General features: G+C 39.5%; 3 protein-coding genes, 1 non-coding gene and 1 pseudogene across 5 annotated transcripts; all 5 read left to right on the top strand.

The window, feature by feature from the left end:
- The first annotated feature begins 19087 nt into the window (after positions 1–19087).
- On the top strand, positions 19088–30964 carry LOC138069242 (cysteine-rich secretory protein 3-like). 2 transcript variants are annotated; one of them, XM_068960467.1, is made up of 7 exons: positions 19088–19209; positions 23892–24008; positions 25440–25531; positions 26971–27112; positions 27670–27764; positions 28682–28770; positions 30837–30964. In XM_068960467.1, exons 1-7 carry the CDS (start codon positions 19141–19143, stop codon positions 30962–30964), a joined length of 732 nt encoding a protein of 243 aa, XP_068816568.1. In that variant the 5' UTR covers positions 19088–19140. The 2 variants fall into 2 exon arrangements, with proteins under 2 accessions (XP_068816568.1, XP_068816567.1); XM_068960466.1 differs by having other exon boundaries at positions 19141–19209; positions 25440–25527; positions 26964–27112.
- A 12285-nt stretch (positions 30965–43249) lies between these two features.
- On the top strand, positions 43250–43321 carry TRNAC-ACA (transfer RNA cysteine (anticodon ACA)). Its single transcript has one exon. It is a non-coding gene; the product is annotated as a tRNA-Cys (tRNA).
- A 7730-nt stretch (positions 43322–51051) lies between these two features.
- Positions 51052–68170, top strand: LOC138069226 (cysteine-rich secretory protein 2-like). The gene is made up of 8 exons (XM_068960441.1): positions 51052–51088; positions 53382–53452; positions 57724–57840; positions 58680–58767; positions 62635–62780; positions 63178–63275; positions 65797–65885; positions 68043–68170. Exons 1-8 carry the CDS (start codon positions 51052–51054, stop codon positions 68168–68170), a joined length of 774 nt encoding a protein of 257 aa, XP_068816542.1.
- Positions 68171–91889: 23719 nt separating this feature from the next.
- On the top strand, positions 91890–114387 carry RHAG (Rh associated glycoprotein). Its single transcript, XM_068994156.1, has 10 exons — positions 91890–92052; positions 102764–102947; positions 103556–103706; positions 105323–105470; positions 105666–105832; positions 107633–107770; positions 108330–108451; positions 113219–113292; positions 113503–113576; positions 114313–114387. Exons 1-10 carry the CDS (start codon positions 91890–91892, stop codon positions 114385–114387), a joined length of 1296 nt encoding a protein of 431 aa, XP_068850257.1.
- Positions 114388–117871: 3484 nt separating this feature from the next.
- On the top strand, positions 117872–117969 carry LOC138069868 (U6 spliceosomal RNA; annotated as a pseudogene).
- Positions 117970–144179: the final 26210 nt, after the last annotated feature.

The raw sequence follows: 144179 nt of genomic DNA, 5'->3' as shown, positions 1-144179 counted from the left end.
ATAAATTGCATAGATACATAAATATTTATAATGACCTTGGTATTTGAAGATACCACTGTGTATGACAGTAATTTGTATATATCTAATCATTTACTGCAAATCTAATTCCCAGGTGGCGATAGTGGTAAAGAATCTGCCTGCAATGTGGGAGAACTGAGTTTGATCCCTGGGTTGGGGAGATCCCCTGGAGAAGGAAATGGCAACCCACTCCAGTATTCTTTCCTGGATAATTTCACGGACAGAGGAGCCTGGAGGGTTATAATCCATGGGGTCGCAAAAAGTTGGACACGAATGAGCGACTGAGCACTACAGTTCCAACCTACAGCTCAAAACTTACAAAGAGTGATCAAATTAGTTTTCACTTGTCAGAAATTAGGACTTCAGAGACTTCCCTGGTGGTCCAGTGGTTAGGATTTTGCCTTCCAATGCAGGGGGTGCAGATTTTATCCCTGGTGGAGGAGCTAAGATCCCCCTTGCCTCATGCCCAAGAACCAAAACAAAAACAGAAGTAATATTGTAATAAATTCAATTAAAAAAATGGTCCATGTCAAAAAATATATATATGTTTTAGAAAAAAAAGGAATTAAGACTTCAGTTGAATATTGCCCTTCAGATTCCTTAATTTCTAAGACTCCATTATTTCTAGCAATGATTGAGTGCTCAGATTTTAAAACTTTGGTCTAGAGCACTGAGCATAAACATAGCTCTAATTTTAAAAATAATGGGGTCATGCATAGATCTATACAAAATAAGTAACATCAAGTTCAATTAAAATGAATATGAATATCTTATATATAAAAACAAAATTGTCATAGATTGATTAAACCCAATAAACATATAAACTGAATTATTAAACATCACAAATAAGCCTAGAAATATGGTGTTTCTACTAGTTTAAAATATATTGAAATTAACTGATGATGTATACAGTTTCGATCCCTGGGACAGGATGATTCCCTGGAGGAGGAAATGGCAACCCACTCTAGTATTCTTGTCTGGAAAAAATCCCACGGACAGAAGATCCTGGTGTGCCACAGTCCATAGGGTCACAAAGAGTAGGACATGACTGAACAATTAAACACATAGGTAATGTCATATTTTGTCATAAGGAAGCCAAGCAGGGGTAGCAAGTTTTCTATAGAAATTGACACATTTTTCCAGGGGAAATTAAAATATAAAATCCAAGTTGTTTTACTTTGATCTGTCTGATACCTTGATTGTGGTGATGGTACCACAGATGTTTGCATTTGTCCAACTCATCAGATCCTGTATATTAAATATGTGCCATTCTTTGTATCAATTATACTCCCAATAAAGCTAGTTTTAAAAAATCCAACTAGATTTGGTAGCTATGTTAGTGCTCAAAAACTTGTGCATTCTTTAGTGACAACTCACCTTCTACTTTCTTCATATATGTATGTGTTATTTACCCACAACATGGGCCTCTTCTCTTGAATTCTTACAACCATTGCAGTGAGCACCACACATATTGTCACCAATCCTCTGCACTAATATATTGTTCTATATTTTTTCAAATGCCAGTCTTTTCTCTTCCACAACCCAGGGACAACTTTTCACATTCCTCATAGCGCTTAGTTCTATATATTGGATATGCAGTTCATACTGAATGAATAATCATTGAGTAACTGATTCAGTTTTCTAGCGGCTCAATTCTTTAGAACAGTGGTTCTCAACTTTATCTTCAAATCTAACAATCTGGGGAGATTTTAAAAGTGACCCTATTCAGGATATACCCAGATCAATTAAATCACGATCTCTGTGGGTAGATCCCAAGCATCAGTATTTTTTCAAGACAAAATTTTAGGCTATTTTTTTTTAACCACAACAATAAATTCCAATATGTACACAATCTTTAGGGGAACAGTGGTGTGCCCTGAGAATATTATTTCAAGTTACAGTATTTTTAATGTTCAGAAGCCACAGAAAAACAGATTCAGGTACAAGGGATTGTAGGCCCTCATTTCATTCCTTAAAAACCTCTTTGGTACTGTACTTAAGCCATCCAAAAGAAAAATACAATTAAGAAATTACGTAAGCAGAAATCATAATATGTTCATATAGATGAGGTTCTCTTTCACATTGTGAATCCTGTTTATTAATTCAATTGCGACATCTGAATTGTGCATATTCTTATGTTAACTATTCTGCTTCTCCTCCTTGCCAGGAACTCTCTTAAACCAGATTCTTAAGACCCAGTGTTTATGGGATACCTACTACTGTATGTGAACAGTAATCTCTAAAAATATCAAAACTAGTTTCCTATTTTGGACACCGAAGGAAGGTTAATAATATTAAGTTTCTCGGTTTTCTCGGGTTTTTTTCCTCCTACACCTGAAAGGCAGAATTTCAAGGAGCATGTAACAGATATTAATACTAGATACATTTTGAGTCATGAGTTTCTGAGTCTTTAAAATTTGTTCTGAACTGCCTGAAAGCTATTATTTTTTAAGAGAGCAAACTCATTTTAAAAATCATTCAGTGGTAGATGATTATCAAAATGCCAGTCTTTTTTATCATCTTCCAAATAGGTCAGGTATTAACTATGTTAACTTTGCGGTAAGGAGGGAGAGTAAAAGGGGAAAGGCTGACTCTGTTTTATCAAATAAATAATATAAAAAGAGACTGTAAAAAATTATCCCAAATATTTACTATTTTCATTTATGAGTGGTAAGATCTTAAATGACTTTTTATGTAATGTTCTTTCAAATGTATTTTCAGAATGTTTACTATGTGATCATAATTATAACCATGAAGTTAATTTCTGGCTTTATCATAGGAGTTTGAGCAAGAAGTACTCAACTGGGGGGAATTTGTTTCCATCTGTTCTACTGATCTTACTTTTTTCTTAGAAAATGTTCAACAAAACATTAATATTTATTAAACCACTATTATGTAACTACAATTTTAAGAATTGACTTACCAGACTTAGTCGCTGCTATGAAAAATGCCTAGTTGTCTTGTGAAAATCTTGTCTGGTATATATATTTTTCATTTGTTGTTACTGAATTTTATTAATACCTAATATAAGGCTTTTTAACAAAATATGGTAATTCCTCTTCCCAATTTTGAATACCTTTTTACTAACTTCCCTTCTGCAAAGTTGCCTATTCAGCAAAATACCAGGAAATACAGGTAATACAGGTATTAAGACACGTAAGTGTATAATCCTTAAGCTATTTATTAGTTTTATGAACCTTATAATGATAAATAAAAATTTCATCATACTTAAAGTACACTTTACAAAATCAAAAATCTAGTGCTGAATAGGTCTCTTAACACCATTTACTATAACCTCACTGCTTTACACATTTCTAATTGCTAGTATTAATGGGATACTTACTACATGCTAAATATTGTTATAAAGTGCTTTCCATGCATTAAATATATTTCATTCTCACAAAAGTATATATTATTTTATCTTTGTTTTACAGATAAGGAAATTGAGAACTGGATTAAACAGAAACTAGTAAAATTCAGTTACCTAGCAAATAAATGCTGTTGCTGCTGCAACGTTTATCATGGTAATCATTAATTCATGTCCAACTCTTTGTGACGCTATGGAAATACACATTTAGATAATGAAAGAATGGGATAGAAATTTGTTTTCTCTTTCCCTAAAACAGAGAATCCCAGAATTTTAGGAGTGGGAAGGGCTTTTAGATTATTTAGTGCGTCCTCTTATTTTTCAGATGAGATAGCTGAATCACAGAGAGGATAAATGCTTCTACCGTCCCTCACATCACCCACATGCATATAGGCACTAGTTGTAATAATGCAAATATTGTCCCATACAGTGGTAGATGCTGTTGAGAATCTCACAGAACTTCTGTCCCAGAGGCATTCTCTGCTCTCCAGCTGCCGTAGGCGTTGACTACTGTATCCATAGCCACTCTTTTCAAGAGGATTGCCTGTAATCTATGGGATTCACCTTGCTGGGAAGTCTCATCATCTCGTCAGTGCTAATGACTGCCTGATTCACGGTTAGAAAAGGGTTGTCTGGAACCCCACCCCTGTTGATCGGGAAAGGCTGGACTTTACCGGAGACCACAGTTTTTCTTAGCTCTTTGCCCTTCCCAGAAATCCCTGCTTCACAGCTTTTCCCTGAAGGGCACTTCCTTAATGATCCACATGCAATAATCTGTACCTCAGCTTCTGTTTTTAAGGAACCTGACCCAAGACACGTGTATATATATATACTTATATATAGGCACTATATATACCTATATATAGGTATATAAACTATTTACATGTAAACGGCTCACACACTGAAGGAAAGAGTACATAATTAACTTAAAATTCACATATTTTGCTCACATAGTTAAATATATGAATATAAGAAGAAACTGGAGAAGATGTGACATATATATATGTATATATGGATAATATATGGAATATTATCCAGCCAAGAGAACAGATTTCCTTTTGTATGTGACCCCATGGATAGATCTTGATCACATCATGCTAAGTCAGACAAAGAAAAACAAGCTTCTATGATATCACATGTGGAATCTAAAAAAGTCAAACCTATGAAAACAGTGAAATAGAGGTTACCAAGGGATATAAGGTGAAAAAATAAGATAGATGTTATTTTTAAGGGTACAAACTTACAATGAGTAGTAAATACGCCCTGGAGTTCTGTACAGAGTATACTGAATACAGACAATATTATATTATAATCATCAAACTTGCTAAAAGACTAGAGCTTAATTCTTCCAGCCACTAAAAAGAAAATATAATTATGTAACATAATTACTGTACAATAGCAATCATATTCAATATTACAATATGCAAATCGGATTAACATGCTGTACACCTTAAATTTACATAATCACATATCAAATATGTCTTAATTAAAAAAGAAGAAATTGGCGAATTAACTGTAGGGACTAAGGAAATGAGAAAACAATGCCAATAAATTGGCACTCAAATCCTCCTTTTCCTGGAAATTAATGTTTCTAAATTAAATTATTATATTGAAGAATAATTCAACAAAACAACTCATTCATAAACATACAACATATTTATGAGATCTTAGTTAAGGTTAAAGCCTGCAATGCAGGAGACCCATGTTCAGTCCCTGGGTCGGGAAAATCCCCTGGGCAACCCACTCTAGTATTCTTGCCTGGAGAATCCCATGGACGGAGAAGCCTGGTAGGCTACAGTCCAGGGGGTTGCAAAGAGTCAGACACGACTGAACGACTTCACTTTCACCTTCTTTCAAACTGCATCTAGGTCTATGCCCCTCAATTTCTTCGTGAGGATACAGAGATGATCATTTTATTAAAGGTCACCCTGACAGTTTTCAATAGAACAGGTCCTTGAAAACTTGCACTTTTGATTAAATTATACTGATTCTTTCCTATGACATAAAAGAGGGGAAAAAAATATTATAAACACTCTAGAATTAGCAATTCAATCCAGCAAAATTCATTTATAGAAACACTGTATGTGCTCAGCAAATACTAGGCCTTGCAGAATAATAAAGATGTTAACTCCAGGTACTGAGTATTATATGCCAGGTATTGTAAGTTTTGTGTACATTATACTTTTCAATCACCAAAGCAAGCTTATGATATTAAAATCTATATTTTACAGAAGAGAAATCTGAAGCTCAGAGGCATTTCGCAGACCTGACATTTCCCAAAGACTATGCTCTTAACAGTAAACTATAGGTATTTGGCAATTAGGAATTATAAGTCATAGAGAGCTGGGCCATAAGAGATCAGCTATAGGTGTCTCAGAGGTTACAGCGTCTGCCTCCAATGCAGGAGACCCGGGTTCGATCCCTGGGTCAGGAAGATCCCCTGGAGAAGGAAATGGCAACCCACTCCTGTATTCTTGCCTGGAGAATCCCATGGACGGAGGAGCCTGGTAGGCTACAGTCCATGGGGTCACAAAGAGTCAGACACAACTGAGCGACTTCACCTTCACAAGGATGCTATTTATCTTTGTAGTAACTAGTTAGTTTTGAGTGATCAGCACAAAAATGCCCAAAAAAAGCATCATCCAGTTCCTACTGTGTCTGAGAGGAGGACTGGTTAGGGAAGGAGGAAGCTTTGCTTTATTTATTCATATTATAGCCAATTTGATTAGAGTATATTGGTCTTATAGCCAACCTACTTAGGGTGTACTAGTCCAAACCCAAGAAGAGAAGATTAATTTCAAGAAGAGAAACAACATTCCCTAAACAGGATATATTTTTTAAAAGCGGTGGTCACTGAAATACTTAGTTACAAGTTCCTTTAGGATAGTTGGAACTGATTAACCTATATACACAGAAACAAGTGATTTGCCCTATTGACATAAATCTAGCTAGGTGGCTCACTGGTAAAGAACCTGCCTGCCAATGCAGGAGTCAGGAGACACAGGTCTGATCCCTGAGTAGGGGGAATGGAGGAGGAAATGAAAACTGACTCCAGTGACTCCAGTATTCTTGCGTGGAAAATCCCATGAGAGGAGCTTGGGGTCTACAGTCCATAGGGTCCCCAAGAGTAGACAAGATTGAGCGGCTGAGCACACAGTATATACACACTTAGATACACACGTAAGAATAAGCTGGCATATATTTATTGATAAAATTCATAGGGATAGGTCACAAAAGACCAACATGACCATGCTGGATATAAATACAGAAAAAGAAAAATTATGAGAGGTGAAGGAGCAAAGATGGTTGCAAACAACTGTTTTGGAAGATCAAGGTTATTCTGTCATTCCGATATATGTGCATGGTATTTCATGATTCAAAGGATCCAGATACTTTTTCAATAGGGGTACTAATATTTAACAAGTAAGGTAACTTCCAACTGTGTACCTAGTGATCATTTAGTTTGTTGACTGAAAAAAGACACACAACAAGAGATCTGTGAGTTCAGTTTTATTGGAGGAATTTTGAGGACTGTAGCCCAAGATACAGCCTCTCAGACAGCTCTAAGGAGCCCTTCCAAAGAGATAAGGGGTGAGGGGAAGGGCGGGGTTCAGTATATATAAGATTTGGTGAAGAGGGGATACATGCAATCAAGCACACATCTCAGTAGAAAGTTGCTGCTAGTCGGAAGGAGCAGAAGTCTCCATTAATTATTTCAGTGCTTTTCTAGATATGAGAAGATGCAAGAAAATGGGCTTATAAAATTTTCTCCTGAAAATATCTATCTGAAGGCCTGTTCTGCCAGCCTCACTAGAACACAAAGGGTGTTATTCCTGATCTCCGCCCTGAACTTCTTTCAGGATGCGTTGAAGGTCAGTGATTGCCGTGGCTGGTGACTTCATCCTTGCAGAACTAGATGGTGAGGGACATTTTTTTGTTGTTGTCAAGCCATGCCTACAGGATGTGAGGGCTATCTGGTTGCGACATCTGTCACCCCATTGATCGCCAGGGTTGATTCGGCTGATCTGGCTGGCTAGGCGGGTGTCCCCTTCCTCCCTCACCGCTCCATGTGCGTCCCTCCCGAAGCTGCGCGCTTGGTGGAAGAGGACGACCATCCCCGATAGAGGAGGACCGGTCTTCGGTCAAGGGTATACGAGTAGCTGCGCTCCCCTGCTAGAACCTCCAAACAAGCTCTCAAGCTATGTCTACAAACACAAAATAAGAAAAATTATATTAAGCGTTAATGAGTGAAAACATAGCTCTGTTTCTTTTACCATTTTCTATCCACTTCTTGGGCTCACCTGGTGGCTCAGTATCTGTCGGTTCTACATATATGCTACTTGCAGTATCTGTCTGCCACTGCAGGAGACATGGGTTTGATCTCCCTGGGTCAGGAAGATCCCTTGAAGAAGGAAATGTCAACCCCACTTCAGTATTCTTGACTAGGAAATCCCATGGAGTAGGAGCCTGGCAGGCTGCAGTCAGCGGAGTTGCAAAAGAGTTGGACATGACCTAGCAACTAAACAAAAATCCACTTCTTATGGTAATCTCTCACAGAAATACCTATATCTTAGCTAGTCAAACCATCTGTCACAAAAATAAAGTGCAGTCCCATGGGTGAAAGTGTTAGGGGCAATTTTGTCCAGACATGTAGGGAAAGAAGCATATAAAATAGGAGGGAACTAACACTTTACAAATTTTTACTACATGGCATGCAGTTTACACACGTTTTCTCATCTTAGCACTATTAAATAAAATATTATTTTTCCTAATTACTTAGTATATTTACAAGCTGTCATTAAATAATGTGACTGTTGACCAGGCATTGGTCTGTTCTAGTGTATTTTTGCATATGACTCAAGAAATCTAGTGTAAACATGAAAATGCACCAAAATTTTTGAATTATGTACAACTTTGTGCAATCTCTAGGCTAATGTAAGCAGGCAGAAATGTCTGCTGGTGCTACATATACGCTACTTGTGATTTATTGATTTATACTTCCTCATTTATTAAAATTCAATACATGAAATCCTTACATTTTAGAGACAGAGAACACCTGAAATTATTTGTTCAGCTCTTTTCTTTTCTGAGATGTGGAAACATGCTTAGAATTACTAACTAAGCTTTCATAGACAAATAGAATCAAATGATGATAATTTAATATGTAATGTAGATCAATGGTATGCTGAATTTCATATAGCCAGAAAATAAATATTAATATCAGGAGAACTTAAAACTTAGAAATACCAATAAGTTATGGAGTCTCTTTCCATTCTGTTTTGGAAGACATTGTGACCCTGCATTTACAAAGATAAGGCTAAATTATTCACCAAAATAAGGTTCAAGCAATTACTAATGAAAATATTTTATATCTCTGTAAGAAAGCATTGTATTCTCTATAGTTCACAAAAAATGATAAACAGAGATTTATTCTTACAGAAAAAAAAAGTAATCTTGAAAACTCTAATGTTGTAATGAGCATAGTTTGGTTAAGCACGGTCAAAATACCGATTTACAAAAATGTGGATAAATTTAGCAGGATATGCACTTCAAAGAATAAGTGTACAGTAGTTAAATGTGAAATAGCTATTTTTAAAAGTTGCATGGGGAATCACAAGATAATGTGAAAAGTTCAGTTAGACAACCAGCAATGAAATTTGAGACTGCTGGTATTATGACAAATCCGGTTTCCAACCTTGTTGACAGATTTACTTGCACAACCAGAATTTGTCAGAGCAGGAAATAGGTATAATGCATATATACCTCTCTAACGTCGTTCTCTCCACTTGTCTTCTTCCCACAGATAAAGCAGGTAACTTCATCCTGCCCCGAAGATCAACAGTAAGTGACAATATCTTTATTTTTAAAGTGAACATTTTACTGTGGCAAAGTACTTAATGCCTTGTCAGTGAAAAAATGATACCTAGTAAATGACTCTGTGGTTTTCAAGACTGTTGATAACCTATATTGAGAGTAATGATCTTAAGATATTCTATTCTTTTTAAGCTAAGAAAGTAACATATAGCTCTAATATTAACAAAAAGCACTTTTATCTAATATAATAAATTAGTTTTTACCTTTCGTTCTAAATAAGCAATATAATTAATTCCTATGCCTGTGATTTTTGGAAACAATTATACCAGAACTTCCTTTAATTCAAAAATGAAAAACTATGGTTATATGTGTGTTCATACTTCCAAGATAATAACTTAAGGAACAAGTTTGAGTCAGTTCTAATGAGGTGGATGAACCTAAAGCCTATTATATAGAGTGAAGTAAGTCAGAAAAAGAAAAGCAGATGTTGTATATTAATGCATACATATGGAATCTAGAAAGATGGTACTGATGAACTTATTTGCAGGACAGCAGTGGAGACGCAGATACAAACAGACTTGGGAGGAGAGGGAGGGAGGAATTGAAAGAGTAAAACTGAAACACATACATTACCATATGTAAAATAGATAGCCAGGGGGAATTTGCTGTATGATACAGGGAAGTCAAACTCCTTGCTCTGTGACAACCTAGAGGGGTGGGGTGGAGTGAGAGGTAGGAGGGAGGTTCCAGAGGAAGGGGATAGATGTATACCTATGGCTGATCATGTTGATGTATGTCAGAAACTAACACAATATTGTAAAGCAATTATCCTCCAATTAAAAATTTTTTATAAATGAATAAAATAATTTTACTAGTATTAACATATATGGACATTTTATAATATAGACATTGTTAAAATAAGTATGGGAAGCTATTGCTAATAGTTTTAAATCCACCAAAACAAAGTAATAGCACCAATCTTGAAACAAAAATATTCTAAAGATTACCAACTTAAGATAAAATATCCCCTATGAAATGCAGTCAAATAAAAAAAAAAAAAAAGAAAGAAACTTTCCCAACAAAAGTCAACCTTTTCAGGCATTTACTTTTATATAAGTGATTTAAGTATAATATCAGTTGCATTTATTTTATATAAGGAGGCAATTTCTATATAAAACTTTATATTCCTTGGCAAACAAGAAGTAATCCTAGATAAGCAGATATCAAGAAACCACATACCTGCCTCTGATGACCTGTGAGCAGCTATTCACTTCACAGAGGAAAGGTTTCACTTTAAAAACATTTTAAATTAATGCTTTTCTCCTCTGTGGCTAACTAGCATCCAGGAAGCTTAGGGAAGACATACTATTGCCAGAGAAGATTTCGTAGTCCCACTTCTGCTATTTAAAACCAAAACCTACAATGTCTACCTATATGATTCACACTCTGGAGAAGAATCAAAGGAAATTAAACTGATTTCAAGTTTCAAGCCTGGGAGCTACTCTACAATGATAGGGCTTCTGAATTGAGGTCAGATTTGTAAGAGGAAGAGATAAATTGTGAGGAGGAGTGTCAGAACTCTTGAGTAATGTTTAAATCCCCATAGTGCTAAGAATTCTAGTAACGTTTTTCAGTAAATTCAAGCAAAGAGAAGAGAATTCATCTTTGGGAAGAACAAATAATTGCTTTCTGGGAACTGTCAATGTGGCTGTTGTTATTTAGATATCTTTGTAGATTTCTTATATGATGAAGTCTAAAAGGTTTGCAAACTCTTATAGGCTGCTTTCCATTTCACATGTAAGTGGTGAGATGAAAGAATGTGTTATAATGAAGATTAAATATTATATTAAACTATGTTTGAAAAATAATGCATCCTATAGTTTTCTGATGTCTTCCCTGGTGGCTCGGTTGGTAAAGAGTCTGCCTGCAATGCAGGAGACCCGGATTCAACCCCTGGGTTGGTTGGCAACCCACTCCAGTATTCTTGCCTGGAGGATTCCATGGACAGAGGAGCCTGGTGGGCTACAGTCTATGCTGTCACAAAGAGTCGGACATGACTGAGTGACTAATACTTTCACTTCACGTAGTTTTCTGAGCTGTAGTTAGGTATATAAGTGTGTCTATAACTATAATGGAGAAGAAAATGGCAACCCACTCCAGTACTCTTGCCTGGAAAATTCCATGGATGAAGGAGCCTGGTAGGCTACAGTCCATGGGATCGCAAAGAGTCGGACACTACTGAGCAACTTCACTCACTCACTCACACATTATGTACACATGTGTTAATACTTTTAATGGCATTTTTTTCTAGTCCCCATAATTCTTTAAAACATTTCCATTCTCTTTTTTCAGGAGCAAGAGCTTTGAGCCCAAAATATCTAGTTTTATCCCCCAGTTCTGCTTGCAAGTTTATGGCACTTCATTATTGAATCTCTGATGCTGGGACTGCCCATCTGTAAGCCAGGGTATTGAGTAGATTATTGTGAGTTTAAAGTGAGCCCACAAAGAAAAAGCCAGTACTTCACAAGAAAGTTGTGCATGCATGCTCAGTTGTGTCCAACTCTTTGGCAACCCCATGTACTGCAGCCCCTCTGTCCATGGATTTTCCAGGCAAGAATGCTGGAACTGGAGTGGGTTGCCATTTCTTTCTCCAGGGAATCTTCCCGACCCAGGGATTGAACCCATGTCTCTTGCATCTCCTGCATTGACAGGAAGATCTTTACCACTGTGCCACCTGGGAAGTCGCCATATAATGGCATCATTATACATGGCTCACTTAGGGCAAGGGGCTTCCTGCCTGTTCATAATAGCATATAGATTGCACAAGGTAGTACATTATTCAATAATTTTGGTTTATTTTCATACTTATACTAGCTTTCCTGGGTCATATAGCAAAAATATACTAGAACAGACTTAATCCCAGAATCCTTTTCATTTGCTGCCACTCCTTAGGTTTCATTTCCTTAGGAAACAGCATTGAGAGGAAGTAGTTATACTAATTCATACATAACCCTAGGGGGTGAGATGGAATAGGTATATGAATGTAATAGCAATGTAGAATAATCCACACATTTCTTTACATCTGATGAAGGTTATGTTCCCCTGATGCTATCTTGCTGATACATAGCCCCAGGGCAGGTGGCTAGTTCTGTTGCTACAGAATTTTGCAATAATGGAGAAGCAATGATTATCTTGAGGTAAGAGCAAAAATTAAAAGGCTTGGCTATCACTACACACTCAGGCCAGCTATTGCCTCAGGATGCGACCTCTTCCTCCACTTCACACCCATCACACACACATCAACACATACACACTAGAGGTCATGAGAGACTTACTTCTCCCCAGATTTTCTTCCTATCTTTTTTATATTTCTTGAAAGTCATAATTCTATTTTGCTTCTGTCATTCCTTCCATATCCATGTTGGAGTGAAACAAGAAGCCTGCCTATTTTGACATCGTGACTGGAATAGAAACCTGGAAGTTTGCTCTGTAAACAGACCCTTTTATGAACTCTCTTCTTAAGAACAAAGCACATTCTCCTTAGTTTATAATTTGAAAATTCTTATTTCCACAAGATGTACTTTCAAGGCAATGTTTGCTTGCATAATTTTTATAAATGTCCTTTTTATCTCCTAATAAGCAATGATATCATGTCATTAGAGAAAATAATATTTTCTTTTTCAAGTGAGTGTTTCAAACTTAGCAAAGAGCCTGACATCAAGGTGAGAAAGAAATAAGATGTTACAGTTTAACTGTATTATATACATTTTCACTTCAAAAAGACTTGTTCTGCTCTTAGTCATTAGATATTAGGGCTTCCCAGGTAGTGCTAGTGGTAAAGAATCCACCTGCTATTGCAGGAGATGTCAAGAGATGCAGGTTCAATTCCTGAGTCAGGAAGATCCCCTGGAGGAGACATGGCAACCCACTCCAGTATTCTTGCCTGGATAATTCCCATGAGCAGACAAACCTGGCAGGCTACAGTCCACAGGGTCACAAAAAGTCAGACATGACTGAAGCAACTTAGCATGCACACGTAAGCCATCAACACTCGGAATTAGAAATATTTCAAGTCCTGTATTTGGCTTTTCTCTAGTCACACTTAGGAGAGATGACTAATCACCTGAAAAGGAAAATGATGAAAAGCAGAAGGAAAATCGTGTAAGGAAAGCTGCAATGACTTCTACACAGCAAAATAACTTTTTAAGGGAAATGAGTGAAAAGGAATCTAAAGTTTGTTACTAGGTAAATAGCAGCTGAAACATATAACTACACACATTTAGAAATCGTCTACATGCAAGCAGAGAACAGAAAGAAGCAGATATTTTTCCTAGTTCTTTCCATTGATTTCAGTGTGACTGTACCAAACATGATTGCAAATAAATCATATCTAATCTGTACCTTCTATTTAAGGAGGCCACTGAAGAAGAGAGGTGGAATGGAGCTAAAAGCATTGGTCTTATAGTTGCTGATGGACCTTTATTATATTTACATCATCTGACATACTTATTTCCAGAGCCCTGTGCTATGCTGGATTTTTTCCTCTCCTTCTCCAAAAACACCAGAATGGGTCAACAGCAAAAGAAAAAGAAAACCTTTCCCTCCACTTTTGCACACATTTGGAAAGGTTCAACAAGTTCATATTCTAGGTGCTTGAATCATGAGCTACCTTAATGATACGCTGAGAGTCAGAGAGTGAATGAGAATCATATTTTGTTAACTTGAATACGTCCAGTAGATTCTAGCTTGCTGTCATAGATAGTGTGCAAAACTTGATGACTGTCTGTTAAAGAAAAAAATAATTACTGAGTGTCACTGGCTTGCAGAAAAAGAAAGACCCGTTTTTCTCTTTGGCTTTCAATTCTCCTCGAGGCCCACTTGAGCCATTGCCCAAGGAATGTACATGTCCAGGGACACTAACCTAAGAAAGAGTCCTCCGGAGACTTAGCTTCTGAAGCTCTACCACTAAGCATATAAAGAGGGATCTGTCTTTAGCCATAAGGCATTTAAAAGAATGAAAATGGTAGTCTGTCCTTTCTACACTCACAGTCAAATTATAGAAGGAAATGTCAAAAGTACATGAAAAAAATTGAGAGAAATAAGATCTTGCAGATGGGTCAGAGAAAATGAATATATAATCAAAACTTTACGTGATAAGTTTTAAAGGCTCCCATCCAGTGGCAAGATCAGTGTTTTTGGACTTAACTTGTGAATTTCTTTGGGAAGAGGCACTTAGAAATGTTTTCTGAAGGATGTGGCTAGAATCCAGGGTTGAGGATTAATATAATCTAAGGCGTTAACGGCATATGATCAAAGGATAAATAAAGAAGCCTGGCTAGAGTTAAGGAAAATGAAAAAAAGATTATCTAATGAATGATGTCACAGGTTGGATCCTCTAAGAACAATATCTGAGAGATGGAAAGTTTATCAGGAAATGAACTTGAGATCAATTTCTTTGGGAGGGAGTCAGGGGAAAGCAAAATTAGGCAGAGGTGTGATGTAGTCTCATTGGAGGCTTCAGCCAGTCGACTACTTCTGAGTAGTTCAGAAGTTGGGATAATGTTTCAGAGTTGTCTCTACTTGGAGCAAAGAGGTCAGGCCTTTATATCCCACACCTGACAGCCATAGGATGAGGGTGAATTAGGAAGAGAGCATGACCTTGGGCCAGGAGGCTGCCTTCAGCAAAGCCAATCCCTGAAGAGCCTGAGAGATGAGAGATTTCTGCTGGGAGAGCAAGCATCCTAAATAATAATAAAAATAGTAAAGATAATGCTAGAAGGGGTGGTATATGTTGTTATTTTTTATGTTTTCAGATTGCTTTGATGTTATTTATCTTCTCAAACATCACAAAATCCCTATGAGGGGACCCTATGTCACCATATTCTAACTTGATATAATGAATATTTTCAATTTTATATAACTAGTTAAAGATGAGCTGGGTATAACAGTATTACCAATGATAACAACAAAATCCCAGGCTTGTCAACATTTATAGCGCTCGCTTTCCTTCATGACAATACCAGGTACCAAAGTTTAGATTTGCTCAATAAAGGGCCAGGTGTCCCTGAAAAATTCAAATGGCTCTTTTTAATATTAAATTTGTGTATCTGCTTTATACAGAAATAAGTTCATTTTTCTTTCCCTATTTTTCCTTTTCTGTCTTCATATTTTCATTCCTTTCACCTACCTCTTCCTTTTGCCCACCTAAAATCTGAACAAAATCAACCTTTTTCTATTGCTGTGAGTGAAATTTTAATGGTATAGAAGAGCTTACAATTTCAAAACACTGTATAAACACTTCTATAATTTGTATCCTTCATAGAACCCTTATAGGAATAAGCTATCAGTTTTATGATTTCCAATCCAATTACATCCTTTTTCATTCTAGTTATTAAACAGACAAAAATACTTCATTAAAATGCCAACAAAGTGCTCTATTATTCCAACACAGTTACATAAATGAGGGCTATTATAATGGTCTATGTTTTGAAGTCAAGAAGCATATCCTAAGAAAACATTTGCACTCTCCAAGACTTAGAAGTTTTATATTTGAAAGACAACAGAAAATGATTGACTTAATTGTTAACATTCTCTAATTTTTTTTCTAATTTTCTCAAATGTGTTCAGTCATTTATTGGCTATTTATCAGCTGCAAAAAGATTTATATTAATAGTAATGTAGGACTATTTCTGTCAAGGCAGAAAGCTTAACATTCTTATCCAGAACTCCACGCCCCCCAAAAGTATGATACTGTTTAGTGGGAAATGGTTATTGAGGTTAAAAAAAATCCCAAGTAGCTTCAATCTGGCAATGAGTCTGTCAGAAGGTTACTTAACATCTCTATGCTTCATTTCTTCACTTACAGAAAAAGCCTAAACCATTAGCTTCACCAGGTGGCAAAAAGAGCAACCAAGACAATAAATCTGACAAAAGTCAGAGGCACTTTTCCAAGAGTGCCTTCGCAATAATTACTAGAATTATAGTGATATAGACTGGTTTAGATGGTAAAGAATCCTCCTGCAATGCAGGAGACCCAGTGTTTGATCCCTGGGCCTAGAAGATCCCCTGGAGAAGGGGGTGGCTACCCACTCCAGTATCCTTGCCTGGAGAGTTTCACGGACAGAGGAGCTTGGCAGGCTACAGTTCATGGGGTCGCAAAAAGAGTCAAACATGACTGAGCAACTAACACTTTCACACTCTTCACTTCACAGACTCGTTATAGGAAATGCACAGAAGAAAATAACACCTTATCACATGAAGATGAATTCATTCTTTTGTATTTTTGTTTAATTTTATTTCCTGTTTGCCTAGCCTTTTGTCTAATCATTTATTTTGTAAGAGAATGGTCTGAGGTTCTATTTTTGCTGCTGTCCTCCAGGTGAATCATAATGTCTGCATTCCCAAACTCCTGAGCATCAAGTTCCCCCATATCACTATGCAATACAATTTCTTCTGTTATCCTATATCAAAACTAGTCCCAGGACGTCCCTGCTGGTCAACGGCTAAGACTCAGTGCTCTCAACACAGGGGGCCCAGGTTCAATCCCTGGTCAGGAAACTAGGTGCCACAGGCCACAACCAGGAGTTTGCATGCTGCAACTAAGACCCAGAACAGGCAAATAAATAAATATTAAGAAAAAAAAACTGACCCCAGAGAAACCTGTGTCATAGAGCTTTTGTCATCTATCCATGAGAAAAGCCAAGGTATATTGCAATATGGATGATGAGTGGCAATCAGTAAACACAACGTAGATATGCAGCTTCAGATTTCCAATGACTACATGTTATGGGCCTTGGAATGCACTTGAAAGTAATCTGACCCTCAATATACATGAGAAAGTACGTTAGTCTGCTCAGGCTGCTATTACAAAATACTATAGATTGGGTGGCTTGAGCGACAAAAATTTATTTTCTCACAATTCTCACCTGAGACCAAGGTGCCAGTATGGTCGGTTTCTGGTGAGACTTCTCTTCCTGACTTGCAGAGAGCCACCTTCATGGCCCACTCACATGGGCTTTTCTCTGGGTTCGTGGAGACAAGAGAGAGAGACAGAGAGAGGGCTTGAATGTCTCTTCTGAACACTAATTCTGTGAATTAGAACCCATTCTTATAACCTCATTTAATCTTAATTACTTATTTAGGGGCCCTAATATAAATATAGCCACACTGAGGGGTTAGAGCTTCAATATATAAATTTTGGAAGGGCCCACACTTTTTCACAGAAGGCTAAGCACCTCCCACGTACCATTTGACGTTCCATTTTTTTCAAAAAAACTTAACTTCAAAATATAAACATTTTCCTTGTTACAAAATCATCATAAAATAACTTTTATGTCTAATATGCTTAAGCGAGAGAATGTGTTTGAATTAATTTAGACATTTTACCCCTGTGATATTGAATATTTAATTCATTACAATATTTACCTTTATCAATATTAATGTGATGAAAAAATATGCCTAAAGCTTTACCAGTATATATTATTATTTCCTGGGGATTCCAAGAAGTTGAATTAGTGAGGCCAATGATGTGAATATATTAAAGGTGTTCACAGGATTGGGTTGGTATTAATAAGACCTTGAAATGTAAGAACTATACCTTTTGTTTTTAGATCCAGAAAGAGAATGTTGCCTTTTTGGAATTTAAGACATTGTAATAAAGAGGAAGATTTGAATGGGAATGAATAGGGACACTGGGCAGAGTTGAAGAGAGCTGTTGAAATTACCAAAGAAAAGCATTTACTCCTTAGTGGATTTACCTAGGGCTCTAGGAAATGCAAGCATGGGAGCCAGAGCTCTGACAGGGAAGAGGTGGCATATGTTCACCGGTAATTTGAGGAGATGTTAATTGGGGTTATAAAGGATTAAGCAAGGTGTAAGGAAACCAGCAAGGGCTAGTTGTTCTTTCTTTTTTTTAATGTCCTCTCCCTCCTGAAACTCCTGAATCTGCCATCCAGCTCCCTCCCCATCTCACCCCTTTAGGCTGCCGCAGAGCCCCAGTTTGAGTTCCCTGAGCCATATTGCAAATTCCCATTGGCTATCTATTTACACATGGTAGTGTATGTTTCCATGATACTCTTCCCATACCTTCCACCCTCCCCCTCCTCCTCCCCACCCCCTCTACCGTGTCCATAAGTCTGCTCTCTACGTCTGTGTCTCCACTGCGTGCTTTGTGCTAAGTCGCTCCAGTCATGTCCGACCCTTTGCAACTCCATAGGCTGTAGCCCACCTGGCTCCTCTGTCCAGGCAAGAATACTGGAGTGGGTTTCCATGCCCTCCTCCAGCTGTGTCTCCACCACTGCCCTGCCCTGCAAATGAGTTCCCCCGGACCATCTTTTTAGATTCCACATATATGTGTATGTTGTTTTATCACAGTCAGGAAGTGTGAAGAAGCCATTCCTAGCACCTGGAGAATAATTATATGGAAAAACTGTGGAACTAGGGCAGAATTGGATTTCCCTTGTGGCTCAGTGATGAAGAATCCGCTTTCCAATGTAGGAGACACGGGTTGGATTCCGGGGTTGGGAAGATGCTCTAGAGAAAGAAATGACAACCCACTCCAATATTCTTGCCTGAGAAATCCTATGGACAGAGAAGCCTGGCGGGCTACAGCCCCTGGGGTCACAAGAGTCAGATACAACTTAGCGACAACAACAGGGTAGAATTACTTATCATCAACATTCACGGTGATCTTCAAGGGTTTCAATCCAGTGCTTCAATCTGTTCTTTACTGTCCCCATTGGAGGCTCAGGTCTGGGGTCAAATCCATTATCATTCTACTGACTCCTGGTGACACGTCCTCTTTTTTTCCATGTCCACTGATGAATCTGGTGTAACTGAGATCCCTGCTTTGTGTGTTTTGTTTTTTCCCCTGTGTTCCTCAGAAGTTCATGCACTAAACATTCCAACGCAGATCTTTGTTCCTTTGTTTTGTTTTCCCAGCGATGGCATTATTCACGGTGGTTTTGTTCCTGGCAGCTGTGTGGCTTCCATTCTTTCCTGCAAAGGGACAGGTATGGTCAAGGGTAAAAATCTTTTCACAACAAGCCATGCAACTTTGAGGGATCAGTGTTTGAAAGTAAAAAAGACCAGAGTGTCTGGTACATTGCAAAGAACTTCTAAGTTGCTCACTGTTCTTCAGTCTAAGGCTGTGGCCACCAATATGGTAGCTTCTAGCCACGTGAGGATATGCAACACTGGAAATATGGATAGTGTGAATTTAGACCTGCATAAATACAATACAGTATGATGTAGTGGAAAAAAAATGGAGGTAAAAATCTCATTAATAATTTTAATATCGATCACATAATAAATACTGTAATATATTCATCAAGTGATATATATTATACTTAGCAATTCAATGTTTATTTTTTCTTTTTTTATATTAAAATCATATGTGATGCCTTAATTATATTTCTGGTGACAGCACTGGTTTGTGGATTTAAAAGCTAATGATACTTCTCCTGTCTGAAGATCTTTTCTGATTTTACTTTTATTTAATACATTTCAAAGTGACTCCCACAGAAAATTAGCAACATATCTATATGATCTCAAATTAGCAAAACTTCTTCCCACACATCACCACATTTAATTTTCATAATTATCCTGTGAGAATAATTTTAAATTAAAAGGCAAGAAAATTTACTAAAGATATTAAGTATTTTGATTTTGCCCATAATTTTACAATTAGTATACGTTAGGTAAGATGTTCTAATTATTTCTAATATGCTGCCTCACTTTAATAATCTCCCAAACAGGATCAGTCATGTTCTCCAATGATTGGTGTGGAGATGCCCATATAAGGTGTTGACCTCCTGATCAGAGAACCTCTGAATGTGAGGAGCTTTGGGCACTGCTATCTGTTCCTACACCCTCCTTTGACTCCAGGCACACAAGATTAGCTAGGATCACAGGTTTCTGACATTTCATTTAACCTCATTTGGCATTTACAAATATAGCTATTGTGTTATTATAATCAAAATTTCAATCCAAATACAATACATTCATCAGCTAGGGTTTCATTCAAGTTGTTTGCTGTGTTCCCAATTTCTTCCCTGAAGATTCCTTCCATGGCCGTTTCTAGTCCCCTGCTATGTGTCCAGTCCAGGTCCCAGTCTTTATTTATAAAAGTATTTAAAAGGGAGATATAATTTGGGTCCTTTGCACCAGCAAATGTCTCTTGATCAGATACTCTACACACCCTCTGCCCAGAGCATTTTCTCCAGATGCCTAGAAAACACAGTTTATCTTTCAATATCCCAGTCCACACCATATTTTGTGAAATCTTTTCTAAGCTCAATCAAGAAGAATTAATCCCTCCTCCCTTTATATCTAGTAGATCCCTCCTATCATTTCAGTTATCAGGTCATAATTATCTATTTATGTCATATTGCCTCTCCAATATAAACTCTTTAAGGGTAAATAGATACCACCTTTTATCCACTGTACGTTCAACACTTTTCATATCACCTGTCACTTAATAAAAACTTTATCAATGCTCATTTTTAAAACAAACCAATGAAAAGCATGTCTTCTTCAATAGAATTTATCTGCAAAGCAAGATAGGGTAAGAAGCAGAAAATAATGACTTTTCAGAAACAAAATTTTGGTATGCTTTGAAATGAAACTACATTTTTCAGAATCAAAAGGACATATCCAGAGAGCTGTTTTACAATCTGATGTATTTAGGTTACTGCAAAAGTAATTGTGGTTTTGCATTGTTGAACTTTGCTATTTGATATTGGAATACACTCTTAAATAAATATGGTTAGGTATACATCATTTTAATATGCATTTATCAATTTTTTTGCTAAAGACATTGCTTGCTGTATATTTTGTATTTATTTTAGACTAGGGAAATGATGTTAGGCAAAAAGCAAATTTGAGCAATTTTCTTATTTGAGTTCAGAATGGGTTGGAAAGCAATGGAAATAACTCTCATCATCAACAATGCATTTAGCCCAGGAACTTCCAAGAATGTACAGTGCAGTGATGGTTCAAGAAGTTTTGCAAAGGAGACAGGAGCCTTGAAGATGAGCACAGTGGCCAGCTATCAGAAGTTGACTGACCAATTGAGAGCATCATCAAAGCTGGCCTCTTAAAACTACATGAGAATTTGCCAAAGAACTCAACATTGACCCTTCTATGGTCATTCAGCATTTGAAGCAAATTGCAAAGATGAAAAAGCTCAGTTAATGGGTGCCTCTTGAGCTGACTGAAAATAAAAAATATCATCCTTTTGAAGTGTCATCTTCTCATTCTATGCAACAACAAACCATTTCTCAACAGAATTGTGACATGTAAAAATAGTGGATTTTCTACAACAACTGGCAATGACCAGCTCAGTGTTCGGACTGAGAAGAAGCTCCAAAGCACTTCCCACAACCAAACTTGCACTCCAAAAAGGTCATGGTCACTGCCTGGTGGTCTGCTGACCATCTGATACACTGCTGCTGCTGCTGCCAAGTTGCTTCACTCGTGTCCGACTCTGTGCGAGCACATAGACAGCAGCCCACAGACAGCAGCCCACCAGCCTCCCCCGTCCCTGGGATTCTCCAGGCAAGAACACTGGAGTGGGTTGCCATTTCCTTCTCCAATGCATGAAAGTGAAAAGTGAAAGAGAAGCCACTCAGTCATGTCCAACTTAGCAACCAGTGGACCACAGCCTACCAGCCTCCTCCGTCCATGGGATTTTCCAGGCAAGAGTACTGGAGTGGGTTGACATTGCCTTCTCCCATCTGATACACTACAGCTTTCTGAATCCCAGCAAAACCATTACATCTGAGAAGTATGCTCAGCAAATCCATAAGATGTACTGAAAACTACAACACCTGTGGCTGACACTGGGCAACAGAAAGAACCCAATTCTTCCCCACAACAACACGTGACCACATGTTGCACTACCAAAACTTCAAAAGTTGAACAAATTGAGCTATGAAGTTTTGCCCCATCTGCTGTATTCACCTGACCTATCGTCAGTCAACTACAATTTCAAGCATCAAGACAGCTTTTTTGCAGGGAAAATTCTTCTGCAACCAGAAACAGGCAGAAAATGCTTTCCAAGGGTTCACTGAATCCCAAAGCAAGTATTTTTATGCTACAGGAATAAACAAACATTTCTTGTTGGCAAAAATGTGTTGATTGCAATGGTTCCTATTTTGATTAATAAAGATGTGTTTGAGCCTAGTTATGATGATTTAAAATTCACGGTCCGAAACCACAATTACTTTTATACAGAGATTGGTATTTCACATCAGCTGCTGCTGCTGCTGCTAAGTCGGTTCAGTTGCATCCTTGCTATTAGGAATCGATAGCTGGGAAAGCGCCCAGTCTGGGAGTACCACACATTCAATATTGGTCCCTGTCTTTAGGAACATACAAACAGGCAGGAGAAATGGACACATAACAAGATCATGGCAATAACGTGTGGTGAGACCCATGTTCACAGTATTTGTAGAACTTTGAGGAGACTTAGCACTGGGGAAGGGAGATAATAACTTATCCCAGGGTGTCAGGGAAAATCAACAAAAGGCCCTGTCTGGGCTTAATGCTTCAAAATTTTGCTCATGTACATATACCATCAGACTCTTCTGTAAATTTAAGTCACCAAATTGCTCAGACTTTCTGAGAACTATTTACACACCCTACTGTACCTCCAGACTCAAGCCTTCCCAACATACATGCAAAGATACACCAAAAATATCAGCACCTGACTTAATATCCTGTTAATTATATTTCTGTTACTAAAAGGAACAAAGTCAGCGATAGTTCATTAATTGGAATGGCATTGCTCCCTCCAAATTGCTTTGGAGATTTTTTTATAATATTGTTAAACTGTCTTTTGAGAGACCCCATAAAGTCTGTCACATAATAGGTAGAATTATTTACTGGAGTATTGAGTGCACGTGGACTCTGCCTAAACATACTTTCTCTAAATACACACAACGTGTCAGTTCAAGGTTCCCCAAACATCTAAAACAAGGGTGCCCAGCCTCCAGGATCTAATGCCTGATGATCTGAGGTGGAGCTGATGTAATTAACAATAGAAATAAAGTGCACAATAAAGTTAATATGCTTGAATTATCCTGAAACCATCTCCTGCTCCCAGGTCCATGGAAAAATTAAAGAAACCGGTCCCTGGTGCCAAAAAGGTTGGGAACCACTGGTCTAAAAAGAGCCACCTACCTGCACCCTATCACTCCCTTTCCGCAGCCTTATTGAGTGTGAGTGAGAATGTTTAATGGCTCCAATCTTGTAACTTTGTCATTGTGTTTTCATTCATATGTCTAGAAAACTCACACTGAGATGTCTCTTCATTCTAGAAAGTGGCATTTATAACCCCAGAGGTGTCTTTATTTTTTGATTGCACCACGCAACGTATGGAATCTTAGTTCCCTGACCAGTGATAGAACCCGTGCCTCCTGAAGCAGAAGCACAGGGTCACTGGACCACCAGGGAATTTCCATCGAGGCATTTTTAATCATCACGGCAGGAATTACAGCCCGACTCTTAAAATTCAACATTATTTCTTTCTTAAAAATTGTAGTTTGGGCTCAGATTCATTGGCAGTGCTTAATAATACTGACTTGAACTGAACATGTCTGAAAATAATCTTTTTTCTCTTAAATTAACTTATGCATTCTTCTATGCAGTTTCAAAACTTTTAAAAACTAATCCTAAACTGACTTTCCTTCAGGATCAACGTTTTGCTGATTTGTCAACCACCCTGAAAAATGTCCAAACTGAGATTGTAAACAAACACAATGACCTAAGGAGAGGAGTCTCTCCACCTCCCAGTAACATGCTGAAGATGGTAAGAAGCAGTCACATAAAGAAAGTGGCTTGAGCTGGCTGTGGTAAGAGCTGGCACCTAGTAAATTACATCTCTTAAGAACTTTCAAGCTTTGGAAGTTCTGACTCTGCTTTGTTATTTCATTTGAGCTGTGTTATGGACAGGGAAGAAATTCTTCTTCTTTTAAATTCCATATACTATTTTTTGCTTAAAAATCATACTTCCTCCTTCTATATTCTATTCACAATAGTTTAAATCTGTCAGAATCTATAATCTATCATGCATATTTCAGAGTTTACCATATTTGAAAGTGGAATTTCTCCCCTAAAAAGAAAAAAATGCATCTGCATACATACGTATACAATCAGTATGAAGTTTCAGGGTGCCCATGGAACCCCTGAAGCCTCTCCATGAACCCTGCCGCTGAGGTTAGTATGTGCCTTCTGACCTTAATAAGCTGACTTTTAGATACTTTCACTAGGTTTTTTCTCCTGTTTTTTTATAAAAACAGCTTTCTCATGACTTCTCTGGCCTGTGTGCTCCCTTCCTTCTGTTGCCTCTCTGTACAGTCATAACTACAATACCATCACCCGCACCATCCTCATGATTAATGTCCACTCCACCTGGGCTGTAATTTATGACCGAGACCTTTTCTAGAAGATATGTTATTAGTAGGAGAAATCCAAGTGTTGTTAACTTTAAGGAAGAGAACATAAAAATATCTTACCACTGCAAATGTTACCACTCCCTCCCCACAAAAATGGCCAAACATCTTCTGAGGTGCCCTCTTGCCACTCTGAAAGGGCCTATGCAAATAAGGGGCCTTCATTAGCTCACTGCCTCATTAGTCTTCTAAATTTTGCTTTATTATAGTGAAGCAACTTGTCTAGTTTTAAGAGCTATTTAAATTGTGGAGGGCAGAAGTAAAAGCAAATCTTTAGATATCAGTGAGAGATGTCTTTCTGCTCAGTATTTCTTCTAACCTAGGGTTAATGGGTTATTACATTTTGATCTAGGGTAAATAACAGCCCGCTTTTCTAAGTCCAGTACTGAAGGCCACATGTCTCCCAGACGTACTTTCTTAAAAAAAAAAGAGGAACTAAGAGTAAAGTATGCCAGCTCAGTACTACAGGAGAAATAATCTCAGCATCTCTGTGTGTTGATCAATATTTAGAGAGGATCATTACTAAAAACTGAGGTGTGTCTACTGTGCCACCGAAAACAGACCATTAACTCTCTTAGATTTTTTTGATTACTTAGGGCAGATGTATGATTTTGTGGAGCAGAAAAAGACACATGAAAAAGATATCCATGACTATCATGATAAGCAGAAGATGCACGTAGAGAAATTTTGTGCTCATATAGACTAGTCCACTATTCTAATCATAAAACTTATCCTCCTTTGTAATTTAAGTCATTGAATGCATCTTTTTTTTTCTCTTCTTGTTTTAGCAATGGAACAGCAAGGCAGCAGAAAATGCCCAAAATTGGGCAAACAAGTGCCTTTTCAAACACAGTAACAAAAAGGATAGAATAGTAGGTATGTAATTTAATATTTTTGTTGAGTCCATGAACAAGCAAGACCATAAGGGCTATTTTTGACCTTACATTAAAAAAGCTTTGTGAATAAATGTTGCTTATAATGCTGCCTTTTTCAATTTAAAAACTCTCTGCAGGAGAAAGAACTCTGAGAAGTACCACATTGTGCTTATTGTGTGTTCTATATTTTACAAAAACTGGCTCACACAATATCGTATTTGTGCCTTTTAACCATCCCCTAAGTAAAGCAGTCATGAGTCATCTCTTCCTCTGTTTTATAGAATAGAAAACTGTCAGAGAGAAATCAGTTGTTATTTTTAAACCTATTTATATTGTACTTATAACATATGTTTGATTAAATCATTTTGGTGACAGAATGTCAAGTCTTTTGTATATTCTGGGTGATTGCCATACAATCATTGCTATATAGATTAAAAAATAACCTGTTAGACATGACTTCTGCATCAGGAAACATAGAAACAATGAGATAAAATATCTTATTATTAAATATTGGATAAAATATTTACTGAAATTATCAAAAATGACATAGATTTAGGCAAACCCAATTTGAAAGAAGCAAATGACTCATCTGTTTTAAATGTAGAACTGTCATTGTTACTTGTATTTTTTTACTATAATTTAGTGAAATCAGGAAGAGGGATGACTATATTCAGTAGAAGATTGGAACAAATTTTCTTGACGATCTCAATCTACTGCTAAAATCTTAGCTTATTTCTTTCCTTCTTAAAGGATTTATCCAAGAGTAATTTAGTTTGCACTCCCTTAAAGTAGCACATAGACATTACATTTAAAGTCACCTAATTTGAAATATTCAACTTGAAAAATATATTGAGATATATATTGAAAATATCTTGAAATACTTCTGTTGTGCTAAAGGCACTTCTTTCCTTATTCTTTGAGAATTTGGCCTGTGATGCTCTTATTTGCTTATTAAGGGGAGATTCATAATCTTTGAAAATTTTGTCTTTTCTAGTGCCATTTGCTTTATATTGGGGTTTTTAATTAAAGGCTGAGTGCTAGCTTTTTTTCAAAGTTCATACAGAATAGCAATCATAAATATTTATTTAGGGTCCTATGTATAAATCAATCTTTGATGAATGTGGGCAAGCATCAGAGAGAAATTGAGTTAGTTTCTGCCCTTAGCCCACAAAGCAGAGTATGCATTAACGCATATGCTCGTGAAAATTTAAAGTGTAAACAAATGAATCTAGGGAGAACAGATACTAAAGAAAAAAAAACGATGTACTCAAAATCGTGCACGTTGAGGCCATTCTCAAGGTGTTAAGTACATCTGACTTCTTTCCAGCTTATAGCTGATGAGAAACTCCCTCATGGATTAACAGCTATGAGCGCTGCGAAGGACAGGGACTTTGAATGTTTTATGGTTTTCCCCATGAATGATCTGTTTCTTCTCAGGTACAAGGAACTGTGGTGAGAATCTCTTTATGTCAAGTTACCCTTCCACATGGTCTAATGCAATCCAAAACTGGTATGATGAGGTCCATGATTTTGCCTTTGAAGTAGGGCCAACGAGTCCCCAAGCAGTAGTTGGACATTTCACCCAGGTAAGGGAACAGATAAAAATATTCTGACATCAGTACTTTAAAAAGGAGGCTTCTCCAAATTTTGACTGATTCCAATGTTGAACTGAAAGGAAGATCTCAAATGGATAAAGAGTAGTTTTACTATATTGTGGGTATTTCAGCCGTGAGCTGTCATTTGTCAAAAGCCTGCACACTTTGAATGGGGAAATATACCCTGTATTTTTCTTACAGCCTAAATGGATTAAATAGTGAATGTACATGGAAATGTAGTATTTTAAAAGATTTTTAGGGAATTTCCTGGCAGTCCAGCAGTTAGCACTCAGCACTTACACTGCCGTGGCCTGGCTTCCATCCCTGGATGGGGAACAAAGATCCTGTAAGCTGCATGGAGTGGCTAAAATAAAATAAAAATAAAAGGTCAGTACTTCTACTCAATAATTTAACTAAATATATTCATAAGGTATGCAGAAATACAATATATCAGTAACATTCTTTTCAGTTTTATATTTCTTATTATAGTTTTTTCAATATATTTTCTTCTCTAATGTACTCTCCTATCTTCACTTATGTGCTCATAGGTTGTTTGGTACTCATCTTTCCTTATTGGATGTGGAGTTGCCTACTGTCCCAAACAAAGTCTAAAGTACCTCTATGTTTGCCAATACTGTCCTGCGTAAGTATATACTTTCAAGTTTGTTGTCAATACATAATGCCATCAGCAATCTAATATTTTAACATTGTTATCTAAAGGACAAACCAGACTTTTAAAAGAGAATTTTTCAGTAGAGGGGAGGAGGGATAAAACTTTAGAAGAGTTTTTTAAATTTGAGGCACAACCAATCTCTCCCTGTCTCTTGATGGGATATGTTTACCTCTTGCCAGCATGTACGGGTGCACAGCCTTACCAATTCCATCAAGTTTCAGTTCAGTTCAGTTCAGTCGCTCAGTCGTGTCCAACTTTTTGCAACCCCATGAATCGCAGCACGCCAGGCCTCCCTGTCCATCACCAACTCCCGGAGTTCACTCAGACTCACGTCCATCGAGTCAGTGATGCCATCCAGCCATCTCATCCTCTGTTGTCCCCTTCTCCTCCTGCCCCCAATCTCTCCCAGCGTCAGAGTCTTTTCCAATGAGTCAACTCTTTGCATGAGGTGGCCAAAGTACTGGAGTTTCAGCTTTAGCATCATTCCTTCCAAAGAAATCCCAGGGCTGATCTCCTTCAGAATGGACTGGTTGGATCTCCTTGCAGTCCAAGGGACTCTCAAGAGTCTTCTCCAACACCACAGTTCAAAAGCATCAATTCTTCAATGTTACCACACTGAAATGCACTCTGTAAATTTTAGAGCCTATTATTAGCCCATTTCGGCTCAGGCTGTTAGAATAGGGTCAAGAAAGTAAGTGCACGTGCGAATTATTCTTACTTTGCATTGGGATCTGAGTACACTTGGGGAATGTTAGTTTTTCAGTCATTTGACATGATTTAAAACACTGAAAGATATTTAGTCCCATATGATGATGGATGCTTCCCTTGGAACATAAATTAAACTTAAAAAATGAAAAATGCTTGACATTTTGTATTTCAAATTTCAGTGGTAATATTGTTGGCAGACAACATGTCCCTTACCAAAAGGGGACACCTTGTGGCAGCTGCCCCAATCACTGTGACAACGGACTATGCAGTAAGTTTGAAAGCATTAACTTGTTAATATAAATGACCTGACATGGCTAAGCATTAGAAGATATTCTGAATGTAACCAGCTTAAGCAATGCCTTCCTCCAAAAGGCAAAATTAAAATTATTCAGCAGAGTGCCTTTAAGCAAAAAGTTTACACTGTTGAGAATTCTTACTTGCAATGAAGTTGGTTACTGTACATAACCTAAAGAAACATGTACCACCAATGTATATTTGTAGCTGTGTTGAACCTGTGACATATTGGCATATCTGAAAAACTTTCTGTGGAAATTAATCATTACAACTGAATATGAACTTTCTTTTCATTAAAGTTAATGACATTATAGCAAAGATGGAATTTTAAAAAGAGAAATATGTACAAATATAAAGATGTGATACCACAGAATATGACTTAACCTGGAAAGGCATATTGAAAATTATAATTCCTTATATGTTAATAAGTTCATCATACTAAATTCCTCATTTTTCCCATAGGGTAATTTAATCATCAAATTTAGTTTAATGAACACTTGTATTTTTATCTGCTAATAACTTTTATATTCTTTTAAAATGTCAATCAAACCTGCTTATAGCATTATTTGCTCACATAAACTTCAAATATATCTTAGTAAAAGGAGTGAAATTAATGTCATATAATGTCTTATTCCGTGTTGCTGTTAATAGAGGTATAGCATTGGTATTTTTGTTTAGTTGGTGTATGTTATTATAATTATTATTCACAATGCAATTAACCCATTAACTGAGATTTCTCCCTTTTAAATGCATTCACCTAACTGAATTACAGCACTCTCTCTGGAAGAATTGCTCAGCCATAATTCAGAATAGTGATTATATCAAAGCTTTGTATAAATTAACTACAGAAGAAAACAGTTACACCTGGGCTGAATACTATTTGCTGAGGAGCTTGGAATTTATCCTAGTAGTAATGAGCAACCAATTGAAAGATTTCAAATGGAAGAATGATGAAATCAGAATTGTGTTTTACAAAGAGCTCCTGGCAATAGCATGCAGAAACAATTGGATGGGAATCCAGCTTGGAGACTGTTGAAAAACATGGGTTTAAAAGCAAATATCTTTACTGCATGAGGGCAAAATGAATGAAGAGAAATCGACAGTGATAGGAAATAGGAAGAATGTAGAAGAGCCAGTGTTTCTTACCTGTGCTTGTTGCACGCTGATGAAAAATAGGGGGACAACATTGTTAATCAACTATACTTCAGTTTAAAAAGAAAGAGAGAGAAACTAGAAATATAGAAGGGAATGAGTTCAGGTTAATTCCTAGTGCCTGGATTAAATTATGCCACTTCTCTGAGTCTGGGTGAAAGGAGGGGAGAGTTGGGAAGCAATACTATAAAACTGCCAAGTTTGTAGGTAGGATAATGTACTTGGCTTGAGATGTGTTGAGTCTGTGGCCACTGAGGGATATCTGAATGGAAATACCCAACAATCATGGTGTAATTTCCTTTTGTTTTTGCAATTTTGCACCCACATCTTCTTAAAATGATTTCTTATTCCTGAAAGACTAGTAGAATTAGAATCTACAGCAACAGAGTCCAATATAACTTTTTGCATTCATGGAAATGTTAAATAATTGTACTATCTCTTAAAGTAGCCCTTGGCCACATTGGTTATTGAGCACTTGGAATGTAAGTAGTATCACTGAGGACCCAAAATTTATATTTTATTTTATTTTAATTCAATTAGGTTTAAATGTAAGCAATCACCTGCCTAGTGCTGATCATTTCAGACAGTGCAGTTCTAGAGAGATTCATTTAAATTCACCATACTCTGTTTTCTGAGGAAGGAAAAGAGGCCAATTCATTTTAGAAACATTTCAAAAGGTTAAAATTTTAAAATAAATGATGAGCTAATTGATTAGTTTAACTAAGAGACCTTATGTGTCCTTCAAGCTATGAAGTGCCTGTCACAGGGTAATGATGCCAACATGTTTGCTCAATTTTCTCTTTCTCACTCACACTGAATTTACTGTTTGTGTTGCTGCTGTGGAGGAAAATGATAATGAAGTGATTACTTTCTTTGCTTTTATTCCAGCCAATAGTTGTGAGTATGAAGATACCTATTCTAACTGTGCATCTTTAAAGGAAACATGGACCTGTGCCTCTGATTTTGTGAAGACCAATTGCAAGGCTGCCTGCAACTGTCAAGGCAAAATTTATTAAATTCCCAGTACTGACCAAGCAGGGCTACATGATGGAAGGCTGTATCATCTACTCAGATTTGATATTTACTAACAAGGAAATCACAGACATGTTAGCTACAAATTTGATTTCAAGTAGTAATGAGTCTTTTTCTCCTGGATCTGCTTTTTATTTTACCGAATTTTTTTTTCATACAAAAAAAAAATTTAATGTAACCTAATCTATGATAACAACTTTGGATTTTGATATAGACTGGGTGATGTAAATTTAACTGAATTTAATCAAGTTGAAGATTCTGAAAGCTGTATTCTCTTACAAATATGATCACTAGAAATTTGAACTGAAATTGAGAATCATGTATAAAATAAACAAGGTATAAGGATATTTTGTATGGCACAGGGCATGTAGCCAATATTCTATAATAACTATAAGTGGTGTATAACCTTTAAAATTGCAAATCACTATGTTGTACACCTGAAACATATAATATTGTACATCAATTATACCTCAAAAAAACCTGAGGAGGAGGTAAAGAGTTATATCAGAAAACTTGGGATCCCCAAGGCCTGGGAGATGGGACAGAGGAAGCTCTGATTTAGAACTCACTTTTCAGCTCCTACAGGCAATGCCCAGACCAGCTTGCCTGCCAGTCTAGGGGCGTTCTCCCAGGCGCCGAGGCTTCCCGCTTCTCCTCCATCTCTCAAATCCTGGCTTGGGGCCCTTGGCTTGAGGGTAACCCCATGCTGGGAATGTGAAAGAAAGAAAGAAATTGAGAATCATATTTCTAGAACAAGATGTATGAAAAGGTCAGAATGTAATATCATTGTCTCATGAATCCTGAACTACAGTCCTCGTTCCCAGTCGCACTTTATAGCTAAACATCGTCAAAGATACATATGCTATCTTTAATTCTTCCTCTCCCAGCCACCCTCTTCCCACTGATGTCTCCCATTTTTACAATTAAATTCAAATCATTCTTCCTAAGGTAGCCTCCATCTTCATTTTGCCAAAATCAGTGAAGACTTTTGGGTCTTCATCTGCATAAATTACACAGTAGACTATGACCACGCCTTCCTTTTAAAGTCTCTCTTCTTTTAGACAAATCTTCCTTAAAGAAAAATTCAAAACAATATATTTTGAATATACCTTCCTTTTGAATATATCTCCCTTTTGAATATACCTTCCTTCAGGAGGTAGAACTTTGTCCACTTGCTATTGAGTCTGTACTGAACTTAGGGACTCACTTCTAAAGCGGAAGGTATGAACAGTGGGAAAATCTAGCAAATAACGTCTTAACTAAGTGATCAAAATTCCACATCATTACTGACTCAGTAATGAGCCATGTGGATTCACATACCACCGTATATGATATAATTAGAAGAGATATCACTTCTGTGGTACTCTTTGCAACCCTAGTCTTATTATGCAATGAAACATCAAGCAAACCTAAATAGAAAATACCCTGGTCAGGACTCCTCAAAGCTGTCAAAATCATGAGCAATAAGGAAATTCTGAGAAAACATTACAGACCAGAGGAGAATAAGGAGACAGAACAACTAAATACAGTGTGGTACCTTGTATCAGATCCTGGAGCAGAAGGAGGACACGAATGGAAAATTGATGAAATCTGAAAAATATCCACAGTATTTTTAACAACAGTGTTGATTTCTTAGTCTTGATCAATGTACCAGAGAGATGTAAAATGTTAATATTAGGGGAAACTGTAACTGGGTAGAGAATGTGTGGGAATTCTCTGTACTATATTAGCTAAATTTCTGTAAACTTAAAAATACTCCAAAATAAAAACTTTAGTTACTCAGTCATGTCAAACTCTTTGCGGCCCCATGGACTGTAGCCTGCCAAGCTCCTCTGTCCGTGGGATTCTCTAGGCAAGAATACTGGAGTGGGTAGCCATTCCCTTCTCCAGGGGATCTTCCCGACCCAGAGACTGAACATGAGTCTCCTATATTGCAGGCAGATTTTTTGCTATCTGAGCCCTAATAAAAAGTGCATTACAAAATTCTTTATTCCTTGGTTCCATGACACTTCATACTTTTTCTCCAGATAATCTGGTTTTTCTTTCTTGGACTTCCCCCGCCCTGCCACCCTACTCCCATCGCCCCTTGCTCCTACCACCAACCATCAGGTTTCAATTCCTCTATTCCATTGCTAAACGATTTTTTTTCCCCCATGGGCCTTTCAGATACTGCAGGTGATTGGAATGTCAAATCAGACTCACTGGTTTATCCAGTGTCAAGCTTCACTTATTATTTCAAGGATAGGCATGGCCATAAATCCAAGGGGCAGCAGGGAGACCTCAAGGTCACTAAGGCAGTCCCCTGATGCTGCTTGGCAGCACATTTCTTTATCTCTAAAGTAATAGACTTCCAGATTAATCAACTTTCAAAACCTTTTTTTGGACGTCTCAAATACTTAGGAAAATATTCATACTCTTAAACTGATATGTAAGAAGCTAAACAATCTTCTTTATACTTGCTTTCTAATTGTTAATTCATTCTGCTCTCCACCTTAGTTCTTATGCTCCAAGTACAATGGTCTCATTAAATTCTCTTAAGCATCTCAAGCTCTTTTAGACCTTAAGGCACTTTATATGCTATTAGCTTTGTCTAGAAGTCACCACTTGATTATTTGCCAGAACAGCTCCTTCCTATGAAATGTCATCCAAGAGGTTCCTTGGTGTAAATAATCTGAAGAACGCCCCTCATTTTCTCACACGAGTCCCTGCATTTTTCATAGTAATCACTAGAATGTATCATCATTAAATCCTGTGTTCAACAAATATTTGTTGAAACAGTTATGGCTCAGGTATTTAATAAGGTACTTTGAAACAAAGTGATAAACTAGACAGATTAAGTTCCAAACTTCATGGATTTCACATTCAAATAGGAGAGAGAGACAGAAAACTATTTTGCAATTAGATACTTAATATAATGCTGGAAGTGATAAGTGCAATGAACTAAAATGGGCAAGAGAATAGAGTATCATGAAGATTGGCTCTAGGGGAAAATGTTTATTTAAATAGGATAGTCAGGTAAGTCCTCTCTGAGATAATAGCACTGGGTTGAAAAAGTAATAGAAGTGAGAGAACCACCAATAAAATGATTCGACTGAGAAAACTTTCAAGCAAGGAGAATGGGAAGTACAAAGGTGTTGAATGAGGAAAAAACTTGGCATATTTGAGAAAAGACAAGGAGCCTAGAATAGCTAGAGCAGAATGAGCAAGGTAATGATGATTTTTAAAAGGGGGTCAGAGGACTTCCCTGGCAGGCCAGTAATTAAGACTCTACAGTTCACTGCAAGGGGCATGGGTTCGATCCCTGGTCAGGGGACTAAGATCATACATGTTGCACAGGGTGGCCAAAATTAAATAAAAAAGGGGTCAGAGATAGAAACTCAGTCAAAGGGTGCCTTCTGGGGCAAGTAAATAATTGATATTTTATTATAAGATGGCAGGCTATGAGAGTATACTGAAGAAGACAGTGAGATGATGAAATGCATGTTGTAAGTGGACCAGAGTAGAAGCAAGAAATGAGTTAAGAGATTATTGACTAAATGAGCTTAAGTTAAATTACACTAATTATAGATGTATGTTATACCTCCATGTGTGTCTACCATGTGTACTGTACAATTTCAAGATAGGTTTATTTAAATCATGACAGAAACCCCAAGAGAACTATTCCCAACTCAGGTTATTATTACCCTATGCCAAAGCCAGACAAAGACATCACAAGAAAAGAAAACTGGAGTCTACTATTGTTCATGAATATAAGTGTAACATATAAGATCATTCACCATGAGAAAATGAGGTTATCCCAGGAATAAAAGGTTGTTTCAACATTTAAAAGTCAGTTAATGTGCAACACCATATTAAGAAAATAAATACATCATATGATCATCACAAAAGATGCCCCAAATACACATGACAAAATTCAGCAAACTTTAATGAAAACAATTTTCAGAAAACCAACAATAAGAAGGTAACTTCCTCACTTTAAAGAGGAACACCTTACAAAGTCCTCTAACTTTATACTGAGTAATGAATGCTTTCTCATTATATCATTTTATGGGTGAAAACATCGTTATAGTGCTTTTTGATCTGAGGTCTACCGTCAAGAACAGAGCAAGGATATCAGCTTGCCCCACTCTGTCCACGTTTTAAGTTTACAGCTAATGTAAACTTATAAGGTAAAGGGAAGAAATGAAAGGCATGTGGATTAGAAAGGTAGAAACTGACTTTCTTTGCACATTAATCATTTTTTGTAAAGATCCACAGGAATATATTACAAAGAATTAATAAGGGAGTTTAGCAAGGTCACATGATAATGAGAAGGAGAGCATCTTACATGGAGAGGAACAGAATAAGAATTGAATAGATTTCTCATCAGAATCCATGCAAGAACCGAGTCCTCCCAACTCTCAGGCACTTTTAACTCTGTTCCTTTCAAAGCTGCTAACTTATGGTTTCACAGGAATATTTAGAAGTGCTTTGTACTGTCTCAGTAACAGAGATGTGCTTTCTATTCTGCACTCAAACAAGTAGAGACTTAACACTGGAAAGCTCTATTCTGTTCTGGATTTGCCCTTATACCAAATTAATCATCAACACTGCTTTATCATCTCCTCACATCCCAACCTTTTGTTCTATTTCTACTACTCTAAAAAGAGAAATTGTCACCACGCTTCTGTGTTCCCTGTCACCAACTTCTCAGCTCTGTAAATCGCCTGGCACAGTGATATCAGGGAGCTTTCACAAAATAATATTGAATCATATAATTTCCCCCATCTCTAAACATCAGCTTTCCTGTGTTATGCAAAGAAGCTACTCTACTTAGACTTCTATACATTTCCCCCAACAGAGGGCTTCCCTGATGGCTCAGTTGGTAAAGAATCTGCCTGCAGTGCAGGAGACCCCAGTTTGATTCCTGGGTTGGGAAGATCCCCTGGAGAAGGGAAAGGCTAACCACTCCAGTATTCTGGCCTGGAGAATTCCATGGACTGTATAGGCCATGAGGTCACAAAGAGTCTTACATGACTGAGCGACTTTCACTTCCCCCAATATTTTCAACAGCCTATCATTCTGATAAATATGCCTTTTGATGCATATTTAAATTTCTATTCTTTCAACCAAGTGTTACAAACTTTTCTTCTTTCTGATCAAGTGATATATATTTTTCAAAGCAGCTCAGATGTCACTTCCACCATCTATCTTTTACCCAGATAATTTCAAGGCACAGAACTCCCGATTACCATATATATTCTTTGTCCCAATCACTTGACACCAAACTATACCACCTGGTAATATGTATCTTTCACTCAATACTATAAGTCTCAGAAAAAAAGATCATGATGTGTCCTTCTCTCTGCACTCCCTAAGTATCTAGGTCAATATTTATTCACTCTACAAATATTTGCACTACCACCTAGGTAACTGATCCTGTGTGTTAAGCTTTGGAAATACAGCAATAACCAAGAGAGACATCATGTCTCAATACATGCTTACTGACAGTATCTATCAATGCAACACTCAAGTTGCTCTCATTCTGACATCATCTATGGGAACAAATAATAATTACGGGTATAGTGTCTCCAAGAATGAAAAACAGGCTATTCACAGTAATTATAGATTATCACTAGATAACAATGTGTTGCTTTGCACTAAAAAAAGAACCAGGACTTCCCTGGTGATCCAGTGGTTAAGAATCTGCCTTCCAATGCAGGGGACATGGGTTCCATCCCTGGTCCAGGAAGATTTCACATGCCACAGGGCAGCTAGGCCCCTGCACCAAAACTACTGAAACTCACGGACCTAGAGTCTGTGCTCCGCAACAAGGGAAGTTCAGCATTAAGAAGTTCATGCACCCCAGTGAAGAATAGTCCCCCTTCCTTGAAATTAGAGAAAGCTATAAGCAGCAAGGAAGACCCAGTGCAGCCAAAAAAAATTAATAAATAAAATATTTTTATTTTTATTTTTTTAATTTTAATTTTTACTTTATTTTACTTTACAATACTGTATTGGTTTTGCCATACATTGACATGAATCTGCCACAGGTGTACATGAGTTCCCAATCCTGAACCCCCCTCCCACCTCCCACCCCATATCATCTCTCTGGATCATCCCCATGCACCAGCCTCAAGCCTCCTGTATCCGGTATCGAACATAGATTGGCGATTCGTTTCTTACATGACAGTATACATGTTTCAATGTCATTCTCCCAAATTACCCCACCCTCTCCCTCTCCCACAGAGTCCAAAAGTCCGTTCTATACAAAAGAACCAAAGTTCTGAGCAATTTTATTTATTAAAAGTTGAGCAGCTATTTTGTGGCTAGAAGTATTTGAAATGTTAAATTAGTAATTAAAGTAAGATACAAATGAAAACAGCTTCCTGGGTGGTACTAGTGTTAAAGAGCCTGCCTGCCAATGCAGGAAATATAAGAGACGTGGGTTCGAGCCCTGGGTTGGGAAGATTCCTGGAGGAGGGTGTGGCAACCCTCTCCAGTATCCTCATCTGGAGAGTCCCATGGACAGAGGAGCCTGGCAGGCTGCAGTCCATAGGGATGCACAGAATCGGACACGACTGAAGAGACTTGGCACACACACAAACAAATGAAAACGTGGCGATAGTAGTGAAAACAGAGAACCGTGGATAGATTTCTGGGTAACTGTCAGGAGTTACCTGTGACTGCACGTAGCTGTAAGAGTAAAGCAGTCTAGGGAAACTTCTAAATTCCAAGATCCTTTGGGTTAGCGGTACTTGAACTAAAACAGTGGTAAAGGAGAAGGAAAATAGCACCTGCGTATTGGCCACCTGGAATTTTTACATTGCCGAGGGAAAAAGGCTCTCAGCATCAGGGCATGTGGCAGTCATAGCTGTAGTTGTTCCTACAGGAGTCTAAGGGTGGGAATGGGAAATGGCAAGCCTCTTTGTATGGAGTACAGAGAGCTACTGTGTGATGGATCTTAACCTTCTAGTCAAAGCTATGGTTTTCCCAGTGGTCATGTATGGATGTGAGAGTTGGACTATAAAGAAAGCTGAGTGCAGAATTGATGCTTTTGAACTGTGGTGTTGGAGAAGACTCTTGAGAGTCCCTTGGACTGCAAGGAGATCCAACCAGTCCATCCTAAAGGAAATCAGTCCTGATTATTCATTGGAAGAACTGATGCTGAAGTTGAAACTTCAATACTTTGGGTACCTGGTGTGAAGAACTGACTCTGGTGTGACCCTGATGCTGGGAAAGATTGAAGGCAGGAGGAGAAGGGGATGACAGAGGATGAGATGGTTGGATGGCATCACTGACTCAATGGATATGAGTTTGAGTAAACTCCGGGAGTTGGTGATGGACAGGGAGGCCTAGCGTGTTGCAGTCCACGGGGTTGCAAAGAGTCAGACACGACTGAGCAACTGAACTGAACCGAACTGAAGATAAGGATCTGATTCATTCCTTTAAGTCTTGAAAACTAAGCACAGAAGTAAATCATCTATTACTCATCATCCCTCAATGAGGATAGGCATGTCTTCAACCAGTGACTGCTGAACTTGAAGCCTGCAGCCTTGGATCAGGACTTCTGGGCATTTTCCCAAGACTTGAATTTCTAGATCACAAAATTGTTGTGGAAGGGAAAAAGAGGAGTGAGACCACGACATGTTTGTGAGCAAACCATCAAAATGCCAATTTTATCTGAATGCATTGTTGGCAGTACACTGGTATTGGACAGCAAACTCAAGTATCTATGGCCTTTTCCAATCAGCCCTTTCAGTTCAGTTCAGTTCAGTCTGACTTTTTGCGACCTAGATTCTGTTAATTCAGGAGATCCTGTTTGGAAAGGAGTGACTCCTTTCTCAGCCACCTTCTGGGCATTTTGAATCCTCATATCTCCATCCTCCTCCTACTACTACTGTTCTGTTTAGGTGTGTGAGCAGACATTTATTTTTCCTCATCAAGTGATGGTAATGATGATAAATGTGTAGGGTTTTCACGGTGCGTCCCTGGAAGGAGTCCACGGAGTTGAGCGAATAATTCAATTGGCCTGTAACTGCGCTGTCATAAAGCCTGGTGACGTCGCCCCCACGTGGCTGGTGCGGTATTTTACAACAGCGGCAGGAGGGGCGAGCCAGCGGGTGTCTGGCTGCCGCTCTGCAACAGAAGATCTCGGCCCTCCAACCAGGGTAAGAATTAGAGTGGACTGGAAAAGCGGAAATGCCCAGGGCTGGGAAGTGGGATGAGTTCGAAGGGGTGAGGGGTCTTCTCATCCTCCACGCCTCTTCTCAAGGTGGTACATGAGCTGTTTCAGTTCAAACAGATCAAAGTGTGGTCAGTTTTGTTGCTCGGCGCCTAGCACAGAGGAACCTAACTGGGCTATGGTCCATAGGGTCGCAAGGAGCCGGACAAGACTTACACAGCACACACCTAGGCACCAAAGATTCGACATCCTCTCCAGGGTGTCCTATTGAAATTCTTTACCTATCTGAAAAGTAAATCGTTCAATGTATGTGAAACTCTCTGAGACAAAGCAGAAGGCTGAAGTCATTTCTAACTCTGGCTTTTCATGAGATCAAACTAAGAGCTTTGGTTTTTTATTTATATTTTGAATGAACAGTTATTAGAAACTGTCTATTATAAACAATTAGAATTATGGCTGTGGACTTTTCTAGAGTTTATGTAATCTGCTGGCTTTCAGGAAAAGATATGAATAAATATAGGTGGGACCCTTCTCCCAGATCCACTCAATATATGCCCAACTGTATATAGAAATTACTTTCTAGAGAGTGTATGGGTTGGAGGTATAAATAAGGAGTTGGGAGTCTTCCAAATATATTTTACATGTTATATTTGTATTTTGAAGCCTTCAAAATATGACAGTATACTGTGATATTCCAAGAAAATTAGTCAACCAACAGTTAACTGAGCTTTTTTAAGAAGGCCACGTCTTTGTTAATGTGCGAAGGAAATTCCAGGACGTCAAAACACAATCTGATCTCAGAAGGAGATCATGATCTTACTGGGTAAGATCCAATAAGTGCAGTAAATTATGAGAGAAAATATCAACTAAATCATTGAGTCAAATTTTAAGTTTGTGACAGATATTGTTGATACTACCTATCTCTTCTTCCGGCTTCCCTGGTGGCTCAGATGGTAAGGAATCTGCCTGCAATGCAGGAGACTCAGTTTTGATCCCTGGGTCGAGAGGATCCCATGAAGAAGGGACTGGCTACCCAGTCAATATTTTTTCTTGGAGAATTCCATGGACAAAGGAGCCTGGTGGGTTATAGTCCATGGGGAAACAAAGAGTCAGACACAGCTGAACAACTAACACTTCCACACACACACACCTCTTCTTCGTGTCTTTATTTTAAATGTTCCCTCTTCCCTTGCTCTAGGATTATGAAGCCATACACCATGCTCTTCCTGCAGACACTGTAGAAGAACCATGTCACCCTGGTCTTAAAACATACGAAAGGGCACAGTGCTTTTCCATTTGTAAGTATTGAAGGAAAATAATGGGATCCATGAATGTGGGTTTAAAGGAATAAAATAGCAACTTTTCTTTAAATATACTCTCACAAAAAGTGTCATTGCTTTCATTGATGCAACAAAAACGATTATAGGCTGGGTGAGTAAGGGAGTGGGGAGAGGAAGGAGGCAAAGAAGAGTATGTGGCATCTTTTGTCTATTGAATTATGGAATTATGGGTTACCTAATACAAACCTATAACATGATTAAGCTATACAAAATCATCAGGCTCATGTCTGTGTCTTTCAATGAGTGATGAGGATACAACATCCCAGATGTTAGATCATTTTCCTACAGTTAGCCAGAAAGTCTCCAGCGGCACTGGGTCTTGAATGTAAGAATATATGATTAGATTATAATGATGTTTTCCTCTGACACCTGGAAGTAAATGCAGGTTTTATAAACACTTCTAAAACCAGCAATTCAAACAGCATGCATTTTTGAGAGAGAGTATGATCTCAACAGATTACTACTCATTGCAAAGGATAATAATAAAAATATTAATCATTTCCATTTATTGAGTATTCTGTACCAGGCATTGTATTAGATGCTTTGTGTATATTATGCCAATAAGTGTCCAAAACAAACCTATGATATGATAATCCACAGTTTATAGAAAAGAAAACTAAAGCTCAGAAAAGATTTCCCAGAACTGATGTTTTCCAAAGACTATCCAATAAACTATAGAAAGTTGGTAACTGGGAAGTAAAAGCCATGGAAAGCTGAGCCATGGATGTTCAGCTATAGGTAAGAGCTGGGTTACTGCCACAGGGATTAACCGGTCTTCAGTGCTTATTATAGAAACACTCAGCCAAAAGGCAGCATCTATCCCCAAGAAAAAGAAATGCAAAAAAGCAAAATGGCTGTCTGAGGAGGCCTTACAAATAGCTATGAAAAGAAGAGAAGCAAAAAGCAAAGGAGAAAAGGAAACATATTCCCATTTGAATGCAGAGTTCCAAAGAATAGCAAGGAGAGATAAGAAAGCCTTCCTCAGCAATCAAAGCAAAGAAATAGAGGGAAAAAATAGAATAGGAAAGACTAGAGATCTCATCAAGAAAATCAGAGATACCAAGGGAACATTTCATGCAAAGATGGGCTCAATAAAGGACAGAAATGGTATGGACCTAACAGAAGCAGAAGATATTAAGAAAAGGCTGCAAGAATACACAGAAGAACTGTACAAAAAAGATCTTCATGACCCAGATAATCACGATGGTGTGATCATTCGCCTAGAGCCAGACATCCTGGAATGTGAAGTCAAGTGGGGCCTTAGGAAGTATCACTACAAACAAAGCTAGTGGAGGTGATGGAATTCCAGCTGAGCTGTTTCAAATCCTCAAAGATGATGCTGTGAACGTGCTTCACTCAATATGTCAGCAAATTTGGAGAACTCAGCAGTGGCCACAGGACTGGAAAAGGTCAGTTTTCATTCCAATCCCAAAGACATGCAATGCCAGAGAATGCTCAAACTACCACACAATTGTACTCATCTCACATGCTAGTAAAGTAATGCTCAAAATTCCGCAAGCCAGGCTTCAGCAAGATGCGAACCATGAACTTCTTGATGTTCAAGCTGGTTTTACAAAAGGCAGAGGAATCAGAGATCAAATTGCCAACATCCGCTGGATCATGGAAAAAGCAAGAGAGTTCTAGAAAAACATCTATTTCTGCTTCATTGACAATGCCAAAGCCTTTGACTGTGTGGATCACAATAAACTGTGGAAAATTCTTCAAGAGATGGGAATACCAGACCACCTGACCTGCCTCTTGAGAAACCTGTTTCCAGGTCAAGAAGCAACAGTTAGAACTGGACACGGAACAACAGACGGGTTCCAAATAGGAAAAGGAGTACATCAAGGCTGTATATTGTCAACCTGATTATTTAACTTCTATGCAGAGTACATCATGAGAAATGCTGGACTGGAAGAAGCACAAGCTGGAATCAAGATTGCTGGGAGAAATATCAATAACCTCAGATATGCAGATGACATCACCCTTATGGCAGAAAGTGAAGAGGAACTAAACAGCCTCTTGATGAAAGTGAAAGAGGAGAGTGAAAAAGTTGGCTTAAAGCTCAAGATTCAGAAAACAAAGATCATGGCATCTGGTCCCATCACTTCATGGTAAATAGATTGGGAAACAGTGGAAACAGAGGCAAAATTTATTCTTTTGGGCTCCAAAATCACTGCAGAAGGTGATTGCAGCCATGAAATTAAAAGACACTTACTCCTTGGAAGGAAAGTTATAACCAAACTAGACAGCATATTAAAAAGCAGAGACATTACTTTGCCAACAAAGGTCCATCTAGTTAAGGCTATGGTTTTTCCAGTGGTCATGTATGGATGTGAGAGTTGGACTATAAAGAAAGCTGAGCGCCAAAGTATTGATGCTTTTGAACTGTGGTGTTGGAGAAGACTCTTGAGAGTCCCTTAGACTGCAAGGAGATCCAACCAGTCCATCCTAAAGGAAATCAGTCCTGGGTGTTCATTGGAAAGACTGATGTTGAAGCTGAAACTCCAATATTTTGGCCACCTGATGCAACGAGCTGACTCATTTGAAAAGACCCTGACCCTGGGAAAGACTGAAGGCAGGAGGAGAAGGGGACGACAGAGGATGTGATGGTTAGATGTCATCACTGACTCAATGGACATGAGTTTGGGTAAACTCTGGAAGTTGGTGATAGACAGGGAAGCCTGGAGTGGTGCAGTAGGGATCACAAAGAGTACATGACTGAGCGACTGAACTGAACTGATATTTTAGTATGCATAGGGGCTTTCCTGGTGGCTCAGAGGTTAAAGCGTCTGCCTACAATGCAGGAGACCCAGGTTCAATCCCTGGGTTGGAAAGATCCCTTGGAGAAGGAAATGACAACCCACTCTAGTATTCTTGCCAGGAGAATCCCATGGACAGAGAAGCCTGGTGGGCTACAGTCCATGGGATTGCACAAAGTCGGACATGACTGAGCGACTTCACTTACTTACTTAAGAAGAGTGAGAATATGCTTTACTTGTGTGCATGCTCAGTTGCTCAGTCATATCTGATTCTTTGTGATCCTATAGACTGTACCTTGTCAAACTGCTCTGTCCATGGGATTCTCCAGGCAAGAATACTAGAGTGGATTGCCATTTCCTCCTTCATGGGATCTTCCCTACCCCTACCTGCATTTCTGCATTGGCAGGCAGATTCTTTACCACTGAGCCACCTGGGAAGCCCTGTTCTTTACTTACTTATGTTAAAAGCTAAGTGAAAGCTAAATAATGTCAAAAGACATCAGATAACTGTCAATGAAATTGGAAGCCATTGGCATTAAAAAAAAATTCTGTTTTGGAAATGTATTGATTTGGATTTACTTGCAAACCAGAATGTTCTAAAACAGAAACAGATGTAATATATATTATGCTGTAATATCCTCTGCACCCTTTTCTTCCTACAGACAAAGCAGACTCTTCATCCTGCTCTGAAAACCAACAGTAAGGCAAAACTCATTTATTTAAATGTGAACATTTTGTCAATCATTTTTATTTTGCCAGGGGTAAAATTATATGTTTAATAAATGTGTCCTTGATTTTCAAGCTTAATGGATAAGTGTTTATTGAAAGAATGATTTGGGGTCAATTCTACTCTTACTATGTCAAGTTGAAACAAGTGAAATTTTTACATCTGATTCTAAAATACATAATATAAGTTTCCATTTTTTGGGGAAACTTTTTCCCAAAAGTTTCCAACTTTTGAATATACAAGTTTCAATTTTTTACTTTGAAACAATTATACTAAAACTATATTCCCTAGAAAAATGTAAAATATGACAATTTGTTTATATTATATACCCTTCCGTGTTAGTGATTTTTATTAGGAACATATATGTTTATATATTAACATAGGGATTGTTAAAATAAAGTATCTCCATTAGACTGCAAAATGATTGATTTTTCCCAGTTGAAACTATATTTTCCTTTCAATGTGCATTGCTTGGACATCATAATTGGATGAAGGTTAATTTCTAACATTACTTTAGAACTTTTCATTGGCATAGGTCAATCAACTCTTCTAAGCCTCAACCCTTTCATTGGTAAAATACTGCCATACCCACCAAGGTATGAGAGTGAAATTAGACAGTGCATTTTACCATGAACTATCCATAAATGTTCATTCCCCTCCCTCTGAAGATCATACTATTGAGAAGAAAGGCAATACATGGAGTCAGTATCAATTGTCTACTCTTTACAAATTAATAAGACCTAAGAAGTACTGGCTTCCCTGGTAGCTCAGCTGGTAAAGAGTCCACCCGCAATGCAGGACACCCCAATTCAATTCCTGGGTGGGGAAGATCCCCTGGAAAAGTAATAGGCTACCCACTCCAGTATTCAGGCCTGGAGAACTCCATGGACTGTAGAGTTCATGGGGTCGCAAAGAGTCGGACATGACTGAATGACTTTCACAAGTACTGCAGATAAATAATTGAGAATTTTCTTTCCCTCCAAGAATTTGGGAATACCAATTTCATAGGAAGAGAGCTAATCAAGGTATCATTCCTTAATTTATAAACTGAGCAGTTTATATAACTAATAGTGGAGAGGTGTAAGGCTCGGAGAACCACACTCTGAAAAGGACACTCAGGGACAGCCTCTAGTGGACTGACAAAGTTTATGATCCAATTGTGTAGTTTTGTAATTTTCAGGAAATAGAGCATAAGGCTGACTTGCACGTAGCCATTCCAGATAAACATTAAAGCATTCAAGCATAAAATACAGTTCCCACCGCTTAAGCCATAACATAGCTTTGGCGAGACTCTAAAGGGAGTCTTATCATGAAACAACAGTCCTTGCTCTCAGAAACAGGTGGTCAGAAGGAAGCCTTTGAATGCCTCAAGGCCAGGTGTATTGACCCTTGTCATGCGTTCCTAGCCTTGGGCACTCAGTGAACACTCATAACCCTTTGTTATGCTCGTCCCAGCTTCCAACCTTCGTCATGAGTGGAGCAAATATATTTTCAGTATTTGCTTAAAGCCTTCCAGCTCCTCCACATTTCCTCCCTTTTTTCTCAAGAACAAAGGCTGCAGCCATGGTTACTCCCGCTTTTTGGGCGGCGGTGGCTCGAGCACAGAACGTTCGGAATCCTGTAAGAACAATAACAAACAATACACAGATCAGCGCATAAGAAGCCATCGTATGCGGTACCCAGTTTTTTGGATTTAAAAAGGAAGTACTAGCAGATAGTGTATTATAGAAGTCAGTGTTATATAACACAGGGGAATGCTGCTGAAGGTAGACGTGATTTGTTGCTTCATTTTCTCTATATCTAGACTAGTGTTTGATTTCGAACCTAAAAGATGTAACTTCATTTGTTCCCAAGGATATTCAGTGGCATTGTATGGCATATTGGTCAAACAGAAAGTAGTAAAATTCCAGTGACACCGCAACGTCAATTGTGTCTGTAAAGCATGCAGATCATCCCCCACATACATAAGGGCGGCTTGTAGGTCATCTAAGCGTGTTTGTATTTGTTGATCTATCTGAGCTTGCCGGGCCCAGAGATCATGAGAATCCTTTTTCCAAGCAGTAATGAAATCATGATTTTGAGTAGAATTATACAATGCCATTCCAGAACTGTACCAACAGTTACAACTGAAATAATACCCGCTATGGCACCTATAATCCAGCCAATAAAGCGTTCGCTTCTTTTTAAGGATTCTCTCAGAACAGAAGACAACAACATGGAATCTGACCAAGGTTCAGAAATCTTGACTGGAACCCGCAAATCAGTCTTTTGCCGGACTAAAAAAACACTGTCTTTAGTAACATTAATTGACACACTATGATTTAAACAAGTTACAAATGACACTCAGTACAGGACAGAATTGAGCCATTACTCCTAAATTGTCTAATAGCAGAAAGATAGGGTGCATTTACACAAGCACGAACATAACTAGTATAATTATACTCAATAGTATAATTTTATGGGATGGAAACATGTGCATAAGCATATGAGACCCTAAACCGAGACAAAGAAGCAGGAATTTTCTAAAGATGCCAGTGTTCAGACCCCAGCACTGGACTGATTATCCGGGGTCTGGGAGGTGAAAGACCTCTGTTGTACCAGTTCAAAAGTTTATCGCGTTGATGCCAAAGTCCTGTTTGTGTTCTGTTAAAACGTGGTGCTGAAACACTATACCATTGGCAGGTATTATTATTTTCTTGTGATTCTGAGCAATTCACAAAGAGTCCATGAGGCCCCCAATCAACAAAAGTCATCTTAGCGTGAACAGAAACTTTTCCAAACCTTTCTCTACAGGTGGACCAGTCCATTCCCAGCACAGACGATTTTTTCTTCCAAGATACGTTGTCACAAGGAGACTCAGAAGGCTTAAATAGATAGTGAGTGAAGTTGGCTATTTGTCCCTGGTAGGTAGTTTCTGTCCAATTAAAAACAAAGGTCATGGTACCGAACATTCCAAGACGGAAAGAGCCATTTGAGAAAGAGTAAGCCCACCATTGTGGATATAGGCGGAGACACAAAGGGAGGGCCCCGAAACAGATGGGGAGCACTGGATACACAAGTGTTAAGTTAACTGTCTTTCCTTCTTCTTCTTTTATTTGTGGTCCTAGATCCGACCAGGGGGCAGGAAAATGTAAGCTATCATTTGTGAAAACCACAGGAGATGATTCTGTCTAATCCACCACTTGTAAAAGAGGCGGGTTGGGGATATAAGCCCAATAGGTGTAATTACCGCTTACCCCAGAAGCACAGGTTAAAACGGCCATCATGGCCAGCAACAGTTTTTCCGGTGTTACCTCACTGTTGGTCATCAACAGAGTATCTTCAGCTCGTCCGGACAGATTTTTCATTTGTGCCCAGGTCGGAAAAGGTGCATTGCGTCGGGGACGTTTCATTTTCTTGCCATCTTTCAGTGTCATCTGTTGCAGTTTCTGTTTTAGTGCTGTTACTGGTCGGGGGATGTGGAGCAAGGCCTGCCCGTCTTCTGACTCTTCTGAGTGGGACCCACTGTTCGGTTCCATCATCTAAAATGACAAGACAATATCCCTTGCCTAGGAACCTAAGTGTTCCTGGCCGCCATTGATCAAGACACTTAACCCAAACAGCAGTTTGTTCAGGCATACGCGAGGGTGAATCAGAAAAATGTCGCTCTGCTCGTGTTTCCTGACTGTGTAGAGGCAAATTAAAATAATTGATTGTTAAAAGGGCTGTAGGCAAAATGGCTTTAGGTCCATAGGGGTCCCTTAGCTTATTCCCCCTGTTTTGTTTATTAAGAACGAACTTGAGTGTATGGTGGGCCCATTCAATGATGGCTTGGCCTTGAGGGTTGTACGGGATGCCAGTAAGATGGCAAATACCCCATTGATGCATGAAATCACCAAAAGCATTGGCTGTAAAAGCAGGACCATTGTCTGTTTTGATGGAGGCAGGGATCCCCATCACTGAAAAACATTGTAGAAGGGCTGTGACGGCAGCTTTAGTAGTCTTGGCGGTGGAAGGAACTGCCCAAATGAAGCCGGAAAAGGTATCTGTGACTACAAATAACAATTTAAAAGGGGGCAGTTTGTAATGTGTAAAATCAGCTTGCCATAATTCATTTGTTTGTAAGCCTCTAGTCCCTTGGGGACTAGTGGTCAAATGAAAGAGGGCACATGCCCATCCTGCCTTATTTTTATTTATAAAATAAATAGGTGTACTTATGAAAGGGTGTTTAGAAACAATATTGTTGATGATAAAAGAGGTATTTTGTAAGAAATTTTATAATTTTTTTTAGGTGGGTTGGCCAATAACTTTTTTGGATAATTAGTAAGGGCTATTTGAATGGTAGCAGACACCTGGAGAGTATTATTAATTTTTGTTTTTGTCAAAGGTAGGTAAATCTGAGTAGGGTTATATCTAGCTATAGCACACAAATGAGAGCGTGTAAGAAAAATGATTTTTTTTATCAAGTCTATATAGGAAATAATGTATTTAGTCTGTTTGGAATGGAGATATATTTTAATAGGGTGGTTATTTTGTACTATAATGCAGTAGGAGATATCTTAGTATCAAAGATATATATTTGAAAAGGGGAATTGTAATTAATATGGTAAACAAATGTTTGTTGAATTTTTTATTTTATTAATTGTAATTTTTTTTTAGCTTTAGGGGTAAGTTGTCAGGGACTATTTAAATTAGAGGAACTTTAATAATTTGAATAAGTTTTGTAAAGTATATGTGGGAATTTTTAAGGTAGGTCATAGTCAATTAATATCTTTAAGAAGTTTTTGGAAATCATTAAGTGTTTGTAAATTATCTTTTTTAATAGAAAGTTTTTGTGGCTTTATAGTGGAGCGGTCTATAAGATATCTAAGATATTTAAAAGGGGAATGGTGTTGTAATTTGTCTTTTGTTATTAGTAGCCCATGATTAGTTACATTAGTTATGACCTCATTATTTAATAAACTTAATTGAGATTTTGAGGGAGAAGCCAATAAAATGTCATCTATGTAATGAATGAGATATGTCTTAGGGAGTTGTTGTCTGATGGGCTGTAAAATTTTATCAACAACAAATTGACAGACCGTAGGGGAGTTTATTATATCTTGGGGCAGGACTTCTTATTGATATCGTTGAGCAGGGGATTGATTATTAATAGAAGGTATTGAGAAGGCAAAACGTTGTCTGTTGTTTGGATGTAAAGGTATAGTGAAAAAGCAATCTTGTAAATTAATAATCATAATAGCCCAGTCTTTAGGGACCATAGCAGGGCTTGGGAGTCTTGGTTGTGATGTCTCCATAGGAATCATTATAGTGTTAATATTTTTTAAATTTGTTAGCATTTTTTATTTATTTGATTTTTTTTAATGACAAAAATTGGTGAGTGTTATGGTGACTGAGTAGTTTCTATTTTATTTTGTTGTAGTAGTTTAGCCACCAAAGTATGTAAAGTGGACTGTTTTTTTTTTGATAGGGGCCACTGAGCTGTCTAGATAGGGTTTTCAGACTTTTATTTTAACTTTAGTGGCTTTATCTCAGTGACCCTTAAGAAAAAGGTTTATTTAATTGTATAGTCATTTGAGCTTGTTGTAGAAAGTTGTTGTTTTGTTTTGTTTTGTTTTTTCACACATTTAATGGTAATGGGGCAATGCATGGTTTAATGTAAGTGACTAATTGATCAGGGCCTAGGGCTTGTAAGTAACATGAACTAACTTAAGTTTGAGCTGTATTTGTAGTTTTTATTTTCACTAACTGGTGTGAGGCTAAAATTGTAGGCCAATTTGAAGGCCATTTTTTTGTTTTTATGATGGAAATATTTGTCCCAGTGTCTAACTTTTTTTTTTAAGTTTTTTTTTTTTTAATTTTAACATGGGCCTATTGATTTTTTTTATGACAGTAGAAAGGGCTGTAGTAACGTTGGTATTTTTAAAGCCACCTGTTTTGGTGTTTGTTTTTTTATTAAGTTGGGGGCACATAAGGTAATAGCAATAGCTGAGCAAATCTGTCACCTTTTTGTAAATATAAGTTATGAGTCACATGTAACATTATTGTAATTTTATCTGTGTAATTTTTATCAATGATCTCAGTATATACAATTATCTCACGAATGGTGTTGTTGTTTTGTCTCAACAGGAGGCCTACAGTATTTTTTTGGTATAGGACCAAAATATTTAGTTAACATTTTTATAGGATTATTTATCATTAATAATTTTATATCTCGGGGAGCAGGAATGTCTACACATGTGTTATGTCTGGTAGCTGCTGTTAATTTAGTAATATTTGGTCGTCTTTTTTGTTTAACGGGGCTAGAGGAGAGCCCCTGTTTTAGTTTTTTGAAGGAGGTCTCTGAATGGGTAAAGTATTATCTTGTTTATCAAATTTGGAGTGGCATTTATTTAGTCAATGATTTTTTTTTTAATATCTTGGGCAGAGCCCGGGGGACTTTGTTTTAATAGCCCTTTTTTTGTCAGGAGAGAGACCTGTTTGTCAAGGCAAGTGATACTGTTTTTGCATGTGTCTTGGCTTGTTGTAGTTAAAACATTTAACTTTAGACTTTGGGGAAATATTTAAGGTTTTTAAAGCGGCTATTTTAGCTTTATATTGAATCGTCTCTACATTTTTGTAGGCTTTTAAGTATTTTATAACTCTTTTTTGTTTTTTAATAGGTCTGATAATAGCCTGACAATTTTTATTAGCATTATCAAAAGCCAGTTGTTTTAAAATGATTTTTTGCAAAGATGTATCTTTAAGACTGTAATCAATGGCCTCTTTTAATTTATCAATAAATTGAGCATATTTTTTAGTTGGTCTCTGTAATATTTTTATAAAAGATCTATCAGAGGTGGAACTGTCGATTTTAGCCCATGTTCTGATAGCTGTTTTTTTAATCTAGTATAACATGGGCGGCTGTACAAATTGTAATTGTGCAGCAGTTTTAGCCATAGCTCTGGTGTCGGTGAGAATTTTAAAATTTAGCCTAGCAGGATTTTTTTTTGTTTTGTTGTTTTTGTAAGATTAATTTGGCTTTATCTGTGACCCACATTTGCCATTGTAGTAGTTGTTGTGGAGTCATAACTATTTTAGCAACTGTAAAAAACTTTGTATGAAGCCATTGATTTGCCCAGCCCTTAAGAAATTTTGTATAGTAGGGTGAGGTAGGTCTATATAACATACATGTCTTTTTGAATTGCGTGAGCAAACCAAAATCAGGTGATTGTCATTGATTATGTCTAGGTGGAGGATTATTAAGCTGGACCGGAAAAGCCCACGCACAGAGGCATGTCTCAAGGAGGAATGCTAGGAAATAGGGGGGCAGTAGCAGCAGCGGACAGCGTTGCAGCGGGTGCAAAGGCCGGTGTTAGAGGCTTGTTAATATGAGCTCGCGAAAAGCAAGGTAAAGGCGGATCAGGGGCCTCTGGCAAAGTTGATTGTTTAACTGCTTTCAGCACCTGTGACTCTTGTTTGTCTGTAATCTGTTCTAGCATGACATTTTTTTAATTTAAAACCTCTGATAGATCTTTTTTTTTAATTTACATTTATGTAGGGATCGAACAGTTTTAACCTCAAATCTTTTTTTGAGCCATCTAATTGTTTTATAACAGCCCGTAAAAGAGACCAAGTTACCCACCATTGTGGGGGAATTTTTATCTCCTGTCTATAAGTTTTTAAAACATTATTTTTTATTTTGGTCTAAGTTTGTAAATCTAAGGTGTTGTGTTTTTTTTTTGGAAACCATGGATTATATTTAACCACTGGTAACAGCTAGTTAACTGTTTTTTAGGCAGATTAACCCAGTATTGTTTTAAGAAATGATGTATGAGATGAACAAAAGGAATTTTATTTGTCTGATGTCCCATTTTGTTTACTTTGCTTTTGTAGGAGTGTGGCCCTTTTTTAAAATTAGTCTGTTGTTTCGAGCCCCACGTTGGGCGCCAGTTGTAAGGCTCGGAGAACCGCACTCTGAAAAGGACACTCAGGGACAGCCTCTAGTGGACTGACAAAGTTTATTATTCAGTTGTGTAGTTTTATAATTTTCAGGAAATAGAGCATAAGGCTGATTTGCACGTAGCCATTCCAGATAAACATTAAAGCATTCAAGCATAAAATACAGTTCCCACCGCCCAAGCCATAACATAGATTTGGCGAGACTCTAAAAGGAGTCTTATCATGAAACAACAGTCCTTGCTCTCAGAAACAGGTGGTCAGAAGGAAGCCTTCGAGCGCCTCAAGGCCAGGTGTATTGACCCTTCGTCATCCGTTCCCAGCCTTGGGCACTCAGTGAACGCTCATAACCCTTTGTTATGCTCGTCCCAGCTTCCAACCTTCGTCATAAGTAGAGCAAATACATTTTCAGTATTTGCTTAAAGCCTTCTAGCTCCTCCACAGAGAGGGAATATGAGTTCTTCCTAAACTTAGTTCTTCTTGCTTCATCTAAAGGACCAAGGATTTTTTGGCACATTGAGGAAGAAATGGACGCATGATGAAATGATGGTGATAAAGTGTAGTTTTTTGACACCTGGGCAACCCAGTACTAAGTGTGATTTTAAAAGTTCATAAAAGATACTAAACCACCTTTCTACCTTATCATGGATTCAGCAGATTTGAACAGCCTGGACTTTCAGTACATTTGTTCTATTTGCATTTTTTATATACTGGGAAATTTGATAAATAGACAAGTCTAAGGAAAAAAATAAACATCACTTCTAATGCCTCCGTTGGAGAAATAACTGCTAATAAAGTATTTGTACATTTATTTCTGTGTAGTCACAACCCTGAAATCTTGATTAGAGTTGCTTGTAAATAAAAGGAACAAATATCTAGTTTTCATAGAGAAGAGGAAACTAAAAGATGGTATACACTGAAAATAAGCTTTCCAAAATTGAACTGAATAATCAATTGTTGCTATTCTGTTGCTCAGTTGTGTCTGACTCCTTGCACCTGCATGAACTGTAGCATACCAGGCTTTTCTGTCCTTCACCATCTCCTGAAGCTTGCTCATATCCATTGAATCACTTATGCCATCCAACCATCTTATCCTCTGTCATCCCCTTCTCCTCCTGCCTTCAATAATCAATGCAGGATCATAATTATCTATGAAGAAATCAGTTTTTTTTCCATATTTTCTTTCCGATGAGTTCAGGAGCAATAGAACTGGGCAGAAAGAAAGACAGTATGTCCCTTGCCTTTACAGGTATAATTCAAAGGCAACTGTCACGTTCTTTAGCTTATTGTTTCTATCAGAGACGGGGTGGTTCCACTATGATTCCTCCGGCACCGTGTGGTAGTTCTCTCTTGTTATATTACTTATGAATTTGGGAATCGCCGCTCAGTTGAAATAACCAGTATCATTACCTTCGTTCTTCCATCGTGGTCAGAGGTCCCTGCACTACATGTTTTGATGCAGATCTGTGTTCTCTTTGGCTTACTTCCCAGCAATGGCTTTACTCCCAGTGGTGCTGTTTCTGACCGCTGTGCTGCTTCCATCCTTCCCCACCGAAGGAAAGGTAAGGCTCAAGTCAAAAGTCTCTCCAGAACTCTTTGGGGTGAGAAAAAGTGAGAAGTGGAGAGTGGAAAAAGTGAGTGTCTGGTACATCACAGAGTACCCATCCATAGCTCAAAGAACTCAGTTATCTAGATGAAAGTTTAAGGATGCTATCAGTCACACAAGGCTGTTGTGAAGACTTGAAATGTGACTTTTCCATAACAAGACAAAATATGGACCAAATGTCAAAGATTTAGTATTTAAAAATATATATATTTCAGTATTTTTATATTGGGTACATGATGAAATGATCTGGAAAATTAATGTAGTAGGTCTTTAGGGTTGTTGTAAAGAAATGAACAGGTGGCTGTGCACATAGAAATCTATTCTCTCACAGTTCTGAAGGCCAGAAGTGTGACATCCAGGTATCAGCAGGGCCGTGCTCCCTCTGGAGGACCAGAGAGGAAGTCTGTTCGGTGTCTCTCTCCTAGCTTCTGGGGTTCCTACCAGTCCTTGGTGTCCTTGGCTTGTGGCTACATCACTGCCATCTCTGCCTCCGTCTTCACATTGCCTTCTCCTCTCTGTGTCTCTAATAAAGACACGTGTCATTGGATTCATTTTTCATTCAATGTTGGTCCCTGTCCTTTGGAACATAATAAGCAGACGGGAGAAATGGATGCATGATGAGATGGTGGTGATAAAATGCAGTCAGACCCATGTTCATAGTGTTTTCAGAGCTTTGAGGGGACTCAGTGCCAAAGAATGTTCAAACTACTACACAACTGCACTCATCTCAGTTCAGTTCAGTTCAGTCGCTCAGTCGTGTCTGACTCTTTGCGACCCCATGAACCGGGAGGCATGCCAGGCCTCCCTGTCCAACTCCAACTCCCAGAGCCTACCCCAAACTCATGTCCATTGAGTCGATGATGCATTAAAAAGCATGAGTCTCTGCTTTTTAATATGCTGTCTAGGTTGGTCGTAACTTTCATCTCACATGCTAGCAAAGTAATGCTCAAAATTCTCCAAGCCAGGCTTCAACAGTACATGAACCAAGAACTTCCAGATGTTCAATCTGGATTTAGAAAAGGCAGAGGAACCAGAGATCAAATTGCCAACATCCGTTGGATCATCAAAAAAAGCAACCGAGTTTCAGAAAAACATCTGCTTTGTTGACTACATCAAAGCCTTAGACTGTGTGGATCACAACGAACTGTGGAAAATTCTTCAAGATATGGGAATACCAGACCGCCTTACCTGCCTCCTGAGAAATGTGTATACAGGTCAACAAGCAACAGTTAAACATGGAACAACAGACTGGTTCCAAACTGGGGAAGGAGTATGTCAAGGCTATATATTGTCACCCTGCTTATTTAGCTTATATGCGGAGTACATCATGCAAAATGCTAGGCTGGATGAAGCACAAACTGGAATCAAGATTTCTAGGAGAAATATCAATAACTTCAGAAATGCAGATGACTCCACCCTTACGGCAGAAAGTGAAGAATTACTAAAGAGCCTCTTGATGAAAGTGAAAGAGGAGAGTGAAAAGTTGGCTTAAAACTCAACATTCAAAAAACTAAGATTATGGCACCTGGTCCCATCACTTCATGTCAAATAGGTGAGAAACAATGGAAACAGTGATAAACTTTTTTTTGGGAGGAGGGGGGAGTGGTTCCAAAATCACTGCAGATGGTGACTGCAACCATGAAATTAAAAGATACTTGCTCCTTGGAAGAAAAGCTATGACAAACCTAGACAGCATACTAAAAAGCAGAGACATTACTTTGCCAACAAAGGTCCGCCTAGTCAAAGCTATGGTTTTTCCAGTAGTCATGCATGTATGTGAGAGTTGGACTATAAAGAAAGCTGAGTGCCAAAGAATTGATGCTTTCGAACTGTGGTGTTGGAGAAGACTCTTGAGAGTCCCTTGGACTGCAAGGAGATCCAACTAGTCCATCCTAAAGGAGATCAGTCCTGGGTGTTCATTGGAAGGGCTGATGCTGAAACTGAAGCTCCAATACTTTGGGTACCTGATGTGAAGAAATGACTCATTTGAAAAGACCCTGGTGCTGGGAAAGATTGAAGGCAGGAAGAGAAGGGGACGACAGAGGATGAGATGGTTGAATGGCATCAATGACTCAATGAACATGAGTTTGAGTGAACTCCAGGAGCAGGTGATGGACAGGGAGGCCTGGTGTGCTGCAGTCCATGGAGTCTCAAAGAGTCGGACACGACTGAGTGACTGAACTGAACTGATGGGACTCCATACTAGAGGAGCAGAGAATAACTTATCCCAAGGTGTCAAGGGAAAATCAACAAACTACCCCATCTGTTCAGACTTACACTTCAAAATTTTACCCATGCTCATGTAATACCAGCCTTTTTTGTAAATTTAGGCTATCAAATTGTTAGACCTTGTGGGAACAATTCACACACCCTACTCCATCTCCAGGTTTAGGACTCAGCCCTCCCCTAGCACACGCACACAATGATACACCAAGAATATTGCACCTGGTTTAATACCTTATCAATTATATTTCTGTTACTAAAAGGAACAAAGCCAGGAATGGTACACTGATTGGATGGTTTTGCTTCCTCCAAATGCCCTTAGAGGTTTTTTTTAATGGGGTCTTTTGAGTGATTCCATAAAATCTACCTATAACAATTATTTTACTAGAATATTGAATGCACTTTGACTGACCCTAAACATTATTGGTCTAAAGACATTTATTGACTTTATTGACTATGCCAAAGCCTTTGACTGTGTGGATCACAATAAACTGTGGAAAATTCTGAAAGAGATGGGAATACCAGACCACCTGACCTGCCTCTTGAGAAACCTATATGCAGGTCAGGAAGAAACAGTTAGAACTGGACATGGAACAACAGACTGGTTCCAAATAGGAAAAGGAGTACATCAAGGCTGTATACTGTCACCCTGCTTATTTAACTTCTATGCAGAGTACATCATGAGAAATGCTGGGCTGGAAGAAGCACAAGCTGGAAGATTGCTGGGAGAAATATCAATAACTTCAGATATGTAGATGACACCACTCTTATGGCAGAAACTGAAGAGGAACTAAAAAGCCTCTTGATGAAAGTGCAAGTGGAGAGTGAAAAAGTTGGCTTAAAACTCAACATACAGAAAACTAAGATCATGGCATCTGGTCCCATCACTTCATGGCAGATAAATGGGGAAACAGTGGAAACAGTGTCAAACTATTTTGGGGGGCTCCAAAATCACTGTAGATGTTGATTGCAGCCATGAAATTAAAAGATGCTTACTCCTTGGAAGGAAAGGTATGACCAACCTAGACAGCATATTAAAAAGCAGAGACATTACTTTGCCAACAAAGGTCCGTCTAGTCAAGACTATGGTTTTTCCTGTGGTCATGTATGGATGTGAGAGTTGAACTGTGAAGAAAGCTGAGCGCTGAATAATTAATGCTTTTGAACTGTGGTGTTGGAGAAGATTCTTGAGAGTCCCTTGGACTGCAAGGAGATCCAACCAGTCCATTATGAAGGAGATCAGCCCTGGGATTTCTTTGGAAGGAATGATGCTAAAGCTGAAACCCCAGTACTTTGGCCACCTCATGCAAAGAGCTGACTCATTGGAAAAGACTCTGATGCTGGGAGGGATTGGGGCAGGAGGAGAAGGGGACGACAGAGGATGAGATGGCTGGATGGCATCACCGACTCGATGGACATGAGTTTGAGTGAACTCCGGGAGTTGGTGATGGACAGGGAGGCCTGGTGTGCTGTGATTCATGGAGTTGCAAAGAGTTGGACACGACTGAGTGACTGCACTGAACTGAAAGACATTCCTTCTCTAAGAACCGATACCATATCAGGTCAAACTTACCCTTAAAGTCCAGGATGAATCTTGAGTCCCGCTCTTATCCCCCTGCTGCAGCATGCAGATAAATCTGCCTTAATGTTCTTGTTGTATGCTTTTGTAGGCAAATTATAAAATATTATAAAGCATTATCACTCGTATATTGAGAAAATTCACTTTGAGAGTTCCCCTGAAACTCGAAATTGGCATTTGTGGCTTCAGAAGAGTTTTCAATTTGTCATGCCATCAATTACATCCCCATTCTCAAAGCTTCAAGCTATCTCTTTCCTATTTGTCATTACTTTGACTCATTTCATTGACAGTGCTTACCAATTCACAGTGTCCTGAATGGAACATTTTGTAAAGTAATCCTTGGTTCCTTAAATTAACTTGTTGCCTCTTAAATGCAATTTTTAAAAAATGTTTTTAAAAATAACCTTACTTTTCTTTTCCTTTAGGATCCATCCTTTACTGCTTTGATAACCACTCAAACTCAAGTCCAAAGAGAAATTGTAAATAAACACAATGAACTAAGGAAATCAGTCTCTCCACCTGCCAGCAACATGCTAAAGATGGTAAGAAGCAGGAATATAAAGAAAGTAGTGTGAGCCACAGTTGGTAAGAGTAAGCAGCTGGTAACTGGCCTGTCTTAAAAATTTTGTGGCTAACAAATTTCCGTCTCTATTTTTTTATTTCATTTAGCTGTGTCATGGGCAGGGCAGAAATGAGTTTCCCTTTATAATGCTTGAATAGCTTGTCAAAGTAATAAGACAATGAAATTGGGAGGCAGACCTAGAAGCCAAATCTTCAGACATCAAATGTGAAGTCATTACATTTTTTTTGGTTCACTATCTTCCTCAGTCGAAAATGAACAAATCTATCTTTCAGGATCAATGCCTTTTCGGGTGAATATTATAACATCCCATTTTCCATGAAATAGTCCATAAAAACTATCACCTCCCATATGGACACAGTGGGCTTCAGATGGAATTGGCAATAACCTGCGTCTGCTTATTACCATTGAAATGTAGTTACGCTCCCTCACATGTTAGTTAGTATTAAGAGTAGCACCATTACTAAAAGATCTTAGGTGTGCCTGCTATGCTATCATAGTCAGACAATATTGTATTATCTTAGGTGTTTCTTTCATTAAATATATCACCTGGGGACTTATCTTTGTATGGTAGCTGGCACTGGGGCAGATAAAGACACACATATGCAAATAAAAAGATATTTTAATACCAATGACAATTAGATAATGTTATAACTTAGATGATAATATGACTTTTTGGCCAACCTAGCATATCTACAGAAGTTTTTAAGTAGTGCAAAATCAGCCTACCAATCAGATTTTAAAGCATGTACTTCATTGGAGTTGAATCTTTGTGCATTTTGTTTTTCTTGGGACGTTTAGGAATGGAGCAGAGAAGTGACAGCAAATGCCCAGAAGTGGGCAAACAAGTGCACTTTAGAACACAGCGATCCAAATGAACGAAAGACCAGTACGTAAATCAATAAATGTTTTCTGAATAAATGAGTAAAGAAAATACTGGATGCATAAGATAGACCACTCTGTGGCATTGTACTAAGAAGACTTTGTGAATAAATATATGGCTGTATGTTTAAAATAAAATGTCTGTATATAGAGAAATACATACTAGTACACAAAAAAGTACTATATGGTGTTGGTTGATTGTTTCCATTATACAGATTTATTTCTTAAGCAGCATCTCATTTGTTCCTCTTGACCAGCTCATGGTAAAGAGGCCATGCATAATCATTTTTCCAATTTTCAAGACTAAAAAATAAGGATGTGAAGGAATGTATTATGAAAAACATAACAGGAAAGAGTGTCATACATTGAAAAATTAGCCAGGCTTCCTAATTTCTCACCCTTTGTCTTTTTTGTGTAGCTGTTTGGTGTTTTTAAATCCATTTATTTTGCATTCCCAAAATGTATTAAAATATGTGGAATTGTTCCTAAATTTTACACTAAAAATATATAAGCTTTTTAAAATCAGGATTGATATTTTGGGTGTGTTGATTCATTTTATACATTTCTGATAACAAACTGTCAAATATTTCATATAGACTATGTGCCTATAATGTATAGAATAATAGACTCAAAAAAATTATAAGACATATCAAGGATCATAAAAACCATGGAAGAAAAAAAACTTGTATGCATAAACATTACATAAAATATTTTACATTATCAAGCATGATATGTATATAGACAAGCCCAGTTTAAAAGCAGTGAATAGCTTACCTGTTATTTCAACAGAATTATTATTGTTTATATTATTGGATGCAAGCATTATGATGAAATTACAAGAAGTGACTGGATTCAGTAGAATATTGGAACAAATGGCCTTAAAAATCTAAGTTTACTGTTAGATTCTTCGTTTCTGTCTTTCCCTATTAAAGGAGATATTCACAAATGTTTTATACTCTCTTTAAGGAGCACACAGACATTGTATTTCAAGTCACCAAAGTGTAAATATTAAATGAGGGCTAAAAAAGGTAGGGAAAATTTTCTGGACTACAAGGCACTTATTTCTTTGTCAAATTCTTTTTTGTGGTAAGGACACATTTTTTTCAATTTTTAAAAAGGATATTATGATAGTAAAGACTCAACATGCGATCTACTCTCTTAAGAAATGTTTAAATGTGTAATATGATATTGTTAACTACAGATTCCTTGTTGTCCATCAGATATCTAGAACTTATTCATCTAGTTTCCCTGAAAGTTTATGGCCCAAGCCCAGCAACCACCATGCTACTTTTAGATTCTATGAATGTAACCACCATGCCACGTTTAGATTCTATGAGATACTTCACAAGGATGGAATCAGGCACTAGTTGTCTCTCTGTGACTAGGTAATTTCACTTAGCGTAATGTTCTCAGGGCTGATCCGTGCTGTTGCGTGTTGTAGAATTTCCTTCTTTTCTAAGGATGAATGATATTCCATTGTATGTATAGACCACGTTTTTTTTATCTATTCATCTGCTGATGAACCCTTAGGTTGTTCCCACATCTTAGCTGTCATGAATAGTGCTGCAATGAATATAATAGTGCAAATATCTCCTGGAGATCCTGATTTCAGTTCTTGTGGATAAATACTCAAACTCAGGACTGCTGGATCATTTGATAGTTCTATTTTTAATTTTTTGAGGAAGTTCCATACTGTTTCTCACAGCAACTGTACCATTTTGCATTCTCACCAGCAGAATATACAAGGATTCCAGTTTATCCACATCCTTGCTATCACGTGCTGTCTTTTTTGCTTGTTTGTTTTAATAACATCTTGAACAGGGGTAAGGTTATATATTTCACTCTGGTTTTGATCTGCATTTTCCTGATGATTACTGACTTTTGAGTCCCTTTGCATATACCTGTTGGCCATTTGTACATTATCTTTGGAAAAATGCCTCTTCAAGTCCATTGTGGTCAGAAAAGATTCTCAATCATTTCCTCAGGAAGCTCTCAGGGGAAAAAAAAATAAAGGACTTCTGGACATTCCATCCACTTCTCTCTCTCCCCAGGGAAAGGCTGGCCACTAGGGTATTTTGTTTGCTCACTCTGCTGAACCAGGAAGGAAAGTTATGGCAACCGCCAGCCCAAATCTCTGTCTCTGTTCTTACTAGCCCCAGACCGTAAATTTATGCTAGGTCTTGTGAGCATTCCAAAACAGGCAAATCAGGAGGCAGTTGCTCAGGCAGCCTCTGGAAAATGTGTGGCATCAGATAAGCAAACCAGCTTCTTCCCTCCCCAGGGAGAAGCAGGCAGTTGAGGTCTTTGTCTGCTTATCCTGTGCTAAGCTGTAGAAAAGGGTTATGATATCTCTCAATCCAAATCGCCACCTCTGTTCTCCCCTAGGGAGCAAGACAATGCTCTAGGACTGACAAGGAAGGTGCCAGTTCTTTGGGTAACCCCAGAGAAATTGGAGCACTGTACACATTGGTCAACTCTACCTCCCAGAGTAGAGCTCAGAGCTAAGATTCTTCATCTGTTTGCTCTGGCGCTGACCCAGGAGGAGTTATGGGATCTATCAGCCCAGTCACCATCTCCCTTTGTACCCGACTGTTAGAACTCCAACACTAGCAAGACAGAAGCCAGCCCTGTGGGGAGTCCCCTTGGAACATTTGGGTTGCCAGAAGCATGAACCAACTCCTTCCCTCCCCTGGGAGAAACTAGAAGCTAGGGAGTCTCTTCTGATCGTATGGCACTGTGCTGAGGGTAGGGACTCTTGCAAGAGGGTTTTCCAATTTCCCTACAGATGTCAGGGAGTCTGGTTGTATATCCTTCAGAGGATGAAGCCTTCAAATTTGTTTCTTAATTTCTCACGAGGGCAATCAGTTCATGAATTGTTGCTGAGTCAGTGTGTCTGTTGGGGCTAGGAGAGGCCAAAGCTTCCTGTCCCAACATTCTGCTGATGTCACCTTCTGCAAAGTCCTTCCTGCCTAACTCCCTGAGGAGGGTCTGGCTTTGAGACATCATGATTTATTGATTAAGGAAAGATCAACAAGTTTTGAAAGTTGTCTTCCTCCTGATGTCAGTTGCCTCTTGATTAGAGGTCTTAAAGGCTATCTGTTGGGGACTTCCTGGTGGTTAACACTCACAGCTTCCAATGTAGGGGGCTTGGGTTCAACCCCTGTTTGGAGAACTAAATTCCCACATGACCTGTGGCACAGCCAAAAATAAAAAACTGCCTATAAACTTTTTTTCTCCGAAGTTTACACAAATCATAATCATAAATCTTTATTCTAGCTCTTATGTGTGAACAATCACTACTGATACTGAGGGTGAGTAAGAGGAAAGAAATAATAGAAGTTGTTTGCTGCCTTACTCAAGCTTATAATACAAAGCCGAAAGTACACACATTATACACATAAAGGATTTAGCGTGAAAAAGAAGGCATCTTTGACAGTCCAGAAGGAGGAGGATTTGTTTTGTTTTCATTTTTATCGAAATAAAGTTGATTTACAATGTTGTGTTAGTTTCAGATGTACAGTAAGGTGATTCAAATATACATATATATAAATATATGTATTCTTTTTTCTACATTCTCTTCTAAGTTATTACAAGATATCGAGTATCGTTCCCTGTGCTATGCAGTGGGTCCTTGTTAGAATAAAGTGCTCTTGACCTATTCAAAGGTTGCACGCTGTGACCAGTCTCAGTGGGCTAGGTAGATCTGTCTCTCTTTAGCTTTGTAATTGATTAGGAATGGAAGCCCTTTTTTAATGTATTACAGTTAGAACATATAGGCAGAGTTTGAAGGATAACATTCTCATGTTCGTATAGTTGACTTCCCTTGTCTTGGCATGCTTTGTGCTTGTCTTCATGATGATCTGTTCCTCCTTAGGTACAAAATGTGGTGAAAATCTGTACATGTCAAGTGACCCTATGGCCTGGTCAGATGCAATCCAAAGCTGGTTTGAAGAGCACCACAATTTTGTCTATGGTTCAGGACCAAAGAGTGCCAGTGCAATTGTTGGACATTATACTCAGGTAAGCAGAACAAATGAAAAATTTTGGCCACAGATGCTCTAACAGAGAAAGCTTCTCCAAATGATGACCAACTCCAATGTTCAGTTTAGAAGAGCTTGAATATAATAGAATCCTGGCATCCGGCTGGTATTTCATTTCAAACCATTTTTACCATGGTCTGCAAAATTCTTAGCAGGGAAGTACATTCTGTACTTTTCCAGCATTAGAAATGGATAAGGTAGTGAATATAGATGGAATTTAATATTTGTAAAGTTCGTGACTTTGTTTCAGTGGTTTAAATATTTCCACAAGGCTCTCCATAAGAACGAGTTGCTGTTTTATAGTTGCTGTTATTTGCACTTTGATATTTACCCCTCTTCTTTAATGTACTCTCATGTATTCCCTTATGGATTTGTAGCTTGTCTGGTATTCATCTTTCCGTGTTGGATGTGGAATTGCCTACTGTCCCAATCAAGAGAGTCTAAAATACTACTATGTGTGCCAATACTGTCCTGCGTAAGTATACACTTTAAACTTTATACTAATAATTCACTGGCAATTTAATATTTTAAAATACTCTTATATTTAACCAATCAAAATAAAAGGCCTGTTTCAATAAAGGGAAGGGATAGATTTTTGGAAATGCTTTTTAAAATGAGATACATTCAGCTTACCAGAGAAGAGATTGAGTTCTCAGTCACTGAAACACTTTCCTCAGTTATGAGCTGATGTCTTTTCTCTCAATCCCCTTTCCCTAGAGCTCAAGGTTATTCCCTGAGCACCAAATCTCTAGATTTGGTGTCAATAATTCTTGCTAATTTCACATCTTAGGAAAGTGGAAGCTTGTTGGCTAAGCAAGAGGTAGTAGTGGAGTAGAAGATAAAGAATAGTAAAGTGTGATTTCAGCCCTTTCTGCTGAAATATTCCAACTCCTACCTATCTTAAAAGCCATGCACGTTATCATCATTAGAAATGATTCATTCTTTGGGGTCTCAAAGGTTTTTCAAGAGATCTTTAGTACATTTCAGAGTCCAAAAAAAGGTAACAGCTTAAGCTTTTGTTTCTTAGAAGTTTTCACAAAAAACTCCATTATGAACAATCCTTAACGTCTTTATTTATAGCAGGAAACATGCTTTTCAGTAAGCAAAATGTTTGAAGTTATCCAGAACAAAGCCTACGAATACATTGAAGACCTAACCTTAAGATATCTGTTAGTCTTGATTTCTTTTAAAACTTGGAATTCTTTACTACTACAGGCAGGGGGTCCCCAAAACCAAGCCTCCTACAGGATTTACTTAATACTGTAGGTGGCTCAGTTGGTAAAGACTCTGCCTGCAATGCGGGAGACCACCTGCAATGCAGGAGACCTGGGTTTAATCCCTGGGACGAGAAGATCTCCTGGAGAAGGAAATGGCAGCCCACTCCAGTATTATTGCCTGGAAAATCCCAGGGACAGAGGAGTCTGTGGGGCTACAGTCCATGGGGGATCACCAGAGTCAGACACGATTTAGTGATTAAGCCACCATAGGTGACCAGGCACGTGGACTTCCTATTTGAGGAGTATGGCCTCCAAAGTCAATTTCCTGCAAACAGCTATTGGAGTTTAGTATTAACAGAATTGGTAGGTCATTTGGAGAAGGACAGTTGAGGCCTAAGAAGATGCTGAACTGATCTCCTCCCCTGGAGACAATGAATCTGCACCCACATACAGAGCAGGTCCTCCTGAAGAAGACGTGTGGGCTGATGGAACAGCTACTGTACATAGAAGGACCACACAGAAATGGGGGGGAAGATGGACAATGTATCCAAACTCACTGCCTGGCTGTGAGAGACGAGGCATTTGGAGCCAGGCATTTGAAGTGACAGTTGGCGTGAACCATGAGGAAAAGCAGATGTGAGAGAACCTCGGGAACACTTTTGTATCTGTGTCATCCTTTCTCCAAGGGCAGCCACCACGCATACTGCTGTGTTCTGTGCAGGGAGCCTGAGACGCAGATACATTGCCTTGGGCCCTTGACCCCCTTGACACTGCTGAGATTTGGATTCCTGTGTATTTTCCAATGAATTACCTAAACAGTCAGTAGGATAATGATTATCAGTGAATTACAAATTAGTCACTGTAATTGATTATACCCAGGATATTGGTATTTATCAAAAGTTTAAAAACTAATGTTCTTTTTTTAGCAAATATAAACATCTCTCACATACCACCTCTGGAAACTCACAAGCCTTCCCTAGCTTTTCAGGCCCACAGACATACACATCATAAATTACTTAAGTATCAGAACGTCATCTAGAAATTAAAAATATGTATATTTAATGTGATATATTTATGGGAGATTTGTTGTCCCTAGTTGATGGTAGAGAAATTATGGTATTTATCCCCTTTTAAATATAAAATTATATTGTAACATTGAGTATTCTTTTTCATACTGCAACCCCCTACCACCAGGACCTTCCCCTGTCTCTGTAAGGGATATATTTACTCCTAGTCAGCTCATTGAGGTGAGCAGCCTTACCAGTTTGACTGAGACTTCTCTGGTGGCTCAGATGGTAAAGAATCTGCCTGCAATGCAGGAGACCTCGGTTCAGTCCCTGGGTTGGGAAGATTCCCTGGAGAAGGGAAAGGCTACCCACTCTAGTATTTTTGCCTGGGAAATCCCATGGGCAGAGGAGCCTAGCAAGCTTCCATCCATGGGGTAACAAAGAGTTAGACACAACTTAGCTACTAAACAACAACTGGGAGATTAAAACGGTGTTACCACAAAAATGTACTCTGAAAGCTTTAAACTAATTATGCCAACTTAGTTGCTCAGCCTGAAGAATTAGAGTCAAGGAGATGGGTCAATGTGTATGAAGCGTCTCCTTAATTTGGATGTTGTCTAAATTATCTACATGTTGGGAATTGTAATATTTCAGTTTTGTTAACATAACTAAAAACATTTAATAACCTATCACACCTTGAGTGATTGATGTTGCTCTTGGCAACCAAACAGCAAAGTGAAAAATATTTAACATTGTGTGTTTTAAATTGCAGTGGTAATAACGTGAGTAAAAAGAATACCCCTTACCAACAAGGAGCACCTTGTGGCAGTTGCCCCGATAACTGTGACAATGGATTATGCAGTAAGTGTGAAATGATTAACTTGTATTATAGTCAGGAATTTATATTTAGGGACTTCTCTGGTGGTCTCGTGGTTAAGACTCTGTGCTTCAATGCAGGAGACATGGGTTTGATCCCTGGTTAAGGAACTAGGATCCCACATGCCACACAAAGTGGTCCAAAAAAAGATTTTTTAATTAAAAAAAAAGAATTGGTATTTAATTTTCTTTTCATGGATTAAGAAATCTCCTAACAAATTTAAATAATGTCTTTATGCAAAAGACAAAATGATTACTCAACATAGTGTAAGTAAAGATTTTACACACTTCAATTACCTTCGTATTTTTTGCAATGAAAAGAGTACAGACATACCTCACTACAAGAAAGAGATAACTCTACAGAAAGTCACACACATTTGGGGGTTTGTCAGTGCACATAAAAACTATTTTACACTATCCTGTGGTCTATTAAGTGTGAAATAGTAGTATGTCTGAAACCAATGTACTTCAGTTAACATAAATAGTACTTTCAGAAAAATGACTCTAATAGATTAGCTTGATGCAAGGTCACCACAAACCTTCAATTTAAAAAAAACAAAACAATATCTGCAGAGCACAATAAAGTGAAATGAAATAAGATGAGGTGTGCCTATATTACCACATGTAGGATGAAATGGAACATCTAGAATTCATTTGTTTTTGTGACCATGGAGAGCTCATTAATAGCTATACATCCATGCTTCTGATAGTTTGTTTTATCAACATTAATACCATTACACCAAAGATTGCATTTTGAAAGAGCAAAATGTATAAATTTAAGGATGTGAGACCACATTACTGCTCAGTCTATACAAACAAAATATTTCTTTTTGTGCAAATGAGTCCCTCATGATGATTTAGCATTTTTTTCTATAGTATAATTGGAAGCATGGTGATTAACATAATAAATCATCACAATCCTATAAATTAATCATGATTGTATGCACATTTTTTAATGACAAAATCCAACCTGTACTTGATATTGGTTCATAGAGTCCATGAACATTGTTGAAAGGAAAGGGCTAAAATAAATGTTATAAATGTCATTTCTAAAGTTGTTATGATCTGAGACAAAAATAGCTGTTGGCTTTTTATAGTTGGGAAACTTTTATTAAAATTATTACAAACAGTAGAGTTGACATTCTCTGAGGTTTTTACCTTCAAATGAGTTCATCTATAGTCCACAGTCCTTCTTACTGAATTACAGAACTAGAATTCAGAATATTGATGATGTCAGAACTGTAAGTCAACTAGAAGAAAAATATCAACTTAAAAAAATGTGGAATATCTCTCCCTCTACTGAATGCTCTATTTGCTAAGGAGCTTGGAATTTCTCCTATTAGCAATAAGCACACAATTCGAAGGTTTTCAACAAAAGAGTAACAAGGTCAGAATAATGTTTTATAAAGAGCTTTCTAGCAATGGTGTGTAGAAACTATTGGATGGGATTCAGTCAGAAAACTGTTGAAAAACATGAATTAAAAAGAAATTGAGGGACTTGCCTGGTAGCCCAGTGGCTAAAGACTCCAACCTCCCAATGCAGGGGGCCTGGGTTCGATCCCTGACCAGGGAATTAGATCCTACATGCCACAACTAAGACTCAGTGAAGCCAAATAAAGAAATTGAATGTCTTGACGGCATTACTGGCAAAGTGAATGAGGAACAATGGACAGGGCTAAGAGACAAGACGTAGAATAGCCAGTGTTCATTACCAGACTAGCTTACCAGTAGCTGCTGGTCTCAAGTGGTCTTTGAACACCATGGCTAGTAAGATTAAGGGGCTAAATTTTTAATTTCGCCTAATTTAGAATAATTTAAGTTTAAATAGCTCTGTGTGGCTGGTATGTCCCATATTAAAGTCTGCAGGTATTTTCATTTCACACTCTTTGCTAAGGGAGCAGAGTAGGTCAATTCATTTCAGAAACATATCACCAAGTTCAAAACTAAAAGTGGTGGGTTGATCAGTGCACTCAGCTAAGGCACCTCGTATGTCCCTGAAGAAGTGAAAGGCCCTTCATGGTGTAAGTGACCCTGACTTGCTTATCCTGTCTTACTGCCTTGTGTGTGCACTTTGAATGTGTGGATTGCTTTGTTGCTACTGAGGAAAACGATAATGATGTTAACTCGTCTGTTTTGTTACAGCCAATACTTGCGAGTATGAAGATCTCCTCAGTAACTGTGATTCCTTGAAGAAAACAGCTGGCTGTCAACACGAATTGCTCAAGGAAAAATGCAAGGCCACTTGCCTGTGTGAAGGCAAAATTTACTGAAATGCCCGATTTGCATTGTGTGGGACTAAATGGAGAAAAGCTGCACCATTTAGCTGACACATACCAGGAGGGAGACTGTAGATGTGTTAGATACACATTTGATTCCCAACAGTAATGAACCTTTTTTCTCCTGGATGTTTACAGAGATCTCTTTCATACAGCAATTTACAAAAGTAGCATAGTCTTCAATGACAGCTTTGGACTGATACAAACTTGTCACGTTACCTTTAATTAACCGAATCAAGTTGAAGATTTTGAAAGCTGTACAACCACAGGATTTAGTCTGGATTAAAATAGCTACGTTTCCTGAAACAACATGCCAAAAAAAGAAGACTGTAACATTGTCACTCCTTAGAATGAATTCAAAACTTGACATCTACCTTTGTTTTCCAACCTCTTCTTTAAACAAAAGCAAACAACTTAAAGAATAAAGAACTTATCTAAGCAAACATATGGATGTGATTTAAATAACTAAAATATGAAATCATATTTTATAGTATTTATACATAACCCTAGTTAGACTCAGCCCAGATAAACAATAAGACAAAGGAAAATTTCTAAAAACAGCTGCCTATAAAATTAAATTTTAACAATAATTATAGCAAAATGAATCAGTTATATTCTCATTTGCTTTTTGTTTTTTGACTTTGATCTCCTCCTAACTGGCTTGGTAGGACTTCCCTGGTCGCTCAGACGGTAAAGCGTCCACTTACAATGTGGGAGATGCAGGTTCCATCCCTGGGTCAGGAAGATCCTGTGAAGAAGGCAATGGCACCCCACTCCAGTACTCTTGCCTGGAAGAATCCCATGGACAGAGGAGCGTGGTAGGCTACAGTCCATGGGGTGGCAAAGGGTCGGACATGACTGAGCAGCTTCACTTTCACTTAACTGATTTGGTATCCTATTTTTTGTGTTAAAAAAAAAAAGTCAGTACAAAAATACACATGTATTTGTTGGCCAAACGTTTGTTCGGGTTTTTCTGTACTATGTAATGAACTTTTTGGCCAACCCAATACCTTCACATTTGTGGGAAAATGTACATGCAATGTATGAAAAGTGTACAGAAGCTAAAGGGACTGGTTACATAGAGTAAGTGGGCGCAGAAGGGGGTGGGAGGGATGGGGAGTGTCAAAATGATAGGAATAAATGTGTGGGGGGAGTGACTTCTTCATTTGTATAGCTTTATTTTGTGATTTTTGTTAATATTTCACACACTCTTTAACATAAAATATAATCAACAGGATGGAAAGAAAATCCAAAATGTAATAGAAATAAGAATAAACTATATTGATTATAAAATAATCATCATAAAGTGTGAAGAAGAATCAATTCAACTAATGTTTGAAGGCTATATTTGGACTATATGTCTTCTATATATTTATACAAACAAATATTCTGGTGAGTAAAATTTTGCTTTTAACCTAGACCCGTGGATTAGTAGTTCTGAAAGTACTATGTACCCTGTGCTGTGCTGGGCTTAGTCACTCAGTCGTGTCCGACTCTTTGCGACCCTATGGACTATAGCCTACCAGGCTCCTCTGTCCATGGGGATTCTTCAGACAAGAATACTGGAGTGGGTTGCCATGCCCTCATCCAGGGGATCCTCCCAACCCAGGGATCGAACCCAGGTCTCCCGCGTTGCAGGCAGATTCCTTACCGAGCCACCAGAGAAGCCCAAGAATATTGGAGTGGGTAGCCTATGCCTTCTCCAAGAGAACTTCCCAACCCAGGAATCAAATCAGGGTCTTCTGCATTGCAGGCGGATTCTTTAGCAGCTGAGCTACCAGGAAGCCCACTATGTACCCTACGAACACAATTACAAAGAATGGAAGCCAGGTTTCTCACTGCTGGAGAAAGGATTTACACACAGAAATAAAATAATGGAGCAAATCCTGTGTTGTACTGGAACTGAGGTATTGGTGTGAATTTGTAGTTTTTCACAGAGAGAGATAGAAATGCTAGAGAAATATCAGTGATAGAAGCAGAAGGAATCCCTCCCGTTCTGAAATCTGAATGGTTGATTTCTGAAACTGGAAAAAAACACAATGGTCCCCAGAGCCCCTAGGGATGCAAACCATACTTTGGTGTGCTAATTTTGGATGATCAGTTCAGTTCAGTCACTCAGTCGTGTCCGACTCTCTGCGACCCCATGGACTGCAGCGTGCCAGGCCTCCCTGTACATCACCAACTCCCAGAGTTTACTCAAACTCACGTCCATTGAGTCGGTGATGCCATGCAGCCATCTCTTCCTCTGTCGTCCCCTTCTCCTCCTGCCTTCAAGCTTTCCCAGCATCAGGATCTTTTCCAATGAGTCAGCTCTTCGCATCAGGTGGCCAAAGTATTGGAGTTTCAGCTTCAGCATCAGTCCTTCCAATCAACATTCAGGAATGATTTCCTTTAGGCTGAACTGGTTAGATCTCCTTGCAGTCCAAGGGACTCTCAAGAGTCTTCTCCAACACCACAGTTCAAAAGCATCAATTCTTCTGTGCTCAGCTTTCTTCTAGTCCAACTCTCACATCCATACATGACCACTGGAAAAACCATAGCTTGACTAGATGGACCTTTGTTGGCAAAGCAATGTCTCTGCTTTTTAATATGCTGTTTAGATTGGTCATAACTTTTCTTCCAAGGAGTAAGTGTCTTTTTAATTCATGGCTGCAGTGACCATCTGCAGTGATTTTGGAGCCCAGAAAATAAAGTCTGCCTCTGTTTCCACTGTTTCCCCATCTATTTCCCATGAAGTGATGGGACTGAATGCCATGATCTTTGTTTTCTGAATGCTGAGCTTTAAGCCAACTTTTTCACTCTCCTCTTTCATCAAGAGGCTGTTTAGTTCTTCTTCACTTTCTGCCATAAGGGCGGTGTCAGCTGCATATCTGAGGTGATTGATATTTCTCCCAGCAATCTTGATTCCAGCTTGTGCTTCTTCCAGTCCAGCGTTTCTCATGATGTACTCTACATAGAAGTTAAATAAGCGACAATATATAGCCTTGACATACTCCTTTTCCTATTTGGAACCAGTCTGTTGTTCCATGTCCAGTTCTAACTGTTGCTTCCTGACCTGCATACAGATTTCTCAGGAGGCAGGTCAGATGGTCTGGTATTCCCATATTTTCAGAATTTTCCACAGTTTATTGTGATCCATGCAGTCAAAGGCTTTGCCATAGTCAGTGAAGCAGAAATAGGTGATTTCTGGAACTCTCGCTTTTTCCATGATCCAGCAGATGTTGGCAATTTGATCTCTGGTTCCTCTGCCTTTTCAAAAACCAGCTTGAGCATCTGGAAGATCACAGTTCATGTATTGTCAAAGCCTGGCTTGGAGAATTTTGAGCATTACTCAAAGCTCAAAATGTGAGATGAGTGCAATTGTGTGGTAGTTTGAGCATTGTTTGGCATTGCCTTTCTTGGGGATTGGGATGAAAGTTGACCTTTTCCAGTCCTGTGGCCACTGCTGAGTTTTCCAAATTTGCTGGCATATTGAGTGCAACACTTTCACAGCATCATCTTTCAGGATTTGAAATAGCTCAACTGGGATTCCATCACCTCCACTAGCTTTGTTTGTAGTGATGCTTCCTACGGCCCACTTGACTTCACATTCCAGGATGTCTGGCTCTAGCCAAGTGATCACACCATCATGATTATCTGGGTTGTGAACATCTTTTTTGTACAGTTCTTCTGTGTATTCTTGCCACCTCTTCTTAATATCTTCTGCTTCTGTTAGGTCCATACCATTTCTGTCCTTTATTGGATGGTAATTATTCATAAAATGTAACAGCAAAGGGAGAAATGCAGTCTTAATCACTTTTCAGTGAAACACATAGTACCTTTGAATTTAAAAAGTTCCAGAAAAAATGGTTTCAGACTGGCCACATGAAGTATTCATTCTTCTCTCTGGAACACAAAGCTGGTGGTAAATTATGAGCGGCCATCGGAGGGCTCAGTGGAGTCCAGAAAACAAACTCATCTTTGAGATCTGAAGCTACTGTAAACATGCTCAGTGAGAGTCCCCAGACATCGGAATCCTTAGAGTCACAGATCTGTGAGAGACGCTGGTGCAGAAGCATAAAGAGAGAGCAGGCGCTATGGAGGAGGCTCTAGCGTCTGTCAGCACAAGCAAGAAAACCCCTGGGAGACCCCGGATCTTTGGAGTTAAAAGAAGGCACTTTCAATGACAGGAAGAAGGGAACGCTCCCTCTCCCCATCACACACATACATGTACAAACACACATGAAAACAATTAATGGAGGTTGTTTTAAAACCAAAACCACTAGTACTGGGAAATACAATTACAAAATGCACTTCGATCTGTATATAGAATATTTAAATGTCACCAGATACTGATTTCTCTTTTCAAATTGAGACGATTTTTTCTTTTTTAAGTGAAATAATGCATGGAAGATACTTAGCCGTGAGAGAGACTAATCGTGCTCAAGAAACTCTAATTTACTTCTCTGTGTCTCCTTCATGCCACTGAAGTTAATAATGAGTCTACATTCCAGGTGATATGCTGATTGGCTTATAGTCATTTTTGCACTTTATCCTCCTAATAGGCCTCTGTCTCCATTCTGCAGGTAAGTGAACAGGGACAGGAGAATTTTTGGGTCTGCATATAGACAACCATGCGACATCAGAGCACAGAGTCAACCCTCAGGCTTGTATGCAATACGCAGTGCTGTTTCCTGATCTAGACTAACACTAACTGACAGTTCAGATTTAAAAATGCACTCAGACTGAGGATTTAATATGAAATAAAACAAATGTTTATACACCGTTCCTAAATTTCTTTGTCCTGTATTCTCAGAGATGTGTTTACCTTTGACAATCAGACATTTAAGGCGTGTAGTTCAATTGTAGTCAGACATGGAATACCTTCATAGAATTGTATAAAATTACGTCATGACTCAGTCCTATTGACCTTCATTTTATTATTTTAAAAACCGGTTCTATAAACCATAAAATTACTACAGAAATGTTCTTCGTGAGACTGACATAGATTTGTTCAGACATCAAAGGTTTCTTTACCAAGAGGGATGTATTGCCAAAGAAATCATTAACATACTTCTTGCTAAAACTGTACGTGAAAGAACACTGTCTGCTCTCTAATTTAACAAAATGAAAGAAAAAAATACTTGTCATCTCCACCTCTTCTGTAAATATGGCCCACCACTACTGTTTTTGGGGGGAGGAAGAAATAGGAGCTTGGCCTCAGCGGATGAGGCATGAAGGCTGAGGAGCGCCTCTGCACCCGGGAACTCAGTGCATGAGGAATCCAGCATCGTCCTTTGCATTGCAAGTTCCTGTCCGTGTAGAGCGGGCTTCTGATGGGACTGGCATTTCGTGGTGGAGCGCACGGACGCCGGGATTCGAGGGCTTCACTAGTTCCAGCTCGCTGCCTCAGTAGTTGCGGCAGCCTGGCTGTAGAGCGTCGGCTTAGTAGCTCCTCCGCACGAGAGATCTTCCCCCACCAGGAGCCGAACACGTCCTCTGCTTGCAAGTCCGGTTCTCAAGCCCTGCTGCTGCTGCTGCTGCTAAATCGCTTCAGTCGTGTCTGACTCTGTGTGACCCCATAGACAGCAGCCCACCAGGCTCCCCCGTCCCTGGGATTCTCCAGGCAAGAACACTGGAGTGGGTTGCCATTGCCTTCTCCAATGCATGAAAGTGAAAAGTGAAAGTGAAGTCGCTCAGCCGTGTCCTACTCTTAGTGACCCCATGGACTGCAGCCTACCAGGCTCCTCCGCCCATGGGAATTTTCCAGGCAAGAGTACTGGAGTGGGGTGCCATTGCCTTCTCCGCTCAAGCCCTGAGTCACCAGAAAGACCCACAGCACCTTTCTTGAGGGCCAATGTTCCCTAAAGGTCTGCAGGCCTTGGGAATGAACATGAAGTGGTTCAGAGCACCAGCTTTAAAGCTGCAGCTGCAGGAAATGTCCACGAGGTGGCAACCTTCTCTCATTTACTACTAGAATTCCTAGAGCCAGCCGAATCCTGAACAAAGTCGTGCTCCTCAGTTGCAGATTAGAGGCCGGTGTGCCAGGTAACGGGTCTCATTCCTTCCGCCAACCCGCAGCAAATGCCAAGCCATGCCCATAGTGCGATGCAGAGGGTACTGTTTCTTCCTCCTTCGGAAGGGAACCGCCGAAGAAGAAGGCTGGCACTGGCAACCCCACCGTGAGGGGCTGGGTGACCAGCTGGCATTTCAGCTCTCTCTCTGCCCATGGGGACCACTGTTTTCTGGGTCCACGCTACTTGGTTGAGCTGTTGGAGGACCCGTCTAGATCTGGAGGTCGCAGTCCCATGCACACAAGACCAAGTACTCCAGCTCAAAAAGGGGCTCTTCCCCTGGACCCCTTCCCTGGGCCCCTCAGCTCCACCTCACTCCAACCTTGGGCTCCAAGGAGGTAACACCAGCCTAGGTTATCCAGGCGTAAGAGGAAAACCCTTGGTGTTTCTCCTCTGTTCTTTTTTAAATTTTGTTTCTATTTTTTATTAAAGTAGTGTGGATTTACAATGATGTGCATGTATTAAGCCAGGGCAGTCTGATCCAGTTACCCAATACATCAGTCTCTCCCAGCCAGATTTTTCCCACGTTGGTATTACAGAGTGCTGAGTAGAAATCCCTGTGCTAGACGGAAGGGCCTTGCTGATTCACTTTTCAGGTCTATTACTGGGTAAACCTGAGGCCCAGCCTCCTTGTTTCTTCTTCCCCTGCCCCATTTTTTCTTTTCAGAAACCAGAAGCTTTTTGTGTCCTGGAGTCTGTTTTTCATTTTCCAAATGGGTTCCTTGGAATCAGTTTTTACATTCTATCTGTAAGCCATACCCTAGGATCCTTCTCATTCTTGCTCCGTCTGCCCTCACTCAGCGTGACCATATTCAGAGTCATCCATGTCGCTGGAAAAGGCATTATATTATTCATCTGGATGCCTGAGTCATACTACCTTATGTAGATAAATATATAAAACATCTTCTTTTATGCCTCTGACGGTGCCCGTTTTGGTTGCTTCCACGTCTTGGTTTTTATAAAGCATCCCGCATGAAGCTGAGGATGCAAGTGTCTCTTGCAATGAGGATTTCTCTGTGCGTATAGGCCGAGACACAGCATTGCCGAATCCTGAAGCAAGCCTGTTTGGGGGGTTAAGACACTTACCTACTGTTCTCCATCCTGGCTATTACCAGTTTGCTGCTACTGCTGCTAAGTCGCTTCAGTCGTGTCCGACTCTGTGCGACCCATAGACAGCAGCCCACCAGGCTCCCCAGTCCCTGGGATTCTCCAGGCAAGAACACTGGAGTGGGTTGCCATTGCCTTCTCCAATGCATGAAAGTGAAAAGTGAAAGTGAAGCTGCTCAGTCGTGTCCGACTCTTAGCGACCCCATGGGCTGCAGCCTACCAGGCTCCTCTGTCCATGGCATTTTCCAGGCATTCCCTCATATCCCTAAACAGAATTCTATTCCCTCTATGTTCTCATGCTGGGTATAATTGCTAGACTTTTGTGTGATGGCAATTGTGACCTTTAGGAATGATACCTCATTGTAGTTTCGATATGCAATTAAGGAGCCACATGGAGCATCTTTTCCATTGCTTTGAAACACCAGAACAAAAGCCCTGTGCCTTAACTTGACCTGTGGAAACCAGATTATGGAAGGACAGTGCTTTGAAAATATTTTTGCACTCCCTAGGGCAGCACGTTTCTTTCTTTCCGTCTCACTTTATAAATTTGTTTTTGCCTGGGCTGCATCTTTCTTACTGTCCCAGGGTCGTCTCTGTCTGTGCGCAGTGGGCTTCTCATGCACTGGCATGTCTCAGAGGGGTACACGCGCTTTAGGATTCATGGGCTTCACTAGCTTCAGCTCTCTGGGGCAGAGCTGCAGCTGCCTGGCCATAGAGCGAGGGCTCAGCCAATGTGGCGCAAGGGCTTAGAAGCTCCCCACACCTGGGATCTTCCTGGACCAGCAGTGGAACTCTTCATCCTCTGCGTAGTGAGTTAGGCTCTTAAGTCCTGGGTTACCAGAAAGACCCACAGGACCTTTCTAGAAAGCCGGTGTTCCTTAAAGCTCTGCAGGCCTTGGTAATGAAGGTGAAGTGTTTCCTGGCACCAGCTTTAAAGCTGCAGTTCCAAGAAATGTCCACGAGGCTGTTGCTGCTGCTACTGCTAAGTCGCTTCAGTCATGTCTGACTCTGTGCGACCCCATAGACGGCAGCCCACCAGGCTCTCCCATCCCTGGGATTCTCTAGGCAAGAATACTGGAGTGGGTTGCCATTTCCTTCTCCAGGGGATCTTCCCGACCCAGGGATCGAACCCATGTCTCTCGCATTGGAGGCAGACGCTTTAACCTCTGAGCCACCACATTCCCTCAAATCGGGTAAGAGAGTTCTCTTTTGTCCAAGCCCTCAAGCCACGTGTCAGCTTAGATGATGGTAATTGTGATCTGCGAGGAGTGATACCTCCTCCTAGTTTGAATATGCAGTTCTATAATAATGACTCACGTGAAGCATCTTTTCTCTTTCTTCTAAATACAAACAGCAAAACAAAAGCCCTGTGTGTTAACCTGACCGCCAGAGACCAAGTTTTGGAAGGATGGCCATTTTGAAAACTTTTCCCACTACCTATCCCAAGAATATCTTACTCTCTGTCATTTTCATTTATAGGTTTGTGTTCGCCTGGGCTGTGTCTTTCTTACTTTATTAGGGCTGTTTCTGTTTGTGTAGAGCAGACTTCTCACGGCACGGGTATTTCTTGGGGCGCTCAGACCCTAGGATTCGAGGGCTTCGCTAGTTTCCGCTCTCTGGCTGAGGAGTTGCGGCTGCTTGGCTGTAGAGCGCTGGCTTAGTTCCTGTGGCACAAGGGCTTAGGAGCTCCTCCCCACGGGAGATCCACCCCCACCAGGAGTCGAACACTTGTCCTCTGCATAGCAATTTGGGTTGTTAAGCACTGGGTTACCAGAAAGACCCACAAGATATTTCTTGAGGACCAGTGATCCCTAACCCTAACCCTAACCCTAACCTTAACCCTAACCCTAACCCATTCTTAAAGGTCTGCAGGCCTTGTGAAAAGAAGAGGAAATGGTCCCAAGCGGCAGCGTTAAAGCGGCAGTTTCAGAAAGTGTCCACAAGGCGGCAGCACTTTTCCATTTCCCTCGGCAATTCCTAGGTTCCGCAGAGTCCTGGAGAAAGTCGAATTGCTCAGTTGGAGATTAGATTCGAATATGCTAGGTCTCGGTTCTCATTACTTCTTCCCCTTTACCCTTCTGCCACCCCGAGACAAATGCCAAGCCCTGGGGCTTGGACCTCCAGATCTAGACAGGTTCTCCAACAGTCTCCGGAGGAGACTGCCTTTCGGAGGGATGGCGGCACTGAAAAACTTTCCCCACTGCGTATCGCAGGACATGTGTTTACTTTCTCTCTCACTTTGATTTATCGATTTATTTTTGGCCCGGCTGCGTCTTCTTTGGTGCCTCCGGGCTTTCTCTGTGCGGAGCAGGCTTCATACTGCAGAGGCTCCTCTTGCTGGGGAGCACAGGCTCCGGGTTTCACTGGCCTCACTAGTTTCAGCTTTCTGGCTTAGAAGTTGCAGCTTGCTGGCTGTAGAGCGTGGGCTCAAAAAATGCTGCACAGGGCTGAGGGGCTCGGCTTGGGCGAATCTTCCCCGAACCAGAATCAAACCCTTGTCCCCCTCATGGCAAGTCGGATTCTCAACCACTGGACCACCACGGAAGCCCCACCGGACATTTTTTGAAGGCAGGTATGCTTTAGAGCCAGGCTGGCCTTGTGCAAGTGGCCGCGAGCTTTAAAGTCGCAGTTGCGAGAAATGTCCACAAGGCGGCAGCACTTCTCCATTTCGCTCTTGCAATTCCTCTGGCCAGTTGAGCCCTTGAGAAAGGCTGTTGATTACAGTGGGCTGTGTCAGGCCACGGGTTTCATTACTTCGTCCCGCTTAGCCTTCAGTCCCATCAACCAAAAATGCCAGGTTCTGCCCCAGCTGCAACGCTGAGGGTGCTGTCCTTCGTCCTCTAGGTGGGGGCCTCCAGGAAGGAGGGTGCTGGTGGCAAGACCACCGTGGGGGAAGGGGTGACCCGTTGACTATTCAATGCTCTCTCAGCCCTTAGGGCCCACAGTTTTGGGGGGTGCCCTAGGGGTGGCTAGAGTCCATGGGGTCGCTAGGAGTCGGACACGACTTAGCGACTTCACTTTCACTTTTCACTTTCATGCACTGGAGAAGGAAATGGCAACCCACTCCAGTATTCTTGCCTGGAGAATCCCAGGGACGGGGGAGCCTGGTGGGCTGCCATCTATGGGGTCGCACAGAGTCGAACATGACTGAAGCGACTTAGCAGCAGCAGCAGGGGTGGCTGAGCTATCAGAGGGCCCACCTGGATCTGGAGGTCGAGGTCCCATTCACAGGACCAGGTGCTCCAGGTCCCAAAGGGGCTCCTTTGCTGGCAACTCCTCCCCAGGTCCCTCAGCTCCACCACAGTCCAGCCTGAGGTTCCAAGGCTGTTCAGACTCCAGGCACGTGACACCAGCCCTGGTCACCAAGGCCTGAGGGGAACACCGTTTGCCCTTTCTCTCTGTTCTTTGTAAATTTTTCAGTTTGGTTCCGTTCAGTCACTCAGCTGTGTCCGACTCCTTGAGACCCCATGGACTGCAGCACGCCAGGCCTCCCTGTCCATCACCAACTCCTGGAGTTTACTCAAAATCATGTCCATTGAGTCGGTGATGCCATCCAGCCATCTCATCCTGTCATCCACTTCTCCTGTCTTCAATCTTTTCCAGCATCAGGGTCTTTTCAAATGAATCAGTCCTTTGCATCAGGTGGCCAAAGTATTGGAGTTTCAGCTTCAACATCAATCCTTCCAATGAATATTCAGGACTGATTTCCTTTAGAATGGACTGGTTGGATCTCCTTGCAGTCCAAAGGAATCTCAAGAGTCTTCTCCAACACCACAGTTCAAAAGCATCAGTTCTTCGGTGCTCAGCTTTCTTTATAGTCCAACTCTCACATCCATACATGACTACTGGAAAAACCATAGCTTTGACTAGATGGACTTTTGTTGGCAAAGTAATGTCTCTGCTTTTTAATATGCTGTTTAGGTTGGTCATAACTTTTCTTCCAAGGAGTAAGCATCTTTTAATTTCATGGCTGCAGTCACCATCTGCAGTGATTTTGAAGCCTCCCAAAATAAAGTCTGCCTGTTTCCATTGCTTCCCCATCTATTTGCCATCAAGTGATGAGACCAGATGCCATGATCTTAGTTTTCTGAATGTTGAGTTTTAAGCCAACTTTTTCACTCTCTTAACTAAAATTTAAGTTTTATTTGATATTAAAATAGAGTGGATTTACCACATTTGTTTTGGTGTACAGCAACTTGATTCAGTTACCCATGAACGTATATCTACTCTTGTGTGATTCTTTTCCCATGTAGGTATTATAGAGTGCCGAGTAGACTTCCATGTGCTAGACAGTATGTCTGTGCTGATTCACTTTTTGTATGTATTACTGGGCATATGTTAATTTCAGTTTCTTCATTTCTCCCTACTCCATCGCTTCTTTTAGGCAACCATAATTTTGTTTTTTGAGTCTTTGAGTGTCTTTCTGTTTTCAAAATGAGTTCATTTGCATCAATTTTTAGATTCTACTTAAAAAATGTATACAAATCTCTCTCTTTCTCTGACTTCCTTCACCCATTATGACCATCTCCAGGTCCATTCATGTTGCTGAGAGTGGCATTATTCATTTTTCTTAATGGCTGACTATATTGCCTTATATATGTATATATGTGTATAACTTCTTTTCAATCTGTTCATCTGAAGATGGAGATTATGATTGCTCCCACATCTAGGCTATTGTAAACCGTGCTTCAGTGAAGGTTGTGGTGCAAGTCTCTTTTCTAATTATGGTTTTTCTCCAGATACAGGCCCAGGAGTGGCATCTCAGTTCCTGCAGAAGGTCTCTTTCTAGTTGATTAAGGAACCTCCATGCTGTTTTATGGGGCTTCCCTAGCGGCTCAGAGAGTTAAAAATATATCTGCAATGCAAGAGACCTGGATTTAATCCCTGGATTGGGAAAATCCCCTGGAGAAGAGAATGGCAACCCACTCCAGTATTCTTGCCTGGAGAACTCCATAGACAGAGGAGCCTGGCAGGCTACAGCCCATAGGGTCCCAAAAAGTTGGACACGACGGAGTGACTAACACATACTTTTCTCCATCCTGCCTGTTGTCAATTTACATTCCCCAAAACACTGTAAGAGGGTTCCCTTTCTCCACGCCCTCTCTGGCATTTATTTTTTCTAGGCTTTTGGATGATGGGAATTCTTACTGGTGGGAAGTGTTACCCTACTGCAGTTTGATTTGCTTTTGTTTAATCATGGGTCAATCCTAAAGTCCTGAATATTCATTGAAAGGACTGATGCTGAAGCTGAAGCCCCAATACTTTGGCCACCTGATGCGAGGAACTGACTGATTGGAAAAGATCCTGATTCTGAGAAAGATTGAAGGCAGAAGAAGGGGACGACAGAGGATGAGATGCTTGGATAGCATCACCGACTCAATGGACATGAGTTTGGGCAAGCTCCGGGAGTTGGTGATGGACAGGGAAGCCTGACACGCTGCAGTCTATGTGGTCACAAATAGGACACGACTGAGCGACTGAACTGAATCATGAGCCATATTGATCATCTTTTCACATGCTTTAAAAAACAAACACAGAAAGAAAAACCTTGTGAGTTAAAATGACCTTCTGACACTGCCTGTTTTAAGGACAGCCTCTTTGAATTCTTTTCCGATTACCTACCACAGGACGTTCTTCAGGGCGGGTGGTCTTTACAGCCCGGCAGGTGCCTTCTTGAACATGACGTGTCCCTAAGGCCCCATCTTTATAGTTGTAGTTACAAAAAATGTCCACAAGGCGGCACCACATTCTCATTTCCCACTGAGATTCCCAGGTCAACATGAGCCCTAGACAGAGCCATGTTCAAGGGTTGTAGATATTTTTGGAACGTGCCTCATCTAGGAGCTCATTGCTTTTGCCCCCTTAGACTTCACTCCCTGCCCAAATAAATCCAAAGCCCTGCCCAAACCTCGAGGCGTGGGGCGCTGTCCTACTTAGGTGGGGACCTGAGGAAGACGGCTGCCCGTGGGAACTGCAGTGCTGGGGTTCACGGAGGCCAGGCCACTTTCCAAGGCCCATCACCCTCTCAGGGCGCCAGGCGTGGCTGAGCTGCAGGGGCCCGCCTGGAGGGCCAACCTGGAGGTCGGGGTGCCATGCACAGGAGACCAGGCACCCCAGGTCCAAAAGGGGCTCATTTGCTGGTGCCTCCCCCAGTCCCCTCAGCTCCACCACACCCCAGCCTTAGGCTCCAAAGCTCTTCAGGCCCCAGGGATGTGACACCGAGTCACAAGCCTGAGGGCAATTCCCTTGGCATTTCTTTTCTGTTCCTCTTAAATTTAATATTTATTTTATATTAAAACAGAATGGGTTTTTAATGTTGAGTTTGTTTTCAGTGTACAACTGATTCAGTGACATGTACATAATTTTATGCTTCAGATTCTTTTCTCATTTTTGTTGTTACAGAGTGTTGAGTAGAGTCTGGCTTGTTATTTAGGAAGACCTTGCTTTTTGTCCATCCTATGTACACTAGTTTGCATTTGCTAAAAACGCTGGACTGGAAGAAACAGAAGCTGGAATCAAGATTGCCAGGAGAAATATCAATAACCCCAGATATGCAGATGACACCACCCTTATGGCAGAAAGTGAAGAGGAACTAAAAAGCCTCTTGATGAAAGTGAAAGAGGAGAGTGAAAAAGTTGGCTTAAAGCTCAACATTCAGAAAACGAAGATCATGGCATCCAGTCCCATCACTTCATGGGAAATAGATGGGGAAACAGTGGAAACAGTGTCAGACTTTAATTTTGGGGGCTCCAAAATCACAGCAGATGGTGACTGCAGCCATGAAATTAAAAGACGCTTACTCCTTGGAAGAAAAGTTATGACCAACCTAGATAGTATATTCAAAAGCAGAGACATTACTTTGCCGACTAAGGTCCGTCTAGTCAAGGCTATGGTTTTTCCTGTGGTCATGTATGGATGTGAGAGTTGGACTGCGAAGAAGGCTGAGTGCTGAAGACTTGATGCTTTTGAACTGTGGTGTTGGAGAAGACTCTTGAGAGTCCCTTGGACTGCAAGGAGATCCAACCAGTCCATCCTGAAGGAGATCAGCCCTGGGATTTCTTTGGAAGGAATGATGCTGAAGCTGAAGCTCCAGTACTTTGGCCACCTCATGCGAAGAGTTGACTCATTGGAAAAGACTCTGATGCTGGGAGGGATTGGGGGCAGGAGGAGAAGGGGATGACAGAGGATGAGATGGCTGGATGGCATCACTGACTCAATGGACGTGAGTCTGAGTGAACTCCAGGGGTTGGTGATGGACAGGGAGGCCTGGCGTGCTGCGATTCATGGGGTCACAAAGAGCTGGACACGGCTCAGTGACTGAACTGAACTGAACCCCAAACTGCCAATCCTTCCCTCTCCCATGCCTCTGCCCCCTTAGCAACCAGAAGACTGTTCTCTATTTGAGGAACTTTTTGTAACTGTGGAGGTCATAAAATATATAGGGTTAGTGGGCTACATAGCACCTCTGTCTCATATTCTTCATTTTTAAAAAATACACTGTGGGCATAGACCTCATCATCAAATGGGATGCTATAGCTAATAAAAATCGTTCACTTGCAAAGATGGAAAGTCATGTGAAATGTGGTTTGGTGAAACTAAAAAGAACATCTTTTCTCTATCTAAAGACCTTGTTCCTTTTTATAGTGGAAAAAGATGTTATCCATCAGCCATATATACATATATATTCATTTCTTCCTTCTTGTTCAAGTGGGAAAACTGTCTTACTCCATCCAAGGCCAACCACGGCATCTGTTCTCTGGTTCCCAATTCATTTTGGTCACTTGATAAACTTTTTCTTTTTCATTGTTTTCCTTTGCAAGGAAATTTCAAATTGTTTTGTTTTGCTTCATTGCCATACCACAGGGGATACGGGATCTTAAATACTCAACCAGGCGTCAGACCCATGCCCCCTACATTGGAAGCATGAGGTCTCACCACTAGACCACCAGGGAGGTCCCTCCAATTGTATTTATTGATTCCTTTCCTTTTGCTTTCCCATTTTCTCCCTAACCCACTCCATTTTTTCTTTTACTACTGCTACGTCTCTGAAATCCTAGTCATTAAGGTCAGTAATACCTGAAAGACTTAGTAAGACAGCATCAACACCTATTAGCCAAAGAAAAAGAGCAACAGTCAGGTAGACTGCATTCTAATCGGAGCCCTGGGATTTTTCTAAATGCTATTAGACTTTGGGGGTCATTTATTAATATTTTCTCCATTTTCCCATTTTATGATAGCAGTAATAAACAAACCTACCTTGTTGGACAGTGTGAAGGATTCTAAGTAGCCTGTGTAAAGAGCCTGGCAGCTATCAGATACCAGTGGTTGTTCAAAAGGCCACTAAAGGCCATCTTTCCTAATGGAAAAATACATTAGGGCCTGAAGCCCAGTGAGCACCTTGATAAAACACAGTCAGGAAAGGACCAAGTTTTGGAAGAAAAAAAAAAAGGTAGTCATGCTTTCGGGGAGGCTCTTCAGTTCTCACCTTATCTTTGGAAAGCAGCTTGCTCAGCACCAGGCCTGGTTACTCGACCTGCCTTTCATTTTGGCTGTCCCCTCCCTTGTGCCCAACTGCCAAGGCCCTGATCAGGCGGGATCTCCCTGGAACGCAGACGCACATTTCTCTCCCACCCACCTCCTTCTCTTTTCTTCGTTTTGTTTTTTAATTTTGTACAGTGGAATAGCAGCTGCTGCATTTTATTAAGAGTGAATTTAGGGAAACATATTTGGGACCTAATCTTTTCTTGGCAAGACTATGGAGGGGTGAAAATTTCTCAACATCCAACTTCTTCTCCACGTTAACCATGTAGCCAAGCCTAATATCCCCAGTGATAAAACATATCCATATCACTCACTCTGTGACACAACAGAAGAAGAAGCACATTTCACCTCTGGAGTAATTAGCCCTAAAATCCATAACCCCATCTAGTCACAAGAAAGCATCTGGCAAATCCCATTCTGCAAAACACCTGACCAGGATTCTTCAAAAACATCAGGATCATCAGAAACAGGGAGAAACTGAGAAACTCTTGTAGATGAAAAGAGTTTAGAAAGACACGATGACTACAGGCAACGTGGGACCATGGATTGAACTTTGGAACAGAAAAGACACTAGCAAAGAAAAGTCTGGGGCTGACAGTGTTGTGACGTTAGAACTGTGGGCTTCCCCGGCAGCTCAGCTGGTAAAGAATCTACTTGCAGGGCAGGAGACCCCAGTTTGATTCCTGAGTTGGGAAGATCCCCTGGAGAAGGGGTAGGCTACGCACTCCAGTATTCATGGGCTTCCTTGGTGGCTCAGATGGTAAAGAATCCACCTGCAATGCAGGAGACCTGGGTTTGATCCCTGGGTTGGGAAGATCCCCTGGAGGGGGACATGGCAACCCAGTCCAGTATTCTTGCCTGGAGAATCCCCATGGACAAGGGAGCATCAGTATTGTCCCAGTGTTAACTGCCTGATTTTATGATTATGTTAGATGACAACTTTAGAAGAAACTGCATGAAAGATAATAAGGAACTCTTTTGTCTTACAATAGAGATAAACCTAAAATTTTTATTCTAAGCCCAAAATTATTCAAAATAGAAACTTTTAAAATCTCTTCTGATTCCTAATGTTGATAAGATATAAACACTTTAGTAGTTTTATCATTTAAATGCTATGTTTTTATTTTTCCAGCTTATCCTTGGTGTACTTGTACTTATACCAAGGTTCAAAATTTCCCCCCAAATTGCCCTATACATTTTCCACTTTGTTAGTTTTTTAATAACCTAGATTTCCCATCTCTTTTTGATTTACAAAGTACCTGCGTATATTCTCTCTTACTTAGTCTTTACAACTTCTTGAGATGGAAGAGTCCTCAGCCACGTTAAAGATGAGAAAAATTATGACAAAGGCAGTTTGAGACTCACTTTATATGGTATCTGAGTTAGTGACGGAGTTCTGTCAAGAACCTGAATTGGTGCAACACTTTAAAAAAATTATGAGCAAAGGATCTGAGCAGACACTTAAGATATGCAAATGATCAAAGCACATGAAAAGATGCTCAACATCATTAGTTATCAGGGAAATGCAAATCAAAACCACAAGGACATAGCACCTCATACCCACTGGAATGAATGGCTGGGTCAAAAATTCAGACAACAGCAAGTGTTGACGAGGGCATGGAGAAACAGAATTCCCCATATGCTTCTGGTGGGAGCATAAAATAGTGCAGCCACTTGGTTGTGCTTAGTCACATCCAACTCTTTGTGTCTCCATGGACTGTAGCCCTCCAGGCTCCTCTGTCAGTGGAATTTGCCAGGCGAGAATACTGGAGTGGGTTCCCATGGTGCAGCCACTTTGCAATACAGCCTAGCAGTTCCTCAAATGATTAGTCATAGTTATCATGTGACTTAGAAACTCCACCCCTCTATATATACCCCAAAGAAATAAAAACATATTAATATATCTGCAACAAAAATTTGTACATGAATGTCCATAGCAGCATTTCTTATATTAGTCAAACGTTGGTCTGAAAATTCTGAAAGTAGCAAGAAGTGACCTCCTTAAAAAGGGCATGCCAACTACGTTTCAACTCTTGAAGGGTGTGCACACCCATTGCGTGCCGTGCACCTTTTATGCCATCTTTGGTCCTTCTAAGCTTCATACATTGGGCTTGACTTCACTTTTGTTTGAGCCACAGAGATCCTGATAAGAAGCCCTTGCTGATCAGAATAATGAGAGAGCAAACTGCAATATTAAGGTCACAGCTGCGGTTCAACACACCGTAATTTAAAAGCAGTTTGTGAAATGAGGTTGTCTCTATCGCCCTTCTGCATACCATTTGGACTGCCTTCTGAGCTTTTTCCCCCCTTCAAGTCTGTCTTGGACTTAGTTCATCTAAATGGTGTTTATCAATTGTCCACTGTATGCTGGGCATGGCACTGACTCCAGATAACAAGTGATGTGCAGCAAAGATACAGCCCTGGTCCTCAAAGTGCAACAAGCCAGCCAGGGGGACAGCCATTTTTTAAAATGCCATCTAAATAACACACACCACATAACACAGCACACACAACCAACTAACTGTAAGAAGTGCTGTGAAAGAAGAGATCATGATTCGATGAGAGCTGATTGTGAGAAGTTGCATAAAAATGGGAGTGAAGGAAGAAACATTTTAAGAACTAAGAATGATGTGCGTGAGGTATGGGGAAAGAGTGTGTCGAGAGAATGCTCCAGATGCCTAGAGAGAACAGCTTGAGTGAAAAGCCGAAGTACTTCCCCCAGTGCAAAAGGCATTGAAATAATCAGAAGGGCAACGAATCTGAACTTCTCAGTGTCTAATAAATATTCCAATATTCCTAATTTTTTGGAATAGTTTAAAACCACATGGATTTCTGATATTGTTTAGATCTCCATGCAATGCATAATTTGTTACTTGATGGATTTTTTTATGAGGGACGATCATTTTCATTTAATTTTTGTATGTTTTTTTGGCAATCCTGTGTGGTTTTTGGGGTCCTAGTTCCCCAACCAGGGATTGAAACTGGGGAAACCCAATCAGGGATTCCCCCTGCAGTAGAAGCATGGAGTCCTCACCACTGAACTATCAGGGAATTCTCTGTTACTGGTGTTTTACAACCTCATGTAGAGTTTATCAACATGCGTACTTTGCATTTATTGTCTCTTGGAATCATCTTGAACACCCTTTGGGCCACTGCAAAACCAGAAATCAAAGTGGGGAATATACCTGTGTGTTCCCAAGTTAAACCTGTGAACCTACTCCTATAGAGCCTCCTGGGAAGGAACAGTGGAAATAGCCATTTTCAAAAATGTAGAAAATAAACTTATGATTCAGTTCAGTTCGGTTCAGTTGCTCAGTCGTGTCCGACTCTTTGCCACCCCATGAATTGCAGCACGGCAGGCCTCCCTGTCCATCACCAACTCCCGGAGTTCACTCAGACTCACAGCCATCGAGTCAGTGATGCTATCCAGCCATCTCATCCTCTGTCATCCCCTTCTCCTCCTGCCCCAAATCCTTCCCAGCTTCAAAGACTTTTCCAATGAGTCAACTCTTCGCATGAGGTGGCCAAAGTACTGGAGCTTCAGCTTTAGCATCATTCCTTCCAAAAATATCCCAGGGCTGATCTCCTTCAGGATGGACTGGTTGGATCTCCTTGCAGTCCAAGGGACTCTCAAGAGTCTTCTCCAACACCACAGTTTAAAAGCATCAATTCTTCAGCGCTCAGCCTTCTTCACAGTCCAACTCTCACATCCATACATGACCACTGGAAAAACTATAGCCTTGACTAGACGGACAATAGTCGGCATAGTAATGTCTCTGCTTTTGAATATGTTATCTAGGTTGCTCATAACTTTTCTTCCAAGGAGTAAGCGTCTTTTAATTTCATGGCTGCAGTCACCATCTGCAGTGATTTTGGAGCCCAAAACAATAAAGTCTGACACTGTTTCCACTGTTTCCCCATCTATTTCCCATGAAGTGATGGGACCAGAGGGAGAAAGTAGAGGAGAGAAATAAATTGGGAGATTGGGGTTGACATATACACACTACTATTATAAAATGGATGAATAATAAAAACCTGCTGTAGAGCAAGCGGAACTCTAACGAATACTCTGTAACAATCTATATAGGAAATGAATCTAAAAAAGAATGTGTGTGTGTGTGTGTGTGTGTGTGTGTGTGTGTGTATAAAACAATCACTTTGCTTCTGTTGTTTAGTTGCTCAGTCATGTCCAGCTCTTTGTGACCCCATGGACCGTAGCACATCAGGCTTCCCTGTCCTTCACTATCTCCTGGAGTCTGCTCAAACTCATGTCCATTGATCAGTGATGCCATCCAACCACCTCATCCTTGTCACCCACTTCTCCTCCTGCCCTCAATCTTTCCCAGCATCAGAGTTATTTTCCAATGAGTCAGTTCTTCACAGCAGGTAGCCAAAGCATTGGAGCTTCAGCTCTAGCATCAGTCCTTCCAATGAATCCAGAATGCCTGAACTGCCTCTTGAGAAATCTGTATGTAGGTCAGGAAGCAACAGTTAGTACTGGACATGGAACAACAGACTGGCTCCAAATAGGAAAAGGAATATGTCAAGGCTGTATGTTCAGTTCAGTTCAGTCGCTCAGTCGTGTCCGACTCTTTGCAACCCCATGAATCGCAGCACGCCAGGCCTCCCTGTCCATCACCATTTCCCGGAGTTCACTCAGACTCACGTCCATCGAGTCCATGATGCCATCCAGCCATCTCATCCTCGGTCGTCCCTTTCTCCTCCTGCCCCCAATCCCTCCCAGCATCAGAGTCTTTTCCAATGAGTCAACTCCTCACATCAGGTGGCCAAAGTACTGGAGTTTCAGCTGTAGCATCATTCCTTCCATAGAAATCCCAGGGCTGATCTCCTTCAGGATGGACTGGTTGGATCTCCTTGAAGTCCAAGGGACTCTCAGGAGTCTTCTCCAACACCACAGTTCAAAAGCATCAATTCTTTGGTGCTCAGCTTTCTTCACAGTCCAACTCTCACATCCATACATGACCACAGGAAAAACCATAGCTTTGAATAGACAGACCTTAGTCGGCAAAGTAATGTCTCTACTTTTGAATATACTATCTAGGTTGGTCATAACTTTTCTTCCAAGGAGTAAGCGTCTTTTAATTTCATGGCTGCAGTCACCATCTGCAGTGATTTTGGAGCCCCCAAAATTAAAGTCTGACACTGTTTCCACTGTTTCCCCATCTATTTCCCATGAAGTGATCGGGCCGGATGTCATGATCTTCGTTTTCTGAATGTTGAGCTTTAAGCCAACTTTTTCGCTTTCCTCTTTCACTTTCAGCAAGAGGCTTTTTAGCTCCTCTTCACTTCCTGCCATAAGGGTGGTGTCATCTGCATATCTGAGGTTATTGATATTTCTTTCGGCAATCTTGATTCCAGCTTGTGTTTCTTCCAGTCCAGCGTTTCTCATGATGTACTCTGCATAGAAGTTAAATAATCAGGTTGACAATATACAGCCTTGATGTACTCCTTTTCCTATTTGGAACCAGTCTGTTGTTCCATGTCCAGTTCTAACTGTTGCCTCTTGACCTGCATCCAGATTTCTCAAGAGGCAGGTCAGGTGGTCTGGTATTCCCATCTCTTTCAGAATTTTCCACAGTTTATTGTGATCCACACAGTCAAAGGCTTTGGCATAGTCAATAAAGCAGAAATAGATGTTTTTCTGGAACTCTCTTGCTTTTTCCATGATCCAGCGGACTTTGGCAATTTGATCTCTGGTTCCTCTGCCTTCTGTAAAACCAACTTGAACATCAGGGATTTCACAGTTCACGTATTGCTGAAGCCTGGCTTGGAGAATTTTGAGCATTGCTTTACTAGCATGTGAGATGAGTGCAATTGTGTGGTAGTTTGAGCATTCTTTTTTATTGCCTTTCTTTGGAATTGGAATGAAAACTGACCTTTTCCAGTCCTGTGGCCACTGCTGAGTTTTCCAAACTTGCTGGCATATTGAGTGCAGCACTTTCACAGCATCATCTTTCAGGATTTGAAACAGCTCAACTGGAATTTCATCACCTCCACTAGCTTTGTTCGTAGTGATGCTTCCTAAGGCCCACTTGACTTCACATTTCAAGATGTCTGGCTCTAGATTAGTGATCACACCATCATGATTATCTGGGTCGTGAAGACCTTTTTTTGTACAGTTCTTCCATGTATTCTTGCCACCTCTTAATATCTTCTGCTTCTATTAGGTCCAGACCATTTCTGTCCTTTATCGAGCCCATCTTTGCATGAAACGTTCCCTTGGTATCTCTAATTTTCTTGAAGAGATCTCTAGTCTTTCCCATTCAGTTGTTTTCCTCTATTTCTTTGCATTGATCACTGAAGAAGGCTTTCTTATCTCTTCTTGCTATTCTTTGGAACTCTGCATTCAGATGCTTATATCTTTCCTTTTCTCCTTTTGCTTTTTGTCTCTCTTCTTTTCACAGCTATTTGTAAGGCCTCCCCAGACAGCCATTTTGCTTTTTTGCATTTCTTTTCCATGGGGATGGTCTTGATCCCTGTCTCCTGTACAATGTCACGAACCTCATTCCATAGTCCATCAGGCACTCTATCTATCAGATCTAGGCCCTTAAATCTATTTCTCACTTCCACTGTATGATCATAAGGGATTTGATTTAGGTCATACCTGAATGGTCTAGTGGTTTTCCCTGCTTTCTTCAATTTCAGTCTGAATTTAGTATTATCACCCTCTTTATTTAACTTATATGCAGAGTACATCATGAGAAACGCTGGACTGGAAGAAGCACAAGTTGGAATAGAGATTGACAGAAGTATCAGTCACCTCAGATATGCAGATGACACCACCGTTATGGCAGAAAATGAAGAAGAACTAAAGAGCCTCTTGATGAAAATGAAAGAGGAGAGTGAAAAAGTTGGCTTAAAGCTCAACATTCAGAAAACTAAGATCATGGCATCTGGTCCCATCACTTCATGGGAAATAGATGGGGAAACAGTGGAAACAGTGTCAGACTTTATTTTTCTGGGCTCCAAAATCACTGCTGATGGTGACTGCACATGACATTAAAAGATGCTTACTTCTTGGAAGGAAAGTTATGACCAACCTAGACATCATATTAAAAAGCAGAGACATTACTTTGCCAAAAAGGTCTATCTAGTCAAGGCTATGGTTTTTCTGGTAGTCATGTATGGATGTGAGAGTTGGACTATAAGAAAAGCTGAGCGCCAAAGAATTGATGCTTTTGAACTGTGGTGTTGGAGCAGACTCTTGAGAGTCTCTTGGACTGCAAGGAGATCCAACCAGTCCATCCTAAAGGAAATCAGTCCTGAATATTCACTGGAAGGACTGATGCTGAAGCTGAAACTCCAATACTTTGGCCACCTGATATGGAGAGCTGATTCACTGGAGAGGACCCTGATGCTGGGCACGATTGAAGGCAGGAGAAGTGGGTGACAGGGGATGAGGTGGTTGGATGGTATCACTGTACATGAGTTTGAGTAAACTCTGGGAGTTGGTGATGGACAAGGAGGCCTGGAGTGCTACAGTCCACGGAGTCACAAAGAGTTAGACACAACTGAGTGACTGAACTGAACTGAACTGATCTTCTAATGAATATTCAGGGTTGATTTCCTTTAGGATTGACTGGTTTGATCTCCTTCTCCAAGGGACTTATATACACTTTGATGTATATAAATAAATAAATATATATATATATATAACTTAATCATTTTGGTATACAGCATTTTTAATTTTAAAATATAATAGAAAGAAAAGAGTTTAGACACTTGTGTGCAAAGGATCATTTCTGTCAGCTGGCTACTGTCGATCTATACTGTATTTTCTTCAAACCAGCATTTGCAGCAATCTGATTACAGAGCATAATTTTCTCCAGTGGATGGGCGTTTTCACCCGTCTTGCCCCTTTTTTTTCTTGCAGCGTCACTGGAGTGCCTTGAGCTTGTAGCCTAATTCCACACGCGGAGCAGCCCCTCTGTCCTTATCAGCCTCCCACAGCCTGTGAAGCCCTCAGTATGCCTCTGTCCTTTGCCACAAACATGAGGGTCAGGTTCCCTCTCATGGCCATTGGCCTGGAAGTTGTCATGATTGTTTTATTTGCATTTTTTGTTCAGTATGAAACGAATAAGAACACTTCCACGAATCCCAACAGCACCGAGTTACCTGCCATGGACATGGACAAAACCATGGAATCATATCCTCGTGAGTGAGCCGTCTGCTTCTTGTTGTACATTTTTGGGTTCTCAGAATGTGAGGTCTGTGGCTATTGTAACCTGTAGCACTCTACATTGGAACCCCTTGTAGAATTATGTGACAGTTCTGAGTGCTAAGGGTATATAAGTTTATGCTGGGACATTTGATCTATGTAGTTCATGTGTTTGGATAGAATCTGTATGTATGAAACTATCAGAACAAGAAGCTGAGAATTGAATTAATTGATCAATTTTTTACCTTCTTTTTCTTTTTTTTAATTAAAAATTTTTTACTGGAGTATAGTTGCTTTACAATATTGTGCTAGTTTCTGTTGCGAGGCAAAGTGAATCAGTGATATGTATACATATATCCCCTCTTTTCTAGATTTCCTCCCCATTTAGGTAAATGACTCTGCTTTTTCCTTGATTACTAGTTCTGCAAGGTATAAAAATATCCCTCCCCCACCGGAAAAAAAAAAAAGAGTTAACTTTGGAGGGGAAACTAGAAACAAAATGTAATGGGGAAAGGGAACCTGGATTTCATGTGAGAGCCCTAAGGCATAAGAAGGGGTATTAAGGATGGTACAGGATATAAATGATGTTGTTGTTGCTTAGTCGCCAAGTCATGTCCGACTCTTCTGTGACCCCATGGACCACAACTCGCCAGGCTCCTCTGTCCATGGGATTTCCTAGACAAGAATACTGGAGTGGGTTGCCATTTCCTTCTCCAGGGTATTTTCCCACCAGAGGGAAGGAACCCACGTCTCCTGCATTGGCAGGCAGATTCTTTACCACTAAGCCACCAGGGAAGCCCTGGAGATGCTGTACTGAGGGTTTTATAATATTCCGAAAGGAAGACTGTTTGTTTCTCTGAGATGAGAATAGAATTGTGAGCACCCAGCATAGTTTAAAAGCAGAACCCTTCCCCGGGAATGGCGACTGAAAGAAAGAAGGGATTTAGTTTCAAGTTTGGAAGAACAGGTTATGAAATAGTTAGTATAACAATAATAATCACCATTTACTGACTGCCTATGATGAGCCAGGCATACTCCTCACCTTGTTAACCAGGGGGAGAGGTAGTAACATAATCCTATTATATAGACTGGTTTTTTAATGAGGTACAAATAATTTATTATTTATTAAATGTTAAATTGTATTAAATTATTCTAATAGCAATATTTATTATAGTTCTAGAGCCTGTCTCTAAGCTTTTCAAAAACAATGTGACATTTGTTCTTTTATTTCTACATTTTTTGAGGGAATATATATAATGGGGAGTATTCCTGAGTAGAAATTATGACCTAGAGTTGCTGAGCCAAAATGCACCATCTCAAGTAAAGGACACAGTTAGGGCTGTAAGTCAGAGACTCTGGGCCCACATCTAGTTCTCTTTACACAGATGTCCAAAACGATTCTGGTTGCAAGAATTTTACAATTTGCAAGTTCAAGAACACCAAAACAGAAAAGAATTCTGTTCAACTCTGTGCACTCATTTGTACATTTCACTTCATTTCATCTTCTATCCTTCTGGCTATAACTTGAAAGTATTGCTAACAGGATTTTCTGTTATATCAGCTATATCATACAAGAAACAAAAGAGGAATAAAAAAAAATGATGTCAAGGGCAGGATGCTTTTTCGTTTTACAGAGGAAACATCAAGTCACAGTTGTCAATAATAATAATAATTAACAATCAATGTACTTTGAAACAGCCAACACACACACACACCACACCAATCTCTTCCTCACCATAAGGGCAGTGAGGCTGGGACACAGGCAGGGGTCAGGATAATGGAGGGAGGAGTCAAGCAATAGAGGCCCCTGGGGGCCCAGAAGAAAGGCAGTAAGCAGAACACAAAGTGATATTTTACAGGGAAAACAGTCTTCTTGCATTCAAAATGCTCTCCACAGCCCAGTCTATAGACAATCCAAAGTTCTCCTTTCTAACAGGTCCACAGATACAGAGAACAGGCTTGTGGTTGCCGAGCAGGAAGAGGGGTCAGGGAGGGATAGCCTGGCAGTTTGGGATTAGCAGGTGCAAACTATTATATAGAGAATGGACAAAGTCCTAGTCATCTAGCACAGGGAAGTATGTTCAATATCCTGTAATAAACCATAAAGCCAAAGGGGAAAGAGTTGTCTCTTCAGTAAGGTGGCTCTCAAGATGTGAAATTCCACCTAGTACTAATCTTCCAGTTCAGCTACCTTATCACTGGTTAAAATACTTTGTAGAACAGCCCTAGAAACGACATGATTTTACTGATTATATGTATATATTTTTTCCCCACATTTCAAAACAACCTATGTACACCAAACTTATGTAACAGTATAAGTCACTGGAGAGAAGTTTATGAAACATTCACTAATTAAGAAGCAAAGTTCAAGTCAACAAATATTTGAGGGTGCCTGCCTAGCACCATGCATTGTGCCAAGCACAGGGATTCAAGACAGAAAAGGCTCAGTTCCTGTCTAAGAAGCCCACAGTGCATTACAAGAGTTCTCAATTGCAGTATGCTGAAAGTCATGAGTTTTTCACAAATAAATCAGTGTGTTAGTCACTATATTGTGTCTGACACTTTTCTGACCGTAGCTCAGCAGGCTCTTCTGTCCATGGGATTCTCCAGGCAAGAATACTAGAGAGGGTTGCCATGCCTTTCTCCAAAGGATCTTCCTAACCCAGGGTTCGAACCCATGTCTCCAGCACTGCAGACAGATTCTTTGCTATCTGAGCCACCAGGGAAGATTTAAAAATAAATCAAGTGGGATATTAATTTATATTTGAAACAAATTCAATTGAATATAAGTTTATGCATCCCTCTCACTTACTGCATTCAGCTGTGCAATGCAGAGAAAGGGGTGAGGTCACACAGACCTGGCCGCTGAACCCATCCCAGGGCACAAGCACAGAAGTGGGTGGCACACCCGATGTCACATGGCACGTAATGACGGACCCCAGAGAAACTCATTTGAGAAACTAGCTCTACTCCATATTTTTGGCTTTCATGGCACCCAGCAAAGAGCTGACCGCTTTGTTGAGGCAAATAATTTGACAAGAAATGAGGCCTGACTGTGGCTGAGGCTCAGTGGTAAAGAATCCGCCTGCCAAAGCAGGAGACGCAGGAGGCACAGGTTCAACCCCTGCAAGTGCCCTGGAGGAGGGAATGACAACCCACTCCAGTGTTCTTGTCTGGAAAAAGCCATGGACAGAGGAGTCTGGTGGGCTAGAGTCCACGGAATCTCAAAGAGCTGGACGCGACTGAGCGCGCATGCACACGACTATGACCTAATCCTTGCTAACACGCAGAAAGACTAGAGAAAAGTAGGGTTTAAGAAGAAGGCTCTTTAAAGACTATTAGAAATTCTACAAACACAAGGTGTTTAATGCTTATGGGACATTAAACCACATCAAAGAATTCTTCATCCTCTGTTAAACATTAGAATCCATTAGCCTATCTTGTCACTTTGAGGGGATCATGTGTCCATGTGTGATCTTGTTACATTGTACACTGATCACACTTGAAGAATTACGGAAGATACAGCAACAGATTAGTACAATGATTTATTTTTAAAATCTCCATTTAAGAAGGTCCCTATATTTATTCAGATTTTATTTATTTATTTACTTATGTTTGGCCACGACAAGGCTTGCAGGACCTTAGTTCCCAAACAGGGACTGAATCCAGGTCACAGCAGTGAAAGTGTCAAGTTCTAACCACTGGACTGCCAGAGAATTCCTCCTTCAATTCATTTATTACAAAAGATTCAGCAGTCTAGATATATGTTACAGGCATAGGGTTACTACAAGTGCAGGAAAACAATTCCTAGGAAATTATTTGCTTGTATTCTAAATGATACCTGAAATTGTTACAATAACTGAGTTAACATGCTGTGTTTTATAATCCAACAATAAGATACTGGCCTCTGGTATGCGATCTTGGAGTTGAACAGTTTTGTTTACGTGAAAGAATTGGAAGCAGTGAGTTCAAATAGAACTGAAATCTTGGCTTCTAACTGCCTTCTCCACTGAGGGGCTTATTCCAGGTCGGGGCAAAGAAAGCACAAGGAAAACCAAGTAAGTATACACTAATGGGGATGAGTCAGGAGAACACAGGATCCTACTTGAAAGAACACCAAATAGCTGAATTGAGGGGCAATGGCACCCACTCCAGTACTCTTGCCTGGAAAATCCCATGGACGGAGGAGCCTGCTGGGCTGCAGTCCATGGGCTCGCTAAGAGTCGGACATGACTGAGTAATTTCACTTTCACTTTTCACTTTCATGCATTGGAAAAGGAAATAGCAACCCATTCCAGGGTTCTTTCCTGGAGAATCCCAAGGACGGCGGAGCCTGGTGGGCTGCCGCCTATGGGGTCGCACAGAGTCGGACACTATTGAAGCAACTTAGCAGCAGCAGAGAATTAAGAATAAGAACAGTGTGATGATGATAGAATATAACACACTGAAACAAAGGAAAAAGGCTTCAATGAGTCCACAGAAATATACCCTAAAGCAGGGTAAGGGGATCAGTTTGGAGTTCTTTATATACAAATGCCAACTAATTAATACAAAATAAGCAATAGATATAAAAATTATAATTTTGAAATTAAAAAATGTAACAATTGACTCTAGAAAGGTTCACCAATGACTGCTAAATTAGGTAAAAAGTGATTGGGCAACACAGGATGAAATATATATCCATAGGGAGCCATCTGGCAGAACAATCTTAAGCAAGTGGTCTGATGTATCATCAGCAGTAGTAAGACAAACAAATTATGTGCTACCTGGTATGATGAAATGGCAATTCCACAACACCATCTGTATTAATAGTCTTGCCAAAATATATAGTCTGGTTCCAATTTTGGTGAAATAAACAAATGTAAACTGTGGTACATTCCACATTAAAGGCAAATCGATACCATCAGTAAAAAGCATGGTGTGAAGTGAAGTGAAAGTTGCTCAGTCGTGTCTGACTGCTTGCAACCCCATGGACTATATAGTCCATGGAATTCTCCAGCCCAGAATACTGGATTGGGTAGCCTTTCGCTTCTCCAGGGGATCTTCCCAACCCAGGGATTGAAACCAGGTCTCCCTCATTGCAGGTGAATTCTTTACCAGCTGAGCCACAGGGGAAACCCAAAAAAGCATGGTGAGAGACTCTAAATTAAAAGAGTCTAAAGACATGTAATAAGGGCTTCTCAGGTGACTCAGTGGTAAAGAATCCACCTGGCAGGGCAGGAGATGCAGGAGACACAGGTTCAATCCCTAGATTGGGAAGATCCCCTGGAAGACAAAATGGCAACCCACTCCAGTATTGCTGGGATAATCCCCTGGACAGAGGAGCCTGGAGGGCTACAGTCCATGGGGTCACAAGAGTTGAGCAACTGAGCATGCACACAGAGACACATAACAAACAAAACATATGAAACTTGAGTAGATGAAGGGGGTCAAAAAATCCTATAAAAGGACAATTTGGAAACAGTTAAATAAATTCAAATATAGATTCTAAATCGGATGTTACTGTATCCATGTTATAGTTTTAGATCTGAGGATAATACTGTGGTCATTTAAAACAATGCTCTTTTGCTTAGGAGATTCACGCTGAAGTGGTTTAGGGCAAAATGTCATACTTTTCAATGGTTTGAGAGATATATGTGGAAAGAGAGAACAAATACAGAAAATATTAGCAACTGATAAATCTAGCGAAATAGTACATAGCTCTTCATTGTACTATTTTTTTCCAAATATTTGAAATATATAATAACAAAATATGTGAAAGTAGGGGAGGAAAGATACCACTGCTAGGATACCACTTTTCAGAAAAGATAAGTTCAGAATGAACCCCCGAATGGTTCAAAAGATTGGAACTCACTAAGGACCAATCGCTATCTGCATGCAAACAGCTTGCCAGCCCTCAGTCATTAAAAAACAAACAAACAAAACAAAACCAGCCAACCCGCTTCTAATTGGAGAGTGAGTTGAACAGTTTTAACTACCTGATCCAGAAGAATCATTTCTCTGAATAAGAGCCCTAGAATCCCAAAGAGGCAAATTCTCAGCGACTCTCACCTGTGAGTCATTTATTCCTGCATAAACTAGGCATCTCCTGAAAAGCTGCAGTTGCCAAACTTTCTGCTGGGTCTCCAAGGAACAAGCCGTTTAGAGATTCCTACCTTAACACTTGCACTCACTTCCCTCTGAAAGAATGCCTTACCGGCAGTACTCATTCAATAGTCTATCTGAATAGATGATAAACGGGCACAGACAAGCACATAAACAAATGAGATAAAACCAGAGGGGCATGCGCGGTGTTACAGCTGTGCCCAGCAGCACTGTGCAGAGCGCCTGGTTCCTGGAAGTCATCTAGAAGTAGGCCAGGTAAAGAAGTGTTGGATGTGGAGGAATTCCCTAGAGGGCCAGTGGTTAGAACCCATTGCTCTCACTGCTGGGGCCCCAGGTTCAATCCCTGGTCAGGGAACTAAGATCCTACAAGCCACACAGACTGCCCTCCCCCCCAAAAAAAAGTTGAGTGTGGGGAGGAGAGGACATTCTAGGCAGCAGGCATGTGTGGGAAGTAGAGGGGAAAGAAGGCTCTGTTTCATTTTGTTTGTGGTTGGGGGTGGTAGGGGAGAGTTGAAATCATCAATTACATTTTAAAGTTATCGGGGCTTTAAAAGATATCCTGGTCCAATGGCTAAATGTGGTAGTAAAATACAGAATAAAATTACCAGACATTGCCAAATTTACTTTAGAGGCTAAAATTGCCTGCTATGGACAGAAACAGACAAATACTATATGACATCACTTATGTGTGGAATCTAAAAAATAATACAAATGAATCTGTATACAAAACAGATACAGACTCACAGACACAGAAAACAAACTTATGGCTACCAAAGGGGAGCGGAATGAACAAATTAAGAGTATGGAATTAACAGATATAAACTACTCTACCTAAAATAAATAAGCAACAAGGATTTACTATATAGCACAGGGAATCTGACTCAATATCTTGTAAAAACCTATAATGGAATATAATCTGAAAAAAAAAGTGAATCACAGTGCCTTAAACCTAAAACCAACACAATATTTTAAATCAATTATAATTCAATTTTTAAAAATTTCCAGCTATTGAGAATATCTGATTTAGATGAGATATCAGAGTACTGTCGGAGTACTTCACAGAAGTTCCAACCAGTAAAGAAATACCTTTTTCCTTCCGTAAAGAATTCCTTTAATGCAGCATAATTTAATTGCAGCATAAAACTGACTTCATGACCCTCTCCCTAGTGCTTACCCACAAATAAATTCCTAGAGCAGGATGAAAGATAATGCATAATCGTAACTGTTTATAAACCTTTTTATCCATAACTTTTATACAGAATCATTATCTGTTGAGTCAACTTTGTAAGCTCTCTTTAGCAATTTAAATAATAGATGAGGTTCTAGGGGTCTGCCCTGGTGGCTCAGAGGTTAAAGCCTCTACCTGCAATGCGGGAGACCTGAGTTCCATCCCTGGGTCGGGAAGATCCCCTGGAGAAGGAAATGGCAGCCCACTCCAGTATTCTTGCCTGGAGAATCCCATGGACGGAGGAGACTGGTGGGCTACAGTCCACCGGGTCGCAGAGTCAGACACGACTGAGCGACTTCACTTTCTTGAGGTTCTTAGGCCCCCTTGTGGCGAAAAGCAGTAACAAGCATGAGATTACAGGAGAAAAAAAATCGGAGCACTGTCAATACAGGACATCCCTCCCTCCTACAGCACGTCCCGTTTTCCATCAGCTGGAAGAGCTACTCTGGGGCCAACTAGGGAAATCTGAATATGACGTGGTAGATTATAATTATAAATTGTGATTATTCTGCCAGGAATGATGATGGTGTCGTGATTGTGTAGAAAAATGTCCTTAAATTTTTAGGGATACATAAGTATTTAGGAGTGAAACGTCATGTCTGTTATTTACTTCAAAATATTTCATTAAAAATAGGGGATGAAGCATGCACATAGTAAAATGCTAACAACTGTTAAATCCAGGTGATAAATATATGTGTGTCCATTATACTATTCTTCTACTTTTCTGTAGATATGAAAAATTTTATAAGAAAAATTAAAAACAAAAGGGGAAAATGTCTGATTTACCACGAAAGGAGGTGGAGGATGGAATCTGAAGAATTATTACTCCTAGTGTGAGACATTAAATATTGGCTAAGCCAATTTTTAAATTAGTTGGCTACTCCATATTTTTAAATCAGCAGACTATAGGAGGAACAAGACACTCTAGGGGAAAAAAAGAAACAAATTTAGAAAAGTAGCTTGAAGGAATGAAAAAACCCAGTGAAGTCAGTAGACTGGGTTCTTACTTTTATTTTAGCTTTGTGAGTATAAGTAAATTATCTAATTTCTCTGGATCTTAGAGTCTGATCTAAAAGCAAATAAAACAAGCAAACAACAAAGACTTATTGTACAGCACAAGGAACCCTTATAATAACCTATAATGGGAACACATCTGAGAAAGAATATAGATAGACAGGTATGAATTACTTTGTTATATGTACATTTGAAATTAACACAATATTATAAATCAACTATGCATCAATAAAATAAATATCAGCAAAGGAAGTTGTAGAGCTAGGAGAGACGTTAGACTTCATCGAATCCAAACTGTTCTTTAAAAGAGGAGAAAATTGAGTTTCAGAAAGGTCTAGTAAAATCATAGCAAGTCAGTAAGTCAGGCATATTCTCTGAGCTCCATTCCAACTTAGCTTATGACCTAAATCAAATGTTTACATTAAAAAGTGGTAAAAACAATTTGTAAAGAAAAAATATATATATATGTATATATATAGTCACCTGTATTTCCAAAACCAAACAATTTGAGAGTTGCCTGTTGATAAGTCAGGTAAAATCCCAATTCAGAAGTTTTTTGGGTGGATATGCAATGAGATGAGGGTGGGCATTCAGAATGAGGGTATAAGTCAAATTGTTGCCAATATGCATTATCTCACTAGGAAAAATAGACTACAGCATTCTCTTCTCTGAGACCTTCTTCACAGCTGCTAAGGAAAGAGAATCTTTCGAAATTTATTTTTTCCCTTCTCACCCTCCTCATACTGACTCTCTTGGGAGGTGGAGCCAATGAACAATAAAATAATCAAAAGACTCACTGCTTGGATGGGGTCGAAAAAAGGCTGATGCTGTGTGTGCCTGAATTAGGAAGTTTGGGTCTGGTTTTCTCATTGTCTTTATTCTTAACATTTTCTGGACTCATGCACAAATGAGACTAGCTTCTAAACTACCAAAAGACCCTTGTGATTCAATACATGATGCCAACCTCTGCCTGTCCTGGTATCTGTCATAGAATAAGACTATAGTGTGGGTTCCCACACTTTCAGCCAGCCCTTTTCAAATACTGGGAACCCTTGGAAACACAGCATCTTCATCCACTTCCAGGTGTGTGATCACTGCCACAGATTAGTGCATCGGATTTAACTTGCAAAGTTTGAAAAAAATGTGATATGCAAGTTATGTCAGAAAGAAAGTCAGGAAAGCTCTACAGAGAGAAGGGGAGCCCCCAGGAAGGTGCTATAGACTCTTAGAGCAGCATTAGCCTGAAGGAAGTTTACTGGGGCATATTTTATGATCAATACCTGCAGCAGAAGGGATTAGGCAGAGAGAGAAAGCCTCAGGTGGCCTCATAGGAAACTCTGAGACTGGGATTGTCTAGCTTCAAGTGGCTCTTTTCCCAAGGTGAGGGGATGCTGTTGTGAACCAATCATTGGGTTCAGGTGACCCAAGGGAAAGGCTGTGACTGGACAAGAGCGTTTCTCAGAGAGAAGTGAGAGCTGTCACTCACAGCACTCCCTACAGCCCTGGAAAATGTGAAATAGAGCCTTTTCAGTATTGCAAATGAGAACGCCAAAGTGCCCTGAGGAGAAGTGACTTGCCCAAGGTCACACAGTCATGTGACACTGTTGGGGGAACCTCAGCCTCCATCTCCATCTCCAAGTCGAGAATTTGTTCCTCAAGAGGATACAGCCTTCCTTCCATTGGCTTAGAAAGTGCAAACAAAGACATCAACCCATATGACTTAAATAATGATCTGTTAAGATTTCCATTTGAGACATAAAGATACCATCTCAATCATTTAGCCAATAGTGCCTCATTCTCTATATGCAGGCTTTTGTGACAGATTCAGGGGTCAAAAGATGAGAAAGCCCTAAACCCTTCAATCAGGAAACTCACAATCTAGTGCAGGTAATGGACCCCTCATCAAATAACTATTACAGTATGATACATGATAAATAAATGGTAATGCAATGTAACAACTGGTAAAGCTGAGGTTTGGGGAAGACTGGAAGAAATATTAATTTTCCCTGGAAGTACTAGGAAAGTCTGCAAGAACAGGTGATTCTGGTACTGTATTTAGCAAAGGTGTCCTCACGTGGAAAGTAACAGAAAACTCTTCGGGAAGAGGATGGAAGACATATTAGTATGATAGTGCATAGTCTTCCAAGACAAGGCTCGAGCACTGAATCACTTGCCCAAGGTCGCTTCGCGGGTAAGTAGCCACGCTGGCCCTGCAGCCCAGCCTTTGGCTGTGCAATTAACTTTCCTTTTGTAGTGTTTTCTGAAAAAGATGCAGCACTTAGTAAATGGAATATACTACGATGTCACACTTTCTCAGTGCTCCTCTTATGCAGATTTCTTTTTCTTTCTCCCCTTTGCAGACTTCCAAGATGTGCATGTTATGGTATTCGCTGGGTTCGGCTTCCTTATGACCTTCTTGCGGAAATATGGCTTCAGTGGTGTGGGCATCAACCTACTCATAGCTGCTCTGGGACTCCAATGGGGCACTTTTATACAGGGGCTCTTTCGTAGCCACGGACAGAGATTCCAAATAGAAATCAAAAAGTGAGCACCCATTACTTTCCAATCGTGTTTTCAGAGCAGTTGTTTCTCCTCTTAGTCCCCCGAAAGTCAGACTCTGAACTAGTTTGCAGATTGTCTCCCTTCCATGAAACAAATATCATTGGGATCCAAGGATCTAAATCAATGCCTTGCTCGACTGAGATGAGCCATATATTCATGTCTATATCCTCTCTGATTTGACTTTAAGGGTATGAGAAATCCCCTTCCATAAAATTATTATTCCTTTCATTTCAGCTAGAGAGAGCAAAAATCCTTCTTTAGTAATTTTTCTGAGACTGTTTTTGACATGTAAAGGCTCCAGAAAGTAATTCATTTATCAGATCAACAGAAATAAGGTAAAACCCTAAAAGAAGTAAAGAACAGGAAGGCTAAAGGAAATGCAAGAGTAACTAAAAATTGCATGGTGAATGGAGGTGGGGGTGGGCAAGGAAGTGGAAGAGGATAAAAGTAGGTCTGGAAGAAGCACCTGACGGGAGGGAACAGATGGGGAGAGGGGGCTTGAACTCTGGACAAGGGGATGCTGTATTCATTACAACTCACAAATTTGAGGTGTGCATTGTTTTTCAACGTCTTCTTTCTTCTTCCCTCAGCATGATACAAGCAGACTTCAGTACAGTCCCCGTTCTGATTTCTTTTGGAGCTGTCCTGGGAAAAACAAGTCCAATCCAGATGCTGATCATGACAATTTTAGAAATTACTGTGTTTGCTGCCAATGAATTTCTGGTTTTTGAGATATTTTCGGTAAGGGTTCAGTTGACACTTACCTAGCTTTGAACAGCACAACACACGTTAGATGCCCACCATAAATAAGCAGAGACAAACCTTGGTGGCCACGACACCATAGCAAGTAATAATCATAGTCATAATTTGAGTAACTATTGTAAACTAGAAATTCTATAAACATTACTTACTGGCATTGACACCACAACAGTGTTAGACAGGTATTATGATGCATTATTATGGTTCATTTATATACAATGAAACTGATGATCACAGATACTGAATGACCAACCTGCCTGAATCTGAATTCAAACCCAGAATTTCCTAGCTCTACAACTCTTTTTATGTAAATACACTTTCTATCAATGACAAATTCCTATTTTATATTTCAACTACTAAGTGAATTGCCCTTTCAAAGTCTTTTATTAAAGCTTAGATCAAATGTCTTCCCCTCCATGAAAATCTAATTGATTCCCCCAAGAGAAATCAAATATGTCGGGCACTCTCCAGTATTTTATTTATTCTCGTTGTTGTTCAGTTGCTAACTTGTGTCCATCATTTGGGGACCTCATGGACTACAGCACACCAGGCTCCTCCATCCTCTACTGTCTTCCAGAGTTTGCTCAAATTCGTGTCCATTTACTCTTCTATTGAATATGTGACTTGATAACAAATACTTTGGCAAATTTCTAGGTATTATGTGTTGGTGATTCAGTTGCAAACGTCTCTTCATAGAGTTTACAGTCTAGTGGGGGAGACAGACATCCAACAAATTTTTGTACATTCAACCACCTACACATAGAGTCACAAACACACACACAATTATTACTATAAATTGCAACACATACTATGAAAAATAAATAGAAGGGCTCTGAGGAAATATACCTAGAAGACCTAATTTATATTGTGGAATCAAGGAAGGTTTCTTTGAGGAAAGTGACAGCTAAACTGGACCTGCAAGGTATGTAAGAGTTTATCAAGCATGAAAATTTAAATAAATTAATAAATTTGCATCATTTTTCTACTTTAATAAGTACACAGCAATGCCTTGGGTTTGGCACTCTGAACTTTCCCTCTAGAGACAAGAACTGTAGGAAAATGCATCATATCCACTCAGTGTTCTAAAGAGAGACTAAAATATATTTCTTCAAATGAATCTTGGACCTCAACTGGTTTTCATGGCATCATAGCAGAGTCAATGAATGCAAAAGTCATACTTGTTTTGTATCAGGTGCAATGCATAATATCGCACTAAGAATCTGTCTAACCTGAAAAAGTAACCTGAAATGTATTAAGTGCCCACTAAAGACCTAGCCCTTGAAAAACACGGTCCCATCTAAATCCCACCACAACTCTACTGGCTGGGTAACATTTCTCCATTTCACACAACTGGAGATTCAAAGAAGTAGAATAATTTGCCTAAAGTCACATCAGAGAAGTACCTGACCTAGGACTGAAAGTCAGTTCTGTGTTGCTCCAATGCCTGTGCCTTTTTTTTACATGATCCTGTTTTATTCCCCTTTCTCTGACACATTCATTCTCTCTCTTGATCTTTTTTGTTTAATGCATGAAGCAGTCCTTAATGACCTCCCTCCTGTATTGTCACCTCTATTTACATGAATGCTTCCACCCCTCAGGCCTCTGATATTGGAGAATCGATGACCATCCATGCCTTTGGGGCTTACTTTGGTTTGGCTGTAGCAGGCATCCTGTATCGATCCGGATTGAAAGAAGGACATCCCAATGAAGAGTCGGTATACCACTCGGACTTGTTTGCGATGATTGGTGAGTTGCGATGAAGTTGCCTGATTCTTGTCTATTTGCTCAGACACAAGGGAATGCCTCTCTTGCCCCCTAACTCTTAGATAACAAAGCCTAAAAGTAAAAACAGCATGTCTGTGCCCAAGGTAAACGACTTCCTCTGGACTGTCTTTCATATTCAGAACGATTAGTAATATCTGTTTCTGTGATTTACTGCAGGGTCTCTTTTCCTATGGATATTTTGGCCTAGCTTTAATTCTGCCACTGCTAGTGATGCAAAGAATCAGTACAGGGCCATCGTGAACACATACTTCTCTCTCGCTGCCTCCGTGGTCATAGCCTATGCATGTTCCAGCCTTCTCGAGAGCCAAGGCAAGCTCAATATGGTGAGTGCCATGTTAACCCCCATGGAAGTTTGCTAAGCGACCCTGATGGCTGCTCTGATGAGTAACTCATTTCTGCATCACTGCTGAGCTGCCCAAACAAATCACAGCCCTGCAGACCTTAGAGGATAATCTGAAAATAACATTCCTTTATTTTTCAGATGTGTACTGTGACAAATTAAAAAAATATTATCAAGGAATTTACAGTTTTACAGGGAATATAGTCAGGTTTCCCAGGTGGCTTAGTGGGTAACGCAGGAGATGCAGGAGACAAAGTTCCAATCCCCCAGTTGGGAAGATCCCCTGGAGGAGGGCATGGCAACCCACTCCAGTATTCTTGCCTCGAAGAGTCCATGGACAGAGGAGCCTGGCCGGCCACAGTCCATGGAGTTGCAAGAGTCGGACATGACTGAAGCGACTGAGCATGTGCACGGGAATATAATCAAGCAAAAAATCAAAGATCTGAAACATGTTTCTTTATTGATAGAGCCAACTGTCCCCAGGTTTTCAGAAAATCTTTCTTAGAAACAGCACTTTCTGTAAGGGTAGAAAAAGAGTGAGAAAGTGCAAATTGATTCTATTTTTCTAACAGCAAATATTTCAAAGAAATAACAACTAAATGTACTGTGGGATCCTGAATAGTGGTTTAGTTGCTAAGTCGTGTCAGAGGAGCCTGGTAGGCTATAGTCCATGGGATTCTCCAGGCAAGAATACTGGAGTGGGTTGCCATTTCTTTCTCCAGGGATCCTGAATAGGATTCTGGAAAAGAAAAGGGATATTAGTGGGAATATTGGTAAAATTCAAATCAGGTCTTCAATAGTAGTACACCAATGCTAATTTCTTAGTTCTGTGATCATGTAAGATGTTAACATTGAGGGGAACTGGATGTGGTATATATGGAAATCCTCTGCAATATTTTTGCAACTTTTACGTGTCTATAATTATTTCAAAATAAAACATTTTTTTAAATCCCCCCCATAATGGTTTTTTTTTTAGTTTCTTGCCTATGAGCTGAAGAAATGTCAGTGAAGGAATAATCCTCAAATTGGCCACTCTTCTAAACTGAGAGAGAAAAAAGATATTGTATCAAAATATTTCTAAACATAGCTAAGAACATGTCTTTCAGTTCTCTACAAATTGTTTCATGAGAAAAAAAAAAAACGAAAACAATTAAAAGAAGCAATCATGCATGGCTCAGTGGATCTCTTTCAAAAGTACTGACAACCTTTTTTCTTTTGGCAGAACAGCCAGAATATAAGTTTTCTAATGAATTCTGGTAAATGGAAACTGGTCCCTCTTTCCTGCATTCTCAAATGTTCCCAGAACAGTGACACTTGGTGAAAGCTGTTGTCTTTGATGTGTAATACGTGCATTTCAATGCCTTTACATCCTGTCCTTGATTAGTGGAATATCACGGACTCAGCAAAGCACACAGCAGCCATAAGCCTGTTTCAGTTCACAGTAACCATAAACGCCTTCCAAAGCTGCATAGAGAGGCAGAACACTGCCAGAGTAACTGCTGCATATTCCCTCCCTCCCACAACTTCTCTTGATTCTGCCACATCCCTTCCCACCCTAGTCTTACTAACTCGATCTCTCGTGCGCAACCGAGGAACCCTATAAGAAAGATGCTACAGGTCAACTGCTGAGAAGAAGGGCCTTCTGGAACTACAAAGAGCCTTCTTAAATAAGAATCTATCACCCTTCCAACTGAAGAATGTGTGTAGAATCTATCGAGCCCAAGATTGCTACAGACCTTCTGCACTCCTGCTCCTTTCACTCACATTTCTGTGCTCCACACAGGTTCACATTCAGAATGCAACTCTGGCTGGAGGAGTGGCTGTGGGCACGTGTGCAGACATGGAGATTCCCCCCTATTATGCTATGATCATTGGGAGCATCGCAGGAGTGGTCTCCGTGTTTGGGTTCAAGTTCCTGACTGTAAGTATTAACAGACACTCTCAGTCAAACTTTGGACCTGCCCCATCACCTTCTCTCATATCCCACCAGCAGAGAAACGCTATGAAAAGTCCTTTCTTAAGCACCTCTTCTTGAGCACTCAACATGTCAGTGTTTCAGTGGTTTCTACTCTTTCTTGCCTTCTTTTGTGGATATCAGTTACTTGTAAAAATATGAACTGAATGTTAAGTTCTTGTATTACTTTTCTCAGTTTTTATTGTGATTGACATTTGTTGATGATGTTTGCTTTGCATAATTAAAGACTCTGAGCCCTTTTCAGAGGATTTAAGATCCCACCAGTAGGTAAGAATGAGCAGGACTTAAATCACTTACCATCACATCCATCTTCCTAAGACTGAAATGAGAAGTTTTGCCACCAGTGTATTCATATTCTTTGATGTAAGTGGGTTTCAGATGTAGATAGGAAACTGGCCTGGACATAAAAATTTTCCTGCATGTTCATTTATTTTAGTCACAGGGCTCTCTATAGCTAACAAGGCTATAGATATAATAATAAGGCTTCCTCTTTTTACAATTTCAGCCATTTTTCACTACTAAACTGAGAATCCACGACACATGTGGGGTCCATAACCTACATGGCTTACCTGGTGTGATAGGAGGCCTTGCTGGCATCATCACCGTAGCCTTGGAGAAATCTGACTCGTGAGTGAAAGAATATATTTTCCTGTTACCCAAGGTCAAGTGCTGTTTCCTCTCACTCTTGGAGAAACCCAGTGATAAGAGTTTTTTCTTTAGCAATCCAGACCATAGTTTGTAAGTACTGTTCTTACTGAAGCCAAAGAGACATAACTGAGGGCCAAAGAAACATTTCCCAATTTGCATTTTCATAATCTGAATAGACACATGAGAGTAAATAGGCTTGATTCTTGCTCAGTGGCCAGATTTGGGGTAGATTTCATGGTTAAGAGTCTAGTCCTTGGGTATACAGACTTAGCAACAATTTAATTTACTCAAGAGAAGTTGAGGGGGCAAACCTTGGAAAGTCCATTCACATATGTGGACAAAATTCACACATATCTCACACAGTAGATACAATACTTTGTCCTAGAGTCAAGCCTACTTACTCATATGTGTCTATTCAGATTATGAAAATATAAATTGGGTTTATTGGTAAACATAGAACAAGGAGAAGTTAACATACCTAGGGGACAATTTTTCAAATCATAGCAGCCTAACTTTAATAATGCTGTTAATTTTGTCTAATCCAGCATGTTCCAAGCCTGTTTTATCATGAAATACTTTTCATCAGAAACATCTTTTAGTACCTTGTAAAAGATCTTGGCAAATTCTGGTAAAATTAACAGATAGCTTACAAAAGAAGAAAATCAAATGAGTATCATGATGGTGTGATCACTCACCTAGAGCCAGACATCTTGGAATGTGAAGCCAAGTGGGCCTTAGAAAGCATCACTACAAACAAAGCTAGTGGAGGTGATGGAATTCCAGTTGAGCTGTCTCAAATCCTGAAAGATGATGCTGTGAAAGTGCTGCACTCAATATGCCAGCAAATTTGGAAAACTCAGCAGTGGCCACAGGACTGGAAAAGGTCAGTTTTCATTCCAATCCCAAAGAAAGGCAATGCAAAAGAATGCTCAAACTACTGCACAATTGCATTCATCACACACGCTAGTAACGTAATGCTCAAAATTCTCCAAGCCAGGCTTCAGCAATACGTGAACCGTGAACTCCCTGATGTTCAAGCTGGTTTTACAAAAGGCAGAGGAACCAGAGGTCAAATCGCCAACATCTGTTGGATCATGGAAAAAGCAAGAGAGTTCCAGAAAAACATCTATTTCTGCTTTATTGACTATGCCAAAGCCTTTGACTGTGTAGATCACAATAAACTGTGGAAAATTCTTCAAGAGATGGAAATACCAGACCACCTGACCTGTCTCTTGAGAAACCTATACGCAGGTCAGGAAGCAACAATTAGAACTGGACATGGAACAACAGACTGTTTCCAAATAGGAAAAGGAGTACCTCAAGGCTGTAAATTGTCACCCTGCTTATTTAACTTCTATGCAGAGTACATCATGAGAAACGCTGGGCTGGAAGAAGCACAAGCTGGAATCAAGATTGCCGGGAGAAATATCAATAACCTCAGATATGCAGATGACACCACCCTTATGGCAGAAAGTGAAGAGGAGCTAAAAACCCTCTTGATGAAAGTGAAAGAGGAGAGTGAAAGGTTGGCTTAAAGCTCAACATTCAGAAAACTAAGATCATACATCTGGTGCCATCACTTCATGGCAAATAGATGGGGAAACAGTGGAAACAGAGGCAGACTTTATTTTCTGGGCTCCAAAATCACTGGAGATGGTGACTGCAGCCATGAAGTTAAAAGACGCTTACTCCTTGGAAGGAAAGTTATGACACAACTGAGCGACTGAACTGAACTGAACTGAACTGAAATATATATTAAATATTCAACCTCACTAGTAATCAAAGAAATGCAAATTAAAACAAGTTATCCATTTTTCAGTATATAATATTGATAAAGATATTATAAATTATAATACTGAATGGTGGCTAAAGTAACAAAGTTCAGTTCAGTTCAGTCGCTCAGTCGTGTCCGACTCTTTGCAACCCCATGAATCCCACCATGCCAGGCCTCCCTGTCCATCACCATCTCCCTGAGTTCACTCAGACTCATGTCCATCGAGTCGGTGATGCCATCCAGCCATCTCATCCTCGGTCATCCCCTTCTCCTCTTGCCCCCAATCCCTCCCAGCATCAGAGTCTTTTCCAATGAGTCAACTCCTCACATGAGGTGTCCAAAGTACTGGAGCTTCAGCTTTAGCATCATTCCTTCCAAAGAAATCCCAGGGCTGATCTCCTTCAGAATGGACTGGTTGGATCTCCTTTCAGTCCAAGGGACTCTCAAGAGTCTTCTCCAGCACCACAGTTCGAAAGCATCAATTCTTCGGTGCTCAGCCTTCTTCATAGTCCAACTCTCACATCCATACATGACCACAGGAAAAACCATAGCCTTGACTAGACGGACCTTAGTCAGCAAAGTAATGTCTCTGCTTTTGAATATACTATCTAGGTTGGTCATAACTTTTCTTCCAAGGAGTAAGCGTCTTTTAATTTCATGGCTGAAATCACCATCTCCAGTGATTTTGGAGCCCAAAAAAATAAAGTCTGCCTCTGTTTCCACTGTTTCCCCATCTATTTGCCACGAAATGATAGGACCAGATGCCATGATCTTCGTTTTCTGAATGTTGAGCTTTAAGTCAACTTTTTCTCTCTCCTCTTTCACTTTCATCAAGAGGCTTTTTAGCTCCTCTTCACTTTCTGCCATAAGGGTGGTGTCATCTGCATATCTGAGATTATTGATATTTCTCCCGGCAATCTTGATTCCAGCTTGTGTTTCTTCCAGCCCAGCGTTTCTCATGATGTACTCTGCATAGAAGTTAAATAAGCAGCGTGACAGTGTACAGCCTTGACGTACACCTTTTCCTATTTGGAAGCAGTCTGTTGTTCCATGTCCAGTTCTAACTGTTGCTTCCTTACCTGCATGCAGATTTCTCAAGAGGCAGGTCAGGTGGTCTGGTATTCCCATCTCTCTCAGAATTTTCCACAGTTTATTGTGATCCACACAGTCAAAGGCTTTGGCATAGTCAATAAAGCAGAAATAGATGTTTTTCTGGAACTCTCTTGCTTTTTCCATGATCCAGCGGATGTTGGCAATTTGATCTCTAGTTCCTCTGCCTTTTGTAAAACCAGCTTGAACATCAGGGAGTTCACGGTTCACGTATCGCTGAAGCCTGGCTTGGAGAATTTTGAGCATTACGTTACTAGCATGTGAGATGAATGCAATTGTGCGGTAGTTTGAGCATTCTTTGGCATTGCCTTTCTTTGGGATTGGAATGAAAAGTGACCTTTTCCAGTCCTGTGGCCACTGCTGAGTTTTCCAAATTTGCTGGCATATTGAGTGCAGCACTTTCACAGCATCTGACTTCCCTGTAGCTCAAATGGTAATGAATCTGCCTGCGAGGCAGGAGACCAGGGTTTGATACCTGGGTTGGGAAGTTCCTCTGGAGAAGGGAATGGCAATCCACTCCAGTATTCCTGCCTGGAGAATTCCTTGGATAGAAAAGCCTGGTGGGCTACAGTTAGTGGGGTTGCAAAGTGTCGCACACGACTGAGTGACTAACACAAAGTAACAAAATGGAGATATAAATTGTACAAGTTCCTATTTGGAAAAGGCCTAATTAAGTATATAAACTTTTACAAATAATCCCATTTCTAGTTAAGTTTTATTTTAGGGAAATTATTGGACAAGTCCATAAGCATGTTCATAAGAGGATTTATTCTCACAGCATATTTAAAAATATGAAACATAAGTTGTAATCTAAATATTCAATCTATAGAACTGTAATTACAGTATATTTGTATAGTGTAATACTCTAGCAATAAAAGCTATGATCTAGATCTACATTTACTGACATAAAAGAACATTAAATTTTAATGTGAAAACCCAGTATCATGATATGATTACATTTTTATAAAAATAGTTGTTTATATTTTACATGTTTATACTGATAGGATTGGAGGGAAATTAAACTTTTCCCCTTCTTTTTCTTAAAGGTTTTGTATATTTTTACAATAATTATACATTTCTTGGGCAACTTTTCCATCAGTAGAAAGAGATTAAACTCTTTAAATCGAGAGAGAGAGAGAGAATGAAATCTGATACAGAAAGAAAAAATGAAGTTGCTCAGTCGTGTCCGACTCTTTGCAGCCCCGTGGACTGTAGCTTACCAGGCTCCTCCGTCCATAGAATTTTCCAGGCAAGAGTACTGGAGTGGGTTGCCATTTCCTTCTCCAGGGGAACTTCCCAACCCAGGGATCGAACCGAGGTCTCCCGCATTGCAGGCAGACACTTTATCATCTTAGCCACCTGGGAAGCCCTTCTGAGATACAGAGACACACTTTAATATCTCGTCCCTACACTATATGCTAAAATCAGCTTTTCTGATTTTCCGTTTCATCACAATTGCTTTTAGGGGGATGGGGTAAGGAGAGATGTCAGTTTCCATTTGTTTTGCTCATTGCTCCTTTCTCACTGCCTAGAAGGGAAGCTGGCACAGAGCAAGCACCCAATAAATATTTGTTGAATCTGATCTCCAATTACATTTTTAGAAATACTAAACCCTTTCTGAGGAAGATATTTTCATCATTTTTGAAGAGAAAGGTGGTTCTTGTATATGTGCTTATAAGAATTTGTGAACATTGATTAAGAGTTTCAAAGAAAATATATGAGATTAAAGAAAAATTGTAATAACTGTTTGCTGGTATGTCATGCCGCACTCTGGCCTGAAGGTGGCAAGCATGCACACCCTCGGGAGATGCGGGATTTTTTTGGCATCTTGGACAAACAATTCTGTATTTTTGGCCTCCTAGGACTGCAGCAGTCAGTCAAGTAGCTGCGCTAGGTTCTTCCATTGCAACAGCACTTGTTGGAGGGCTAATCACAGGTGAGCATAAAAAATAAGCATTTCCCTCTACCTCATGCTCTCAGCATAATAGATCTTATTAAACATTGATAAACTTAAAATTCTTCTACACTTCTGACAGTAATCATGTAAGCTCCAGGGGACGACTTTATAACAGTATTTTAATTACTAAGCAAGTTGATTTTCCTTTTCAGCCTCATAACATGACTTATTTTCTCCCCGCTTTCACAGGTGCAATTTTAAAGATACCTGTCTGGGCACAACCACCTGATGAGGACTGCTATGATGATTCTGTTTATTGGGAGGTACTGTGTAGTGTTCTAAGGATGTATATGATGACCATACTAGGCAAAGTTCTGCCCACCACATGTCTAGATGTCTGTGTGGCATCCTTAGGACGAAATTGGTTGAACTCCCCACTTATAGAGAGAAATTGAAACAATGTGCCCAGAAAGATAAAATCAGAAGCTATAATATCTTGCAAAGCAGAAACTAGATGAAGGAAAAACAGACGTTAGTTGACAAGTTCCCTTTCACTCCTCCAAGAGCAATAAAAAAAAAAAAAAAAAGAAAAGCTCCTCATAAAAATATAGGAATCCTGGGCAGCCGTGTGAGATTTTACATCACACATAAGTAGACCAAGCAGGTGAGACATGCAGGGTTGAAGAATCTTGGTGAGGATACAAGAAGTTCTGTGACTCACGAAACATTAGCTTCTTTCCATCCTCCAGTTTCTACCTCTTTAATTCATTGACATTTTCTTCCAAATTATTTCCTGCAAAGCCTAAGAGTGATAGATACTTGGATGCATTCAAATGGGATTTTCAAAGAGAGAACAGGTTTGCAAAAGAGAATGTAGTCAGGATGGGTGGGATAAATATTTTTGTTCTTTTGTTTCTTCCCAACTCAAACAAGTTTTATTCCCAGTTCTTTATATACTTGAATAAGAATTACAGAAAATATCTTTGTTTCAAAACTAATCTTTGATAAGCCCAGTGAAAGAAACTATAAAAAGTGCCTTAATCTTTTTTTTTCCTTAAGGTTCCCATGAGGACAGAATATGACAACCGTATCCATGAACTTCTCGACTACCTCCCATTAGAACGTGAAGCCTAAAAGCCTGTGCCTCAGCTTCTTTTCCCATTATCTAGACTTGAAACAAAATGGCAGCATCCAATGAGTATATGGAATGGAATGGATAGATCCGGAGCCCCACATATCCAGTGTGAAAACACTTTAACAAAATCTGGAGCTGTCTCTTTACATCAGTGATTATTTAATTGAAGAAATGTGACTCATACAACAGATGGTCAAATGGATTCTTGCCAGTGAGTAGTTACAGGGTGAATATTCTATGTATTTTCTTGTATTTTTTTCCAAATGGAGGAGGATTTACAATGAAACCAGCACTTTCTAATCATGTCAGTTCCTTAATGTACATACTACATCTTCAGTCCCAAAGATTATAACTGAAGCCAATGAAAATAATTTATGTAAGAAATAAGAAGGAAATGTATGTATGTAAACAGTAATATGATTTTTTTTTTGACAGTGCTTTCTGGATTTTAAAAATGGTCTATTTTAGAAGAATTGTGTTTTATTTGGCAGACTTGCTGAGGATTTAAATTCAGGAGGCATTCTCTGAAATAGCTTTGAGGACTGCTCCAAAGAGTGGGAGGAGGGGAGGTGGGGGGGGCGGAGACAGGATACATAGGAGTTTTGCAACAAAGACCAGGTGATCAGAACATTAAAAAATTACTGATTAAAGAAAACCAGGTATTTCAAGTTAATGAATGTAACTGTTTTCTAAGTATGGGAAGATGCAAAAGTCTGAGCTCACTGAAATCATTCATTTGATTTGCACCTTAGCTCTCTAGGGTCAATTCTTATTCTTTTCCTTCCTGAGTCCCCTCAAGGTGCACTGTTGAAGGTGCCTGCAGTGACTGGGGGCTTGATGGTGGGCATTCTGTGTTTTTATCCTGAGTGCCTTCAAGGCTCACCCTTGGGAACAGAGTTAATGGCTAATGGCTGCAACATCTTTCGTATTCTGATATGGCAGGCAATATTTTTCATTTACAGTCTGAATATTCTTATACTTCATTTCTTTTGCATGTTTACTATTTGAAACAAGAGTTCAAATGCTATCTATAAGTCTATTTTGTATAAAATGCCAGTGGATTAAATGTCATTATAAAATAAAATGTTTGTCTTTGGCTCTTTTTTCTTCTGTGGTTAGAATTCACTTTAGTAACAAGCACCTGCCCACACACACACACACATACACACCACACATTCTTCATATTTAGTCCATACTCAATTCAGAGAAATTGTTACTATGTAACAACTTAATGAAATTTGCCCATTCCAGTCCATTTTATTTCACTGATTCCTAAAATGTTGATGTTCAGTCTTGCCATCTCCTGTTTGACCACTTCCAATTTACCTTGATTCATGGACCTAACATTCCAGGTTCCTAAGCAGTACTGTTCTTTACAGCATCAGACTTTATTTTCACCACCAGACACATCCGCATCTGGGCGTTGTTTCCAGTTTGGGCCAGCTTCTTCATTCCTTCTGAAGCTATTTCTCCACTCTTCTCCAGTAGGATTTTGGACACCTACTAACCTGGGAAGTTCATCTTTTGGTGTCATATCTTTTTATCTTTTCATACTGTTCATGGGGTTCTCAAGGCAAGAATGCTGAAGTGGTTTGGCATTCCCTTCTCCAGTGGACCACATTTTGTCAGAACTCTCCACCATGACCCATCCGTCTTAGGTGGCCCTACATGGCATGGCTCACAGTTTCTTTGAATTAGATGAGGCTGTGAGCCATGTGATCAGTTTGGTTCATTTTCTGTGACTGTGGTTTTCATTCTGTCTTCCTCTGATGGATGAGGATTAAAGGCTTGTGGAAGCTTCCGGACAGAAGGGGCTGGCTGTGGGGAAACTGGGTCTTGCTCTGGTTCTGCTAATGGGTGGGGCTGTGTTACCTGCCTGTAGTTTGGCCTGAGGCCAAACTATGATAGGGGTAATGGCATTAATAGCAACCTCCTTCAAAAGTACTTTCACCAGCATGCCGCAGGTCCCAGGACTGTAGTATTCAGGGCCCCTGTCATCCCATGCCTCAAAAGAGACTCTTGGACATTCACAGGCAAGTCTGGATCAGTCTTTTGTGGGGTCACTGCTTGTTTCTCCTGGGTCCTGGTGTGCAAAAGGTTTGGTTTGTGCCATCCAAGAGTCTGCTTCCCCAGTCCTGCGGAAGTTCTGTAATCAAATCCCACTGGCCTCCAAAGTCAAATTCCCTGGGAGTTCTCAGTCCCTTTGCTGGATCCGCAGGCTGGGGAACCTGTTGTAGGCTCTACAACTTTTGCAACAGTGCAAGAACTTCTTTGGTATAATTGTTCTGCAGTTTATGGGTCGTCTGCTCAATGGCTCTGTGGTGGTGTTAATGGTGACCTCCTCCAAGAGTACTTATGCTGCACGCCACACCTCCCAGGTCTTTTGTAGCCAGAGCCCCTGTCCCTGCGGCAGGCCACTGCTGACCCCTGCCTCCACAGGAGACCCTCAAACACTCAAAGGCAGGTCTGGCTCAGTCTCTTGTGGAGGTCACTGTTCCTTTCCCTGGATTCTGATGCACACAAGGGCTTTGTTTGCACCCTCCCAGTATCTCTGGCAGGTATGAGGTTTAATTCTAAATGCAATTTCTCCCGTCCTACCGTCTTGTTCGGGCTTCTCCTTTGCCCTTGGACGTGGGGTATCTTTTCTTGGTGGGATCCAATGTTCTCCTGTTGATGGCTGTTCACCAGCTAGTTGCGATTTTGGTGTTCTTGCGGAAGTTGAGTGCACGTCCTTCTACTCCACCATCTTGACAACTGTGGTTTACTTATTATATAGTCACTATTTTTTAAAAAATCAAGTTAATGTCTCATGTTATAGCATAAGTTTTTAAAAACTGAGTTTGGTAAAGGTAACCAACATAGTCATGTAAAATTATTTCTGGAGAAATAACATGAAAATTTTTTTCTCTCTGTTAACTCTGAAGATTTTTCTTCTGTTTCAGGAGTCCTGAACTCTTGCCAGGATGTGCTTAAGCATCAAGGAGGCCTTTTCATAGTTAATAGGACTTCAGAACTGAAAAGCTACAATAACAGTGAATTATTTAATGTATTATCCCCTGGAAAAGCTGTATTTAAAATATTTTACAGACAAATAGGTGACTTTTTTTCAAACCTACTTCAATTTCTCTTTCAAATGGGCTTTTTGAAATGTGCTTACTTATAAAAGCCCACTGTCCCCTCTCCTGCTGACCATCACAAAGAATCATCTTCATCACCAGGATGTCCCAAGACCTCCTTGTTCCTGCTGATCATAAGGCAACATTCAGAGGGTTTCCAGAGAGTTCATTTGGATATGCAAGTCAATATGTTTCAAAAAAAAAAAAAAAAAACCCACAAACATTTATTCTAAAGTAGCTATTTGAGGGACTTCCCTGGAAGTTCAGTGGTTAAGACTCTGTACTTCCAATGCAGGGGAAAGGGTTCACGCCCTGATTGGGGAACAAAGATCTCACATGCCCTATGGTGTGGCCATAAATAAATAAAGTGGCAGCACATATAGTAAAATTGAAATGATACAGAGAAGGTTAGCATGGGCCCCTGCACAAGAATGAAATGCACTTCATGAAGTAGTCAATATTTTTTAAAAAAAAGATACAAATGATTCTGTATAAAATAAACTAAAAGGATATATTGTATAACAAAGAATGTGGCAAATATTTTATAATAACTATAAGTAGAGTATAACCTTTAACAATTATGATTCACTATATTGTGATTATATAATATTCTACATCAACTTATAGACTTACGTAATACTCTGCATCAGCTATACGTCAGTAAAGTTGTTCCTTGTTTTTAAAATCAGCATAAATCCAAATGTCACCTTTCCGTATATTTTATTGTTATCCTCCTGGGATGAAATCTATTAAAGGATGGCCAAATATTTTCAGAAAATGGATATTTTGCTCAATCAGTTCAGTTCAGTTCAGTCGCTCAGTCATGTCCAACTCTTTGCGACCCCATGAACCACAGCACGCCAGGCCTACCTATCAATCACCAACTCCCAGAGTCCACCCAAACCCATGTCCATTGAGTCGATGATGCCATCCAACCATCTCATCCTCTGTCGTTCCCTTCTCCTCCTGCCCTCAATCTTTCCCAGCATCAGAGTCTTTTCAAATGAGCCAGCTCTTCGCATCAGGTGGCCAAAGTAGGGGAGTTTCAGTTTCAACTTCAGTCCTTCCAGTGAACACCCAGGACTGATCTCCTTCAGGATGGACTGGTTGGATCTCCTTGCAGTCCAAGGGATTCTCAAGAGTCTTCTCCAATACCACAGTTCAAAAGCATCAATTCTTCGGCACTCAGCTTTCTTCACAGTCCAACTCTCACATCCATACATGACCACTGGAAAAACCATAGCCTTGATTAGACGGACCTTAGTCGGCAAAGTAACGTCTCTGCTTTTGAATATACTATCTAGGTTGGTCATAGCTTTCCTTCCAAGAAGTAAGCGTCTTTTAATTTCATGGCTGCAATCACCATCCACAGTGATTTTGGAGCCCAAAAGAATAAAGTCAGCCACTGTTTCCACTGTTTCCCCATCTATTTCCCATGCAGTGATGGGACCAGATGCCATGATCTTCGTTTTCTGAATGTAGAGCTTTAAGCCAACTTTTTCACTCTGCTCTTTCACTTTCATCAGGAGGCTCTTTGGTTCTTCTTCACTTTCTGCCATAAGGGTGGTGTCATCTGCATATCTGAGGTTATTGATATTTCTCCCGGCAATCTTGATTCCAGCTTGTGCTTCCTCCAGCCCAGCGTTTCTCATGATGTACTCTGCATAGAAGTTAAATAAGCAGGGTGACAGTATACAGCCTTGACGTACTCCTTTTCCTATTTGGAACCAATCTGTTGTTCCATGTCCAGTTCTAACTGTTGCTTCCTGATCTGCATACAGATTTCTCAAGATGCAGGTCAGGTGGTCTGGTATCCCCATCTCCTTCAGAATTTTTGGCAATTTTGCTCAATACCTTTTTGAAATAACTAGACTCCGCACAAGTTTTTATTTTAAAATAACCTCAAGCTTTCAGAAAAAGTTATAAGTAGAGTACAAAGAGCTGGTTTTTTTCCCTGAAGCTTTTATGTTTCTAGGTTGCATAAACCATGAATACTTTAGAATGTATTTCTTATTAACAAATAATCTCTCAACCGGAATAAAACCATCAAAACCTAGAAATTAAAATGGTTAAATTATGACCATTGTTAGTTCAGGCTGCCATGACAAAATACCAGAGATTGGGAAGCTTAAACAACAGAAAGTTATTTTCTCACTGCTCTGGAAGCTGGAAGTCCAAGATCAAGGTGTTGGTCAATTTGGTTTCCGGTGAGAACCTTCTTCCTGGCTTGTAGATACCTGCTTTCGTGTGTTCACATGGCTTTTTTAAAGTGTATGAACACGCAGAAAGAAACAGAAAACCCTTTGTCTTCGTATAAAACAACCAATCTTGTCAGATAAAGACCCCACCCTTATGATCCACTTTAACCTTATCTCCTAAAAATTCCATCTCCAAATACAGTCATATTGGGAAGAGGGTTGGGGGAGTGGCTAGGGATTCATGAATTTGAGAAACACAATTCAGTCTATAGAAACTGTCAAGTCCTGAAACACCATTCAAGTTTCACCAAATGTCCCAGGGATGCCCTATACAGCAGAAGGATCCAGTTCTGAATCACATTTTTGCCTTTAGTTGTCATTTCTCTCTAATCTCTTCCCTGGTGGCTCAGAGGGTAAAGCATCTGCCTGCAATGCAGGAGATCTGGGTTTGATCCCTGGGTCAGGAAGATCCCCTGGAGAAGGAAATGGCAACCCACTCGAGTACTCTTCCCTGGAAAATCCCATGGACAGAGAAGCCTGGTAGACTACAGTCCATGGGATCACAAAGAGTCGGACACAACTGAGAGACTTCACTTTCTAATCTCTAACAGTTCCTCATTCTGCCTTTGATTTTTATGACCTTGATACTTTGGAAAATTACAGGCTAGTTATTTTGTAGAACAAAATAAAAAGGTCAGAGGTCTTCCCATCATTTTCTTAACTAATGTACAGTAGAAGTTCTATTTACTGACATCCATTTTACTCAACTGATCAAATTAAGCAAACTCTCTGTTCTATTACTGTAATCATATTATTCGAACAAATAAGTGTTACCAGTTTACTTAATAATTGAACAATGCAGTTTTAGCAACTTCTCAATAAGGAGTCTTTCTAAAACACCCAATTCAAAACGTATTCATGTTTTATAAATACGTTTAATGTGGCCAATAATTTCTATGGTAAATTTCTATTTTGAATTTATTAGAAAGTGAAAAGTTTGGGAGTCCCTAAGACCACACTCAGTTTCAATAATTTGTTAGAAAGAGTTACACAATTCAGAAAAACCATTATCATGTGGCTCCCATTTATTACAGCAAAAGGATGCAGATTAAAATCAGGCGAAAGCAGCAGCACATAAGACGTCTAGGAAAGTTCCAGACAGTCTTCCGGTTGTCTGTTCCCAGTGGAGTCAAGTGAACTGGACTTACTAGTAGCAATGACTAGTGGCAACATGCATGAAGTACTGGCAACAAGATCACCCAGCCTTGATTTCCAGAGTTTTTATTCAGGCTTGGTCACATACTCACGACTGACCACCCACGTGGTCTTCACCCTCCAGAGACTGAGCTGTTACCACACCGCCCAAGACCACATCATAAACCACATTATTACCAGAGACTGTCCAGGTGGCCCAAGGTTTCCAGGTAAACAAATACACCCTTATCAAGCAGGACATTTCAAGCTGTAGGGCTTACCTCCCAGAAGCTCAGAGCAAATAACAGACCTCAAGCAATTATATGTTATCAGTTTACTTAACCCTTGCTTGAATGATGTGTTTTTAATAAGTTGCCTATATAGCACCTTTCAAAAACATCTGATTCAATGTTCACTTGTTTTAGAAATGCAATAAATGAAAGTGGTGATTTCTAGGTTGGATGTATTAGAAAGACTGTAAAGACAAGTTACTAAAACAACAACAATTAAAAAAAAGAAACAAACTGCACTTGTATCAGACAAGAGCAACACATATATAATTAAGACAACGATAAAGACTGGAAAGTAAACAGCACAAAAATGTAGAAAGATTCTTCATTCAGAGCTCTTGTCTAGCTACTTTACGTTACTTAAAGCATGTGAAGTTGAACATCCTAGACAATGTACTTTTTGTGTAATTTATGCCAGGAAGAAGATAGGAAATTTCGATCAGCAGACAAAGGCAAGCCCTTGACCTTAAAACAAAAGGTTGGTGAATAAATGCATGTGCATGGGTCTTTATTCCCTAATTCTTTTTTGAGTTTTAAGCAAGTTTTTCAATAATATGCCAGACATTAGATAACAGAGATTTGACCATGTTGAATTTTACCTAAACCCTGTGATGCTGAAAATAGGGAATTTTAAAGGAATCTTATCATTTTGTGTTCCAGAAAACAAAACAGTTTACAGAAGAAAAAGAAAAAAAAAAAAAAAACCCTTTCACATATATTTAGATAAGACTCACAAAGTCCTTTGTTTACCTATAACAAGGGCAGGGACAAATTTCTATGTTCTGCCTGAATTATTTCCTGAACTGGTTTCACTGATCAATCAGGACAAAATACTTGTTAGAAAGACTGGTTAAGTTTCTCTCCTTCCAGAGCCCTGAGCTTTAGCCCACCCCCATCCCCAGCACGAGCCTTTAATTTATCAATCTATATTGTCTAGTGACATTACACCACTCTTTATAGTATAAAAACTATAACTTACAACAGTGTATGTCCATTCCTTCTTTCCTGGTATTTATGTTACTGCTCTTATACATTTTACTTTACACATTAGAAACCTCAGAGTACATGGTCATTATTTTTGTTTAAAAATTTAATTATCTTTTAAAGCACTTAAATAGTAAGAAAATTTTTATATATTTACCCGAACAGTCACCATTTCCACTTCTCTTCATTCCTCTATGTATTTTATTTCCATCTGATATAACTTTCTTTTTGCTTGAAAGACTTTCTTTAACATTTCTTGTAGTGCAGTACTTCTGGTGATGAACTCTTGTATCTTTTTTTCTTTTCAGTTGATCTAAACCAAAAATACTAACAACAAAAAATACCCCCCAAATAGTTCACTTATTTCTCCTACTCCCTAATCCCTGCTTCTGGCCACCATCAGTCTGTTCTCTATACCTATAAGCATAGTTTTAAAATATATATATACATTAGATTTCACACAAGGAGAGATTATGTGTTATTTATCTTTCTCTGACTGTTATCACTTAGCATGATACCCTTGAGTTCTATCTATGTTGTCACAAATTACAAGATGTCTTTCTTTTTTATGCCTCAACAATATTCCATTGCAATACATACACCATAATTTTTTATCAACAGGCATAAGATTATAGTTAATAAGATAACATGGGTGATAAAATCAATTTATATTTTTAAAAGAGATAATCCAAAAGAATGGAGAAAAACGGGGAAAAAAGAGCAACATGTAAGATAAAAAATAGTTCACATCAAATATAAATGGTCTAAGGACTCAAAAGACTGAGATTGTCAGATTAAATAAACAATACAAAACCCAAATATATGCTGTCTTTAAGAAACACACTTTAAATATAAGGACAAGAATGGGCTTAAAAGTAAAAGAATGAGAAAAAGATATTCCATATAACACTGGTCATAAGAAAGCTGGGAGAGTTGTATTAATATTGGACACAGTAGATTCAAGAAAAAAAAAATACAGCCAAGTATTTAAAAAGGTAATTTCATAATAATAAAACAATCAAGAGGATATAACCATTCTAAATATGCTTGCCCCTCATAACAAAACTTTAAAATACATGAAGCAAAAATGGATACAACTGCAAAGAATTATAGGTAAATTCACAATTATAATTAAAAAATAAAATTACCCCTCTCTGAATAGTTAATAGACACAGACAGAAAATCCCTAGTTTTCTCATTCAAATCTCAGGACATAATGTTGAATATTTCCAGTAATTTTCTTTACACACTCAGAAGTAGAGCCTATAAAAAACATTTGATTGCTGGTCAACTTATCATCAGGGCTTCCTCGGTGGCTCAGTGGTAAACAATCTGCCTGCAATGCAGGAGATGCAGGAGATGTGAGTTTGATCCCTGGGTCAGGAAGATCCCTGGAGGAGGGCATGGCAACTCAATCCAGTATTCTTGCCTGGAGAATCCCTTGGACAGAGGAGCCTGGCAGGCTACAGTCCATAGGGTTGCAAAGAGTCAGACAAAACTGAAGCGACCTAGCACACAATCACACAGCTTATCATCATTTCCAGGTGCTATATTAATCAGAGCCAGATATGTGATCAGCATTGTGAAGCAGCAATATTCTGGAGAGATTAATAGCTCTGGAGTCAGAGAAACTTGAATTCTCTCACATACCAACAATGTAACCTTGGGCAAATGGGTTAACTTCTTAGAGTCTCAGTTTTCTCATTTGTAATCAAACAATTTGAAAGAATCAACTCCCATTTGGTCTGATCAGAACTCTTTTTTTGTCTGTCCTTCTATCCTGTTTTAGAGAAAGAGCTTAGTAGACGGGAACACTGTTGAGTGTGGAGATCATGCAAAAGATGTCTCTGAAACCAACTGTCACTTTTTATGCAAAGAAATATTGCCCTTTGTTCTGTGCTTGCAGCTGTCTCTTTTAGACTGCTCACATGTTTAAGACTTGCCTCAAGGTTTTTATAATGCCCACCAGACAGAATTATCTAGGATTGTGTTCTAGCAAGCCAAAGTCATGTTAAGCAAAGGAGTTAAGCAGTTGTGTACAAAACATTTTAGTATCATCTCATGAAGTTGTATGGTGTAAATCATTGAAACAGGAGTAGACCTAAATTCTAATTGTAACTCTATCAGGAAGAAGTACATAACCCTTACCAAACTGACTTTCTGGGTCTTCATTGCATTACCTATACAATGACAGAATTTGATACACATAGTCACTCAGTTTCCCCAAATTCTGTTACTAGAAATGACTCTAGAAACAAAATGTTCAGAAGACTTCAATCATTCATTTACTCCTACATTTACTGACCAATTTAATTTCAGTAAGTTACCAAGAACTGTTCTAGACATAGTAGGGGTTAGGGGATGGAGGAAATGGTATGTGGAAGAGTCCTTGCTTTCAAGAATTTTTAATTCCTTGGAGAAAAAGAATAATAAACTTAAAAGTAAATATATAATATAAAGTTAACTAGTAAAAAATTAAGGAAATACTAATATCAAGAAGGAAATATTTAGAGGGAGGCAACATGGGTGTACCTGTGACTGATTCTTGTTGATGTATGACAGAAAACCACAAAATTCTGTAAAGCAATTATCCTTCAATTAAAAAAAAGTTTTTTTAAAGTAATATGTAAAAGATTGTTCAATCCAGTCTACTATGAAGAATATAGTCATTTTAATACAAAAAGAAAGGATATTTCTTTCTTGATCAAGGCAGTTAGAATGAGCTATATCCCAGATGCATGGTTAAAAGTCAGTAGCATAAAAAGCTGGCAAAGGTGACAGCAAAATGAAAAGCTCAACTCTTACAGAAGGAGAATACAGACATAAACAAGTGAGAATGCTTGTCAGAGAACAAAAGAGGGGGAAATGAGAAATGCCAGATTTAAAACTTTAAGTTATGTCTGGAGTTGTGTATCTGTTTCTTAACTAGTCACAACTATTCAACCATGTGTGTATTATTACTAATCTTCCTCAGTTTAAAACAAAGAAGCCCCAGTCATGGCTCAGACATAAAGAATCTGCCTGCAATGTGGGAGACCTGGGTTCAGTCCCTGGGTTGGGAAGAGCCCCTGGAGAAGGGAATGGCTTCCCACTCCAGTATTGTTGCCTGAAGAATTCCATGGACAGAGGAGCCTGGAGGGGTCGCAAAGAGTTGGACATGACCGAGCAACTAACACTTTCACTTCAAGGCTCTAAGAGGTTGAAGGTATGTGTTAGGATTTGCATGCAGTACTCATTAAGTTAAAAATCAGTGTTCTTTTCATGAAACACTTTTAGGAGAGTGAAAAGGTATGAGCTTCTCATTGCATACTCGGTTGCTTAGCTGTGCCTGACTCTTTGCAACCCTGTGTACTATATAACCCATTAGTCTCCACTGTCCATGAGATTGTTCAGGCAAATACTGGAGTGGGTTGCCATTTCCTGCTCCAGGGTATCTTCCCAACCCAGGGATCGAACCCATGTCTCTTGCACTGGCAGGTGGTACTTTACCACTGAGCCATCAACCTTGAAATTCTTGATGTGACATTGTTATCTGACCAACCAGAAACAAATCATGGTGTATATTACTAAGCAATACCAGTAGTTGTATTATAAAGTGTAGAATTCACATTGAGGATTAAACAAGCTGTATTTCTCTGAAAATTTAAGACTAATCCCTGTTTTGTATGCATACTTAGTCGTCACTCACCCAAAGCCAGACATCCTGGAACGTGAAGTCAAGTGGGCCTTAGGAAGCATCACTATCAACAAAACAAGTGGAGGTGATGGAATTCCAGTTGAACTATTTCAAATCCTAAAAGATGGTGCTGTTAAAGTGCTGCACTCAATATGCCAGCAAATTGGGAAAACTCAGCAGTGGCCACAGGACTGGAAAAGGTCAGTTTTCATTCCAATCTCAAAGAAAGGCAATGTCAAAGAACACTCAAACTACAGCACAATTGCACTCATCTCACATGCTAGCAAAGAAGTGCTCAAAATTCTCCAAGCCAGGCTTCAACATTACATGAACCATGAACTTCCAGATGTTCAAGCTGGATTTAGAAAAAGCCAAGGAACCAGAGCTCAAATTGCCAACATCCGTTGGATCATCGAAAAAGCAAGAGAATACCAGGAAAACATCTACTTCAGCTTTGTTGACTATGCCAAAGCCTTTGACTGTGTGGATCACAACAAACTGTGGAAAATTCTTGAAGTGATGGGAATACCAGACCTCCTCACCTCCTCCAGAGAAATCTGTATGCAGATCAAGAAGCAACAGTTAGAACCGGACATGGAACAACTGACTGGTTCCAAATTGGGAAAGGAGTATGTCAAAGCTGTATATTGTCACTCTGCTTATTTAACTTATATGCAGAATACATCATGTGAAATGCCAGGCTGGGTGAAGAACAAGCTGGAATCAAGATGGCCAGGAGAAATATCAATAACCTCAGCTATGCAGATGACACCACCATTATGGCAGAAAGCAAAGAAGAACTAGAGTCTCTTGATGAAAGTGAAAGAGGAGAGTGAAAAAGCTGGCTTAAAACTCAACATTCAAAAAAGAAAGATCATGGCATCCAGTCCCATGATTTCATGGCATCCAGTCTCATGATTTCATGGCATCCAGTCCCATGATTTCATGGCAAATAGATGGGCAAACAATGGAAATGTTAGGTAGGTAAAATAGGGAAAAGGAGTCCAAAATGGTGGTGGCTAAAAGACAAGGAACGGAAAAACCCGCAAAAATAAAACAAAAGAAGGTCCGAAGACCCAAAGTGAGGACCTCAGGCAAAACAAACAACACTCTTGGCTGGCCCAGTTTACATAGGACAGGCCCAGGGAGAGATAAACATATATAGAGAAGAGCCAAAACTAGCTCTCTATCTCTCTCCCGCGCGCTGGGGCGCTCTTCTCCTCATATCTTTGGATCGACGTGACCCCACGCCTCAAAGATGGATTTTCCTGCTATCTTCTAAATAAAATAGAGCTGTAACACTGATTTGCCTAAGAGCTATAACATGGTCCATTCGAGACCTAAGAGCTATAACACGGTCTATCCAAGACCTGAGAGCTGTGACACGCCAAGGGGGCTTTAATGTCCGTCACTCCAAATCTTTGCTGTGATGAGACAAAGAACCGAAAAATATACACTCACAGAAATAGTAAGATACTTTATTTTATCTCGCTCCAAAATCACCACAAATTGTGACTGCAGCCATGAAATTAAAAGATGCTTGCTCCTTGGAAGAAAAACTATAACCAACCTAGACAGCATATTAAAAAACAAAGACATTATTTTGCCAACAAAGTTCTGTCTAGTCAAAGACATTTTTCCAGTAGTCATGTATGGATGTGAGAGTTGGACTATAAAGAAAACTGAACACTGAAGAATTGATGTTTTTGAACTGTGGTGTTGAAGAAAACTCTTGCGAGTCCCTTGGACTGCAAGGAAATCAAACCAGTCAATACTAAAAAAAATCAGTCCTGAATATTCATTGGAAGGACTGATGCTGAAGCTGAAGTTCCAATACTTTGGCCACCTGATGGGAAGAGCTGACTCATTGGAAAAGACCCTGATGGTGGGCATGACTGAAGGCAGGAGGAGAAGGAGACGACAGAGGATGAGATGGTTGGATGGCATCACCGACTCAATGGACATGAGTTTGAGCAAGCTGCAGGAGTTGGTGATGGACAGGGAAGCCTGGCATGCTACAGTCCATGGGGTCGCAAAGAATCAGATCCCTGAGTGACTGAACTTAACTTAGTTGTCCAACTTAGTGTCCAACTCTTTTCAACCCCATGGACAGTAGCCTGCCAGGCTCCTCTGTCCATGGGATGTTCTGGGCAAGAATACTGGAGTGGATTGCCATTTCCTTCTCCCAAGAAGCCCTGTTTTATATGAAAAGAAAATCCCTCCAGGCTTTAAGGCTTAATTCAGGGTAATTATAAAACTAGACAGTTGACTATAGTATAGCTCAAATATTATTAGCAGTGTTACCAAGTCCAAACTCACTCTGCTCACCACATGACAGGCCAATGAATCCAAAAGACAAGGTGTTAAGGCAAGAAATATGACTTTATTCAGATAGCAAGCTGACAGAGAAGATGGCAAACACTTTAAAATGACTATCTTGTCAGGACCTGGATATCAGGGTTTTTTGTGGATCAGAGAAGAGGGGGAGAAGTGAGAAAACAAAGTAAAAAGACAATTTAATTCTTGCAATTATGTCCTAGAATGACAAGCCTCAGGCAGGGGGATGTGTTAGTATCTTTTCCTTATAGACATTCACAGGTGGGCAGGGTCACATTGTCTTCCTGTGGGCTAAACAAAGGCACTTTAGTTTCAGGGTCAGGCAGAGGGAGCAGGGTTATGTATGGTTATATACATAACCATATGTATGGTTATGTATGGTTATATACATAACTATATGTACACGTGACCATATATATGAGGCAGGCCATTATGTATGGTTGTAATAACAAAAGGCAAAACAAGAGTTAAAGTCACAGCAGGGAATCAACTTTAACCCTTCCTGGTTACCATTCCCCACTGTCAACACCCATCCCAAAATCTTGTGGGGAAAGGGGGTGATGACCATTCTGCTTGTCAAATGGATCTTTCTGGGAGTGTCTGCCATAGATGCCAGTATTTCAAATGTTGAGATTTGTCTTCTTTTTGTTCCTCTTTGAAAAGTGTCCACTTTACACCTGTAGACTTAGAAATATTTAACATCAAACCCAAGAGGCAGCATATTAAATTCAGAAATTTAGTGCTTTTCTACTTATGGGGAGATTCAGGAGTCAGGGCTCATTAAAATGACTTCTTTGGTATGTACCTCAGCTGTCTGAGACCTATAATCCTGTATTTTCAGCATTTCCTCAGGATTCACTATTAGGATTGACTATGTTAGGAGAAGCACACTGATTGAAACCTTCTAACCTGGCCAGGCACCATAGTAACTATTTGCATAAGTTGTTTTATGACAGGAGGTCCTGGCAAGGAACATGGAACTAATAAGTCTCCACCAACTGGAAGAGTTCAGGAAAGGTCAAAAGGAGACACCACAGGTCCGACCACCTCCCAGAATCCTTCTCTCTGGCATCCATCTTGGCTGAACAAGGCTTGAACCACCAGGAAGGACTCTGAGTCAGGATGATTGGCTAAAAACAACCCAGAAACCAATCCCATCACCATAAAACCTGATCAGCAGAGCTGTTCTCCTGGGTTCCCCTACCCTACTGCTCTCCTCTGGATGCCTTTTCCCAATAAAATCTCTTGCTTTGTCAGCACATGTATCTCCTCAGACAATTCATTTCTGAGTGTTAGACAAGAGCCCAGTGTCGGACCCTGGAAGGGGTCCTCCTTCCTGCAACAACTACAATCTGATTCCCCTTCCTTGGGGCTCACTGGCTCATGTTGAAGGGCTGTAATTGCTGATTTGTTTCTCAGGGTTCCCCTCTTGGTTATGGATTTGACCTATATGTTTGACCAAAATGTTTAGGAAACATTTCATGATCAACTTTTATCCCATGGTACTGGGAGGTTCAACCCAGACCAGGCAAACATTCTTGATATGTCACTCCAGGTGTTAAATTTTGGACCAATCCCTATCAATAATGAAAATTCTCTGGATTCTGTCTAACTATTAATATAATCCAGAAGACATTTTCCCTTGTTGCCTCTTCCCATACCAGAATCACACTATTACAATTATTTCCTCAAAACGTTTAGCCACAGAAGTTTTGTTGGAGGCTTGATTTACACATTGGTTACTACAAGAGATAACAATCTTATGAATTAGACAGAATATAAGCAATGCAAGTCAATAACATTGACAATGACATAGTGCAGCAAGGAGACACAAAGCGTGATTTGAAGACAAAGAATAAACGTAAACTATGATTAGTATAATGGTTGCCATCTAGCCACAATAATTGAGAGTCCAAAGGAGGCATACCTGCTTGAATGAGCTATTTGCAGTTTCACTGTACTGGTTGTGCATTTTAGACATGCATGGCTTAATCTTTGAGATAAGCATATGTTACCGGCAAGATCAACCAGGCAGAGAGAAAAAAGATAAATACTTTAATTTTGCTTACAAAAGGTACAATTTACCAAGTTATATTAAGTCAGAATTAATTTAAGAAGGTTTTCATTACACTTGGAAAACACAAGTTTAAACCAGTAATCCTTTTATACAGAAACCATAAAAATTGCATATTTTTTTTTTGTTGACAGCTTTTTGAAGTCATCAGATTTTTCATTAGAATTCTTTAATTTCTTACTCAGTTCTGCATGCGGTCTGAAAGTCAGAAACTTACATTTATCCCAAAGTCCTTTTTATAGATCTTGAGAAGGAGACATTTTTGCATTAGAGTGAAACGGGAACTGTCTCCAAAAGACTTAAAATAGGCAATGATTACAATTCAATTGACAAAGCCATCCTGTTACTGCTGTGACATACAACACTTTCAGAAAGTAACTGAAATTATGAGGGATGATATTCTACCAGGAGTAGAATTCTCTAATATTAATAATCTTAATACCAGATTATTAAGGACTCCATATAATAATCTCTAGATTATCTGTACTATTTATCACATAATATAACTTAAAATTGGTTACTCATTTGACAACACCTCTCTTACACTTTCATATACCAAGTGAACCTAATTAGTTTAGTATCTCCCTTTGGGGTGACTCAGGGGACTTCTAAAACACCCCCAAATTAGTTAGAAGTCAAAGGAACTGTATTATAATTTGATTTGGGAAGCTTTGTCAAAGGAACACCAAAAAACATTTTAAAATACAACAGGACCATAGATTCCTGTGAAACTTCTCCAAAGTGACAATAAGAGATTTTAAAGGTAAATACAGATTACTTAAAAGTAAATAAACTTAAAACCTGTTATCAAAGTCAGTTTAGCAGCTTCAGAAAACTTGTCTTTTACCAGAGAAAAAAGCCTAATTTACGTTTTGTACCAGCTTAAAGCTTCATTTACTCAATTAAACTTGTTTTAAACTTAGTCAACCCTGACTGATCATATACCAAACCCATTTGGGGGTTCATTTTCCATAAACCTTTCATTACTTAATTTGTTTTAACTTTTAAATTGTAGAATATCTGGAGAGGTCCTAAAACATATATTTCATAGTAAACAAATGTTTACTCAAAAACTCCTCTAATCTCATTTGTACTTTCTTTTCTCAAATGTTTCTTTACATTGAGTTACTTTCTTACTGACAAATTTGCTTATTTAGCTTATATTAAACTTAGGCATATTAAACCTAAGGCATGGACATAAGAGCTGGACCATAAAGAAGGCTGAGCATCAAAGAATTGATGCTTTTGAACTGTGGTGCTGGAGAAAACTCTTGAGAGTCCCTTGGACTGCAAGGAGATCAAACCAGTCAATCCTAAAGGAAATCAACCCTTAATATTCATTGGAAGGACTGATGCTAAAGCTGAAGCTCCAATACTTTGGCCACCTGATGTTCTAAGAGTTGACTCATTGAAAAATACCCTAATGCTGGGAAAGATTGAAGACAGGAGGAGAAGAGGACAATAGAGAATGAGACAGTTGGATGGCATTGCTGAGACAAAGGACATGAGTTTGAGCAAGCTCCGGGAGATGGTAAAGGACAGGGAAGCCTGGTGTGCTGCAGTCCATGGGGTCACAAACAGTCAGACATGACTGAGTGACTGAACAACAACAAAACCTAGGCACAATGAAAGTATTGCACTTAATATTATATTAAAGTTGATAACTCAAGACATGCCTATTAGATCAGCTAACTTAAACATTAATACCAGGTACAAATTTAATATTGAATATTTCCCATTTCACATGAACCTGAAATTTATTTAGCTTAATTTCTCTTGTGTTTAGAATTGTTTGATTTATAAGCACTAAATTTTGTTTAAGCCAATTAAATACAGCCAATTAAATAGGACCAATTTTGTTTAAGCCAATTAAATACAGATCAACTTTGGCAATGGTATCAAAAGACAAAGACATGTACAGATACACAAACAGTGAGGCCTCAGTTCTTTCAAGATTTCTGTCCTGAATCAGGTATAGCAATATAAAACCCATCAGTTTACAAAAGAGGTTAGATTAAAAATTGGGTTTCTCACAAATGGAACAAATCAAGCTCTCTCGACTAGACAGCTAAATATTTGTAGAAAAAGCATTCATGATGTCTATTTGCTTTGGATAAGACAATTTTTATTTTTCCCATTTTAAAATTTGCATTCCAAAAGATAGCAGAAATAGACCAGATAGGACTTTTGTATGTCAAAGATATAAGCAAGTTCTTCCTAGGATGACTATGTTTTCCTCCTTCCTCCCCCAAAGAATTGGGTGGCCACCCCAGTGAAACCTAAGGACTGACACACCCATCCACCCCTGTTGGAAAGCTTCACCCCTCCTTCTCTAGCCTAGGGGAGAAGGCCTCCTGCTAATAAGGTAGTAGTCAGTAGAAACCTTACAGAAAGTACTTCTCATTTTAGATGGAGCAGTAAGTACAAGAGGTCTGTCTGTCACCAAAAAGTAAACACCAAACAGAAGCACGCTAGCAGGAAGTCACAAGAAAAAGAAGTAAATGGCTAAGAGATGCCCAGAAATCCGAAAACAAAATGGCAAGAATGTCTCAAACAGAACTCTGAATCCCACCTAAGCCTGTGATGTTTCTCCAAAAGGCTGCAGTTTTCCTTCCTTGGGAGAGATCCCCAAACTGGAGCTAAAGTTCTCCATGGTCAAAGTTATCCAGGGCTCCTATAGAGGAAATTATAACTGGATGTCTAAAGTTCAAGGGAGCCCCCAAGGCCTATTCTTTATCAGAGTGTTTCTCTCCTTTGCAAAGGGTTTCTAAAAGCAAGATTGTAAAACTGTGAGTCACTCAAGGGCCATTGCTCTTCTGATCTTAACATAATTAATATGGGCCTCAAAAAGCTTTCCTTCAGGATAGATGAAATATTTCCCATTTTTATAAGTTTGATAACACCAAAACACAAAAGACATAGGCAAATTTCAATAAAAATGGCACAAACACATTGCATCAATGCACCAATGAATTGGCTCCCAACTCAGGTAAATAAATTCACCCTACAAAACAAATGAACTCATTCCAGCTAGGTACCTCACCCCACAAGAACTAGTTCCCCAGAGAACTGGTTCCCATTCAGGTAGAGTTCAGCAACTCCTCCCCCTACAACAAGGAGGCTTGTCTAACAAACTGGCTTGTCCCATAAAGGAAAAGCCCAAATTGTGGGGAAAATATGTTCCTGGTGTGCCACCAGAGCAACTTACCCTACAAAATGAAGTCTGTCAACTCACAACACAAAAGGACACACAAAGGCACAAACGAACCATCTGAACCAGCTATCGAATTGGGCAGGCTTACCCTATGAACAAAATCGAGTTTGTTGACTTGTAGTTTTCTTGGTTCCTTGTCTCAACTGCCAAGCACTGGAAAGCCAGTGTCACTTCAGGGAATCTTGAAGGAAAGATCCATAGCACAAAAATGGTCCCACTAGCTGCTTAGCTCCTTGGTCTGGAGCCCGTTACCCACAAACAGCAAGGTTCCTCGCTGGCTAAGCCAAATTTGTTACAGAGCCAAGCTCACTCTGCTTGCCACATGATAAGCCAATGAATCTGAGAGACAAGGTGTTGAGAAAGGAATATGATTTTATTCAGAGAGCCAGTTGATCAAGAAGATGGCAGACTAAAGTCTCAAAATAACCATTTTGTCAGGACCTGGATGTCAGGTTCTTTTATGGATCAGGATGAAGAGAGGTGAGGAAACAAAGTAAAAAGACCATTTAATTCTTGCAAATATCTGGCAAGCCACAGGGAGCAGGATGTGTTAGTTTCTTTTCCTTACTGTCATTCACAGGTGGGCAGAGTCCCATTGTCTCCCTGTGAGCTAAAAAAAGACACTTTAGTTTGAGTCAGACAAAGGTGGCAGAGTTCTCCTATGTATGATTATAATAATGAACGAGAAAAACAAGGGTTAAAGTCATAGCATAGATTCAAAATGACCTCTTCCGGGACACAGAAACACACAAAAAATTTTTTTTTTTTTTACAGCAACCTTATATTTGTGACTTTCACTGAAAACTACTGCTGATTCTGTCTAGTTGCAATCACAAAAATTTCCGTTTTTTAAAATAACACATCTACTTAAAGATGATGAGTGGATTTGAATCCTTTCATACTTCCAATTCTCAGCCTGATTCTTATTTTTATCTTAAATATTAAAATCGTCATGACCGAAGCTTCCAAGCAACATCTTCCTCCAGGAGCCAGTTCAGTTCAGTTCAGTTCAGTTCAGTTCAGTTCAGTCGCTGAGTCGTGTCCAACTGTTTGTGACCCCATGAATCACAGCATGCCAGGCCTCCCTGTCCATCACCAACTCCCGGAGTTCACTCAGACTCATGTCCATTGAGTCAGTGATGCCATCCAGCCATCTCGTCCTCTGTCATCCCCTTCTGACCTTTATCAATTATTGGAAATCTACACATCCTTAATCTGAAGAGGACATATCAAACCATGCTGGAGGTAAAGAAAAAAATAAGTTTTCATTTCATGTTTATAATTTCCTCAATCATTTTACCTTTGTGGGTTTACTAGCTTGTATGTATTTAAAACTGCTTCATATAATGTATAATGAGGTAATTAGATAAGATTCAAAATTACTAGAGCTGCTTTAATTTTTAGTTTCTTTTAAATTTGTATGTGTAAAAATATTAGTCAATACATTTCTATTACTTAAGGTGACATTTTTATCCTGAAATATTTATGACACAGAATTTTTATCTTAACTATTTCAATCTACGTATTTCATATACACCCTACTATGAAGGAACTGATCTGTGGTTATAGAGACTTTCAGTTAACTACTCAAAATAGTATGCACAAAAGATACAACCAAGAGCTTGCAAGGCCCCAGAAACTGAGACTTGGGATTTATTTTTGAGCTTGCATTAATTAGCTGTGCGAATTTATGTAAGAAGTTGGCCTCTGTTTCCTCACCTTTAAAATTACAGGACTAGATCAAATGCTTGGACAATTTTCTCCAATTTTCACTTCACAGATTTTATAGTTCATGACTGTGGGGTAAGATGGAAGAAAAGAAAGAAGGAGGGAGGAAATTTATAGTTGGCATTTGTCTGTCAATTTCAACTTTTAAGTTCTAAAGGGAAGATAATCGAAATTGAGTTCTGCTATATTCTATGACTTCCTAGCTTGAAAATCCTCACACAATATATATTGAAGAGAAGAACAGTACTTTACCTCAATGGGCAACTTAATAATAATACCAGTGTGTGTTGTAGTTTTTATTTTACAAATGAATGCAAGGATTCCACTCTCTTTGTACAACCACTCTAGGAGGAAAACAGGGAGTTATTTTTATCTCAATTTACTGCAGCCATGAAATTAAAAGACTCTTACTCCTTGGAAGAAAACTTATGACCAACCTAGATAGCATATTCAAAAGCAGAGACATTACTTTGCCAACAAAGGTCCGTCTAGTCAAGGCTATGGTTTTTCCAGTGGTCATGTATGGATGTGAGAGCTGGACTGTGAAAAAAGCAGAGCACCAAAGAATTGATGCTTTTGCACTGTGGTGTTGGAGAAGACTCTTGAGAGTCCCTTGGACTACAAGGAGATCCAACCAGTCCATCCTAAAGGAGATCAGCCCTGGGATTTCTTCGGAAGTAATGATGCTGAAGCTGAAACTCCAGTACTTTGGCCACCTCATGTGAAGAATTGACTCATTGGAAAAGACTCTGATGCTGGGAGGGATTGGGGGCAGGAGGAGAAGGGGACGACAGAGGATGAGATGGCTGGATGGCATCACCAACTTGATGGACCTGAGTCTGAGTGAACTCCGGGAGTTGGTGATGGACAGGGAGGCCTGGCATGCTGCAATTCATGGGGTCGCAAAGAGTCGGACATGACTGAGCAACTGAACTGAACTGAACTCAAAACAGCTTGATGAAAGTGAAAGAGGAGAGTGGAAAAGTTGACTTAAAGCTCAACATTCAGAAAACGAAGATCATGGCATCTGGTCCCATCACTCCATGGGAAATAGATGGGGAAACAGTGGAAACAGTGTCAGACTTTATTTTTGGGGGCTCCAAAATCACTGCAGCTGGTGATTGCAGCCATGAAATTAAAAGACACTTACTCCTTGGAAGGAAAGCTATGACCAACCTAGACAGCATATTCAAAAGCAGAGACATTACTTTGCCAACAAAGGTCTGTCTAGTCAAGGCTATGGTTTTTCCAGTAGTCATGTATGGATGTGAGAGTTGGACTGTGAAGAAAGCTGAGTGCTGAAGAATTGGTGCTTTTGCACTGTGGTGTTGAAGACTCTTGAGAGTCCCTTGGACTGCAAGGAGATCAAACCAGTCCATCCTAAAAGAAATCAGTCCTGAATGTTCATTGGAAGGATTGATGCTGAAGTTTAAACTCCAATACTTTGGCCATCTGATGCAAAGAGCTGTCTCATTTGAAAAGATCCTGATGCTGAGAAAGATTGGAGGTGAGAGGAGAAGGGGATGACAGAGGATGGGGTATTTGGATGGCATCACCGACTCAAAGGACATGAGTCTGAGTAAACTCCGGGAGTTGGTGATGGACAGGGAGGCCTGGCGTGCAGCAGTCCATGGGGTTGCAAAGTCAGACACGACTGAGTGACTGAACTGAACTGACCTGAACTCAAAATAATTGACTTTATTTACTAACTAAAGAACAAGGACTTGAATTTTTTAATCTTCTAAAACTACTTTATGGCTTTTTCTCCTACATTCAAAGGTCACATAACACAAAGGTTAATTCCTCAGAACAATTTCTTTCAATAAAGTTCTTCATCTAATCCCATATACCCTAATCACGTTTACTTGCTTCCTCAATATCCCTGTCTTCGCTTACATATTAACCAGCCTAATTTCTGTACTACTTGGTCTTCCGTTTTTTTTCTCTTTCCCACTGCTGTACTATTGCTTTGTGTTCATTTCACCTATGAAATGTCTTCTCCCCACATCTCCCTATGCTGGCCACCATTTTTCTTCCTTAAAATTTACCTAAGTTTTGTTCTTTGCTGGAAACATGCCATATCCTCTTTTTTCTTTTTCTTTTAACTGCTGGATAATTGTTTTACAATGCTGAGTTGGTTTCTGCCATACAACTCTGTTCATCAGTCATCATCATGTATATATTCCCTCCCTTTTGAGCCTCCCTCCTCTCCCTGCATCCCACCCATCTAGGTCATTAGAGCACCAGGCTGGGCTCCCCATATCCTCTTATCCTCTTAATACACAGTGGTCCTTACCTGAAGGACTCTGTCCTCACAGTCTCAAATTTTCATATTTATTTTAATTTTCACTTCCTTATAAGATTGATCTTAATTTACATTATCTTCCTAAATTGTAGCACCCTCCTGCAATTCCTGTCGCAATCCTAAAGTTGTTTTCTAAAATCAAGTATCTTAAAGAACATTAGCAGTCCCCATCTCATTTCCTACTTGAACCTTAGTCCAGTTAGGACCACAGGTTCTGTCCCAGCAAGTACAAACATATATTGTTTGCTGAGCTTTGTCCCTTACTAGCTGTGTGACTTCTTGGCCACAATACCTTGCCTATACAGCAAAGATGTTGATAAGATCTACTTCTCAGGTTGGTAATATGCATAGAAGTAAATAGTGGTGCTGGGAATAAAGTTAAAGAGGCAACAAATGTTGGTTCTTACTATTTTTCATTATCAAAGAAAATGGAATTTTTTGAGTAAGAAGTGTTATATGGAAAATGAAGAACTAATTTGTTTTTCTGTGGTCATAGCATCCCACAGAAGTCAGGGCATGAGTATGGCTGTCAGGTAGTCAGGTCAGCGTGGTAGTCAGGAAATGTTTTACCTCTCTAGAACCCTGGGTGGGCATTTTCTGAGACCCAACAAAATATATTAGGGAGCAGGACTTTCCTGGTGGTCCAATGGCTAAGTCTTCATGCTCCTAAAGCAGGGGGTCCAGGTTGGATCTCAGGTCAGGGAACTAGATCTTACATGCCCCAGTGAAGAGTTTGAATGTTACAAGTAAAGATTCCTCATGCCAAAATGAATATCAAAAATCTCGTGTGTCACATCTAAGACCTTGTGCAGCCAAATAAATTTTAAAAATAAAATAATTTAAAAAATAATTTACACTATCAAATTATATATTAGGGAGAAGCTATACATCAATTTCACAATATTAGGGCACTGTTACTATGAAAGCTCAAACAAAATGGAGCATAAGGATGGTCCATAGAAGATTGATAATACTGTCAATAAGGCTTAAGCGGGGATAAGTAACCACAGGAGTATCTTTATAAACTAGTACAGTAGCCTCATTTAATAAGGTCATAAAAGTGGTTAGTTTGTTGAAGTTAAATTACCGAATATTGAAAACCAGTTCATTTGTTACTATAGCACAAGGCTTTAGTTGTTTTTCTTTTTCTTAAACATCTAAGCTCTCCCAGAAATATGGCTCCATTTACAGCATCCAAATGGGGCCAAGGAAGGTGGTGGTACGCTGGATACAAAACAGTGAAAGATGCCCTGGTTAATCACACTGATCAATTTGGGGAACGGTTTCATATGCCTATATTTGAAAGACTTTGTGAAGGAAAAGGTAATAAACTCTAAACTTAAAATATATCCTTGTGGTTAAAACTATCAAATCAGCTGCCCTGTATTCTCTTGCATAATTTCTTTCATGATGTAATTTTTCCTTCATCAGCATATATACATTACACAAATAGAATTTACTTTAGAGAAAATTTATGATTTATGGTTTTATTCTTATTTAATATAATAACTAATTTTAGTAAATGAGCTAATTAGTAGCTAGCTACTTGCTGAAAAATACAATACCAGGGAAATGCAATGATAGAGAACAGAGACCACCCACTTAAAGAGGTCACAATCTAATGACTGCATAGAACCATTAAACAATACACTTAGTGTTGTAAATATACGGAAACATATTTTTACCTGGATAAAGTTGTTGCGTCTTACTCATGTGAATCTTTCTTAAATGCCTTGATAAAATCCAGATATTCTACTTCTATGGAATTTCATTAATCTAATGACCCTCTTGCTTCCCTGGTGGCTCAGGGGTAAGGAATCTGCCTGCCAATGCAGGAGACGCAGATTCGATCCTTGGGTCAGGAAATTCCCTTGGAGAAGAAAATAGCAACCCACTCCAGTATTCTTGCCTGGAAAATGTCATGGACAGACAGGCCTGGCAGGCTACAGTCCATAGGGTCACAAGAGTCAGACACGATTTATCAACTAAACAAGAATAACTCAATTATTAGATGAGCTCTTTAACACTTTAACTCATTAACACTAACTTAATAACTCTTTAAAAATGGAAATGATGTTACTTTGACCACTATTTTTAATAAACTAATATTGGCTACGAGTAAATACCACTGAGCCATTTTAATGCAATGATCTTTTAAAAAAGTATTTCCCACATTCTTGTCCTCAAAACACTAATTTCATGGGATGTTAGTAGATATTCTATGTGAAAAGGCAGCATCAGGGAATTTGAAAAATCCTACATGTTAGAGATTGAATCCTCTTCAGATGCATGGGTTTGTCTATTTATTAGCAAATTAAAGCTTCTGAGAAAAACACCAAAGCCTGTTTAATTTTATTTAATGACATTTTCCCTCACTTATAAGCCCTTGGGGCATTTCTTATTCTTGGAATTCTCATGAATGTCTCATAAAATCAGCATTGGGAAGCATTCAAGATTCTTAGTCTGTAGATTCCAGGATTCACCTTCTCTTTTTCCTTCTGGAAATTTGGAACAGCTTCCTGTCTCTTGCTTCTGGGATCTCTGCTCTTTTCTACAATACTTCAAATAGTGTTGGCTGACTTCATGGTTATATATAAAATTGTTTTAATTTTTATCAATATTAAAGCTAGTAAAGCCACACGAGCACTCAGGAGAGTTAAAATAGGGTTCCTGACAAATCACAGAGGGAGCCTGGCCCTGCCAGCACCTTGTTTTGGGCTTCTGGCTTCTACAACTGTGAGAGAACATATTGCTGTTGTTTTAAGTCAAAAAAGAGCTAGTATTCTTTTTCCTCAAACAAATCATTTATTCTCAGAATCAAGCAGAGTTTCTGTTTTTTTTTAAGTGACCTAACTGGTCATAGAAAACATTATTCAAAGAGGAAAATGACTACTTTCCACCAGTCTGGTAATCCAAAACTATTGAAATGGGTCTATGCAATCTTATACCAATTTTGACTAAGCAAAAGAAAACTTTAATATTTTTGTTACCATTGAACCATTTTAGAGTGTTTATTTCTTCATCTTAAATATATTTAGGACTTTGGGATTAGTATTTAAAAGAAGTTCAATTACTCGTGGTGCTAAATTAATGTTTTCATATTTTCACCCCGATAAAGCTATACCTTGCTCATGTGGCTCTTTGCTAAATGTCTTATTAAATCCAGATACCTTCCAGTATTAGAGTATTAAAGGACCACAGAAGTCCCTCTATCTTTTAGCGAATAGCAGTAACCTCACCAGTTCAGTTCAGTTCAGTTCAGTTCTGTCGCTCAGTCATGTCCAACTCTTTGCGACCCCATGAATCGCAGCACGCCAGGCCTCCCTGTCCATCACCAACTCCCTGAGTTCACTCAGACTCACGTCCATTGAGTCAGTGATGCCATCCAGCCATCTCGTCCTCTGTCGTCCCCTTCTTCTCCTGCCCCCAATCCCTCCCAGTATCAGTCTTTTCCAATGAGTCAATTCTTCACATGAGGTGGCCAAAGTAACTTCATAGCCATACTGTATTCTAAAATGTGAACACTTAAATATACAGGTGAGATAGTTTAAAGAGTCATATTTGTTGAGTTTTATGTAGTACAATATCCATAGACAGATTAACATTTTATTAATGTAAGAACTGAATGTGAACAGAATCGAACCTTCACCCAAGGTCTTTCAAAGGAAGGTGTACCCTGTCATGAGATAGCAAAGCAACTTTGCAAATATTTATCTTTTTCTTTAAGACTTTGTTTTGATAATAGCAAAGTTGGTTCTACCCCATTGCTAACACCTAGGGTGACTTAACGGAGAAAGCAATGACACCCCACTCCAGTACTCTTGCCTGGAAAATCCCATGGACAGAGGAGCCTGGTAGGCTGCAGTCCATGGGGTCGCTAAGAGTCGGACACGACTGAGCGACTTCACTTTCACTTTTCACTTTCATGCATTGGAGAAGGAAATGGCTATCCACTCCAGTGTTCTTGCCTGGAGAATCCCAGGGACAGGGGAGCTTAGTGGGCTGCCATCTACGGGGTCACACAGAGTCGGACACAACTGAAGTGACTTAGCAGTAGCAGCAATCTCTTAATCACATCTAGCATGATGCAAGCATAGTGTACATACTCAATAATTGCTTATAGAATTATTTGTTGGAGAAATAGAATTTTTAAAAAAATCTCCAAATCCAGAAATCCTTCTCTCCATATAGGTAATAGAGAAAGAAAACAATTTTATTACTGAACTGCATTAAACCAGAACATGGTGTGCATCACATAATCTGCTAAATTGCAAAAACAGAAAGAAACCTCACCATTTTACATAACCAAGCAGATACAACCCATTACAAAAATGTTATTAAGATAAAAGAGAATTAGTCCTCAAGTAAGAGGATTTGACAGCACTGTTAAAAGGATTAGTCCTCAAGTAAGAGGATTTGACAGCCACTGTTAAAAGATAAACTGAGGCATATTACCATTCGTCACTATTAAAAGATAAACTGAAGCATACTAAACCTTTTGAGTTTATTGAAGCAAAAATCAACTTGAATCTTCCAGCATCCATTCTAGCAGCAAGGAAGGAACATCAAGAAGCTGTATAAAGTGAAAGACTTTTATAGTCAGAAGGGAGAAGGAACAAGGAAATTATACTGGGCAAAAAAATAGGGTTGTTATTTTAAAGTTATTTTCCTTTAGGGGATGGTAGGGGTCTATCAGGCAGATAACCTAACTAGCGTGATCAGGTAGTTCCTGATTAACTGGTTTTACGGTTCCACTTACAGGACAACTGAACTATAATTGACTCGCCATTTGGTGACTTGAGGCTTAGCATAACCGACTCCATTTTTGGCCTGCTGTCTTGCTTTTAGCAACACGCAGAGTTCATCTTAGATTCACTGGGTAATTGGGGTGACCATCTGTATTAGCTGGCTTTATACACAGGAAAAATAAGTTTCTCATATCTTTTTCACAGGAAGTAGTTTTGCAACTTAGAGTCTAGCCAGTCACCAAAGTGAGTTTCCTCTCCTTTCAGAGATACTGATGTTTATGTTCCAAAGAAATGGCTCCCAGGTCACTGAGAAGACATTCCTAGGTCATAAAGCTGACCAAAAGACCTATGTAGTTTTCAAAATGCTGAATATACAATTCAAAGAAAGGAGAAAGTACTTACAAAGTTTCCTAAAGTAAATACTCTAAGAGGAAGAGAAACTTCTGCCCTTACTTTCAATAGAGAGAATTTAATTCTTTTTAGTTTTTATTTATCCTTGGAAATTAGATTTTAAAAGCTTTGAGAAAATAACTCAAGAACATTTTCCTTATTACAAGGAATTTTCTTCTCTCATGGTGACACTTTGAAAATTATAAGATTCACCCTGACCTCTTTATGGAACTTTGGAATGGGCAAGAAGGCCCTAGAAGACACAATTATAGAGGAAAGCCAGCATCTCATAAGGAACTTTGAGTCTCACAAAGGTGTGTAGGATAAAAAAAAAAATATTTTTTATGAGGAAAAAAGTCAACAAAAGGTATACTTTTAATTATTTATTTTGACACAATTTCAGACTTGTAAAAAAAAATTCCAAGAATATACAAATAATTAACAATATCCTTCTAGTCTTCTCCAAAATTCCTTAATGCCATCCTGTTACACTAGTTATTTTTTTCTCTTCTTCTTTTTTGAATTGTTTGAGATATTCTGCAGAAATGCTGTCCCTTTATTCTTAAATATATTCATGTATTTTCTCAAAATAAGCAGACATTCCCATCTATTTCCAAAGTCTCGTTTTTCAAAATCATAAAATTAACATTAACATGGAATCATTAATTAATCTGAAGAATTTTTTCAGATTTCATCATTCATGTTCTAAACAAATCCTGGCTCACACATGGCATTCAGTCATTATGTCTTCTGCCTTCTTTAATCTGAAACAGTCTCTCAGTTACAGGTATGTTTCTGATCCCTTTAAACAATGTAAAGATAATTCCAGGTTACTTTTATCAATATGAGGGGATAAATAATCCAAAAACTCATTTTCATGTCAAGCGTTTTGTCATTTCCTTAAGAAACTGAGCTCATTCCTTATTAAAAATGAGTCCATTTGAATATTATCATCACTAATGCCAACATAAATATGGAGAGAAGTTATCAAAGGTAGATGACCCTGAGATGAATGCAGAGGAGAATCAGAAGCCCTGGGGACCCACGTGCTAAATTAGCAGTCCCTGTGCATTTAGCAGAAGCTCTTGGGAGTTTGGAGAAAGTACATTCAGAAAAGCCACTATTCCTTCTCTAGTGCTAGGCTCCTAACAGACATTAATTTCTCAGCGCTATGTATACACAGCAGCCCATAAGCCCTTCTGTTTGTATATGAAGAAAAAAACATATTCTCTATAAGAATTTCCCCTTCAGCTTTACATTTAAAGCTGATGTTAAAAGTGAATCTTAGTCACTAGAATGCGCTTCACTTGAAAATAAATACACATCTGCTGGTACATGTTTAATACTCTGAACAATTTTCAGTGATACTGACAAAAATAGAACCCAGTTGCAGAAGAGGCTAAAACAAGGAATTGCTCTGGATGAAGTTCTTTAAAATATGATCATTTCAACCATCTTGATACCCTATTTTAAACTTTTAAAATTGAATGCAGCCTAGAAGGTTGAAATATTTCCCCAGATATTATGCATTAAAATT

Source organism: Capricornis sumatraensis, chromosome 22, assembly GCF_032405125.1.
Source record: "Capricornis sumatraensis isolate serow.1 chromosome 22, serow.2, whole genome shotgun sequence".
Taxonomy (NCBI): Eukaryota; Metazoa; Chordata; class Mammalia; order Artiodactyla; family Bovidae; genus Capricornis; species Capricornis sumatraensis.
This window is presented reverse-complemented; position numbering and strand designations above follow the sequence as displayed.

Excerpts from the sequence above, each read along its gene's own strand:
- LOC138069226 (XM_068960441.1), top strand. The coding sequence starts at position 51,052 with ATGAAGCCATTGATTTGCCCAGCCCTTAAGAAATTTT. Across the intron at positions 53,453-57,723 it reads CCTTCCCCACCGAAGGAAAG|GATCCATCCTTTACTGCTTT; the intron begins GTAAGGCTCAAG and ends CTTTTCCTTTAG. Across the intron at positions 62,781-63,177 it reads TTGTTGGACATTATACTCAG|CTTGTCTGGTATTCATCTTT; the intron begins GTAAGCAGAACA and ends ATGGATTTGTAG.
- RHAG (XM_068994156.1), top strand. The coding sequence starts at position 91,890 with ATGAGGGTCAGGTTCCCTCTCATGGCCATTGGCCTGGAAGTTGTCATG. Across the intron at positions 113,293-113,502 it reads TGTTGGAGGGCTAATCACAG|GTGCAATTTTAAAGATACCT; the intron begins GTGAGCATAAAA and ends CCGCTTTCACAG. Across the intron at positions 113,577-114,312 it reads ATGATTCTGTTTATTGGGAG|GTTCCCATGAGGACAGAATA; the intron begins GTACTGTGTAGT and ends TTTTTCCTTAAG.
- LOC138069242 (XM_068960466.1), top strand. The coding sequence starts at position 19,141 with ATGGCATTATTCACGGTGGTTTTGTTCCTGGCAGCTGTGTGGCTTCCA. Across the intron at positions 27,113-27,669 it reads TAGTTGGACATTTCACCCAG|GTTGTTTGGTACTCATCTTT; the intron begins GTAAGGGAACAG and ends ATGTGCTCATAG. Across the intron at positions 27,765-28,681 it reads GTTTGCCAATACTGTCCTGC|TGGTAATATTGTTGGCAGAC; the intron begins GTAAGTATATAC and ends TTCAAATTTCAG.